The sequence below is a fragment of the Ranitomeya imitator genome, chromosome 1 (assembly GCF_032444005.1).
Source record: "Ranitomeya imitator isolate aRanImi1 chromosome 1, aRanImi1.pri, whole genome shotgun sequence".
NCBI classification, from domain to species: domain Eukaryota; kingdom Metazoa; phylum Chordata; class Amphibia; order Anura; family Dendrobatidae; genus Ranitomeya; species Ranitomeya imitator.
In genome coordinates this window covers 547992967-548137145 of record NC_091282.1, presented here as the reverse complement: position 1 = coordinate 548137145, position 144179 = coordinate 547992967, and the positions used below count along the sequence as shown (strand labels likewise).

The following is a 144179-nucleotide window of genomic DNA, read 5'->3' as shown; positions in this document are numbered from 1 at the left end:
TATCCCCATTAAAGCTCATTTGCCATTTATCAGCCCAAATTGTGCTTAATCTCGTGGTTCAACATTTTTTGAAAAGCTACCCGGAGCTGCCGTATCTGCTAGTGAAAGTACGTGGACTTTCTGCACATTTTAGAAAGTCAGCTACCGCTTCAGCCACCCTTGCCGTGCTTCAGCAGCGTTTGCAGTTTCCGGCTCACCGACTGGTGTGTGATGTCCCCATGCATTGGAACTCTACACTGCATATGTAGGAAAGGATTTGTGAGCAGAAGAGGGCAGTTGTTGACTACCAGCATCAACAAGCCCGTCGATATTCAGTTCAGACTCCACCTCTGGAGTGGACAAGGATGTCAGACATATGTACTATCCTCCATAACTTTGAGGACTTTACCAAGATGGTGAGCGGCGATGATGCCATAATTAGCGTCACCATCCCACTTTTCAGCATTCTGAAAACCTCACTGCTAACAATTAAAGAGGCTGCATTGCAGGCAGAGCAGGAGGACATTGAGCAAGGAACCAGACAAGGTGATTACACTCAGCCCATTCTCACGTCGTCGCAACATGGATTGTTAGACGATGAGGAGGAAGAACAGGAGCTACTTTCATGCGCTATAGAGGGTACTACAAGCACAGCTGTCATACAGTCTGTTCAGCGGGGATGGCAGGGAGGAGGAGGATGAGGATGAGGAGGAGAAGGACAGCATGGTCAGTCGTCCTGTTGGTGAGGACACGGAAGTCTTGCCTGTTAGCAGTCTGGCACGCATGGCTGACTTTATGTTGCTCTCTATATTCCGTGACCCTAGCATTATTAAATTTTTCGGGCACACTCAGTACTTGTTGGTGACACTTCTCAACCCACTCTACAAGGAGAACTTTCAGTCTCTTCTTCCAGAGACAGACAGGTGTACAAAAATGTTGCCGTACTAGAGAGCCCTTGTAACGGAATTACTTAGAAAATTTCCATATGAGAATGCTGGCAGCAGACGTCAGTTTGTTGTACAACCAAGGAGTCCAAGCGAGAGAGACAGAAGTACAATCCAGCTCAGGCAGGGGAAAATGGCAAAGTTCTGGGACAGTTTTCTCAGACCCTCCCATCATGCCGGCACAGAGGCAAGGGGTGGTGGAACAAGAAGTGCAATGTTTGGGAAGATGCTGAGGGAGTACCTTGCAGATCGTACAAACATCCTCTGTGATTCATCTGTGCCTTTTAAATATTGGGTATCCAAGCTGGATACATGGCATGAACGCCTTGGAGGTCCTGGCCTGCCCTGCTGCTAGCGTTCTGTCAGAGCCGATTTTTAGTGCCGCTGGTGGAATTATAACAGATAAGCGCATCCGCCTGTCAACTGACAATGCTGACAGGCTGACTCTTATAAAAATGAACAAGGGCTGGATTGGGCAAGACTTCTGTACACCACTGAATGAAAACAGCGAAACATAACCTCAAATACACTGTCTTTTTTGTGCAGATGTATTCTCATGCACCTCTTCCCAACCACACATGGGTATCCACTACCTGATTTGGTCTACTTGGTGTTATCCTCCTCCTTATCCTCATCCTCGTCATCCACAACCAGTACAACACCAGGGTGAACGTATTCCGTGATGTAAAAGTCACTCAATTTTTGTGCAAGAGTGTTTTTATGATGCCCGTTACTAATTAGAAACCAAAACAAATGTTACTCCCCCAGGGGGAACTGTCATCAAAATTCTTCCCATTTATTCTTATATTTTCCATTTTTACTATCTCGGGACCATCCTCTTATGAGCTACTGTATACCTCTACAATAGAAAAAAAATTAAAATTATATTAAATTTTTATTTCTATCCCTGTCTCTGAGCTGTTGTTAGGGACCAACATATCTCGTTGGACACATTCTGGCTTCATATCTATGAACCTGTGTTCGTCCCTCCCTTTTGTTATTTACTTTCATAGGTGGATTCACATCCTTTATTTATTTGTTTGATTTGTGTATGATTTATCTTTATGTCTCCTCATACTCCACCACTAGACCACCAGGGTTTAAGTGTTCTGTGCTGCTATAGGCAGTCCAATTTTGGCAAGGGTGTCTATGATGCCCATAGTATAATTTTTAAAATATTTACCCTCCCCCCCCCCATAGGGAAATGTTTGTCAGCCCATGCACTGCTTATATGGGCATTACAAGTCTAGGAGACACACTCCTTTACATTGGGCCTAGTTTGTAATGAGGCCTTCATCAATGTCTCCTCATTCTCTTCCACTAGATCACCATGGTTAACGTGTTCTGTGCTGCTACAGGCAGTCCAATATTTGTCAATGGTGTCTATGATGCCCATAGTATAATTTTTAAAATATTTACCCCATGGGGAAATGTTTGTCAGCCCATGCCCTGCGTGTATGGGCATTACAAGTCTAGGAGACCCACTCCTTTGCATTGGGCCTAGTTTTTAATGAGGCCTTCCTCCACATCTCATCACTCTCTGCAACTAGAACACCATGGTGAACGTGTTGTATGCTGCTACAGCCCTGCAATTTTTGTGCAAGGGTGTTTTTATGAAATATAATAAAATGAGGGCAAAGCCTCAGCCAGCTCACTGACAGTAACAGGTGCGCGGGACTCCGTCTTGATTCAGAGGTGCAGTAGTCAGGAAAATGAGAAAAGAGTGTTCCAGCTCCTTAAAATCGACAATCTTTATTGATCCATTTAAAACTTCATAGTCGGCATAAAATCCTTGCGTGTGGTGGATGCAAACATGTTAGAAAAGAAAGATTAAAGTGAAGCGTTTCGATCTGCATAGATCTTTATCATAGCTTAGCTCTGTATCTGATTCAGAGATCTTTTCTAGTATCTACTAGCCTATCACTTAAGCTCTGCTCGTCACATGATTTTAGTAGTTATTGGAATAGGCTATGCATGATATGATCTTTTTGTAATGTTTTTACATCCATTATATTAAAATAACAATAATGATACATTATCTCATTTTTCTTATTAAGGCCTTTAGGATATCTAGTCTCCAAGTTATATATCCAAAACGCCTCTCGCTCAGGAGGCGTCTTTTGACGTCTCCCCACTATGAGGGCTTTTAACTTGTTATATACCTTGGATTTTCATAGCTGAATTGTCGCTTGCGTGGTGAGTGATAAAGTGTTTGGCTACCATGGAAATAATCTGATTGCTTACATTAAGATTAGCTATATTTCTGAGATGTTCTGAGATTCGAGTTTTTAGTTTTCTTGTAGTACATCCTACAGTATGTATGATAACTGGCAGGCTGTGCAGTCTATTTTATAGACTACATTAGTTGTGTGGCAATTTATAAATTGTTTGATGTAATAAATTTGTGAATCATTTGAATTCGTGAACATTTTGCTAGTTAAGCTGTGTTTGCATATACTGCAAAGAGATGTTCCCCACTTATAAAAGCCCTTGCATTCCAACCACATTGTGGGTTTGGGTCTAGACAGGAATAAGCCTGGAGATATCATATTCCCAATTGTTGTGGATCTTCTGGCAACTACATTAATTCCTTCTCCCAATAGATCAGACAAGATGTTATCTTCATGTAAGATTGGTAAACATTTGTGAATTATGTCTTTTATCTGACTGAATTGGGTCTATATTGTAGGCATACATAGGGTTTCTTTTTTTATCTTCTTTCATATTCCTTTCTCGCACATTCGGCACTAGTAAGCTCTCTCTCTTTTTATTTTTAACTATATTCTGTACCCGTTTTAGTGACTATTCCGGATATTTTCCCCTAATCTTTTCTGTAGATCAGAAAATTCTTTATTCATGTCTGCTTCTCTACTGCAGTTCATTTTAAGTCTCGTGTACTCTCCCACTGGTATTGATTTCAGAGTGTGTTTTGGGTGGCTACTTGTGGCATGTAAGACCGTATTTCCACTAATAGGTATTGTATGGTTTTCTACTCCTATTAGTTTTAAATCTAGGAATGAAATTTGGTGTTTATTGTGTTTAAATGTGAAGCTAATGTCATAATTATTTGAGTTAATATATTCTATGAATTTGGGTATGGTAGATACATCCCCTTCCATATTATGAGGGTGTCATCAATGTATCTACCATACCAAATTAAATAATCAAAAAAAGGATTATTCACAGAATAGATGTTCCCAGTATGCCATGGTTAGATTAGCTAGTGACGGGGAGTATTTTGCCCCCATGGGTACACCTTTCTTCTGTAAATATACTAAATCATCAAATTAAAAAATATTTTGTTTGAGCAGAAAGAAAGTTACTTTTAACAGAAAATTAATGAGATCTTGTGAGTATTGGCTGAACTTTTCTAAGTGAAATTGAAGAGCTTTCATGGCTAAATCGTGAGGTATACAAGTGTAGAGTGACAATACGTCACAACAAAGCCAAGAAAAGTTTTTTTGCCATGTTTTTCCAGAAAAAAGTCTTTAGCACTTCTCTTGAGTCTTTTATGTATCCAGGCAACCTTAATACCAGTGGTTGTAGTAGCGAGTCGACCCATTCACAAAGATGTTCATTCATGGATCCTGATCCCGATACAATTGGTCTCATTGCTGGTATTCCGCTGCTTTTGTGTACTTTGGGAAGTCCATACAGTATTGGTAATCTGGGATGTGATATATATAAATAGTTTGCCTCTTTTTTATTCAGTACTCCCAGATTAAGTCCTTCCAAAATAATTCTACTGATTTCTTCATTAAAGCTCTTTGTTGGATTGCAAGCTGGTTTTTCATATGTCCTTGTGTCCGATAGAAGTTCAAAGATTTTTTCTTTATAGTCATTAGAATTTAGAATGACTATCATACCTCCTTTGTCACTCTTCTTAATTATAATGTTTTTCATTTCTTTCAACTCCCAGAGTGCTTTCCTTTGTTTTTTCTTGGGATTGTTGTTTTTTTTTTTCAGGTTTTTCAGATCTCTTTCTATAATTTCTTGAAATTTGTCCATGCACTCCACTCTTGTTTGTATGGGATAGAAATATGGTTTTTTTGTATTGAACCTTTCTGACTGGTTCATAATTACATTTTCTTGTTCTCCATTCGAGGATAAGCTTTGTAGGCATAAAAGCGCCATTTGTTCCTTATAATCCAAATTTTCATATTAATTGCTGATATTACCATTTATTTTTTATCAATATGATTTCCATCTGTTAAAAAATGTTTTTAATGGTGAGATTTCGAATTAATTTATTCACATCTAAAATAGTAGTGAAAAGGTTGAAATCCATATCGTGCACAAAATTTAACCCTAGTGACAAAACATTAAGTTGATCTTCCGTTAATTCTTGTGAAGATAGATTAATAACATTGAAATCATTTAATGTTTCTGTTTATTTTTGTATCTGGTGGTGACTCCTGGTGGATTTCTTGTGCTTTCTCCCTCCCCATCTCCTGCGTTTTTTGACGACTTAGGCTGCCGTCACACTAGCAGTATTTGGTCAGTTTTTTACATCAGTATGGTGTAAGCCAAATCCAGGAGTGGGTAATAAATACAGAAGTGGTGCATATGTTTCTATTATACTTTTCCTCTATTTGTTCCACTCCTGGTTTTGGCTTACAAATACTGATGTTAAATACTGACCAAATACTGCTAGTGTGACGGCAGCCTTTTAGTTTATCTTTTTGTGCTCTGTGGTGGTGCTATTCAGAGATACATCCAACACCCTGAGATTTGTGTCTGAGGAGTCTGGATCAGATGACGTAAATCCCACATGTGGTTTATTAGTCAGTTTTTTAAGAGCCTGGCGGTTTTTTAGGATGGATCTTGGGGTTTTGTATGTTTTTTTCCCAATGTCCCCATTCATAGACTTTGTCAGTTGAGTAATCATTTAAATCTATTTCAAATTTCCGTTTTTTTTCGGCTCATGATGTCCTCTTCTAATGCAGCAATATTCTCCTTCATTTTGTATAGAGAGGATTCATATTGTGATACTCTTTTATTCATCTAATGAGCTATTTATTTCTTCTATATTTTTCTGAATTTCTGAGAGTTTTAATTCCTCATATTTAATTAACAGCCTCTTTAGATTTATGGAACAATTGGTTAGGACTTGGTTCCATTCCTTTTTAAATTCATCTTTATACATAGTTGTGGGTACTTTTTTTTATTCTTAAGCCCTTTGGAATCATGTCTTTTGCTATATAATTTTGTAGCGTGGTATAGTCCCATAAAAATGTCTGTCTCTTGTTTTGACAATTTGTTACCATTCTATCACATTAGCTATGAAATCTGAGAGGCCAGTGGTATTCCCCACATTGCCTCCAAACACTTGTGCAGCCTTGTCAGATCTGTCTTTGGAGTATAGTGCAGCCATAGTCAGTAAAATGAGATTATTTCTACAGTTTGCATCCACATAAACAATGCAGGACAATGGTCAGGAGATCACGGCAAGTCAAATATTCAGATAAGAAATATAATATAATGAAGGCAAAGCCTCAGCCAGTTCACCGACAGCCACAGGTGCACGGACTTCTGTCTTGACTCGGACGTGCAGTAATCAGGAAAATGAGAAAAGAGTGTTCCAGCTCGTTAAAATCAACAATATTTATTGATCCATTTAAAACTTCATAGTCGGCATAAAATCCTTGCGCGCGGTGGATGCAAATATGTTAGAAAAGAAAGATTAAAGCAATGTGTTTCAATCTGAATAGATCTTTATCATAGCTTAGGTCTGTATCTGATTCAGAGGGTGACCAGAAAAATGCCCACAGGAAAATTGCCCACACGGAAAATTACCCACACGGAAAATTGCCCACACGGAAAATTGCCCACACGGAAAATTGCCACATGGAAAATTGCCCATTGCAACATCACAATGTTTCAGATCTATGATATTTGTTGTGCAAAGTGAGGATGTACACATGATATGTGAAAAATGCCAACAGACATGAATACCCACAGGAAAACAGTAGAGAGTTATAGGTGAGATGCTCTGCAGGACAGAGAATGGCATCGATTTATAGGTTAAATGCTCTGCAGGACAGGGGGATAGTATGCAGGCATGCGTGAGATGCTCTGCAAGGCAGAAGAATAATATAGAATTATAGGTGAGATGCTCTACAGGACAGAGAATAATATAGAATTATAGGTTAAATGCTCTGCAGGACAGGGAGATAGTATGCAGGTATACATGAGATGCTCTGCAGGGCAGGAGAATAATATAGAATTAGAGGTGAGATCCTCTGCAGGACAGAGAATATTATAGAATTATAGGTTAAATGCTTTGCAGGACACGGGGATAGTATGCAGGTATAGGTGAGATGCTCTGCAGGGCACGAGAATAACATAGAATTATAGGTGAGATGCTCTGTAGGACAGAGAATAGCATAGATTTATAGGTTAAATTCTCTGCAGGACAGGGGGTAGTATACAGGTATAGGTGAGATGCTCTTCAGGGCAGGAGAATAATATAGAATGATAGGTGAGATGCTCTGCAGGACAGAGAATAGTATTGAATTATATATTAAATGCTGTGCAGGACAGGGGGATAGTATGCAGGTATAGGTGAGATGCTCTGTAGGGCAGGAGAATAAAATAGAATTATAGGTGAGATGCTCTGCAGGACAGAGAATAACAAAGATTTATAGGTTAAAATGCTCTGCAGGACAGGGGGACAGTATACAGGTATTGGTGAGATGCTCTTCAGGGCAGGAGAATAATATAGAAGTATAGGTGAGATGCTCTGCAGGACAGAGAATGGTATTGAATTATAGGTGAGATGCTCTGCAGGACAGAGAATAATATAGAATTATAGGTGAGATGCTCTGCAGGGCAGGAGAATAATATGCCAGTAAATGCAGTGAATATGTATGAGGCTTAATGGGCGGGAGACTGGTAAGCCTGATCTACCTTTTCAAGCATTTATCTCTCTGTCTATTCTATTCATCTATCTATCCTATCTGTCTGTCTTCTCTTTTCGAACTTTATACAGAATGGGAAAGACCATGTTAAAATTACATTGCACACGGACACCACACAGATGCCACACGGATGTCACACTACTGTTAGCTGAGAAAAAAATGCAAAATCTCATTACACTCGCACCACACTCGCATGACCATATGGAAAGCACCCGTGCGACTGTAATGCATCAAAATCGCTCCGATAACACATACCTTAGAGTGCCTCTACATAGGTGAGAACAGTTTATTAAGGAGGTCTAATAGCAACAAACACTCCGGTTTAGTAAACAATCTGCAAATTGTTGCACATCTGCAAATTAGCCATTTTACTGCAAATTAGCCAAACCCTAACCCTAACTTTAGCCCCAACCCTAACTTTAGCTCCAACCCTAACTCTAACTTTAGCCCCAACCCTAACACTTACTTTAGCCCCAACCCTAACACTAACTTTAGCCCCAACCCTAATCCTAACTTTAGCCCCAGCCCTAATCCTAACTTTAGCCCCAACCCTAACACTAACTTTAGCCCCAACCCTAACCCTAACTTTAGCTCCAACCCTAACCCTAACTTTAGCTCCAACCCTAACCCTAACTTTAGCCCCAGCCCTAATCCTAACTTTAGCCCCAACCCTAACACTAACTTTAGCCCCAACCCTAACCCTAACTTTAGCTCCAACCCTAACCCTAACTTTAGCTCCATCCCTAACCCTAACTTTAGCCCCAGCCCTAATCCTAACTTTAGCCCCAGCCCTAACCCTAACCCTAATGGGAAAATGGAAATAAATACATTTTTTTAATTTTATTACTTTTCCCTAACTAAATGGGTGATAAAGGGGGGTATGATTTACTTTCATAGAGGTTTTTTTTTAGCAGATTTGTATGATTGGCAGCTGTCACACACACTAAAAGATGCTTTTTATTGCAAAAAATAGGTTTTGCGTCTCCACATTTTGAGAGCTATAATTTTTCCATATTTTGGTCCACAAAGTCATGTGAGGTCTTGTTTTTTGCGGGAAGAGTTGACGTTTTTATTGGTACCATTTTAGGGCACATGACAGTTTTTGATCGCTTTTTATCCGGGTATCAGCGTACTCATGACAAATTGGACAACAACATTTGGCATCCAATTTCTCCTGTTACCTTTAGGAAAATACAAAACTGGGGGCTAAAAAAATAATTTTTCTGGAAAAAAAAGAATTTTTATTTTCACGGCTCTGCGTTATAAACTGTAGTGAAACACTTGGTGGTTCAAAGTTCTCAGAACACATCTAGATAAGTTCCTTGGGGGGTCTAGTTTCCAATATGGGGTCACTTGTGGGGGGTTTCTACTGTTTAGGTACATCAGGGGCTCTGCAAATGCAATGTGACGCCTGCAGACCATTCCATCTAAGTCTGCATTCCAAACTGTGCTCCTTCTCTTCCGAGCTCTGCCATGTACCCAAATGGTGGTTCCCCCCCACATATGGGGTATCAGCGTACTCAAGACAAATTGGACAGCAACTTTTGGGGCCCTAACCACACCCCTATCCTGAACATGCCCTTAACCATAACCCTAACCACACCCCTAACCCTGACACACCCCTAATCCTAATTCCAACTGTAAATGTAATCCAAACCCTAACCCAAATTTTAGCCCCAATCCTAAATTTAGCTCCAACCCTAATTCTAACTTTAGCCCCAACCCTAACCATAATGGGAAAATGGAAATAAATTAATTTTTTTAATTTTATTACTTTTCCCTAACTAAAGGGGTGATAAAGGGGGGTATGATTTACCTTTATAGAGGATTTTAATGATTTTTATGATTGGCAGCTGTCACACACTAAAAGACGCTTTTTATTGCAAAAAATAGTTTTTGCGTCTCCACATTTTGAGAGCTATAATTTTTCCATATTTTGGTCCACAGAGTCATTTGAGGTCTTGTTTTTTGTGGGACGAGTTGACGTTTTTATTGGTACCATTTTCAGGCACATTACATTTTTTGATAGCTTTTTATTCCAATTTTTGTGAGGCAGAATGAACAAAAACCAGCTCTTCGTGAATTTCTTTTGGGGGAGGTGTTTATACCATTCCACGATTGATAAAATTGATGAAGCAACTTTATTCTTTGCGTCAGCACGATTACAACGATACCTCATTTATTTTTTTTTATATTTTGGCGCTTTTATACGATAAAAACTATTTTATATAAAAATAATTATTTTTGCATCGCTTTTTTCTGAGGACTATAACTTTTATATTTTTTCACTGATGATGCTGTATGGCGGCTCATTTTTTGCGGGACAAGATGATGTTTTCAGCGGTACCATGGTTATTTATTTTGATCGCGTGTTATTCCACTTTTTGTTTAACGGTATGATGATAAAGCATTGTTTTTTGCCTCTTTTTTTTTTTTTTACAGAGTTCACTGAAGGGGTTAACTAGTACGACAGTTTTATAGGTCGGGTCGTTACGGATGTGGTGATTCTAAATATGTGCACTTTTATTGTTTTGTTTTTTTTTACTCAAAGAAATGTATTTATTGGAACAATATTTTTTTTTCTTTATTTAGGTTTTTTTTTTTAAATATTTTTATGCATGGTGATTTTTTTTTTTTCACATTTTTACTTAGTCCCAGGGTGGGACATCACTACATATTGTCAGATCGCTGATCTGACACTGCACAGCACTGTGTCAGATCAGCGATCTGACAGGCAGTGCTGCAAGCTTGCCCGTGCCTGTTCTCAGCACCCAGAAGGAGCCCCGTGGCCATCTTGGATCCGGGGCCTGCAGGGAGGAGGAGGTAGGAGACCCTCGGAACAACGCAATCCCATTGCGTTGTTCCGAGGGTCTCAGGGAAGCACGCAGGGAGCCCCCTCCCTGCACAATGCTTCCCTATGCCACTGGAACACTGCAATCTTGTTTGATCACACTGCTTCGGGCGTTAATTTGCCGGGAGCTGTCTGTGACCACTCCTGGCACATAGTGCCGGATGTCAGCTGTGATAATCAGCTGACACCAGGCCGTGATCGGCCGTGCTCCCACCGTGAGCTCGGCTGATCGCGTATGACGTACTATTCTGTCCATGGGAATTAGGGCTCGGGTCCCATCGGCGGAATAGTGCATCTAATGGCGTACCTATCTTTAATATTGTAGGCAAAAAACGGAAGGCAGCACTCCAATAGGTAATGAAGGTGAAAAAAGCTGTGAAGTTTATTTCAGACCCACATCTCGCGACGTTTCGGCTCGCTCTGAGCCTTTCTCAAGCCTTTAATATTGGGTATGCAGGGACATGCGTTGTATGCAGATGCATCTGCATACGGCATTTTGACGTGCCCGTCAAAAAAAAAAGTAGCGTTCCCCTACTGTCGGCGGGCACGTCAAAACACCGGTCTGTGGCCCTGAGCGTCCAATAAAAGTCCATTTAATAGGGGAATAAAGTTTATGGGGAGATTGTTCATGACGCCACCCATGGTGTTCAGCAATGGATGGCCGATGCTGCGGTTCAGGTCCACTGAGGCAATTTGTGATGCAGCTGGGATGGTTCTGCACTCCATGGGTAGAGCTAGGCCCCAGGGCAGTTATGATGTTGTATGTGATGGTAGGTGGTCGTAGTGTAGGGCGGGTGGTGCAGCAATAATTCACAGGACACAGCATGGTGCAGTTTCCACAGTTTAATCACAGTTCTTTTGCAATCCCAGCCGGGTGCTGTGTCCTCCGGGTTTGTGGTCCAGTGAGATCTCTGGGAATTTGGGGCACACTTTGCAGAAACCCCTTCTTACGTTCCTTTCCTGTCCATCTCACTGCGCTGGCTCTCGCCTCTCCTGCCCTGCGCCTTCACACACAGTGTCACAAACCAGCAGCCTCGGGTCTTGTTGGGCGAAGCTCTCTGTTGGTCCCCTGGATCCTGTACGACTGCCTTTTCAGCGAATGTGTGTGGCTGTGGCACATACAGATGCCACAGCCTCCGATTGGCTATCTGAGCCTTGTAGTTCTACATTAGTCTGGAGCTGGCCCCTACTGCGACCTGGTCCCTCCACCCAACTACGGTCAGCGCAGATATGAGCGCCACAGGTGGATTCCTCACTACCCGTGCCCCTAGGACCCCTTCTTCCTCTTCTTTCAGTCAGGAGCTTGTCTCTGTCTTCCTCGTTCTCTCTCTCTGGTCTCTTGTGCTGGGACGAGCTCCTTACTGCTCAAGTCCCAAGCTCCAACTGTCTAGCTCCCTCTCACATCTGCTCTGCTTCTCTCCTTCTCACAGACTTACTAACTTTCTAGACCTTTCCCGACTCCTCCTACTGTTTCCATGACAACCCCTCTAACTGTTTTTCTCTCCACTACCTCCACCCACACCCTCCACCTAGCTCCTCCCGGGCCCTGAGAGGACTGCTGTTGGATGTAAGTGTGTGGGTTCTGGATTATGCTCCTTCCTTACCTGAGAGCTGAGCATCACACCTCCGACCGAGGTGCAGTACCTCTGTGGCGGCTGGACTTCAGGGGCACCACACATACAACGCATATCCTTGCGTACCCAATGTTAAATATAGATATGCAGGACACATGCAGAAGTAGGTGGAGCTTAAGGGAGGATGTACGCAGCCATATTCAGACCAGCCAAACGCAGGTGTGTACTTAGCCTAAGACTTAGGTCGAAACTCACTGATTTTTCCTAACTGTGTGACAGTGTCCAACAATATGTGTGTCTGTCATTTATTTTTATAACTTTCAAATAAAAGTTATTTTTTAGCTACCTCCGCACATCGCTGGATCTTCCCCTTTTTCCTTTTTCAGAGAACGTTGTGGCTACTCACCTCGATCCATGCGGGGCATTGGTAAACACAGGGGAGAAACCACACACATATTGGTAAGCTGACTATTCCATTTATTTTTTGTCACTTTGTTACGCCCCTCCATGGTAAACCAGGGCAGTGGCACAGTCCACACCCACCACTGTCATACACAGAACTACAGGAAAAAGTTAAGTATATAACCATTAACATATAGCATATAGAAAAAGATTGTTTGTCCTCCCCATGTTTTTGCAGGTTTCTTCTAGATATTCTGGTTTCCCCCCCACACTCCAAAGACATACTGATAGGGAATTTAGGTTGTGTGCCCCATTCGGGACTGTGATGAGAATGTCTGTAACGCTCTGTGGAATTAATTGCACTATAAGTGAGTAAAATAAAATATATACAGTATATATATATATATATATATATATATATACTAGCTGAAGAGCCCGGCGTTGCCTGGGCATAGAAAATATCTGTGGTTAGTTATAGCACCTCACTTCTCTTATTTTCCCATCACGCCTCCCATTTTCCCCCTCACATCTTTCATTTTCCCCCTCACATCTCTCATTTTCTCCCTCACACCTCTCATTTTCCCCCTCAGTCCTCTTATTTTCCCCTCATTCCTCCCATTCCCCCCTCACTCCTTTCATTCGACCCTAACACTTGTCATTTCGACCTCACATCTGTCATTTTCTGATCACTCCACTATTTTCCCTCACTCCTCTCATGTTGCACTCACACCTCTCATTTTAACCTCACACCTCTCATTTTCACCTCACACTTCTCATTTTCCCCTCAGTATATATATGTTTGTCATCTCCCTTACATATTATACACCTGTATGTCATCTCCTGTATATAGCTTACACCTGTATGTCATCTCCTGTATATAGTATATACCTGTATGTCATCTCCCCTGTAAATAGTACATACCGCTGTATGTCATCTCCTCCTGTATATTGTATATACCTATGTGTCATCTCCTCCTGTATATAGCATTTGCCTGTATGTCATCTCTTCTGTATATAGTATATACCTGTATGTCATCTCCCCCTATATATAGTATATACCTGTATGTCATCTCCTGTAGATAGTATATACCTGTATGTCATCTCCCCTGTATATAGTATATACCTGCTGTGTCATCTCCTCCTCTATATACCTATGTGTCATCTCCTCCTGTATATACGTATGTGTCATCTCCTCCTGTATATAGTATATACCTGTAAGTCATCTCCTCCTGTATATAGTATATACCTGTGTGTCTTCTGCTCCTGTATATAGTATATACCTATGTGTCATCTGCTCCTGTATATAGTATATACCTGTGTGTCATCTCCCCTGTATATAGTATGTACCTGTATGTCATCTCCTCCTGTAAATTAGGACCTTGTTCACACTTTATTTGGTCAGTATTTTTACCTCAGTATTTGTAAGCTAAATTGACAGCCTGATAAATCCCCAGCCAACAGGAAGCCCTTCCCCCTGGCAGTAAATATTAGCTCACACATACACATAATAGACAGGTCATGTGACTGACAGCTGCCGCATTTCCTATATGGTACATTTGTTGCTCTTGTAGTTTGTCTGCTTATTAATCAGATTTTTATTTTTCAAGGATAATACCAGACTTGTGTGTGTTTTAGGGCGAGTTTCATGTGTCAAGTTGTGTGTGTTGAGTTGCGTGTGGCGACATGCATGCAGCGACTTTTGTGAGATGAGTTTTGTGTGGCGACATACGTGTAGCAACTTTATGTGTGTCGAGTTGCATGTCACAGGTTAGTGTAGCAAGTTGTGTGCAGCAAGTTTTGCACATGGCGAGTTTTGCGCGTGGCGAGTTTTATGTGTGGTGCATTTTAAGTATGTGCAAGTTTTTTTTTTTCGCGTGTGCAAGTTTTGTTTGTGGCGAGTATTCCATGAGGTGAGTTTGGCACGTGTGGCGAGTTTTGCGTGAGCCTAGTTTTGCATGTGGCGAGTTTTGCATGTGGCAAATTTTGCGCGTGGCAAGTTTTGAGCAGTGAATTTTGTGTTTCGACTTTTATGTGGCGAGGTTGGTGTATGTGTGGTGAATGTGTGCTGAGGGTGGTATATGTGTTCAAGCACGTTGTAGTGTGTAGCGCTTTTTGTGTGTGTGTTCATATCCCCGTGTGTGGTGAGTATCCCATGTTGGGGCCCCACCTTAGCAACTGTATGGTAGTTGAATCGCCCCCAGACACAGGGCCACGGGTTCTCAGTACCGGGCTTCTCTGGTTCGGGTCTGAGGCTGTCACGGTGGCTAGGCCCGGTCCGCGACCCTGCTAAGGGGCGTCCAATGAAGGTGGTGATACAGTCTGTCAGGGGTTCGTGACGACACCTGTGGTGTTCGGTCAGGGTGACAGACGCTGCTATGGGGTCCACTGGGGTGATGGAATGGCAGCTGGATGGTATACCTTCCCACAGGTGAAGTATGTCCCCAGGGCTTCCCAGTAAGGTGGATGGTGATGGTGTGAGGTACAGTCAATAATGAGGACACAAGGTTGCAGTCTCTTTACCTCTTTACTGAAGGCTTCAAGATCCTCTATCCAGAGTACGTTTAACAGGGCTATCAGAGACCGGCCGGTCCGATGGGCACATCCAGAGTTTCCTTCACAGATGGAAATCGTTGCCTACCACTAGCGCCTGTGTGTTGTAGTCCTATCCTGCTGAGCATTCGGAATAGTGCTCACAACTGCTGTTCTCGTTCGTTCGTTCTCTACAGCTCTCTCTCGTTCTTTGGTTCCAGATGTTACTAGTTTCTAACGTCCCCCAGGTATGTTATGGCTAGGACGCCACCCGTATGACGGGAAGGCTTGGAGGTCTTCCGGGACCCTAGAGACGCCCCTCTCCCAATGTTGCCCCCTATGTCTTCGTAGGTGTAGAAGGTAGACAGCCAACCTATGACTGACTGTCCAGCGGAGTTTGAAGTAAGGCCTGAAGTCAGTTACTCCTACGGTGTTCCAGCCACTGACTACGCGCCTCAGTAGGATGTTGCCTTTCTCTCTCTCAGCACGACTCTTACTGGCTCTCCTTTGTGCTTGATCTCGTTTACACGGTTCCACAATATCCTTCCCTTCGTGTCTCTTTCTTAGGATACCGCCGGAGGGTGTGCAGGCGCGGTTCCGTCACGTTCTGTTCTGTTCGCTAGGCACCTGCCAGGTTCCCACGCCTGACAGGGACCCCCCTGTGCCTTCTCCCTGCAACACCCCCTGCCACGGGATGTTGCCTGGTTCCAACCCAGTCAGCTTCTGACTAACTTCCTTCCCAGCCCCTAATTTTACCAGTGTGAGGAGTGGCCCAATATATAAAGCCTTTTTCTCCCCCTAGTGGCCGGAGTGTGAAGTGTAATGTGTTCTGGTGATACCTGGTCAGGAGAACTCCTTAGTGCCATCAGATGTACCGCTGCTCCCCTTAGCAGCAGAGCGCCATACTGCAACGACCAGGTCTCTGGGGCGCTGCACTCCCCCCCCAGTTAAATCCAGTACTCCTGGACTGGGAAGAAGAACAACAATATAATACAGCAAAAGACATACAAATTTTTGGAATGCTTAGAACAAGTAAATAGAAAAGGTGCTTCCCTTTATGGGAGGTAAGGACACTTGAACGTTACAAACAAAAACAAGATTAAATATTTTTAAATAACATGTTTGACTATAAATAACTCTCAGTACCCAGCCGGGTATTCTACTAAGTGCAAGCTCTGAACAATAAGTTAACTTTTCCTTTAAGGGCGTATACTCTGGACCCACTAAAGGCCTACCATAAAATACTATTACAACATTTCAACTTTCTTTCCGTTCCAACTTCACCAATGCAGGACCGCCTAGCTCCTTGGCTGAGCCTACTGCCATTGTGCCGACCATCTTTCTACATCTCTCAAGAGGACTCTCTCTCTAACCCCTACGGGTTCACTTCAAGCTTTCCTGTCCTCAATCTTTATTAACATTATCAAAACATTCTAAATTTTAACATTAATAACGTTCAACTTTTATTAAAGCCATCATGTCATCATTCCCTTTAAGAGGGACCCAAGTCTCTAGTGCAGATTCTCTCTCTGTCTGCCAGTCCATCGAAAGCAAGACCTTCTGCGTCATGTCTGGAAGCATCATCTTCGCAAAGTTTTCTCTCGCTTGTAAAACCAGTAGGAAGCACCTTTAAGAAGGTGCAAACTATATAAAAAACAGTTTTGGATTCATTCACCGTCCATGATCCGGCAGTCTTTTAACAGTGATAACTTGTGCAAATGTAGAAAAGAAATAGAAAACATTAGGGATCCCGGGTAAACAAAGAGATCCCTAGGAGTTAACCCTGGACGGGTTTAAAGTAGCAGCAACAGCAGGAAACAGTTAACTATGTACATCTGTCAGGGTTTTGAGGTTTAGTGCTGTAACTCAGGGGGTAGCCCAGCTGGATACTGGCGACTACCAGGTGCCACATAGGGAGCTCCCTCACTCCAGATGGGGGTCTCATGGCTTTGCATATCTCTTTTCTCATCCGATGTGGTATCAATGTCACTAATCAGTTTTTCAGGTATCATCTGGGTTCGAATGTCAATTTTGGTAGTAGGTTCAGTAGCGGCAATAATGCCCACTGTGGTAGTCGTATTAGGATTTGTCAGTTCAGAGTTAGTCTTAGTCATGGCAGCAGGTGGCGCTGCTACGTAGCTTATCAGTAGGTCTTCTGTCACTGGGGCAGGGTCGTTCTTCATACCTGCTTCAGATGCGGTCCCTCCGGTGCCGGCCTGCTCCGTCTCCGCTGGGATCTGGAACGCTGACTGCGGGGCCTTGCGCTGTGGAGTCGTCATCTCTGTTTGCAGTATCTCGCTTTTCGGCACGGCCTTGCTTTCTGGCTTCGGAGCGCTGGAACCTCTTTCTTGCTCCGGACCAGACGAGGCCGCCGACAGACGTCTGGTGAGGCCCCGGGTGACGATCTCCTTCCACCCGGCCGCAGTGCTCAACTGCGTCCGTCGGAGTCGGTCGCTGAGCTCGTCCACTCCAGCCTGTAGGAAGTCGGGGCTCATGGGTGACGCCTGGCCGCGGTATCTCTCTGGGTAGCTGGGGGAGTCCTCCGCTCTGACCCCACGCCCCGATCCCGATCCCGGTCGACTGGCCATGGCGTCTCCCACGTGGTTCAGTTCTTCTCCCTCCTTGTCCTTTTCCCGCTCTCTCCTTCGTGGGCGGTTTCGTTTTCTTTGTCTCCGCCCTCCACTGAGGATCAGGAGGCGGATCTCAGCTGCTGACGGACACGTCCTCAAGGTACAGAAATATTTAGACTGGGCGGCCATTATCTTTCGCGCTCTTCAGTTCTTTCACGCCCACTTCCACGACCTTCTTCTTCTCCTGCGCTCCTTGTGGCGCGGCAATGGCGGCGGTTTTGGCGGGAATCTCGCGGCAGATAGCAATACACAGTCCTTGCAATAAATCACAGTCCAACACATTTCAATCACAGTTCCAAGGCACACATGACCCAATTCTTCAGGCTTAAGTAGGATCCTGTTCGTGACGCCAAGTTGAATCACCCCCAGACACAGGGCCACGGGTTCTCGGTACCAGGCCTCTCTGGTTCGGTTCTGAGGCTGTCACGGTGGCTAGGCCCGGTCCGCGACCCTGCTAAGGGGCGTCCAATGAAGGTGGTGATACAGTCTGTCAGGGGTTCGTGACGCCACCTGTGGTGTTCGGTCAGGGTGACAGACGCTGCTATGGGGTCCACTTGGGTGATGGAATGGCAGCTGGATAGTATACCTTCCCACAGGTGAAGTATGTCCCCAGGGTTTCCCAGTAAGGTGGATGGTGATGGTGTGAGGTTCAGTCAATAATGAGGACACAAGGTTGCAGTCTCTTTACCTCTTTACTGAAGGCTTTAAGATCCTCTATCCAGAGTACGTTTAACAGGGCTATCAGAGACTGGCCGGTCCGATGGGCACATCCAGAGTTTCCTTCACAGATGGAAATCGTTGCCTACCACTAGCGCCTGTGTGTTGTAGTCCTATCCTGCTGAGCATTCGGAATAGTCCTCACAAATGCTGTTCTCGTTCGTTCGTTCTCTACAGCTCTCTCGTTCTTTGGTTCCAGATGTTACTAGTTTCTAACGTCCCCCAGTTATGTTATGGCTAGGACGCCACCCGTATGACGGGAAGGCTTGGAGGTCTTCCGGGACCCTAGAGACGCCCCTCTCCCAATGTTGCCCCCTATGTCTTCGTAGGTGTAGAAGGTAGACAGCCAACCTATGACTGACTGTCCAGCGGAGTTTGAAGTAAGGCCTGAAGTCAGTTACTCCTACGGTGTTCCGGCCACCGACTACGCGCCTCAGTAAGATGTTGCCTTTCTCTCTCTCGGCATGACTCTTACTGGCTCTCCTTTGTGCTTGATCTCGTTTACACGGTTCCACAATATCCTTCCCTTCGTGTCTCTTTCTTAGGATACCGCCGCAGGGTGTGCAGGCGCGGCTCCGTCACGTTCTGTTCTGTTCGCTAGGCACCTGCCAGGTTCCCACGGCTGACAGGGACCCCCCTGTGCCTTCTCCCTGCAACACCCCCTGCCACGGGATGTTGCCTGGTTCCAACCCAGTCAGCTTCTGACTAACTTCCTTCCCAGCCCCTAATTTTACCAGTGTGAGGAGTGGTCCAATATATAAAGCCTTTTTCTCCCCCTAGTGGCTGGAGTGTGAAGTGTAATGTGTTCTGGTGATACCTGGTCAGGAGAACTCCTTAGTGCCATCAGACGTACCGCTGCTCCCCTTAGCGGCAGAGCGCCATACTGCAACGACCAGGTCTCTGGGGCGCTGCATATATACTCTTTGGCGCCATCGCTCTCATTCTTTAAGTCCCCCTTTTTCACATCCGGCAGCTGTCAATTTGCCTCCAACACTTTTCCTTTCACTTTTTCCCCATTATGTAGATAGGGGCAAAATTGTTTGGTGAATTGGAAAGCGCGGGGTTAAAATTTCACCTCAGAACATAGCCTATGACGCTCTCGGGGTCCAGACGTGTGACTGTGCAAAATTTTGTGGCTGTAGCTGCGACGGTGCAGATGCCAATCCCGGACATACTCACATGCTTACATACAGACACACACACACACACACACACACACACACACACACACACACACACACACACAAACATTCAGCTTTATATATATATATATATATATATATATACATAATCATGTGCTGCATATATTTATATAATATTGTACACATCTTTTTTCATTGACTAACTTGTCTTGTGTTTTCTGTGTATATATGTCGCTTTATTGCATGTGATGTAGCAGTATTCTTTATTACAGTTACACAAGTATTAACAGAATTATCCACTAGATGGAAGTAACACACTACTACTCTGCACAGGAAACCCAGTTAGCATTGAATGTGAAGGAGTGACATTTACTACACATAGCCCAACTTTGAAAGAGATAGTAGTGTAAACGTTATGGGTTTGTGCACACGTTGCGAATTTTGATGTGTTTTCACAGCGTTTTTGGATTTGCAGAATTGTCTCAAATCAGCAGTGCATTGTGCACACAATGTTAATCAATGGGAAATACAAAAACGCTGTACACATGCTGCAGAAAAAAACACGTGGAATCGCAGTGCTTTATTTTCCGCAGCATGTCAATTCTTTTTGCGGATCTGCAACTTTTCTGCACCCATTGACTTCCATTGTGTCAGGCTAATCCGCAGCAAAACCGCAGATGTAAAAATGATCTACAGTTTCGCTGCAGATGAAACACTGCAGATCGGGAGGAGGAAGAGGGTGGGTGGAGTGTGGGCGGAGCTATGTGTGTGTATGTGTGTGTGCCGGTCTCTGCGTGAACCTGTGTCTATGTGTCTCTGTGTGTGTGCGTGTGTCCCTGTGTGTGTGCGGGTCTGTGTAAGCAGCCATTGTCTGATGGGATTACTGTTTCCATCCCGCAATGAATGCTCACAGTGACAGCATTACCAATGATGGGAAAGTACAGACAATGGCTGTATTCAGTAGTTAAAAAAAAACCATACAGAACATACAACATATAACATACAGTACATACATATAACATACAACACATAACAGAGTACATACTCACCAAACACCTAGTCCCCAAACTCCTCAATTCTCCTGTAATAAATGTAGAACACTGACATCGGCCTAGCTCAGCGCTCTACAGGGGCCTTGCGATTAACTGACAGCTGAGGTAATCCTCTGCAATGTATATCCCTCCGCTGCTCTCAGGAGAGAGGTCACTTAAGTTCATTTTCTTGCCGACAACGCTGTGTGAGAAAATTCCCATGCAGCATTGCCATAAAACGAGACAATGACATAAAGTATCCTCTTCAGTGATGCACTGCAGGAGCCATTGTCTCCTGTCAGTGCATCACAGGAGGCCTATAGAGCAGTGACATCATGCGATGTCACTGTTCTATAGGGGAGATAGTCATGGGATACTCGTTATTAATTGGACTGCGTCGGACAGGGAGTATAAGGTTGGTTTATTATTTTTTCTTTTTGCAGGCAAGCGATGGTTTTAGCGGAATTAGGCGTTGTTGTAAGTATGGTGAAATTAAGAATATTAAAATACTTTTTTCTGACTGTGTGTATTTTTTAACCTTTTCAATACTATAGGATTATTAATGGATAGGTGTCTTATTGACGCCTCTCCATTACTAATCAGGCTTGATGTCACCTTACAATACAAAGGTGACATTAACCCCATTATCCGCATACAAATCTGCATGAAAAAAACACATCAAAAATGCATTAAAAGCGCATAAAAAAGCTTCAAATCAGCACTTGCGTTTTTTGCCAAGAGATGCAGATTTTGTGCGGAAAATTGCGCAGGCCAATCTACAACATGTGCACATTCTCTAACAGTGTTTCAGATTGTGCTGTTTATGAGTATCAATTTTTTTTTATAAAATGTAACTCTATGTTGTCAGATCGGCACTGCACTGACAGGAGTATACCGTATTCTTCCCCTCACAGTACAATATGCCGTTACCTCTAACTGATCAGGAGAACGTGTGACTCCTGATTTCATTGTAATACTAAATAGATGATTATCCCCAATGCTACCAATGATAACATTTTAGCAGCTATAAATTATTATTATTTACTATAATAAAAAACCTCCACCTTATTTACATATGTTGAATTCTGAAACCCTAAACATACAGTGGCATGTAAAAGCTTGGGCACCCCTGGTCAAAAATACTGTTATTGTGAACAGAAGGCAACCGAAGGATAGACCGCAGGGCCTCAATATCATTAGAACCACAAAAAAAAAATGGATCCCTAAAAATTAACTACAGGTAATGAGTGGAGGAAGTTACAGGTCTGTGAGAGCCAGAAATCATGCATGTTTTTAGGTGACCAAATACTGATTTTCCACCACAATTTGCAAAATTAATCTTGCCAAATCAGACAAGGTGATATTCTGGATTTGTTTTCTCATTTTGACTCTCAGTTGTGGTCTACCTATGATGTCAATTACAGGCCTCTCATCTTTTTAACTGGGAGAACTTGTACAAGTGGTGACTGAATAAATACTTTTTTTTCCCCACTGTAAATTCATCCTGTGATTCATGCTGATATTAAAGGGAACCTGTCACCCCCAAAATCGATGGTGAGGTAAGCTCACCGTCATCAGGGGCTTATCTACAGCATCTATAATGCTGTAGATAAGCCGCTAATGTTACCTGAAAGAGGAGAAAAATATGTTAAATTATCACCTAGGGGCGGTCCTGCTCCGATGGGTGTCTCAGGTCCAGAACAGCGCCTCCCATCTTCATTCCATGACGTCCTGTTGAGGGCAGAGCAAAGTACTGCAGTGCACAGGCACCGGAAGGTCAGAGAGGCCCGGCGCCTGCGCATTGCAGTACTTTGCTCTGCCCTCAACAGGGCAGACAACGTACGCCTGCGCCAGAGCAGTGGCATGAAGACCAGAAGAGGACGTCATGGAATGAAGATAGGAGGCGCCGGAGTGGACCTCAGACACCCATCTGACCGGACCGCAGCGGGACCGCCCCTGGATGAGTATAATCTAACCTCTTTTTCTCCTCTTTCAGGTTACATCGGGGGGCTTATCTACAGCACAACAGAATGCTGTAGATAAGCCCCTGATGACGGTGAGCTTACCTCACCATCGATTTTGGGGGTGACAGGTTCCCTTTAACAAGACTAAGCATGCTAAAGTATTAGTACCAGGGAATAGCCCAAATTAAATTCTCTTTAGAGTATATGCATAGGTCAGTGTGAAACAATACATCCAAATATAGTGCCAATTCCAAATATATTCCTCATTTCACACTTCCTAAGTACTAAACCCATTCAGCACTCAAACAAGTAAGCATGCTGCTATATACACAGTTTTCAGACAACCCACTAGTGTACCATTTGTGTCAGGAACACAAATCCATCACAACCATTAAGTCTTGGATTAATTAGAAAAACATGATACTTTTTTGATTGGTACACTTTTAATTGCATAATGAAAGTTAATTTTTAGGGCTCTATTTTTTTGTAGTTCTAAAGTGGGGGGGCCGGAATTGGCGAAGCTGAATGGAAGCTCCCATGACTGCGTTGCCAAGGGGAGGGTTTTAATTTAAAGAAAAATAAATAGGGGATTGGGATTGGTTTAAGGATGGGGGGGGGGTGGATTAGTAGGATGGAGGGGCAGGATTCAGGGAAGAAAGTGCCGGAAAAGAGGTCATATCCCACTGAGAGTAGGAGTGTGAAGACCTCCCATCGCCATTAGTCTTACATTAACATGGCCACGGTGGACAATCTGATGGACCAGCTGAGGAGTATGGCGCGCTCCAGGAGGGGTGGCTGGCTAGAAGAGCGGCTTTAATTGCTGCTGGGCGACAGCGGACGGCAGGGCAGCAGGACTAGCAGGGCATGGGCCTGGGGCAACAAAGCTGCAACGAAGAGTCGAGGTCTGGGAGAGAACATCAGGAAGATGGAGAGCAGCAGGATTCTGGATGTCCGGCTGGTGGGGACACAGCACCCACGCAGCCTCATGAGTATATGTCTATACCTATTTTGTCGCCGGGGGTCGGCAGGTCAGGGGAGAGTGGGGAGAGTCGGAGTTTAGAGGTAGATGATCGGGGGCTGGCTGGAGTTGGTAGCTTGGGTGTGTCAGGCATTAGGGATATTTTGGCCGGGATGTCGCATATCTTGAGGAGGCTGGAAGGGGGGTTGCAGTTGGTTGCCAGGGTCTGGTTGTGGATCACGATTGCTGAGCGAGACAGGGAGGTCAGGCGAATCGGCGCAGGCATCATCGGCTGGGGTAGCGGTGTCGGTTCAAACAGAAAAAGAAAAAAGGGAATTTAGTGAATTTGGGTAATAGGGCGAAAGGGTAAGTATACGTGTGCTTTGAGGGTCCTCTCGGCGCACATTTAAGGAAGGAGGTGAAAGAAAAAATCTGGAAGGACGAATATGTGGAGATTTTCTCCCTCCTTCCTTTGGAAATATTTATTTTAGACAAATGTAAAAAGGATGACAGCAAAAAGGAGGAGGAGGAGAGACGATGGCGTCTGATACCGCAGACATTTGTCAATTGGCTACAGGCTTTTGCAATTTTGGCTAGTGTGATCGGTGAAAAGTTTCCTCAAAACTGCTCAGGCCTTTTTTGTTATTTAGATGCCATAGGGGAAGCACACAGCACATATGGGGGTCAAGCGTGGTTGCGTTACGATGAGCAGTTCAGGCAGCGAAAGGCGGTTAGACCTGAGATTAAATGGGATCAAAAGGATATTGGGCTTTGGCTAAAGGTGATGGCCCCTGTGCGATACGGGCAGTCCTTTCATGGGGGAGGGGGGCCAGCAGCCAGCAATCAGGACAGGGAGGGGAAGGACAAGGGACACAGGGTACAAGAGAAAAAAATGGAACGTGTTGGCAATTTAATGATGGCCAATGTAAATATGGGAATACCTGCAAATTTAAACATGTATGTTCCCACTGCAATGGGGCCTCACATGGAGCATCCAAATGTTTTAAAAAAGCAAGGAGAAAGCCATCGGTGGTCAAGGGGGTGACTCCAGTGAGGCCTCAAGAGATGGCTTTTTATCTAAGTAGGTACCCTGATCAAGTGAAAGTGGGGGTTCTTCGGGAAGGTTTTTTTGAAGGTTTTAAGATTCCTCCCCCTAATCATGCGGTCCTCTTTTCTACTAAGAATTTGAGGTCGGCAAGTTTACATGCAGAAGTGGTTACTGCTAAGTTGGATAAAGAGGTGGAATTGGGAAGAATGGCAGGGCCGTTTCGCTGCTTGCCTGTGGAGGGGGTGATTGCTTCCCCATTGGGGGTGGTGCCTAAGAAGGAACCGAACAAGTTTCGTTTGATTCATCATTTGTCTTATCCAAAGGGTCAGTCAGTTAATGATGGCATCGCTGAGGAGTTATGCTCCGTAGTGTACACATTGTTTGATGCGGCGGTGCAATGGGTTCGGCAGTACGGTGAGGGAGGGCTTTGCTGGGGGGGGGGCTTTGCTGGCTAAGACGGATATTGAATCGGCCTTCAGGTTGCTTCCGGTGCCCCGGGATAGTATTCCTTTTTTGGGTTGCTTCTGGAACGGAGGTTTTTATTTAGACAGATGTTTGCCTATGGGTTGTTTGATTTCTTGTTCGTTGTTTGCGACTTTAGGCACCTTTCTTGAATGGGTTGTTAGGGACGTTGCTGGTGTTGCCTCCATCATTCATTATTTGGACGACTTTTTGCTTATAGGTCCACCGGACTTTGTCTTATGCATGAATTCATTAGCCACTATGGAATGGGTGGCTGGGCGTTTCGGTGTGCCATTGGCAAGAGAAAAGACAGAAGGCCCTTGCATGGTTTTAAGTTTTCTCGGCATTCTTATTGATTCGGAGCGGATGAAGTGTAGGTTACCAGAGGAGAAGTTGTTGTTGCTTAAGCAGGAAGTGCGGGCAGAATTGAGAAACTACGTAAGGTGACTTTGAAAGAGTTGCAGTCATTGTTGGGTCAGTTGAACTTTGCCCATGTGCAGGATTTTTTGACGTAGATTGTCTGGAGCGATGGCGGGAGTTCGGGCGGCGCACCATGTTATTCGTTTGCATAAAGAACATAAGGAGGATTTGCCTGTGTGGCAGCATTTTTTTTTGGAAACTTATAATGGAAGATTGTTGATTCAACAGGAGAATTTGAATGATTTCGATTGCGATATTTACACAGATGCAGCTGGAGGGGTCGGTTATGGGGCCTTTTGTGGTGGCAAATGGAGTGTCGGGATGTGGCCGAAATGATGGCACCAAAAAGGCTTCACCAAGAATCTTGCGTTGCTTGAATTGTTCACAATTGTGGTGTCGGTATTTATCTGGAGCGACATTTTTAATGATCGGAGGGTTTGGTTTCATTGTGATAACTCAAGTTTGGTATCGGTGATTATTAGCTTCTCGTCTTCCACCCCTCCCCCCCAGTGATCAGGTTGGTAAGGGAGTTAGTGTTGCGGTGCCTGGAATTGAATGCTTGGATTTCGGCTGTACACGTACCAGGTATCCAAAACTCTATAGCGGATGTTTTATCTTGTTCGCAGTGGGAGCATTTCCGAGAGTTGGTACCAGATGCGGAGGCCTCAGGAGCAGGATGCCCTTCACATTTTTGGCAGATTATTGCGGACAAGGAGGATGGTTGATCCAAGCCTCGGTTTCGAGCCAGACATGGTCAGCTTATGAATCGGCATGGCACATGTGGGAAAGTTGGTCGGGTCAGTGGGGCCCGGTTGAGTCTGACAGCGATAGGACACTGGCGGTGCTGTTTTTGGTAGGTAAGGTGGCTGAATGGGGTTGGTCCGTGTCAAAGGTGAACAAATTTATTGCTGGTCAGGCCTTTGGTTTTAAGCCGCAGGGGTTCGTGGATGTTACAAAGAATTTTTTGATAAGACAGGCATTGAAGGGTTTTCAAAAAGGCAACAAGAGTTTTGATAAGCGCAGATCCATTTCGTTTAGGGTGCTGGAATCATTGGGCGAGGTGATGGAGAGTATTTGTTGTTCTCATTTTGAGGCGGTACTTTTTAGGTTGGCCTTTTCTTTAGCATTTTTTTAGGGCTTTGCATCTAGGAGAGCTGGTGTCTCCTAATAAAGACGGGGCCGGGGGTTTGTTAGCGGAGGATGTTATTTTTTGGGCAGGAGGTATTGTTTTTTGGATCAGGCGCTCAAAGACTGATCAGCTGGGGAGGGGCAAGTGGGTCATGCTAGGTAGTGTTAATGGTGGTTTGATGTGCCCGCAGCATTGTTCGGAGGCGTATTGGAGTTTAAGGTCAGGAAGGTCGGACCCATTGTTACGGCATCAGGGGGGGCTTTTTTGTCACGTTTTCAATTTACGGCAGTGTTAAAAAAAGGGGTTGGTAGTTTTGGGCCTTAACCTTAGTAGTTATGGGTCGCACTCATTTAGAATTGGTGCTGCGTCAGAAGTGGATGGTTTGGGTTTGGGTGCTGAGGTAATTAAATGAATTGGCAGATGGAGTTTGAACCGTTATTTGTCTTATGTGCGGCGTTAGGTAGTTTGGGGCGGGTACGTTTTTTGCTTGTCTTAATTGTTGTTATATTTTCTAAGTCAGACTCCCCTGTTGGCATGGATTTTTGGACACTTATTCATTTATTGGGGTGCCCTTTGGGCTGACGCTAGACCAAATGGTAGACAATTGAGTTTTAGTCGAGATGAAGTGGTCATTAGATGGTTGGGGTTTAGAGGCATATTGTGGAGCACCACTTTAGCAGAGTTTGCTCGGGCAGCTCGATTGGATAGAACCCTGGATATTTTCATTGTACACTTGGGTGGGAATGATTTCGGGACGAAACCAGTTAGGGAATTGATTCGCTTTGATTTGTTGAGATTGTGGGTATCTTTTCCTGGGCTGATGACAGTTCGGTCAGACATTCTGCCGAGGAGGAAGTGTAGGGCAGCGCGGTCGCAAAAAGGCATTAATAGGGCCAGGGTGAAGCTGAATAGGGCAGTGGCAAGTTTTGTGTCTCAGAATGGGGGTATTGCTGTTAGGCATTTTGAGTTGGAATCTGGGATGGGTAAGTTTTGGAGGGATGACGGTGTTCATTTAAATAATGTAGGTATTGATTTGTGGGAACTTGGACTACAGGAGGGAGTCGAGAGAGCGGTGGCAGTGGTGGGGCATTCACGAGCCTGAAGTGGTATGGGCTGTTCGTGGTTGGTGGGGGTGGGGTTCTTGGAGTTGATGATGTTTTTATGGGGGTTGATCTGGCTTTTGGTTACAGGCTCTGGACGGAGAATTGACCTCGGGAGCTTTGGAGTTTGTTTGCCCGAAAGGGGTTACATGGTGCCCTCGAGCTGGTGGTTATGGCTGAGGGTAAAATGGTGTTAGTTCAATTTTGTGGTGGCTTTTTGCCTATTGTCAGCCAGATCTTTTAGCTCCAAGAACCCTCCCCTCAAGTGTTTTGCATATGTAATTTTTATACATGTTATTCATGTTAATGTTTGTTAATAAACTGGCCGCTGTGGCCGATTTATCCAAAGAATTTAATGTGTTGCGTTTTATTCTTAATAAGTGTTGGGGGGATATTTGGTATAGGTTGGTGGGGGGAGGAGTTGGTTTGCCAGGAAAACCCAATTTTGGCCATACGTGGTCATGTTATTGAGAACAGTTAAGCAAGTTAAAGATTGAATGATCTCTAAAATGGCTAAAGTTAACGTAGACACATTTCCTGTGGATTTTAGGATATATATACAGTTAGGTCCATATATATTTGGACAGAGACAACATTTTTCTAATTTTGGTTATAGACATCAACACAATGCATTTTAAACAAAACAATTCAGATGCAGTTGAAGTTCAAAGGTTCAGCTTTCAGTTGAGGGTATCCACATTAAAATTGGATGGAAGGTTTAGGAGTTTCAGCTCCTTAACATTTGCCAACCTGTGTTTAAAGGGACCAAAAGTAATTGGACAATTGACTCCAAGGCTATTTCATGAACAGGTGTGGGCAATCCCTTCATTATGTCATTCTCAATTAAGCAGATGAAAGGCCTGGAGTTGATTTCAGGTGTGGTGCTTGCATTTGGAAGGTTTTGCTGTGAAGTAAACATGCGGTCAAAGGAGCTCTCCATGCAGGTGAAACAAGCCATCCTTAAGCTGCGAAAACAGAAAAAAAAACATCCGAGAAATTGCTACAATATTAGGAGTCGCAAAATCTACAGTTTGGTACATCCTGAGAAAGAAAGAAAGCACTGGTAAACTCATCAATGCAAAAAGACCTGGGCGCCCACGGAAGACAACAGTGGTGGATGATCGCAGAATAATCTCCATGGTGAAAAGAAACCCCTTCACAACAGCCAACCAAGTGAACAACACTCTCCAGGAGGTAGGCGTATCAATATCCAAATCTACCATAAAGAGAAGACTGCATGAAAGTTAATACAGAGGGTTCACTGCATGGTGTAAGCCACTCATAAGCATCAAGAATAAAATGGCTAGACTGGACTTTGCTAAAAAAAACATCTAAAAAAGCCAGCACAGTTCTGGAAGAACATTCTTTGGACAGATGAAGCCAAGATCAACCTCTACCAGAATGATGGAAAGAGAAAAGTATGGCGAAGACGTGGTACAGCTCATGATCCAAAGCATACCACATCATCTGTAAAACACAGCAGAGGCAGTGTGATGGCTTGGGCATGCATGGCTGCCAGTGGCACTGGGTCACTAATGTTTATTGATGATGTGACACAGGACAGAAGCAGCCAAATGAATTCTGAGGTATTCAGGACATACTGTGTGCTCAGATCCAGCCAAATGCAGCAAAACTGATTAGTCGTCGTTTCATACTATAGATGGACAATGACCCAAAACATAAAGCCAAAGCAACCAAGGACTTTATTAAAGCAAAGAAGTGGAATATTCTTGAATGGTCAAGTCAGTCACCTGATCTCAACCCAATTAAGCATGCATTTCACTTGTTAAAGACTAAACTTCAGACAGAAAGGCCCACAAACAAACAGCAACTGAAAACCACCGCAGTGAAGGCCTGGCAGAGCATCAAAAAAGAGGAAACACAGCGCCTGGTGATCATGAGTTCAAGACTTCAGGCAGTCATTGCCAACAAAGGGTTTTCAACCAAGTACTAAAAATGAACATTTCATTTAAAATTATTGAATCTGTCCAATTACTTTTCGTCCCTTTAAAAACAGGGTGGCACATGTTAAGGAGCTGAAACTCCTAAACCCTTCATCCAATTTTAATGTGGATACCCTCAAATGAAAGCTAAAAGTCTGAACTTCAACTGCATCTGAATTGTTTTGTTTAAAATTCTGTAACCAAAATTTGAAAAATGTTGTCTCTGTCCAAATATATATGGGCCTAACTGTATGTATTGTAAGATTACACTTACCACATGTCTCGGGGGACAGTTAAACATAGTCTATACGGTTTATTATGGCATCATAAACCGGGTCATTCACAGGTCATTACACTTCATGGAACACAATAGGCACCAACCGGTGACATTTAGTTGCAGCTTTATCTCAGACACTTCATATTCAGCTTTATCTCACGGACACTAAACATGCTGGACCTCTCACTTCGTCCAGTTACCATGGGTGTCCGTGCGCCGAACAGTTCATCAACGTCCCTAGTCATATACCACACATGACATTGGGTCGCGGTCTCTAAACACTCTGAACCTCACTTCGTTCAGTTACCGTGGGAGTCCACACAGTTCATAGACTATCACAAGCACCAACAGTCAATAGTACCTTATGGGAGCTCCTGCTCCACCTGCTGACTCCTCATCAGTCCTCTCTCCTGGGGAAACTGCCTTACGGCGTTCACCAACTTGCCTGGCCAGCACACATCAGTTAGTCCAGAGCCACCAAAGGACAGTAGCTTCCCCAACACAGACCATCCAGGTCCATAGCCTCTCAGGTGCTCCAGGAAGACTCCACTCACAGGAGCTTCCAACATAGACTGTCCAGAACCATAGTCTTACTGTGTGCTATTCAGGACGTCCATCCCACATGGGACCATCCAACATAATGGCATGTGCTCTTCAGGATTCCTTCTCCCAGGAGATGCAACATAGGTTGTGCTCTTCAGGAAGCCTACCCCCAGGACTTCCAACACAGGTTACTCAGCGCGCTTTTCAGGACGTCCATCCCGCATGGGACCGTCCAACACACTGGCATGTGCTCTTCAGGATTCCTTCTCCCAGGAGATGCAACACAGGTTGTGCTCTTCAGGAAGCCTACTCCCAGGACTTCCAACACAGGTTACTCAGCGCGCTATTCAGGACGTCCATCCTGCATGGGACCGTCCAACACACCGGCATGTGACCTGTCCAGGTGCTATTCAGGACATCTGTCCAACACCCCAGGCCACCAGGTCCAAAGCCCCACCATGTGCTCTTCAGGGAGACGACACTCCCAACACATAGGCTCTCCAGGACCTTCCAGCATAGACCATTCAGGTCCACAGTCGGCGACCATACAGGAACCACGTGACCCACACCCTGGTCACATTATACACTTTTAGCCACTCCCCTAGATGGGAGTGTGTGTGTGTGGCTAGTTTGACCCGCCCATCTCTCATAACTAGCCTAGTAAGTCTCCCTTCACAACTATACCAAACACTTGTGGGACTACAGTTCCCAGAACAACAACATTACCTCAGACTTACCGCGCAGACTCCCTCTGTGACACATATCGGCCACTTGCAAATCTGCCAGTCACTGTTTCACCACCATTACAACAACAGAAACGCCTCCATGCATATCCCGAGGAGCACACACAGCGCCCCCTAGTGGCCACAGGGGTCACTGCATCACAGTATATATAGAAAGGTGTTTCTCATGAAATTAGAATATCATCAAAAAGTTAATTTATTTCATTTTTTCAATATAAAAAGTGAAATTTATATATTATATAGAGTCATTACAAACAGTGATCTATTTCAAGTGTTTATTTCTGTTAGGCTATGTGCACACGATGTGGAATTGCCGTGGCAATTAAGCAACTCCCTGCTGCGGGAAGCACGCATGCGGAATTGGTATGCGTATTCCCGCTAAACACTAGTGTTTTGCAAGCGTAATTAGCTTGCAGAATACTAGCGTTTTCCAAGTGATCTGTAGCATCGCTTGAAAAAATGATTGACAGGTTGGTCACACCTGTCAAGCATAGTGTTTGACAAGTGTGACCAACTTTTTACTATTGATAATGCCTATGCAGCATCAATAGTAAAATGATAGAATGTTAAAAATTATTAAAAAATAAAAAATCGTGATATTCTCACCGTCCAGCGGCCCCCGCAGTCTTCCCGATCCTCGCGATGCTCCCGGCAACTGCCGTTCCCAGCGATGCCTTGCGACAATGACCCCAGATGACATAGCATCACGCGAGACCGCTACGTCATCACAGGTCATTGTCCCAAGGCATAACTGGGAATGGGGGCTGCCGGGAGCATCGCTAAGGTCTGGGCTGGATCCGGGGCCGCCAGAAGGTGAGTATATAACTATTTTTTATTTTAATTCTTTTTTAAGGGACTGCACATGATCCGCTTACTTTGCGCATGGTGGGCATTCCTATGCGTGCGGAGTTGCCGCAATTCCACACAAAGAGTGAGCATGCTGCATATTTTTCCACGATGCGTTTCCACCGTGGAAAAATACGCAGCATTAGCACAGCATTGCGGAATCCCATTGAATTCAATGGGTTGTGCTGTGCATGCATTTTCTCCGCATTTTCGCGGCGAAAAAATGCTGCAAAAATGCATTCAATCCACAACGTGTGCACATAGCCTCAATGTTGATGATTATGGCTTACAGCCAATGAAAACCCAAAAGTCATTATCTCAGTAAATTAGACTAATTAACAAAAACACCTGCAAAGGCTTCCTAAACATTTAAAAAGGTCCCTTAGTCTGTTTCAGTAGGCTCCATAATCATGGGGAAGACTGCTGACTTGACAGATGTCCAGAAGGTAGTCATTGACACACTCCACAAGGAGGGTAAGCCACAAAAGGTCATTGATAAAGAAGTTGGCTGTTCACAGAGCGCTGTATCCACGCATATTAATGGACAGTTGAGTGGAAGGAAAAAGTGTGGTAGAAAAAGATGCACATGCTTTCAGAATAAAGCGATGCAAAAATAATTATTTTTTCTATAAAATAGTTTTTATTGTGTGAAAGTGCCAAAACATAAAAAAAGTATAAATGAGGTATCGCGGTTGAGTTCCTGCCTCTGCACAGGGGGAATCTCGGGCCATCTCCGCTGCGGTCTCCCATTCTTCTCCTGCCGCAGTGGAGCCTGCTCAGCGGAGATGTCGATCCCAGCGTCTCGCTCAGTCTGACTCTGTGCTAAGAGTTACTGCTGCATTTCCTGCTTCTGCCATTGAAGTCAGTGCTGGGCAGCGGCGAGCGGACGCTTCTGGGGCTAAGTCCTGCTTTTCACATTCTGAGCATGCCCAGAGTAATATCTCTCAGTGGAGATCAAGGGTCACTGATCAGATACTGCAGCTAAGGTCCTTGTAGGTGCTTGGACTAAATCCTGCTTTGCACTCTGAGCATGCCCAGGGCAAGATCTCTCAGTGGAGATCTAGGGTCACATGCTCAGGTGCTGCAGCACTCCATTGGTCTTTCTTTGAAAGGTCCTAAACGTGCTGCAACTATTTAAGGCTTGCATGGCCGCACGGCCATGTGCTAGTATCAACTCTAATATGTGCTTTGCGCCAGTGTGGTTATGCATGTATGTGTTCAGGGACCCGGCTGAAATAAGCCCCTAGAATGCTGGCACCTCCGGCGAGGAGATTGTGTGAACGTGATTCAAGGACCCGGCTGAAATAAGCACCTAGAATACCGGCACCTCTGGTGAGGAGATTGCGTGTGTGCATAACCACTGACTGCTATCATTTAGGCAGTAAGCTTGTGCTCGTGTGAGGCTAACAGGGCGCAGTGCTTTCCTCTCGCGGCTGCTCTGTGAGGTAACAGAGCTAGTCTATACCGCCAAACAGTGGCACCATTCACTAGCAGCAGGTTCCTCCTGCACGGTGGACCCCGGGCTGCGAACGCACCTTTTATAATAAACATCTATTTCTACTCGGTGCGTTCCGCTAGCCCTAACACTCGGTAATCGTAGTGACTGGAAGAATAAACTGCCTTATCAAGTTTACCACGCACGGAAGGGCTTAACCCCCCCCAAAAAAAAAAAATTTCCTGAATTGCTGTCTTTTGTTCATTCTGCCTCAGAAAAAAAAATAAAAAATCAGAATAGAAAGCGATCAAAAATGTTATGTACTCTACAATGGTACCAATAAAGATGTCAACTCTTCCTACAACATGACTCTGGGCTAAAATAAGGAAATATTATAGCTCTCAAAATATGGTGATGCAAAAACTATTTTTTGTAATAAAAAGCGTCTTTTAGTGTGTGACAGCAGCCAGACATAAAAACCCAATATAAATCTGGAATTGCTGTAATCGCAGTAACCCGAAGAATAAAGTCGCCTAATCACTTATACCACTTATAATCACGAGGAACAGAGCAAAAAATAAATAAAACCAATTCTTCACCTATTGTTCATTTTCTCATTCTGCCTCCCAAAGATTGCAATAAGGCTTGGCGCACATTTATCCTGCGCTATGCGTTGAGCGCTTGCACCGGGGTTTCCGTGTAAATCTCTGAAATACGTGATTCAGACGGAACCTCTGGAGGAAGATTCCCTATAATGAGGCAGATGGAGGCACTTTGGATGCCATCTGACCTGTTGTCGCAGGGTTACTGTGACAGTGTGGAGCCAGAATACGGCAGCATCTGATTGCTCCTACACTGGCGCTGAGAAGAAGCACTTCTCCTTCATTTTAAATGTGTTTATTTCTTCTGGCAGTAGAGGGGTTAATCAACCGTGTTGGAAATCTCACAGCTGAGCTCGGTTAGCTGCTCCTTTCCACTTTATAATCTGGGCTCTGATACAAATCCTGGTCAGAACTAGCGTTATTGCTGCATGGCTAACGGAGGGAGAGGAGTTCTTATGAGAAGGAGAGTTGGAAGAGTTATTAGTGACTGTTGCTTGGTTTGTATGCGTAGTAATTCCTTATCCTTCTCTATTTTGGTTTATTCCACTTCCTTGACACCCGGTGCATTCTTCTGTTATATGTGACTGAATATTTTGTATGCTTGGAGTTTTCTGTTATCCCTTGTTTGTGTTGCCTTGCTTGTCGGGTTGGTGTACAGTAGCGCCCCTCTTCCCAAGTGGGGGAAAAGAACAGAAGGCGGGCTAATTCAGGAGATAAGGTAAGGGTGGAGGCCCCGGCCTCTTCACTTTCTGAAGTATCCCGGGGAGTAGGGTGAGCTAGGGCGCCCTATAGTGTTAGAGATAGGGAAGAAGCCCCTGGTCCTGGGTCACTGAACAGCTGTGTCGTGATACCTGTGTTCCGGTGGTGTCCGTCTTTTTTGGATTGCATAGAAGTGCCATCAGCCACAGTTTTGTGCACTTCTGAAAAGACGGACACCGCTGAACAGCCAGACGGAGTCCAGATTAACTCTGCTGTCTCATTATAGTGAATGAATCTCTTGGGGGTTTCATCTGAATCATGTCACTTAGAGATTTAGATGGAAACCCCAAAGTAATTGGTCTGCATAGAGTGCCGGATAACTGTGATCCAAAATGTTATGTAAAATGTTCCCAATAAAAGCTTCAGCTCAATACACACAAAAGCAAGCCCCCACTCAGGTCTGTCATCTGTTAACGGAAATATATGGAGCTTCCACGTTACTGGTAGTACAAAGGCTCTAGAAAACCAAAATGGCTCCATAACCCTCCAAAGAAATTTAGCAAATTCTGTGCTCCCAAATCCAAATGCCCCCTCCCTTCTGAGCCCTACAGTGTATCTAAACCACATGCAGCATCTACATGTTTGGCATTTCTGAAGCGATGAGAGCCCGCTTAACTTACAGGTACATGCCTCCAGAAGCACGGGCTTGGCATAATGTACTGGTGACTGCAACAAACTGGGCACTACAACGGCAGTTTGTAATTTTCACTGGGAAACATTCAATGCTGCCTGTTTCTCGAAAATACCGATAGAGTTAAAATCGTCACTACACCCGTAGATAAATTCCCAAAGGGGTATAATTTTCAAAATTGGGTCATTTGAGGGGGGATTCTGCTCTTCTAGCAATTAGGGGCTGTAAGACTCATGCTGGTGTGGTAGATGGAGGCAGGTATATCTCGCCCAGGTGTTTGTCCTATGTGAATTAGGCCACTCAGTATCTTCAGGGTGCTAATGGGTTAATGATTGCAGGAATAAAAGATGACCAGCTGGGTGTTTCCAGTGTCTGCCTGGGGCACACAGATTGCGTGCCTGTGTGAGACAAACGTGAGTGAAGAGCTCTGCTCAAGATCTGTATGATGTTAGCTGGGTGGGAGAAGCCCCCCAGTTGTTGAGATAGCAACGTATTTGTTTAGTTAGTGCCGGACAGGCTAGGGTTTATTTTTATGTTTTGTTTTTTGTGTTGCTTTCACGTTAATAAATCTGACCTGAGGTCAGCCTGCTCAGAAACCTGCTGTACGCCTCAGATTCAATGCACAAACCACGTGTCCTTTGACCCCAGCAAGGGCGATCCCAGAGTGTTTTGTCACATTGTGGTGGAGAACGTGGGCATACCGTGGCACAGGCGACAGCATGGAAGACGTGGTGAAAGCCTTAGTACAGTCCACTGCCGTACAGCAGCAGGCCACTGCCGCACAGCACGAAGCTAATCGCTTGATGGCCGCACAGCTGAAGGAGTTACTGGACATGACGGTTGCAGACCGCCAACTTCTCCAACAGGTGGCGCAGCGCCTGGTGAGCATGCCTGACGCTGACCCGGAAGCAGAGTCCAGAAGGATCCATGTGAGTCGATACTGGCAAAAGCTGACTGCAGAAGATGACGTCGAGGCATATCTGACAACTTTTGAGCGGACGGCATTGAGAGAGAAGTGGCCGAAGGCACGATGGGCCGATTTGATTGCCCCGTTTCTCTCCGGCGAGGCCCAAAAAGCTTACCATGATTTGGACCCGGAGGTCGCTCAGGACTTTGAGAAGCTGAAAGCTGAGATCCTGGCCCGGCTGGGTGTGACGACGGCTGTCCGTGCACAGAGGGTACATCAGTGGACATACCAGCAAGATAAACCAGCGCGGTCTCAGATGTTCGACCTGATCTACTTGACAAAGAAATGGCTGCAACCCGAGGTACTGACAATACCCGAAATAATCCAGCGGGTTGTCCTGGACAAGTACCTGAGAGTACTACCCCCAGCGCTGAAAAGGTGGGTAAGCCAAGGAAATCCCACGACAGCGGATCAACTTGTGGAGTTGGTCGAGCGTTATTCCGTGGCAGAAGGACTTCCCGACGACACCGCCAAACCCTGGACTGTGCCTCCTCGTCGTGGAACCGGTAAGACTGTTCCAGGGACCACGGGTGAAGGAAAATCGCTTAAAACTGTGGGGGAGGAGTCCGGGACTGCTCGCACTCCGAGACCAAGAGTATTGGACGGTGGTCTCAGTAGGGGACCTGTTAGGTGTTTCCACTGCCATGAGAAGGGTCATGTTTCTGCGAACTGTCCTGTTACCGCTGAACCCATGCAGTGCGACGTTATAGACTCTAGAAAACGCATGTCTTTGGTTACACAGCTAGTGAGTGTGAATGCGGGTCAAAATGATACAGTGAAACACCTGTGTGAATTATCTGTTGATGGGAAAAATGTTGTGGCATTACTAGACTCTGGAAGTGTGGTGACTCTGGTGAAAGCTAGTCTGGTGGCATTTCCGTCTGGTCCGTCTGACAAGTTTTCTGTGACGTGTGTGCATGGTGACACCCGCTCGTACTTAACAGCGGTCATATGGATTTCTACTCCCTATGGGTCAGTGCAGCACAAAGTGGGACTCGTTCCCGCATTGTTACATGATGTAATCCTGGGCAGGGATTTTCCCTATTTCTGGCAGTTGTGGGAGAATCAGTTACTCCTTCACGGTAGCTGTACCCGTGAATCTTCTCCCATGCCATCTGGAGGTCCCGAGTCCCTAGAGGAGACCCCACAGGAAGATGTTGCTGGGGAGGTTAGTGAATCTAACCTTCAGTACCCCTTCTCCGTCATGGCGGGGGAAACAGAGGAAACTGAGGAACCTCAGCGAGAGGCGGAGGCAGACAGCCATCCGGCACCCTGCCTGCCAGATTTGGGAGTCCAGGTGGATGACTTCCACAGCGGGCAAATGAAAGATCCTACCCTGACTCCGGCTAGGAAAAATGTAAAAATGATAGATGGGGTACCCGTAGAACCTGACACTAGGCTAGCGTACCCGTATATGGTTCTTGAAAATGATTTGCTCTACCAGGTAGAAAAAAAAGGGGAAGACACAGTGCAACGGTTAGTGGTACCCAAACCTTATCGGCGGAAGGTACTGGATTTGGCCCACGGACATATAATGGGGGGACATCTGGGGGTACAGAAAACCACAGAAAGGATATTGCATTGTTTTGTGTGGCCTGGAATACATTGTGATGTGCGTAACTATTGTGAGTCCTGTCCAGAGTGCCAAATCGCGGCCCCTAAATCTCAGTTCCGTAGCCCTTTGGTACCCCTTCCTATCATCGGGGTCCCTTTTGAGAGAATTGGGATAGATTTGGTTGGGCCCCTTCCCCGATCCGCACGTGGGCACCAACATATCCTCGTCATCGTGGACTATGCCACTCGTTACCCGGAAGCCGTCCCTTTGCGTAACACAGCTACCAAGACGATCGCCAAGGAATTGGTACAAGTGTTTAGTCGGGTGGGAATTCCAAAACAGATACTCACCGACCAGGGGACTCCCTTTATGTCGAGGGTAATGAAGGAGCTCTGCAGGCTCTTACAAATAGACCCGTTGCGTACGTCTGTCTATCACCCTCAAACAGATGGCCTGGTTGAGCGCTTCAACAAAACCTTAAAACAGATGCTCCGGAAGGCGATAGACAAAGATGGGAAGAACTGGGATTACTTGTTACCCTATTTGCTGTTTGCCATTAGGGAAGTTCCCCAGTCTTCCACAGGATTTTCGCCTTTCGAACTGTTGTACGCCCGTCGTCCCCGGGGACTGCTGGACGTCGCAAAAGAAACCTGGGAAGGTCAAGTCACTCCCTTTAAAACGGTGATCGACCATGTAACACAAATGCAGGATCGTATTGCCGCTGTCATGCCCATTGTTAGGGACCATATGTTACAGGCCCAGGGAGCCCAGAGGCAAAGTTATGATAGAGGCGCTAAGGTCCGTACATTTGCACCCGGCGATAGGGTGTTGGTCCTAATCCCTACGGTGGATAGTAAATTCCTGGCGAAATGGCAGGGCCCATTTGAGGTCCGAGAAAGAGTTGGTGAAGTGAACTATAAAGTGTACCAGCCGGGTAAGAGAAAACCGGAACAGATTTATCATGTGAATCTGATAAAATCCTGGAAAGACCGCTCTGCCCTAACGGCAGATCTGCCCCGTCCGGTTTGTTCACCTACTGTACCAGAGGTGCAGGTTGCTGAGACTCTCTCAGAACAACAAAAATCTGAGGTTAAGCAATTTTTGTTATAGAACCGACAGTTTTTCTCCGAAAAACCTGGCCGGACGAAGTTGGTGAAACATGAGATTGTCACAGAGCCTGGCGTCACTGTTCATGTGAAACCCTACCGGATTCCGGAAGCCCGCCGTGAAGCCGTCTCCCGGGAAGTGATGGCAATGTTGGACTTAGGAGTCATTGACGAGTCACACAGCGCCTGGTCCAGTCCAATTGTGTTGATACCTAAACCGGATGGCTCCATCCGGTTTTGTAATGACTTTAGGAAACTGAATGCAGTTTCTAAATTTGATGCGTACCCTATGCCCCGGGTCGATGAGTTGATCGACCGGCTTGGTAAAGCCCGATACATTACGACCCTGGATTTAACAAAGGGGTACTGGCAGATTCCTCTGGCCGAGGCGGCCAGAGAGAAGACGGCATTTGCTACACCGGAAGGTCTGTTCCAGTATGTCTATATGCCGTTTGGACTTCACGGAGCTCCCGCAACGTTCCAGAGATTGATGGATCGAGTCTTGAGGCCTCACAGACAGTACGCTTCTGCCTACCTGGATGACATCGTAATTTACAGCATGGACTGGGAAACTCATCTCCAGAAGGTACAAGCCGTGATTGATGACCTGCGAGATGCAGGTTTAACGGCAAACCCCAAGAAATGCCACATCGGGCTTGAAGAAGCCCGATACTTGGGCTACGTGATTGGCCGAGGAGTGGTTAAACCCCAGATCGACAAAATACAGGCAATTCAGGGCTGGCCACAACCAGTGAACAAGAAACAAGTGCAGGCTTTCCTGGGGATTGCCGGCTATTATCGCCGGTTCATACCCAGTTTTGCAGCCATGGCTACTCCCTTGACGGATCTTACCAAGGGGAAGGGTTCCGTCATGGTAAAATGGACCTCAGCTGCTGAAGAGGCCTTCCACAGCCTGAAACGGGCTTTGTGCTCTCAGCCCGTACTAGTGACTCCTGATTTCAGCAGCGAGTTTGTGGTACAAACTGATGCCTCTGATACTGGTGTCGGAGCTGTACTTTCCCAGGTGAGGGACGGAGTCGAACACCCGGTCCTCTATCTCAGTCGGAAACTGAATGTACATGAGCAGAGGTATGCCGTGGTTGAAAAAGAGTGCCTAGCCATTAAATGGGCTCTCGACTCCCTCAAGTATTACCTGGCTGGTAGGAAGTTTAGGCTGGTCACAGACCATGCCCCTCTCAAGTGGATGCACCTCCACAAGGACCGTAATAGTCGGGTAACCAGGTGGTTCCTTGCCCTGCAGGCTTACTCTTTTACGGTGGAGCACCGACCTGGGGTGCAGATGGGGAACGCCGATGCCCTATCCCGAGTGCACTGTTTCAAAAGTGTTCTTGCTCGACCGGAGTGGTCTGAGCAAGGGGGGGGGGATATGTAAGACTCATGCTGGTGTGGTAGATGGAGGCAGGTATATCTCGCCCAGGTGTTTGTCCTATGTGAATTAGGCCACTCAGTATCTTCAGGGTGCTAATGGGTTAATGATTGCAGGAATAAAAGATGACCAGCTGGGTGTTTCCAGTGTCTGCCTGGGGCACACAGATTGCCTGCCTGTGTGAGACAAACGTGAGTGAAGAGCTCTGCTCAAGATCTGTATGATGTTAGCTGGGTGGGAGAAGCCCCCCAGTTGTTGAGATAGCAACGTATTTGTTTAGTTAGTGCCGGACAGGCTAGGGTTTATTTTTATGTTTTGTTTTTTGTGTTGCTTTCACGTTAATAAATCTGACCTGAGGTCAGCCTGCTCAGAAACCTGCTGTACGCCTCAGATTCAATGCACAAACCACGTGTCCTTTGACCCCAGCAAAGGCGATCCCAGAGTGTTTTGTCACAGGGCTTTGTATATGGAGTCCTCAAACGTCTAGCAAAATCTGTGCTCCAGTAGGCAAATAGAGCTCCGTTACTCCCAAATCTCTCCGTATGGCTAAGTAGTACTGTACAGCCACATATGAGGTATTGCCACGTTCAGTAGAAATTGTGGGAGAAATTTTGGTACCAATTTTACCCACTTCTTATGTGAAATCTGGGGCTAAAATTAAATTTTGATGGTAAAAATGCAGTTATTTTTTTCTTCACTGCTCAATTGGTATAAAACCCGTGGTGTCAATATGATCACAGCACCCCTAGATATGGTAAATTCATTGAGAGGTATAGTTTGTAAAATGGGGTCACTTATGGTGCTCTTCTGGTGCCTCATGGGCTCCCCCAGTTGCTCATGGCAGCTGTAAACCATAACCGTAAAATCCTTGTCTTCTGAGCTTTGCAATGTGCCTGAAAAATATTTCCCAATAACATGTAGGGTATTGGTGCACTCAGGAAAAAATTTACCTCAGTTTGTTGTAAAAAAAAAATCCTATTAGTCCTTAGAAAAAATAAAAACCTGGGACTAAAACAACATTTTTTGTTAGGAAAATGTGATTTTATTATTTTCATGGTTCAAAGTTATAAACTTCTGTGAACCACAAAGCAGTAGTTTTCTCCCTCATATGGGGTATTGGCGTACTCAAGAGAAATTGCACTACAAATTGTATAATGGAAATTTCTCTTGTTACCCTTATGAAATATTTTGGGCTAAAAACAAATTTGTGGGAAAATGTTATTTTTTTTATTTTTACGGCTTAACATTATAAACTTCTGTGAAGCACCTGGAGGCTCAATGTGCTCACCACACATCTAGATCAATTCCCTGAGGGGTCTACTTTCCAAAATGGTGTCACTTGTGGGGATTTTCACTGTTTAGGCACATCAGAGGCTCTCCAAATGCGACATGGTGTCCATCAATTGTTTCAGCAAATGTTGCATGCAAAAAGTCAAACAGCGCTCCTTCCCTTCTGAGCTCTGTCATGCACCCAAACAGTGTTTTTCTCCCTCATGTAGGGTATCAGCATGCTCAGGAGAAATTACACAACAAATTTGGGGGTCCATTTTTTCCTGTTACCTTTGTCAAAATAAAAAAATGGATCTGAAGTCAATTTTTTGTGAAAAAAAGTTGAATTTTTTTTTTCAAAAAAATTAATGTGAAGCACCTGAAGGGTTAATAAACTTCTTGAATGTAGTTTTGAGCACGTTGAGGGGTGCAGCTTTTAGAATGGTGTCACTTTTGTGTATCTTCTATCATATAGACCTCTCAAAGTGATGTAGTTCCTAAAAAAAATGGTTTTGTGAATTTTGTTGGCAAAATGAAAAATCTCTGGTCAACTTTTAACCGTTATAACTTCCTAACAAAAAAAATTTTGGTTCCAAAATTGTGCTGATGTAAAGTAGACATAACTCAACATAGGAAAAGGGGAAACAGGATTTCCACAATGCTCAACAAAGTATCACAGGACCTCGCCTATGAGTAAGGACATAAAGTCCGAAACGCGTCAGGCCTGCAGGGGATGTTTGCCCCTTGACACACTATGATATGTATGTTTTTAACTTTTCACAAACAATCTTAACATATACTTACTGTACCTTGTAATGTCTTCAAATCCTGTTCCGTCCAGATGTGTCTGAATCCCAGAACTCCAAGCGGCGAAAGTTCACCCACAGCCATATTGGGACACCTAAGTGATGGGTGTCTCAATATGGAAACTGCTGGTGGTACCAGCCTTTTGCACGGTACCACCAGCGGAACATTGTCGCACCACACACACACATGCACATATACACACTGTATTCGCTTTACACACCACACACACAGACACTGTTTATGCCATATGCACCACACACACACAGTATACGCCATACGCACCACACACACACACACACACACACACTGTATAGGCCGTACGTAGCCTCTTGTGTGGTACCACCAGCGGAACACCGTCGCAAACAAGCCTCCACCGGAATCAGCCGAACGATTCACTGACTGCTGCCATCTTTGTACAGGTGCAGCAGTTTTATTGTGACCATCGTAATCTGTCTGCACAAAGATGGTGGCCGTCTGATTTACTGCACAGTGGTGGAGAAAAAGAGAGCACACAAGGGGGAGAGCACATGGAGTACACAGGTCAAAGAAGGGATGACATGAGAGGAGAAGACAGCAGATGGGGAGAGAGAAAGCGCATTGGGGTGAGAGAGACAGCACAGGGGGAGACGGCTCAAATGGGACAGCACAAAGGGAGAACACAACACAGGAAAGAGAGAGACAGCAGACAAGGGGGATAGCATATGGGGTAGACAGGTCAAAGAAGAGAGCACAGACGGGAGAAGTCAGCACATGGGGAAAGAGAGAGTGGATAGGTGGGTGAGCACATGGGGGGAGAGATTCTCAATGCTGCAAAACCTGCCCCCATAGTAACATTACCGCCCTCCCGATGCGATAGCATCGGGAATCCATCTAGTGGATTAAATAAAAGACAAAACTGGGATCCATTGAAACGTTCCAGAGTTATTACCTCATAAAGTGACAGTGGTCAAAAAAAATTGGCCTAGTCACTAAAGTGCAAACCAGCTTTGGGGGTAAATGGGTTAAGTATATTAGGTTACTTGTATTTGTTTCATTGCATTTTTGAGTTTCTTATTTTACATGCGTGTCGTAGTGAAAAATTGTGAAAACTATAGAGACATTCCGCACAGGTGACATACCGTATATACTCGAGTGTAAGCCAAGCCGAGTATAACCTGAGACCCCTAATTTTGCCACAAAAACTGGGAAAACTTAATGACTCGAGTATAAGCCTAGGGTGGGAAATGCAGCAGCTAATGGTAAATTTTAAAAATAAAAATAGATACCAATAAAAGTAAAATTATTTGAGACAACAGTAGGTTAAGTGTTTTTGAATATCCATATTGAATCAGGAGCATCATATAATGCTCCATACAAAATACACTCCATAAAATGCTCCATAAAGTTTATGATGGGCCCCATAAGATGCTCTATGGAAACATTTGCCCCATATAATGCTGCACAAAGGTTGATTATGGCCCCATAAGATGCTCCATAGAATATTATGCCCCATAGGCTGCTGCTGCGATTAAAAAAAAATTGACAAACTCACCTCTTGTCCTGCACAGGCGGGGACACCGTCACTTGCGATATTCACATGTCCCCATTCCACCGCCGCGCGCCGCTGTGTCTTCCGGCCCTCTGCAGTGACTGTTCAGGCAGAGGGCGCGCACTAACCAAGTCATCGCGCCCTCTGACTTGAACGGCACAGCCAGAGGACGTGGAAGATTGAGCCGGGCGGTGGAACGGTGACAGGTGAATATCGCAATGCTCACCTTCCCCGGTCAAACTCACCCTCCCGGAGCGGTCCCTGGCAGTTTATCCGATGCGATGGTGTCCAGCAGCTTGTTCCTGTGTTCAGCGGTCACTGGTACTGCTCATTAAAGTATTGAATAAGCGCTCCAGGCCTATGGGAGTGGAGTCGCATCCATATTCATTACTTTAATGAGTGGTACCACGTCACCGCTGAACTCAGGAACAAGCTGGTGGCGCCAGAGACCATTGCATTGGAGAAGCTGCCAGGGACCGCGCCGGGAGGGTGAGTATGATGTGACATCTGCTGCTCCCCATCCCCCACTGACCCCCTGGGACAATTACTCAAGTATAAGTCGAGAGGGCACTTTCAGCTTAAAAAATAGGCTGAAAATCTCGGCTTATACTCGAGTATATATGTTATTATCTTCACAATGAACATATGGGATTAATTACAGCTGTGGAAGTGAGAAAGAGCTGACATTTCAACCTCAGTTCAAGTAGGATATCCTGCCATGAACAGGAAATTAAAGCGGAGATTTGCTTGGAACGAGCCACCAAGACTAGGATTCCTTTACTCAGATGCAGAGAAATACACTTCCGAGGCAAGAACTTCCTTTGTTCAAAGGACTTGTGTCATTCAGTTTGGAGGAAATGGTCAGTGATGAATATTGGGATTTGGATTGATCCGATATTTATGGGAGATCTATTTTTGAAGGGACGAACATAATAAATTGTCTCTCATCACTGTAAAGGTACCGTCACACTCAGCGACGCTGCAGCGATATAGACAACGAGCCGATCGCTGCAGCGTCGCTGTTTAGGTCGCTGTAGAGACGTCAAACACGGCAACACCAGAACGATGCAGGAGCGATCCAGTGACGTACTTATCGTTCTCGCTGGTTGTTAGCTCCATGTAAAAACATTGCTGGCATCGTTGCTTTTGCTGTCAAACATGACGAATCACGCTGACCTGACGACCAAATAAAGTTCTGGACTTCTTGCTCCGACCAGCGATGTCACAGCGGGATCCTGATCGCTGCTGCGTGTCAAACACAACGAGATCGCTATCCAGGACGCTGCAACGTCACGGATCATTGTCGTTCTCGTTGTAAAGTTGCTCAGTGTGAAGGTACCTTAAGACCAGCCGACCACAACCAAATATCGTACAGATTGATGGTGCTATCCACGCCATGCTTCATCTCTATAGAAAGGTAAATTAATGATAGGAAACATGACAATTATGTCTCTCGTCTGGAATCTCCAGGAGCAAACATACCTTGGAAGTTGAGAATCTCATAAAATTCTAAAAGACCTAGAACATTCCATGGTCAGCCCTCATATGAGCGCACCAAGGGGACGTATGTGGGCATAACCTTGGTCTAATAAAAATCAGAGTTTGGATTTTGGTCAGTCCTGGAAGGTACAGCTTGTTGTAGTTCTGTCTGTTTTCCTAAGGAGTACTAAGGAGTACTCCACTAAGCTCTGATCCATTTCCATAACACAGGTTTAGTACTTTTTTTTAATTTCTTTTATTCTGTGTGATTGTTCAGTATATGCTGTATTGTTTTGCTCCCATTTTGTAACATCTTTGTACATTTTGTATAAACACTGCATACCTTTCCAGATTACATATATAAAATGTAATGGCTCTTTTGTTCTTGCTCTGTAAACCGCACCTCTGAAGCCAAACGTTACCTGTAATAAGTGTTCGATCGGTCTGTATATATGATTGATGGTGGCAGGCAGTATTTCCTTTTTTATTGTGGAGTTGGTAGTGATCGTAATGGGTGATATATATTCCATGCATTGGAATAGGAAGTGTATATACTATACACCAGGGGTGTCAAACTGCATTCCTCGGGGGCTGCAACCAGGTCATGTTTTCAGGATTTCCTTGTACTGCAGAGGTGATAATTTAATCACCTACACACATAATGATTGCAGCACCTTGTGCAATGCTAAGGAAATCTTGAAAGCACGCATGGTTTACGGCCCTCGAGGAATGCAGTTTGACACCTCTGCTATACACTCACCGTGAGTTCCCCAATAAGGGCTTGTTTCCATTTGCGAGAAACACGTCCATGTCTCGCATGTGAAAACCAAGCTCTGGCGCCGGCTCTTGGGAGCGGAGCGTGCAGTGTTGTGAATTCTGTGGTCAAGCTCCCTCCTGTGGTCATGAGTGGTATTTCGGCTGGTTCTGTCTATGAGCTTCCTCTGGTGGATGTGAGTGGGGCTGCGGCTTCTGAGTTTCCTTCCTCAGGTGACGAGGTTAAGTCATTAGGTGCTGCTCTATTTAACTCCACCTAGTTCTTTGTTCCTGGCCTCCAGTCAATGTTCCAGTATTGGTCTTGCTCTCTCCTGGATCGTTCTTGTGGCCTGTCTGCCCTGCATAAGCTAAGTTCTGCTTGTGTTACTTTTGTTTGCTATTTTTTCTGTTCAGCTTGCTATATTGGTTTTTCTTGCTTGCTGGAAGCTCTGAGACGGAGAGGGAGCACCTCCGTACCGTTATTCGGTGCGGAGGGTCTTTTTGCCCCCTCTGCGTGGTTGTTTGTAGGTTTTTGTGCTGACCGCAAAGCTATCTTTCCTATCCTCGGTCTATTCAGTAAGTCGGGCCTCACTTTGCTAAAATCTATTTCATCTGTGTGTTTTTATTTTCATCTTAACTCACAGTCATTATATGTGGGGGCTGCCTTTTCCTTTGGGGAATTTCTCTGAGGCAAGGTAGGCTTATTTTTCTATCTTCAGGGATAGCTAGTTTCTCAGGCTGTGCCGAGGCGCCTAGGTCTGGTCAGGAGCGCTCCACGGCTACCTTTAGTGTGGTATGATAGGATTAGGGATTGCGGACAGCAGAGTTCCCACATCTCAGAGCTCGTCCTATGTGATTAGCAACTATCAGGTCATTTTCTGTGCTCGTAACCACCCGGTCCATTGTGGTTCTGAATCACCTGTTCATAACAGTACTGGAGGCCCAAAGTACTAATGCTTCTCAATAGAGGGAAAAGAGAAGTTCTGAGACCATTTTTTTCTTTGAACTGTGTTTTGTCTTTCTTTTCCCCTTTACATCAGGGTGGTTCAGAACACAGGTGTAGACATGGACATTCAAGATCTGTCCTCTTTGATGGATAATCTCGCTATAAGTGTACAGAACATTCAAGATTTAGTGGTTCAGAATCCTACGTTAGAACCTAAAATTCCTATTCCTGAGTTATTTTCTGGAGATAGAGCTAAGTTTCTGAATTTCAAAAATAATTGTAAACTATTTCTGGCTTTGAAACCCCGCTCCTCTGGTGACCCAGTTCAACAAGTAAAGATCATTATTTCTTTATTACGTGGCGACCCTCAAGACTGGGCATTTTCCCTTGCGCCAGGAGATCCTGCATTATGTGATATTGATGCGTTTTTTCTGGCGCTCGGGTTGCTTTATGATGAACCTAATTCAGTGGATCAGGCAGAGAAAATCTTGCTGGCTCTGTGTCAGGGTCAGGATGAGGTAGAGATATATTGTCAGAAATTTAGGAAGTGGTCTGTGCTCACTCAATGGAATGAATGTGCTCTGGCAGCAATTTTCAGAAAGGGTCTCTCTGAAGCCCTTAAGGATGTCATGGTGGGATTTCCTATGCCTGCTGGTCTGAATGAGTCTATGTCTTTGGCCATTCAGATCGATCGACGCTTGCGTGAGCGTAAAACTGTGCACCATTTGGCGGTATTACCTGAGCATAAACCTGAGCCTATGCAATGTAATAGGACTTTGACCAGAGCTGAACGGCAAAACACAGACGACGGAATGGGCTGTGCTTTTACTGTGGTGATTCCACTCATGCTATCTCTGATTGTCCTAAGCGCATTAAGCGTTTCGCTAGGTCTGCCACCATTGGTACGGTACAGTCGAAATTTCTTTTGTCCGTTACTTTGATCTGCTCTTTGTCATCCTTTTCTGTCATGGCATTTGTGGATTCAGGCGCTGCCCTGAATTTGATGGACTTGGAGTTTGCTAGGCGCTGTGGTTTTTCTTGGAGCCCTTGCAGCATCCTATTCCATTGAGAGGAATCTTTGGTACCAGAGATTTGGTGGCCAGATCCTTTTGGTGGCCGTCTTTGTCACGGGATGTGCGTTCGTTTGTGCAGTCCTGTGGGATTTGTGCTCGGTCTAAGCCCTGCTGATCTCGTGCCAGTGGGTTGCTTTTGCCCTTGCCAGTTCCGAAGAGGCCCTGGACACATATCTCTATGGATTTTATTTCGGATCTCCCCGTCTCTCAAAAAATGTCGGTCATTTGGGTGGTTTGTGATCGCTTCTCTAAGATGGTCCATTTGGTACCCTTGTCTAAATTGCCTTCCTCCTCTGATTTGGTGCCATTGTTCTTCCAGCATGTGGTTCGTTTACATGGCATTCCGGAGAACATCGTTTCTGACAGAGGTTCCCAGTTTGTTTCAAGGTTTTGGCGAGCCTTTTGTGCTAGGATGGGCATTGATTTGTCTTTTTCCTCGGCTTTCCATCCTCAGACAAATGGCCAGACTGAACGAACCAATCAGACCTTGGAAACATATCTGAGATGTTTTGTTTCTGCTGATCAGGATGATTGGGTGTCCTTTTTGCCTTTGGCTGAGTTTGCCCTTAATAATCGGGCCAGCTCGGCTACTTTGGTTTCGCCGTTTTTCTGCAATTCTGGTTTCCATCCTCGTTTCTCTTCAGGGCAGGTTGAGTCTTCTGACTGTCCTGGTGTGGATACTGTGGTGGATAGGTTGCAGCAGATTTGGACTCATGTGGTGGACAATTTGACATTGTCTCAGGAGAAGGCTCAACGTTTCGCTAACCGCAGGCGCTGTGTGGGTCCCCGACTTCGTGTTGGGGATTTGGTTTGGTTGTCATCTCGTTACATTCCTATGAAAGTTTCCTCTCCTAAGTTTAAGCCTCGTTTCATTGGTCCGTATAGGATTTCTGAGGTTCTTAATCCTGTGTCTTTTCGTTTGACCCTTCCAGCTTCTTTTTCCATCCATAACGTATTCCATAGGTCATTGTTGCAGAGATATGTGGCACCTGTGGTTCCATCCGTTGATCCTCCTGCCCCGGTTTTGGTTGAGGGGGAGTTGGAGTATATAGTGGAGAAGATTTTGGATTCTCGTGTTTCGAGACGGAAACTCCAGTACCTGGTTAAGTGGAAGGGTTATGGTCAGGAAGATAATTCCTGGGTCTTTGCCTCTGATGTTCATGCTGCCGATCTGGTTCGTGCCTTTCATTTGGCTTATCCTGGTCGGCCTGGGGGCTCTGGTGAGGGTTCGGTGACCCCTCCTCAAGGGGGGGTACTGTTGTGAATTCTGTGGTCAAGCTCCCTCCTGTGGTCATGAGTGGTACTTCGGCTGGTTCTGTCTATGAGCTTCCTCTGGTGGATATGAGTGGGGCTGCGGCTTCTGAGTTTCCTTCCTCAGGTGACGAGGTTAAGTTGTTAGGTGCTGCTCTATTTAACTCCACCTAGTTCTTTGTTCCTGGCCTCCAGTCAATGTTCCAGTATTGGTCTTGCTCTCTCCTGGATCGTTCTTGTGGCCTGTCTGCCCTGCATAAGCTAAGTTCTGCTTGTGTTACTTTTGTTTGCTATTTTTTCTGTCCAGCTTGCTATATTGGTTTTTCTTGCTTGCTGGAAGCTCTGAGACGCAGAGGGAGCACCTCCGTACCGTTAGTCGGTGCGGAGGGTCTTTTTGCCCCCTCTGCGTGGTTGTTTGTAGGTTTTTGTGCTGACCGCAAAGCTATCTTTTCTATTCTCGGTCTATTCAGTAAGTCGGGCCTCACTTTGCTAAAATCTATTTCATCTCTGTGTTTGTATTTTCATCTTAACTCACAGTCATTATATGTGGGGGCTGCCTTTTCCTTTGGGGAATTTCTCTGAGGCAAGGTAGGCTTATTTTTCTATCTTCAGGGATAGCTAGTTTCTCAGGCTGTGCCGAGGCGCCTAGGTCTGGTCAGGAGCGCTCCACGGCTACCTTTAGTGTGGTATGATAGGATTAGGGATTGCGGTCAGCAGAGTTCCCACATCTCAGAGCTCGTCCTATGTGATTAGCAACTATCAGGTCATTTTCTGTGCTTGTAACCACCCGGTCCATTGTGGTTCTGAATCACCTGTTCATAACAGTGCAGCTCCATGTGTTGCTATGCGGCCGCACGCTCCGCTCCCAAGTGCCGGCACCAGAGCTTGGTTTTCACATGCGAGACACGGACGTGTTTCTCACAAATGGAAACAAGCCCTAACCAGCATAGCAGCGGCGGCCTTGTCCATCACTTGTCAGTCAATTGCGCAATTGCCCTGATGATTGGCGGCAGCAGAGTTGCATTCCCCTGACAATCTGGTGGCAGTTGTGGGATCTGTCGATTCCCCCTGCTGCTATCCATGAAAAACTTGCAGCAACGGTGGGATCTGCATGATCGCTCAGGTGTTCTCCATGACAATGTGTTTTTATCGCATTTTTGACACTGCATTTTTGTCTCTTGTTGGTGTATCATACTTTAGATAAAGCATATTTTTGATACTTGCTGGTATTTGGCTTTAACAAATCTTTATTGATACAGTCAGGCGTGGGTTGCGTTTCCATAGTGGAAATGCAGTATAAATGCATGTATGTTTTTTACCTGTGGATTTTCCATATCTAATGCAATTCTATGGGGAAAATCTGCTCAGAAAACTTAGCGTACCCGTAAAGAAATTGACATGTTGCGGATTTGAAACATGCACCGCAGGTCAGTTTAAGCTGAGTAAAAAAAAAGCACAGTGGGCATGTAATTTTTTAAATCCCATCTACTTTGCTGAAACTGTACGATGCTGCGTTTTTGACGGAGCTAAAACATGCAGCATGAAAAGTCACCAAAAACTCATCATGGACACACAGCCTAAGGCCGGCGTCACACTAGCGAGTTTTACGGACGTATGAGCGCATTAAATACGTCCGTAAAACACGCAATGACCTGTAGTTACCTTCATTCGCGGTGAGGCGCCCTCTGCTGGTTGTCCTCATTTGAACTCGAGCCTGGGAACTTTTCCGATTTTTTCCCACGCTCGAAGGACATCCAGCAGAGGGCGCCTCACCGCGAATGAAGGTAACTACAGGTCATTGACCTAGTTTCCATTCATTTGCTGTGGTTTTACAGCCACGAGCAGCGCTGCATTAGCAGAGCTCCTGGCTGTAAAAAAAATTAAACCCTTCAGATGGATTTACAACGTGGGACGTTACAGATCCTCGGAAGGTATGTATATTGTTGGTTTATTATTTTTTCTTTGTCACAGAGCGAGGGTCTTCAGCCAGTGGATTGAGCGTACAATAAAATATTACAACAACCTGTGTTTTTATTTCATTAAAAGACTTTTTAATAATATGTGTGTGTTTTTTTTTTAACTCTTTCATACAATTGGATTAATAATGGATAGGTGTCAGAATTGACGCCTCTCCATTATTAATCTGGCTTAATGTCACCTTACAATAGCAAGGTGGCATTAACCCTTCATTACCCCATATCCCACCGCTACACAGGAATGGGAAGAGAGTGGCCAAGTGCCAGAATAGGCGCATCTTCCAGACGCAAGACCCAACACTCTGGATGAGCTTAAGGCCGCTATTGAAGCATCCTGGGCCTCCATAACATCTCAGCAGTGTCACAGGCTGATTGCCTCCATGCCACGCCGCATTGAAGCAGTCATTTCTGCCAAAGGATTCCCGACCAAGTATTGAGTGCATAACTGAACATTATTATTTGTTGGTTTTTTTGTTTGTTATTAAAAAACACTTTTATTTGATTGGATGGGTGAAATATGCTAATTTTTTGAGACAGGTTTTTTGGGTTATCAGGAGTTGTATGCCAAAATCATCAGTATTAAAACAATAAAAGACCTGACAAATTTCAGTTGGTGGATAATGAATCTATAATATATGAAAGTTTAATTGTAATCATTACATTATGGTAAATAATGAAATTTAACACTATATGCTAATTTTTTGAGAAGGACCTGTATGTAAACCATGTCTCAAATCATGTCGGGTTTAGGAAGGAGATAGCAAAAGCCGGCAATTGAATTACCGGCTTTTAAGCTATCTCGCGCTGGATGAAATATTAATATATATATATATATATATATATATATATGTGTGTGTCTCACTAACATATATATATATATATATATATATATACAGTGGGGCAAAAAAGTATTTAGTCAGTCAGCAATAGTGCAAGTTCCACCACTTAAAAAGATGAGAGGCGTCTGTAATTTACATCATAGTTAGACCTCAACTATGGGAGACAAACTGAGAAAAAAAAATCCAGAAAATCACATTGTCTGTTTTTTTAACATTTAATTTGCATGTTATGGTGGAAAATAAGTATTTGGTCAGAAACAAACAATCAAGATTTCTGGCTCTCACAGACTTGTAACTTCTTCTTTAAGAGTCTCCTCTGTCCTCCACTCATTACCTGTAGTAATGGCACCTGTTTAAACTTGTTATCAGTATAAAAAGACACCTGTGCACACCCTCAAACAGTCTGACTCCAAACTCCACTATGGTGAAGACCAAAGAGCTGTCAAAGGACATCAGAAACAAAATTGTAACCCTGCACCAGGCTGGGAAGACTGAATCTGCAATAGCCAACCAGCTTGGAGTGAAGAAATCAACAGTGGGAGCAATAATTAGAAAATGGAAGACATACAAGACCACTGATAATCTCCTTCGATCTGGAGCTCCACGCAAAATCCCACCCCGTGGGGTCAGAATGATCACAAGAACGGTGAGCAAAAATCCCAGAACCACGGGGGGGACCTAGTGAATGAACTGCAGAGAGCTGGGACCAATGTAACAAGGCCTACCATAAGTAACACACTACGCCACCATGGACTCAGATCCTGCAGTGCCAGACGTGTCCCACTGCTTAAGCCAGTACATGTCCGGGCCCGTCTGAAGTTTGCTAGAGAGCATTTGGATGATCCAGAGGAGTTTTGGGAGAATGTCCTATGGTCTGATGAAACCAAACTGGAACTGTTTGGTAGAAACACAACTTGTCGTGTTTGGAGGAAAAAGAATACTGAGTTGCATCCATCAAACACCATACCTACTGTAAAGCATGGTGGTGGAAACATCATGCTTTGGGGCTGTTTCTCTGCAAAGGGGCCAGGACGACTGATCCGGGTACATGAAAGAATGAATGGGGCCATGTATCGTGAGATTTTGAGTGCAAACCTCCTTCCATCAGCAAGGGCATTGAAGGTGAAACGTGGATGGGTTTTTCAACATGACAATGATCCAAAGCACACCGCCAGGGCAACGAAGGAGTGGCTTCGTAAGAAGCATTTCAAGGTCCTGGAGTGGCCTAGCCAGTCTCCAGATCTCAACCCTATAGAAAACCTTTGGAGGGAGTTGAAAGTCCGTGTTGCCAAGCGAAAAGCCAAAAACATCACTGTTCTAGAGGAGATCTGCATGGAGGAATGGGCCAGCATACCAACAACAGTGTGTGGCAACCTTGTGAAGACTTACAGAAAACGTTTGACCTTTGTCATTGCCAACAAAGGATATATTACAAAGTATTGAGATGAAATTTTGTTTCTGACCAAATACTTATTTTCCACCATAATATGCAAATAAAATGTTTAAAAAAACAGACAATGTGATTTTCTGGATTTTTTTTTTATCAGTTTGTCTCCCATAGTTGAGGTCTACCTATGATGTAAATTACAGATGCCTCTCATCTTTTTAAGTGGTGGAACTTGCACTATTGCTGACTGACTAAATACTTTTTTGCCCCACTATATATATATAGATATACCGTATATACTCGAGTATAAGCCGACCAGAGTATAAGCCGACCCCCCTAATTTTGCCACAAAAAACTGGGAAAACTTATTGACTCGAGTATAAGCCTAGGGTGGAAATGCAGCATTTACCGGTGAATTTCAAAAATAAAAATAGATCATTATTTCCCCATAGCTGTGCCATATAGTGCTCTACACCATTCATATTTCCCCATAGCTGTGCCCCATATAGTGCTCTGCACCGTTCACTGTGCCCCCTAGCTGTGCCATATACAGTGCTCTGCATCGTTCACTGTGCCCCATAGCTGTGCCATATACGGTGCTCTGCACCGTTCATTGTGCCCCCTAGCTGTGCCATATACGGTGCTCTGCACCGTTCACTGTGCCCCATAGCTGTGCCTTATACGGTGCTCTGCACCGTTCATTGTGCCCCCTAGCTGTGCCTTATACGGTGCTCTGCACCGTTCATTGTGCCCCCTAGCTGTGCCTTATACGGTGCTCTGCACCGTTCATTGTGCCCCCTAGCTGTGCCTTATACGGTGCTCTGCACCGTTCATTGTGCCCCCTAGCTGTGCCTTATACGGTGCTCTGCACCGTTCACTGTGCCCCATAGATGCTCCACATTAATCTGTGCTGCCGCTGCTACTGCTGCAATAAAAAAAAAAAACACATACTCACCTCCCTTGATTGCAGCTCCCAGCGTCTCGTTCCGGCGCCTCCATCTTCCCGGCGTCTCTGCTCTGACTGATCAGGCAGAGGGCGCCGCGCACACTGTATGCGTCATCGCGCCCTCTGCCTGATCAGTCAGAGCGCAGACGCCGGGAAGATGGAGGCGCCGGCCGGGAAGATGGAGCGGCGCCCGGCGGCTGGAACGAGGACAGGTGAATATGCTATACTTACCTAGTCCTGGCGATCCTCGCGCTGTCCCCTCCTGTCTTCGGCGCTGCAGCTTCTTTCTCTATCAGCGGTCACCGGCACCGCTGATTAGAGAAATGAATAAGCGGCTCCGCCCCTATGGGAGGTGGAGCCGCTTATTCATTTCTGTAATGAGCGGTCCCACGTGACCGCTGAAGAGAGGAAGAAGCTGCAGCGCCGAAGCCCGTGGGACGGCAGGGACAGCGCCAGGATCGCTGGGACTAGGTAAGTATGCCTCAGCGCCCTCTCCCCCTCACCCGCCGACCCCACCGCTACCGTGACTCGAGTATAAGCCGAGGGGGGCACTTTCAGCCCTAAAATTTGGGCTGAAAATCTCGGCTTATACTCGAGTATATACGGTATATATCTATATATATAATTGTCTAAGGGTTTTTCCGTCTGTCTGTCTTTCTGTCTGTCTGTCTGTCTTTCTGTCTTTCTGTCTGTCTGTCCTGGAAATCCCACGTCTCTGATTGGTCGAGGCCACCAGGCCTCGACCAATCAGCGACGGGCACAGTATCGACGTAGAAATCCCACGTCTCTGATTGGTCGAGGCCGCCAGGCCTCGACCAATCAGCGACGGGCACAGCGACGATGATGTCATAAAGGACGTAGACCTGGCGGCCTCGACCAATCAGCAACGGGCCAGGTATCAACGTAGATGTCATAATGGTTGCCATGGAGACGATGATGTCATAAAGTTTGCCTCGACCAATCAGCAACGGGCACAGTCTGCCGCGAATTCTGGAATCATCAGTGTCCATATACTACGGGGACATGCATATTCTAGAATACCCGATGCGTTAGAATCGGGCCACAATCTAGTATATATATAATTGTCTAAGGGTTTTTCCGTCTGTCTGTCTGTCTGTCTGTCCTGGAAATCCCGCGTCCCTAATTGGTCGAGGCCTCCAGGCCTCGACCAATCAGCGACGTGCACAGCAAGGCGACGATGATGTCATAAAGGTTACCTCGACCAATTAGCGACGAGCACAGTCTGCCGCGAATTCGCCTCGACCAATCAGCGACGGGCACAGTATCGACGTAGATGTCATAATGGTTGCCATGGCGACGATGATGTCATAAAGGTTGCCTCAACCAATCAGCGACGGGCACAGTCTGCAGCGAATTCTGGAATCATCATTGTCCATATACTATGGGAACATGCATATTCTAGAATACCCGATGCGTTAGAATCGGGCCACAATCTAGTATATATATATGTATATATATATATATATATATATATATATATATATATATATATAGACAGTATATACGTTTTTATTATTTTTTGAGCACATGGATCCCTTGTATATCCGTATGTCGGTTTTGCAGGCCTGCGAGAAAATCTCGCAGTACGGATGCCATACGGATTACATACGGAGGATGCCATGCGCAAAATACGCTGACACACCCTTCCTACGGAGGAGATACGGACCACTATTTTGGGGACTTTTCAGCGTATTACGGCCGTAAATTACGGACCGTATTTTTATACACTGAGTGTGACACCGGCCTAAGACGCTGCATTTTTTGCTCAGCAAAAATAGGTAGCATCAAAAACTCACCAAAAAGTTTTTGTGGGAACTTAATCTTAATCCCTTAACCCCCATAGCTTTTTTCGATTTAGCATTTTCATTTTTGTTCCCCTTCTTCCCAAAGCCATAACTTTTTTTATTTTTCTGTAAATATGGCCATGTGAGTGCTTATTGTTTGCGGGATGAGTTGTACTTTTGAACAACTCCATTGGTTTTACCATGTCATGTACTAGAAAATGGGAAAGAAAATTCCAAGTGCCGTGAAATTGCAAAAAAAAGTACAATCCCACACTTTGTTTGGCTTTTTTGCTAAGTTCACGAAGTCATAAAACTGATCTGCCATTATGATTCTCCAGGTGATTATGAATTCATAGACACCAAACATGTCTAGGTTCTTTTTTATGTAAGTGGTGAAAAAAAATTCCAAACTTTGTTAAAAAAAAATTCCGATACCCGTAGCGTCTCCATTTTTCGTGATCTCGGGTTGGGTGAGAGCTTATTTTTTGCAAGCCAACCTGTAGTTTTTAATGATACCATTTTGGTGCAGATACTATCTTTTGATCACCCTTTATTGCATTATAATGCAATGTTGCAGGGACCAAAAAAACGTAATTCTGGCATTTTTACTTTTCATCTTGCTACGCCGTTTAGCAATCAGGTTAATCCTTTTTTTTATTGCTAGATCGGATGATACCAAATATGTATATGTCTGATTTTATTTTTATTGTTTTATTTTGAATGGGGTGAAAAGGGGGGTGATTTAAACTTTTACTTTTTTTGTTTTTTTAATAACTTTTTATTTACTTTTGGCATGCTTCAATAGTCTCCATAGGAGACTAGAAGCTGACACATCCTGATCGGCTCTGCTACATAGAGGCGATGATCAGATCGCCTCTATATAGCAGATTTACTCACTTGCTATGAGCACCGACCACTGGGTGTCGCTCATAGCAAGCTGTCACTGACAACCATATGCTGAGTTTATGTGCAGATATTCCCTATAGACTTTCACTGGGTGTGAAAATTCCGCAGGTAAAAAATGCACATACGTTTTAAGTGCATTTCCACGACAGAAACACTTAAAAATGGATGTAATCCACACCTAAGTATTTCAATAGCAGGGCCGGACTGGCCATTTGGCAATTCTGGCAAATGCCAGAAGGGCCTGTCTGGTTGTGGGCTGCCTTGTGTGCTACGTTGTTAACAGAATCAATGTTCTCAAGACACCCATACTGTTAACAGTTGTGACGGAGCACAAAGTCGATCACTCTGTCACTTACCTCAGCATGCCGTGGGTATCATTACAAATATTGGTCTTGTAGTAAATCTTCCTTTCCCTCATCCAGGGTAATATTAGTAATATATCCCATCTGGTGCTTGGGGACGGGGTCAACATGGGCCTGTGTGATTGCAAATGCCAGGGCTGAATTTCATCCCCAGTCCGTACCTGTTCAATAGTTTTGTCAAAGCTAAATGCCAGAAGATTTCAAAAACAAAGTACCGTAGCTTTATTTAAAGCATGACACACCAACAAGAGACAAAATTCGCAGTATCAAAAATGCCGCAAAAACATTAAAAATCCCACACAAAAATGCAATAAAAAATAAAAGTAACAATTTAAATAATAGGTGTGGAAATTCTGTAATATCAAAAACTCAACAAAAGGTCGTTCTCGAAACATAGCCTAACGTAGCTAATCTGCGTGTCGCTCCATGCAGCAGTATTTAAATGCAAAGTGCAAAATGGATATACAGTTTTCCAACTGAAAATGGGAGTGAGTTTGGTGGGTGGTTTTCACGTTCCAAAAAAAGTATAAATAAAACTCTGTTTCATCATACCCTTGGGGTGTGTTTGTGCTGCATCTTTTTCCTGGTGCTCAAAAATATCAGTTTTGCAAGCGAAAGATGCAGAGCTTTTTTTCTGGCATTTTCTTGGCGTTTTGTAATCTTGAGCAAATAGTTGTTAGCATTTTTTGCTCGGTTCCTGAAGGGCTTTGTTGACTTTTTTCCTTCTGCGTTTTTTTAGTTAACATTTTTTGAGTGTCTTTCATTGGCATTTTTCAGCTGTTTTTAGAACTCCATTTAGCAATAAATAAAACAATCAGAATTTTTTTTAGTGAATACACTTACAAAAAGACACCTAGTTTTGTCACTTTTTTAAAACATTTTAAACTGTTTGAAGCATTTACTCGTAAAAGATGCACAAAAGCTGGAACAAATAAATAGCAAGTCGTGTTCCCATACAATTAAGACCATTAGGCTATGTGCACACGATGCAGATTTGCTGCGGATCCGCAGCGGATTTTATCCACGCAGAAACGCTGCAGATCTGCACTGTGATGTAAAGTACAATATTATTCAATGGGGGGAAAAAAAAGCTGTGCAGATGGTGCAGAAAAATCAGTGCGGAATTGCTGCGGATTTCAAAGAGGTGCATGTCACTTCTTTTGTGCGAATTTGCAGTGTTTCTGCATCCCTCCATGTTAAAAATTCACAGTGGCAAAATCCGCACAAAAATCCGCATAAAAACCGCACAAAATCCGCATAAAAACCACGGCCAATCCGCGGCTGCGGATTCTGCCAGGAGATGCGGATTTTGTGCAGAAAATTCTGCACCTCTTTTCCTACGTGTGCACATAGTCTTAAACATCAGATAAAAACACATTATGAAATTACCCTTACAATTAGGTCTAGTGGAATTTTCAGTTTTTATTGCAGTCCTGTACTACAATTGTTTTACAATTTATATAAGACAGTAGAGAATATCAAACATGACTACCATTAGTTCCCCTAAAAACAATGTTTATTACCTATTGGTTAAAATACCCACAAAGACAAAAAAAAAAGTATTTCATTCCTCAGATACACATGCCAAACTAGTAGTCATCTTAAAAAGTTGACAGAGGATCAAGGAAAAACTGTGATAATGATGGATAGTCCACGTAGATCCTAAAGTATAATGGGACAAGCAGAAGAATAGTGGTAGCCCTGTGCTACTAAGCCGTCCATAATTATCAAACTTTCTGGAATATCAGAAAGGAGTGCCACTGTACAATCTGTTAATAACAAGGCACACATTCTGGATTATTAAAAGCATAGGTTGATACCACATTGCTTGCTTGAGAGCCGTTCATTAAATCCAGGTCTTTTCACAGGTCTGACTATTATGACAAATCTGAGGAAGCTGGATGCATCCTGAGCAGCAGGAAGGAGCCAGACTTGGGAACTTAAAAAAACTAATATAAACAGTATGTCCAAAAACTTATTGTGACTGACCCCGCCCTGTCCTACAACCTCCTTCTAGATGAAGCGTAAAGATGCCAAATTTACAGCGCCTCCTGTGAGGAAGGATCACAGTTTTCTGATTGCTATCAGTAGTCAAAGAGTGAGACATTAGCAGAGAACCAGCCATGGACCCAAGCTATGCAATGGCCAAGTTTGGATTGGAGTCCAAGAATACCCTCAAGTCTAAGCACAGAGGCTGCTGGTATTATACCAAATATTTCTTCTTTTTCTTGTCCATAATCCAGTTCCTTATTATCCTTGGATTGGTTCTTTTCATGTTGTATGGAAATGCCCATGTTACCACAGAGGTGCGCCTGACGAGCGTAGAGAATCGCTATATAAACCTGACCCTCGATTACAACTGGTTGAACGGCAATTTCTCTCAGTTGAAAGGCAAACTTACCAGCATGGAGAAGGAAAATCTGAACTGCTCAAACATGTTAACTACAGCACTAAAGCAACTACAAAACAGAACCTCAGTTGTAAGACCTGTATTACCCGTGGTGAGTACTAACATTTTGGTCTATTTATGATATGGTATTTATCATTGATGTTCAATCAAATGTTGACTGAAAACTATTTACTTACACTTTCACTTGTCTAAGTGAATAATTTTCCACAAAAATAAACTAATTAAAAACATAAAGGTTGTAAAGTGTATGCAACGCATATTTTTATGAGTACAACCCAACTCTTTTGTGCCTTGATACACATTGATATTAACAGTGATATTTAGCTATGTAAAATCAATATCTGGGCCAAATTCCACATCAAGAACTAGTAAAGATATTGATAAAAATATATCAATACGTTGACTTATTTTTATAGGTTTTCTCATTTGTACTAGCATGGATACAGCAGGGATTGTGTGTTAATTCTGGTAAAGTTCTTGAATATCAAACGTTTGGCCAGTGTCCGAGAAGCCCTAATTTCATCGATACTGGGGATTTTTTTGCAGGATTACAAAAAATGGGCTGCAGATATCTACAGTATGTCTAAATGTTTCCATGTACTGTTCTATTATGACAACAATACACAAGTGAAAAAACAAGTGCTATTCTATTGCCACAATGTCCAGTAATATTTTATGGGCACTGTTGACAACGTTTTGTAAAAATGCAGGCCTGGTGACGAGTCTACGACATTTTAGATATATGCGAAAATATGTTTCCTCATTAATGTAATAAGTCTAGAAAGAAAAAATTGACAGTAACCACACATGGCAGATTGTTGTTGGAGAAGTTTCCTCCGCTGTAAATTGCTTCAATCGTATGAATAGGTTTGTGTGAAGAACACAGATATCTCAAACCCTATTAAGGTGTATTAACAGTCTCAGAAATGTCTGCAATAAATCTGCCATTTGATTATATCCAAGACTTCTGTTCTTAGCATTACCATGACAGCTGAGACAGATCCCAACAAATCCTGATAGATCCCATTGATTTACTATGGGATCCATCAACTGCTTTATCAACAAAAATAGCACAAACTACAATCCTACAGAACCTAAGATAACCTAAAGCTCAATGTATTATAGAAGGATAGTAGTGTAAACTGAGCCTAGAGACATAGAAGTTCAAGGGAACTTTTTTTTATTTTCTTGGTATGTTATTCCATTCTGGTTCCATTGAATTACTGTAGTTTAAGTTAAATGGGTCCATATACAAAACACATCAAAACTTTTATAACTTGTAAACTTAGGTTAGTTTGCTAAGTAAATGATACAGTGAGAATTTAAAGGAAATCTGTCACATCCCAAAGTGCTATTAACTTGCAGATATTGTGTTAATCTGCAGGCTAATAATGCTCTAAAGCTGCCAGTCGCTGCATTGAAAGATCCACTACCAGGAGGAATTGAACTGTATTCCTCATGGCAACCTAAGGCTACTTTCACACTTGCGTTTTTCAGCTTCCGTCACAATCCGTCGAATTTTGAGAATGCAGAATCCTGCAAAAAAAATAGTGGTCCGTCGTGCGGAGAAAACGTTCATAGGAACGTTATTTCTGCACGTCGGAAAATCGGTCAGCGACACATCCTGCACTGCCCGTCGTCGGCTATAATGGAAGCCTATGGACGCAGGATCCATCACTGACCGTCACACACTGGAATCCAGCAACGGATTCCGTTTTTCCCCTCTGAGCATGCCCGGAAGGATTTTCAAATCCGGAGTCTCTCTCTCTCTTTCTCTTTCTCTCTTTCTCTCTCTCTTTCTCACTCTTTCTCTCTTTCTTTCTCTCTTTCTCGTCCCCGGAATTTGTGGACGACGCATCCGTCATCACACTGGATGCATCACACACGTTTTTCACTATTTTCGTGACGTCCGTCGATACGTAATTTTCCTGTACAACAAAGGACAGCAGAAAACGCAAGTGTGAAAGTAGCCTAAGAGTTTCAGACATAGAGGTGTGGCCGGAGCAGCTCAAGTAACGTCTCCGTACATTGTGGACAGCGGATGTAACCACGCTCCTAGCACTGAACCACAACTGATTCAGCAGAGCATCAGCATCATCTGCCTGCTGCACATTTTGTCCTGATTTATCCTACTAGTGGGTTTCCATCCGTATCCTGCTAGATTGTGGAAAAACACTATATAGGAGTACATAGAGGAGTTTTTTTATGCCTTGCAGCGCCATTCACGGCTGTCTGCAAGGTCCCTGTGTGAGTGCAGCTCACTCTGTAGTCTGTTCTGCAGCCAGAGACGGTTGTAGACAGCTCAGTGTGCGTCACTGCCTCATGCTATTCCATTGTCCTTTTTTCAATTAGTACTGCCTGCTGCACATTTTGACCTGATTTATCCTATTAGTGAGTTTCCATCCGTATTCTGCTAGATTGTGGAAAAACACTATATAGGAGTACATAGAGGAGCTTTTTTAGGCCTTGCAGCGCCAATCACGGCTGTCTGCAAAGTCTCTGTGTGAGTTATTATTATTATTTATTGTTATAGCGCCATTCATTCCATGGCGCTTTACATGTGAGGAGGGGTATACATAATAAAAACAAGTACAATAATCTTAAACAATACAAGTCATAACTGGTACAGGAGGAGTGAGGACCCTGCCCGCAAAGGCTCACAATCTACAAGGGATGGGTGAGAATACAGTAGGTGAGGATAGAGCTGGTCATGCAGCGGTTTGGTCGATCGGTGGTCACTGCAGGTTGTAGGCTTGTCGGAAGAGGTGGGTCTTCAGGAGTTCAGCTTACGCTGTAGTCTGTTCTGCAGCCACAGCTGGTTGTAGTCAGCTCAGTGTGCGTCACTGCCTCATGCTGTTCCATTGTCCTTTTTTCAATTAGTGCTGCCTGCTGCACATTTTTCCTGATTTATCCTATTAGTGGTTTTCTATCCATATCCTGCTAGATTGTGGAAAAACACTATATAGGAGTACATGAGGAGCTTTTTTTTTTGGCCTTGCAGCACCGTCCACGGCTGTCCTCCGATAACGTTGAGCAACTTACTTTTCTGAAAATGAACAAGGCCCGGATCTCGCAGGAATTTGCCACTCCTCTTCCAGATTAAATAATTGGTAGGCAACAGTATCCAGGCCTCCTGTTGTATTCATGTTTCTACCACCTGAACTGTAATCCTTGGGCTCCAACACTGCCAGTTGCTGCTCAGAAGTTCCGTCTGCACAGTCAACACATGACCAAGTGTTATTGGGTTTCAGTAACGTAAGCTGATCCCCAGCTGTGTATCCGGCAATTTCTCCTGCTCCGTCCACACTCGCACTACAACAGATATTAAACTTGCTCCAATTAGGCCTCAGCCTACACTCTGCTTCTCCTGGATTCCCTGGGCTCTAACACCACCAGTTGCTGCTCAGAAGTGCCGTCTGCACAGTCAACACTTGTTGCCGTGTTAGTGGGGTTCAGTAACGTCAGCTGATCCCCAGCTGTGTAGGCGGCAATTGCTCCTGCTACCTCCACACTCACACTACTACAGATTTGAAACTTGCTCCAATTAGGCCTCTGTTGTGAATTCTGTGGCTGAATTCACTCCTGTGGTCACAAGTGGTACTGCAGCTTCTGAGCTTCCTCCCTCAGGTGTTCTGGTGAGCTCGTTAACTGCTTCATTACTTAACTCCGCCTGATGCTGCTATCCTTGCTCCTTGTCAATGTTTCAGTGTTGGATCTGAGCTTCTCCTGATTGTTCCTGTGACCTGCTGCTCTGTATAGCTAAGTGCTTTTTGCTTTTTTGTTGCTTTTTTTCTGTCCAGCTTGTCTTTTGTTTTGCTGGAAGCTCTGAGACGCAAAGGGTGTACCGCCGTGCCGTTAGTTCGGCACGGTGGGTTTTTTTGCCCCTTTGCGTGGTTTCGCTTTAGGGTTTTTTGTAGACTGCAAAGTTCGCTTTACTGTCCTCGCTCTGTCCTAGAATATCGGGCCCCACTTTGCTGAATCTATTTCATCCCTACGTTTTGTCTTTTCATCTTACTCACAGTCATTATATGTGGGGGGCTGCCTTTTCCTTTGGGGAATTTCTCTGGGGCAAGTCAGGCCTATTTTTCTATCTTCAGGCTAGCTAGTTTCTTAGGCTGTGCCGAGTTGCCTAGGTAGTTGTTAGGCGCAATCCACAGCCGCTTTTAGTTGTGTTTAGGATAGGATCAGGTGTGCAGTCTACAGAGTTTCCACGTCTCAGAGCTCGTTCTTGTATTTTTGGGTATTTGTCAGATCACTGTGTGCGCTCTGATCGCTAAGCACACTGTGTTTCTGGATTGCCTTCATAACACCTGTCATTAGCAAACATAACAGTACAAGGAGCCCAAACTAATGATTCTCAATAGAGGGAAAGAAAAAGTTCTGACATCATTTTTTTTTTTTTTTTCTGCTCTGTGTTCACTTTTTTTTTTCCCCTAGACATTTGGGTGATTCTGGACACAGGTGTGGACATGGATATTCAGGGTCTGTGCTCTTCAATGGATAATCTCGTTATAAATGTACAAAAAATTCAAGATACTATTGATCAGAAATCTATGTTAGAACCAAGAATTCCTATTCCTGATTTGTTTTTTGGAGATAGAACTAAGTTTCTAAGTTTCAAAAATAATTGTAAGCTATTTCTGGCCTTGAAACCTCATTCTTCTGGTAATCCTATTCAACAGGTTTTGATTATTATTTCTTTTTTGCGCGGCGACCCTCAAGACTGGGCATTTTCTCTTGCGCCAGGAGACCCTGCATTGAGTAGTGTCGATGCGTTTTTCCTGGCGCTCGGATTGCTGTACGATGAGCCTAATTCAGTGGATCAGGCTGAGAAAAATTTGCTGGCTTTGTGCCAGGGTCAGGATGATATAGAAGTATATTGTCAGAAATTTAGGAAATGGTCAGTACTCACTCAGTGGAATGAATCTGCGCTGGCAGCTTTGTTCAGAAAGGGTCTCTCTGAGGCTCTTAAGGATGTCATGGTGGGATTTCCTATGCCTGCTGGTTTGAATGAGTCTTTGTCTTTGGCCATTCAGATCGGTCGACGCTTGCACGAGCGTAAATCTGTGCACCATTTGGCGGTACTGCCTGAGGTTAAACCTGAGCCTATGCAGTGCGATAGGACTATGACTAGAGTTGAACGGCAGGAATACAGACGTCTGAATGGTCTGTGTTTCTACTGTGGTGATTCCACTCATGCTATTTCTGATTGTCCTAAGCGCACTAAGCGGTCCGCTTGGTCTGCCGTCATTGGTACTGTACAGTCCAAATTCCTTCTGTCCATTACCTTGATATGCTCTTTGTCGTCGTTTTCTGTCATGGCGTTTGTGGATTCGGGCGCTGCCCTGAATCTGATGGATTTGGATTATGCTAAACGTTGTGGGTTTTTCTTGGAGCCTTTGCGGTGTCCTATTCCATTGAGAGGAATTGATGCTACACCTTTGGCCAAGAATAAACCTCAATACTGGGCCCAGCTGACCATGTGCATGGCTCCTGCACATCAGGAAGTTATTCGCTTTCTGGTGTTGCATAATCTGCATGATGTGGTCGTGTTGGGGTTGCCATGGCTACAAACCCATAATCCAGTATTGGATTGGAATTCCATGTCGGTATCCAGCTGGGGTTGTCAGGGGGTACATGGTGATGTTCCATTTTTGTCGATTTCGTCATCCACCCCTTCTGAGGTCCCAGAGTTCTTGTCTGATTATCAGGATGTATTTGAAGAGCCCAAGTCCGATGCTCTACCTCCGCATAGGGATTGTGATTGTGCTATCAATTTGATTCCTGGTAGTAAATTCCCTAAAGGTCGATTATTTAATTTATCCGTTCCCGAACACGCCGCTATGCGCAGTTATGTGAAGGAATCCCTGGAGAAGGGACATATTCGCCCATCGTCATCACCACTGGGAGCAGGGTTCTTCTTTGTAGCCAAGAAGGATGGTTCGCTGAGACCGTGTATTGATTACCGCCTTCTTAATAAGATCACTGTTAAATTTCAGTATCCCTTGCCATTGTTATCTGACTTGTTTGCTCGGATTAAGGGGGCTAGTTGGTTCACTAAGATAGATCTTCGTGGTGCGTATAATCTGGTGAGAATCAGGCAAGGAGATGAATGGAAAACTGCATTCAATACGCCCGAGGGTCATTTTGAGTATCTAGTGATGCCGTTCGGACTTGCCAATGCTCCATCTGTGTTTCAGTCTTTTATGCATGACATCTTCCGTGAGTATCTGGATAAATTCCTGATTGTTTACTTGGATGACATTTTGATCTTCTCAGATGATTGGGAGTCTCATGTGAAGCAGGTCAGAATGGTTTTTCAGGTCCTGCGTGCTAACTCTTTGTTTGTGAAGGGATCAAAGTGTCTCTTCGGTGTGCAGAAAGTTTCATTTTTGGGGTTCATCTTTACCCCTTCTACTATCGAGATGGATCCAGTTAAGGTCCAAGCCATCCAGGATTGGATTCAGCCGACATCTCTGAAAAGTCTGCAAAAGTTCCTGGGCTTTGCTAATTTTTATCGTCGCTTCATCTGTAATTTTTCTAGCATTGCCAAACCATTGACCGATTTGACCAAGAAGGGTGCTGATTTGGTTAATTGGTCTTCTGCTGCTGTGGAAGCTTTTCAGGAGTTGAAGCGTCGTTTTTGTTCTGCCCCTGTGTTGTGTCAGCCAGATGTTTCTCTTCCGTTCCAGGTCGAGGTTGATGCTTCTGAGATTGGAGCAGGGGCGGTTTTGTCACAGAGAGGTTCTGATTGCTCAGTGATGAAACCATGTGCTTTCTTTTCCAGGAAGTTTTCGCCTGCTGAGCGTAATTATGATGTGGGCAATCGAGAGTTGCTGGCCATGAAGTGGGCATTCGAGGAGTGGCGTCATTGGCTTGAAGGAGCTAAGCATCGCGTGGTGGTATTGACTGATCATAAGAACTTGACTTATCTCGAGTCTGCCAAGCGCTTGAATCCTAGACAGGCCCGTTGGTCGTTATTTTTTGCCCGCTTCGACTTTGTGATTTCGTACCTTCCGGGCTCTAAAAATGTGAAGGCGGATGCTCTGTCTAGGAGTTTTGTGCCCGACTCTCCGGGTTTATCTGAGCCAGCGGGTATCCTCAAGGAAGGAGTCATTGTGTCTGCCATCTCCCCTGATTTGCGGCGGGTGCTGCAAAAATTTCAGGCGAATAAACCTGATCGTTGTCCAGCAGAGAAACTGTTCGTCCCTGATAGGTGGACTAATAAACTTATCTCTGAACTTCATTGTTCGGTGTTGGCTGGTCATCCTGGAATCTTTGGTACCAGAGAGTTAGTGGCTAGATCCTTCTGGTGGCCATCTCTGTCACGGGATGTACGTACTTTTGTGCAGTCCTGTGGGATTTGTGCTAGGGCTAAGCCCTGCTGTTCTCGTGCCAGTGGGTTGCTTTTGCCCTTGCCGGTCCCAAAGAGGCCTTGGACACATATTTCGATGGATTTCATTTCTGACCTTCCCGTTTCTCAAAAGATGTCAGTCATTTGGGTGGTCTGTTATCGCTTTTCTAAAATGGTCCATCTGGTGCCCTTGGCTAAATTGCCTTCCTCCTCTGATTTGGTACCTTTGTTCTTTCAGCATGTGGTTCGGTTGCATGGCATTCCTGAGAATATTGTTTCTGACAGAGGTTCCCAGTTTGTTTCAAGGTTTTGGCGAGCCTTTTGTGGTAGGATGGGCATTGACCTATCCTTTTCCTCGGCTTTCCATCCTCAGACTAATGGCCAGACCGAACGAACCAATCAGACCTTGGAAACATATCTGAGATGTTTTGTTTCTGCAGACCAGGATGATTGGGTGTCCTTTTTGCCGTTGGCTGAGTTCGCCCTTAATAATCGGGCCAGCTCGGCTACCTTGGTTTCTCCATTTTTTTGCAATTCTGGGTTCCATCCTCGTTTCTCTTCAGGACAGGTTGAGTCTTCGAACTGTCCTGGTGTGGATTCTGTGGTGGATAGGTTGCAGCAGATCTGGACTCAGGTAGTGGACAATTTGATCTTGTCCCAGGAGAAAGCCCAACTTTTCGCTAATCGCAGACGCCGTGTGGGTCCCCGACTTCGTGTTGGGGATCTGGTTTGGTTATCTTCTCGTCATATTCCTATGAAGGTTTCCTCTCCTAAATTTAAACCTCGTTTTATTGGTCCGTATAGGATTTCTGAGGTTCTCAATCCTGTGTCTTTTCGTTTGACCCTCCCAGACTCCTTTTCCATACATAATGTATTCCATAGGTCGTTGTTGCGGAGATACGTGACACCTATGGTTCCATCTGTTGAGCCTCCTGCCCCGGTTTTGGTGGAGGGGGAATTGGAGTATATTGTGGAGAAGATTTTGGATTCTCGTGTTTCTAGACGGAAACTCCAGTATCTGGTTAAATGGAAGGGTTACGCTCAGGAAGATAATTCCTGGGTTTTTGCCTCTGATGTTCATGCTTCCGATCTTGTTCGTGCCTTTCATGCGGCTCATCCTGGTCGGCCTGGGGGCTCTGGTGAGGGTTCGGTGACCCCTCCTCAAGGGGGGGGTACTGTTGTGAATTCTGTGGCTGAATTCACTCCTGTGGTCACAAGTGGTACTGCAGCTTCTGAGCTTCCTCCCTCAGGTGTTCTGGTGAGCTCGTTAACTGCTTCATTACTTAACTCCGCCTGATGCTGCTATCCTTGCTCCTTGTCAATGTTTCAGTGTTGGATCTGAGCTTCTCCTGATTGTTCCTGTGACCTGCTGCTCTGTATAGCTAAGTGCTTTTTGCTTTTTTGTTGCTTTTTTTCTGTCCAGCTTGTCTTTTGTTTTGCTGGAAGCTCTGAGACGCAAAGGGTGTACCGCCGTGCCGTTAGTTCGGCACGGTGGGTTTTTTTGCCCCCTTTGCGTGGTTTCGCTTTAGGGTTTTTTGTAGACTGCAAAGTTCGCTTTACTGTCCTCGCTCTGTCCTAGAATATCGGGCCCCACTTTGCTGAATCTATTTCATCCCTACGTTTTGTCTTTTCATCTTACTCACAGTCATTATATGTGGGGGGCTGCCTTTTCCTTTGGGGAATTTCTCTGGGGCAAGTCAGGCCTATTTTTCTATCTTCAGGCTAGCTAGTTTCTTAGGCTGTGCCGAGTTGCCTAGGTAGTTGTTAGGCGCAATCCACAGCCGCTTTTAGTTGTGTTTAGGATAGGATCAGGTGTGCAGTCTACAGAGTTTCCACGTCTCAGAGCTCGTTCTTGTATTTTTGGGTATTTGTCAGATCACTGTGTGCGCTCTGATCGCTAAGCACACTGTGTTTCTGGATTGCCTTCATAACACCTGTCATTAGCAAACATAACAGGCCTCGGCCTACACTCTGTTTCTCCTGTAATCCCTGGGCTCCAGCACCGCCAGTTGCTGCCTGGAAGTGCTGTCTGCACAGAGAAAAACACTAGCTCCTGTGTTAGTGGGGTTCAGCAACGTCAGCTGCTCCCCTGCTGTGTGTCCGGCAATGTTTCCTGCTCCCTCCACATTCACATTTCAGATATTAAACTTGCTCCAATTAGGCCTTGGCCTACACCCTGATTGACCCTGGGCTCCAACACCGCCAGTTCCTGCTCGGAAATGCTGTCTGCACAGTCAACAGTTGCTCCTCTGTTATTGGGGTTCAGTAATACCAGTTGCTCCCCTGCTGTGTGTGCGGCAATTTCTCCACTCAGTTTCTAGCATTGACCCTGGGCTCCAACACTGCCAGTTGCTGCCCTGAAGTGCTATCTGCACAGTCAACAGTTGCGCCTCTGTTATTGGGGTTCAGTAATGTCAGTTGATCCCCTGCTGTGTATCCGGCAATTTCTCCTGCTCCCTCCACACTAAGACTACAACAGATATTAAACTTGCTCCAATTAGGCCTCTGCCTACACTATGCTTCTAGCATTGACCCTGGGCTCCAACACCGCCGGTTGCTGCTCGGAAGTGTGACTGCACAGTCAACACTTGCTGCCGTGTTATTGGGGTTCAGTAATGTCAGCTGCTCCCCTGCTGTGTATCCGGCAATTTCTAATGCTCCCTCAATACTCTCACTACTACAGAAATTAAAGGGAACCTGTCCCCTCCCAGGCATTTGTAACTAAAAGAGTCCCTTGTGCAGCAGTAATGCTGTACAAGGAAAAGGTGGCTCTTTTAGTTATGCTCCTTGCATACGCTGAACTAAACACTTATAAAATGTGTCCCCTCATACCATGAAAGTCCCGGAGGTGGGACTTTCCTTCCTAATCAGATGGGGCACAGCTGTCATTCATACCCCCTTGGTACCGTGCACCGCCTCCTGAGCGTTGTTTGAATCTGTCCTGGAGCCTGCGCTGTTATGATATCCCTTGGCCATGCGCAGTTAGCGCTGCCCGTCTTCTGACATTATTTGATGTCAGGCTGACTGCACCTGTGCGGCCGCGCTGCCCGAGATCCCGCCCCGCAGTGTCTTCTGATTTATTCACACTGCGGGGCAGGGATTCATGGCCATGCGCAGTGCATATCTTCGCCTCTCACTCATCTCCCTCCGCCTTCTTCAGACTGTACGGCACCAGCTGATCCCTAATCGCCGTGGCATGCGCTTAGGGATCAGCTGACGCCGCACAGTCTGAAGAAGGGAGATGAGTGAGAGGCGAAGATATGCACTGCGCATGCCCATGAATCCCAGCCCCGCAGTGTGAATAAATCAGAAGACACTGCTGGGCGGGATCTCGAGCAGCGCGGCCACACAGGTGCAGTCAGCCTGACAACAAATGATGTCAGAAGACAGGCAGCGCAAACTGCGCATGCCCAAGGGATAACATAACAGCGCAGGCTCGGGGACAGATTCAAACAACGCTCAGGAGGCGGCGCCCGGTACCAAGGGGGTATGACTGATGGCTGTGCTGCGTCTCATTAAGAAGGAAAGTCCCACCTCCGGGATGGTTTCACGGTATGAGGGGGCATTATTTTATAAGTTTTAACTTCAGCGTGTGCAAGGAGCATAAGTAAAAAAGCCACCTTTTCCTTGTTCAGCATTAGTGCTGCACAAGGTGGCTCTTTTAGTTACAAACGCCTGAGGGGGTTACAGGTTCCCTTTCAACTTGCTCCAATTAGGCCTCAGCCTATACTCTCTTTCTCTGGTAATCCCTGGGCTCCAACACCACCAGTTGCTGCTCAGAAGTGCAGTCTGCACAGTCAACACATGCTCCATTGTTTTGGGGTTCAGTAACGTCAGCTGATCCCCAGCTGTGTGTGCGGCAATTTCTCCTGCTCCCTCCACATTGACACCACTACAGATTTTAAACTTGCTCCAATTAGACCTCAGCGTACACTCTGTTTATCATGTAATCCTTGGGCTCCAACACCGCCAGTTGCTGCTCAGAAGTGTCTTTGGCACAGGTACTCCCTCCTGCCCAGCCTGGTTCCAGCACGCCAGCTGTTTCCAGGTAGTGTCAAGGTCACTTTGCCTCCAATTCGTCGTCCTGTTGGGTTGCGTTCGAGTTAGCCTACTCTATGGTGCCTGCAGCTTAGGTGCTTCCTATGTGGGCTGCAGGAACTGGCTGGTTCCGCAGTGCCAATAGGACAAGCTCTCCCTGTACGACTGTGGGTTTTCGGTAACTACGGCCAACTCGTGGCCTAGCAGTTTTTTTTTTCCTGTGGACCTTCTGCTGTCTATCTGAGTTCCAGCACCTTTAGCTGGTTCTTTGGAAGACAATCTTGAATAGGTCCCCCTGGTTCCAGTACCGTCAGCTGGTTCCAGGCAGAGCCTTTGGCTTAGGTGCCTCCTTCTGGGTATCCGAGTTCCACCAACATCTGGTGGTCCTTGGTAGTGCTTTCTGGCATGGGTACCTCCTGCTTAGTAACCGGGTTCCAGTACCGTCAGCTGGTGCTCGGTAGTTCCATTGGCTCTTGTACCTTTGGCTACCCATCCGGGTTCCAGTACCGTCAGCTGATTCTCGGCAGTATCTTTTGCTCTTGTACCTTCTGCTCCCCATCCTGGTTCCAGTACCGTCAGCTGGTTCCAGGCAGAGCCTTTGGCTTAGGTGCCTCCTTCTGGGTATCCGACTTTCACCAACGTCTGGTGGTCCTTTTTCTAGTGCTTTCTGGCACGGGTACCTCCTGCTTAGTAACTGGGTTCCAGTACCATCAGCTGGTCCTGGGTAGTTCCATTAGCTCTTGTACCTTCAGGTAGCCATCCGGGTTCCAGTACCGTCAGCTGGTTCTCGGCAGTTCCTCAGCCTTCTTGTACCTTCTGCTACATTTCCAAGTCCAACACCCTAAAGATGACGACTCTGAAGACCACCCCGAAGAAGACGACGACCCTGGAGATGACGACTCTGAAGACCACCCCAGAGGAGACGATGACCCTGGAGACGACGACCCTGAAGACCAAGAAGCAGAAGCACAAGAAGCTGCAGAACAAAAAGCAGAAGAGCATTAAGCATAAGACTAAAAATCAGAGCAAAAGATATTATCTAAATTATAAGCAGAAGAAGACTAAGCAGTGTATGGGGGTGAGTCCGTTCCTCCTCGTGGTGCCCCTGGAAAAAACCTGCTGCTGCAGGCAAAACTGAACGTGGACAAATCCTGTTGTAAATCTTTTGTGACATGCAGAACGGAAGGTGTAATCTTCAAACTTTTATAGATAACAACTACAGGAATGCCTGTCACAAATAAGAATATGATGAAGAAGAAGAATATGAAGAAGATGAAGAAGTAGAATATGAAGAAGAATAATAGTTAAATAAAAAGAATATGAAGAATGTAAAAAAAAGAATAATAGGAAGAAGGTGAAGAAGAAGATGAATAAGGTGAAGGAGAAGTTGATGAAAAAGATGCTGCTGCTGAGGATGATGAAGAAGAAAGTGTGGGAGAAGTAAAAAAAAAAAGTGAAGAGCATGGAAGTAGTGAAACATAAATATCTGAGAAAATATAAAAAATCTTAAGATAGTCAATATCTTTGTAAATCCGAACGTCATAAAAAAAATTAATTCCTGCTATTCCATTTGATTGGGCTAAACCGCTATGCCTTTAATGTCTCCTCCACCTCCCCCAATACATCCTACATTATTCTTAGTTGTTTTCCTTCATGTAGAATTAACCTACAAGGAAAGAAAGGGTTTATTTTAATTCTGATATTTTTGTCCCATTGACTTGCATTGGTATCGGGTATCGGTGATATCTGATATTTTTTTGGATATCGGCCGATCCAATCCGATACCGATATTTCCGAATATCGGAAGGTATCGCTCAACACTAGTTGTGACTTGTATTGTTTAAGATTATTGTACTCGTTTTTTTATGTATATACCTCCTCACATGTAAAGCGCCATGGAATAAATGGCGCTATAATAATATTTAATTTTTAGACTTGAAAGGTTCCCTTTAAAAAACAAAGATTGGTTAAAAAACAGCAAAGCAGTAAAGAAATTGAGAATATATTATCACTTTGTGCAAGAGTATATATATATATATATATAATATAACGCTGGGAGCGTCACTCTGTCCGGAGCCTCTATAGACTGCGCAAGCGCAAGCGCCGGCGCAGTCTGGGCCTCACAGAGCGACGCTCCCGGGAGATCGCGGTGTGCGTTCACACTGAACGCACACCGCGATCTCCACCGCAGAAGCAGGGACCGCCAGGAGGGTGAGTATCGGCCTATATTCACCTGTCCCCGTTCCATCGCTGAGCGGCGCCATCTTCCCGGTCTTCGGCCTGTGACCTTCAGTTCAGAGGGCGCGATGATGCGCTTAATGCGCGCCGGCGCCGCCCTCTGACTGAACAGTTACAGCCAGGAGACCGGGAAGATGGCGGCGCTCAGCGATGGAACGCCGGACAGGTGAGTATAGTAAGTGCTGGGGGGGCCTGAGCTGGCGGCGATACCGGCACCTGACCCCCACAGCGCGCCGGTGTCCCCGCCTGCTCAGGCCCCCCAGCACTCGGCGCCGAGCGGGTCAGAGGCAGTATGGGGACGCAGGATGGAGCAGCACATAAGGATGGGGATGCAGTATGGAGCAGCACATAAGGATGGGGACGCAGGATGGAGCAGCACATAAGGATGGGGACGCAGGATGGAGCAGCACATAACAGTATGGGGACGCAGGATGGAGCAGCACATAAGGATGGGGACGCAGGATGGAGCAGCACATAAGGATGGGGATGCAGGATGGAGCAGCACATAACAGGATGGGGACGCAGGATGGAGCAGCACATAAGGATGGGGACGCAGGATGGGAGCAGCACATAAGGATGGGGACGCAGGATGGAGCAGCACATAAGGATGGGGACGCAGGATGGAGCAGCACATAAGGATGGGGACGCAGGATGCAGCATGAACATAAGGATGGGGACGCAGGATGCAGCATGAACATAAGGATGGGGACGCAAGATGCAGCATGAACATAAGGATGGGGACGCAGGATGCAGCACATAAGGATGGGGACGCAGGATGCAGCATGAACATAAGGATGGGGACGCAGGATGGGAGCAGCACATAAGGATGGGGACGCAGGATGCAGCAGCACATAAGGATGGGAACGCAGGATGCAGCAGCACATAAGGATGGGGACGCAGGATGGAGCAGCACATAAGGATGGGGACGCAGGATGGAGCAGCACATAAGAATGGGGACGCAGGATGCAGCAGCACATAAGGATGGGGACGCAGGATGCAGCATGAACATAAGGATGGGGACGCAGGATGCAGCATGAACATAAGGATGGGGACGCAGGATGCAGCATGAACATAAGGATGGGGACGCAGGATGGGAGCAGCACATAAGGATGGGGACGCAGGATGCAGCAGCACATCAGGATGGGGACGCAGGATGGAGCAGCACATAAGGATGGGGACGCAGGATGGAGCAGCACATAAGAATGGGGACGCAGGATGCAGCATGAACATAAGGATGGGGACGCAGGATGCAGCATGAACATAAGGATGGGGACGCAAGATGCAGCATGAACATAAGGATGGGGACGCAGGATGCAGCAGCACATAAGGATGGGGACGCAGGATGCAGCAGTACATAAGGATGGGGACGCAGGATGCAGCAGCACATAAGGATGGGGACGCAGGATGGAGCAGCACATAAGGATGGGGACGCAGGATGCAGCAGCACATAAGGATGGGGACGCAGGATGCAGCAGCACATAAGGATGGGGACGCAGGATGCAGCAGCACATAAGGATGGGGACGCAGGATGCAGCAGCACATAAGGATGGGGACGCAGGATGCAGCAGCACATAAGGATGGGGACGCAGGATGCAGCAGCACATAAGGATGGGGACGCAGGATGCAGCAGCACATAAGGATGGGGACGCAGGATGGAGCAGCACATAAGGATGGGGACGCAGGATGCAGCATGAACATAAGGATGGGGACGCAGGATGCAGCAGCACATAAGGATGGGGACGCAGGATGCAGCAGCACATAAGGATGGGGACGCAGGATGCAGCAGCACATAAGGATGGGGACGCAGGATGCAGCAGCACATAAGGATGGGGACGCAGGATGGAGCAGCGCATGACAGGATGGGGACGCATGATGGAGCAGCGCATGACAGGATGGGGACGCAGGATGGAGCAGCACATGACAGGATGGGGACGCAGGATGGGAGCAGCGCATCACAGGATGGGAGCAGCGCATCACAGGATGGGGACGCAGGATGGGAGCAGCACATGACAGGATGGGGACGCAGGATGGGAGCAGCGCATGACAGGAAGGGGAACGCAGGATGGAGCAGCACATGACAGGATGGGGACGCAGGATGGAGCAGCGCATGACAGGATGGGGACGCAGGATGGAGCAGCACATGACAGGATGGGGACGCAGGATGGAGCAGCACATACCAGGATGGAGACAATATACCAATATAAATGCTCGCCACCCGGGCGTAGAACGGGTTCAATAGCTAGTATATATATATATAGATATATATCACACACCATGTAGTTTTGGTTGATTATTGCTGTATTTTCTTACGTTTTCTGTTTAGCTGCCACTGGTGAATGAGCCTCAGCAAATGTTAAGTGACATATCAAGTAACGTATATTCACAGCATTACAATTGCTAAATTACGTCTATTTAAACAAGAATTTAAAAAATGATCGTATATGGTGTGGTAGATTGGCTCAATCTGCTGCACACGGAGGTAGACATGGGTACACTGAGACTTTAAGAACTTCCCTTGGTTTATTGTAGGCAGCATAAACCAAGGTGTAGTAAAGAAAATACAGTTCTCTGGGCAAAACAGGAAAACAAAACAAAATGGTGGCGGAACTAACAGTCCTTCTGTGAGCGGGGTTCCTCATGCTCACAGCTGGCAGAACACGCATTGTTTTGTTCAGGTTCACAAGTCCATGCAGCAGTCTCCTGCAGTACTCCTTCTTCATGCTCACACACTGAACACTGAAAGCTCTGACCTTCAGCCATTTAAGCCCAGACCTTTTGACTCCTCCATCATGTGACTGATCACAATACTGACATCACACATGTCCTGTCAGGACTCTGCAGGTGGAGATACGGTGGACCCCCTCCAACCCGCTCTATGGAGGTCCACTAAAACCAGCCCATAACATAACTCTCATTTAATCCTCTCAACATGTAGTGTGCTGGAGGAAACTACTCTGGTTTTACATCACTGACGCCATTATGCGCAGTGACACGTATCTCCCTTCCATCACTTCACCAGTCAGCAGGGGAGCCTGGACAGGGCATCTGCGTTCCTATGCAGTTTCCCTGGCTTGTGGTTGACATGAAAATTAAAATTCTGTCATGCTAAAAACCATCTATTCACCCGAGCATTTACCACTTCCTTTCCCTCATCCATCTCAAGGGCGCATGGTATAATACTAGCCTGAACTTACGACCTAGCAGGTAGTACTTCAGGGTGTCATTTGCCAATTGTCCATTTGATGGCCAAGCACTCTTTCTCCATGGGGGCATAGTTCTTTTTACCGGAGGAGAGTTTCCCTCTCAGGTACAGGACTGGATGTTCATCACCATCTATTTCCTGGGACAGCACAGTTCCTAAACTGACTTCAGAGGCATTCGTCTGGCGCACAAACTCCTTAGTGAAATCTGGTGCAACCAAGACTGGCTGTCTGCACAGGACGCGCTTCAACTCCTGGAATACCAACTCAGCTTCAGCGAACCATTGGATCATCGTTGACTTTGTGCCCTTGAAAAGATCCGTCAGGGGATGGCTATCATGGTGAAATTTGAGATAAATCGCTGATATCACACAATTCTCAGAAATGCTTGAACCTGCTTCTTGGACAATGGTTGTGGCCACTTTTGGATTGCCTCCACTTTGTCTACTTGGCTAAAGTCACACCCTAAAGCTAAAGCCCTGCCATCATTCTGGCAATGGGATAGTTCCTGGAGCCCCCATTAATACAGTGGATGCCCATGTTTTTCCCTGGGACCAATTGGTGTTTGAGTGTGGCCCTTATCAGGGTCAGCAAGCTCCCTGAGTCTAACAGTCCTGACACCAGCACTCTGTTCATGGTCTCAGAACATGACTGCGGCCTCTCTCCAGGCTATTAGTCCACACTGCAAGCGAAATATGCATAGTAGGAGCAGTCCATCTCTTCGAGGGACAGTGGGCGGCTATATGTCCTGGACCGCAACATCTCCAGCAAAGCAAGTGTTTCCCATGGCCTTTAACAACCCCTCAGCGACCCCTTGGGGTCTATGACTCCCCCAAATGGTGGCTCTAATACCCCACTTTTGGGGCTCAGGTTCCCGATGGGTACCCCAATATGGGGATGCACCACCCCCCGGTTTCCTTAGAGACCTATCGAACACCTGGAACCGTTCCTCTAGGCCCACCAGTTTGTCCGCATTTCGGGGATCTCCCTGGGCAACCCAGGTCTGCACTATACTAGGAAGGCAGCGCACAAATCTGTCCATGACAACCTGCTCGACCATCTGGGCTAGACTGGAGGATTCTGGCTGCAGCCATTTTTGCATAAGATGCAGTAGGTCAAACATTTGGGACTGAAGCAGTTTATCCACATAATATGCCCAGCTGTGAACCCTTTGTGCTCTCTCTGACATATTTTACCCCCTACCACCAACTCTATGGAGGTCCACTAAAACCAGCACATAACATAACTCTTATTTAATCCTCTCAACACGTAGTGTGCTGGAGGAAACTACTCTGGTTTACATCACTGACGCCATCATCATGCGCAGTGACATGTATCTCCCTTCCATCACTTCACCAGTGACTCTGTGACAACAGTTATTAACTTTGTCATTGATGATTATACAAACTGCTCTTTGCTAGGATCCTTGTACTTCAGGTTCATTGCCATCTTCTTTTGTTTATTTCTGGTTTTCTTTTCTCTAGCTATATCTGCAGATCCATCTTGAAAATTTCGATTTCCACTAATTTTGTTTTTTCCTTTTTTTTGTCACATGTTTGTAACATAATACCAAACATTTCCGATGAGGTTTTAGTAAGGAATTGTTATTCAGCATTTTAGTACAGAAATTAGATACGTTGAGGATAACTTATTTATTCGATCTTTGAAACTCATAAGCTTTTTCATCAGAGTAAAGTCTTTGCTTTTTCCACTACAATGATATTGGTGACTAAATCTTATAATTGGTCATGAATATCAGATCAGTTGAGGTGCCGGATGTCGTACTGGAACCTCATTGATCAGCTATCAAATAGGATCTAATCTGCAGTACCCAGCACTGGTGTTCACTATTTATATCCGGTCATTGCCAGCATTGATGACAGCTGAATGGTGGGGGTGCCAGGTGTCACACCACTTCCAGTCTGAAACTGATGACCGTTCATTTGGATAGGTTGACATCAATGTCATGGAAAACCCCTATAATTCGTTAAAGGGAACCTGTCACCCCCAAAATGGAAGTTGAGCTAAGCCCACCGGCATCAGGGGCTTATCTACAGCATTCTGTAAAGCTGTAGATAAGTCCCCGATATATCCTGAAAGATGAGAAAAAGAGCTTAAATTATACTCACCCAGGGGCGGTCCCACTGCGGTCGGGTCCGATAGGTGTCGCGGTCCGATCCTGCGCCTCCCATATTTTTACGATGATGTCCTCTTCTTGTCTTCACGCTGCAGCTCCAGCGCAGGCGTACTTTCTCTGATCAATCAGGGGCAGATCAAAGTACTGCAGTGCGCAGGCGCCGGGCCTCTCTGACCTTTCCTGACACCTGCGCACTGCAGTACGTTCCTCTGCCCTTAACAGGGCAGACAAAGTACGCCGGAGCCGGAGCCACTTGAAGACAAGAAGAGGATGTCATCGTAAGAAGATGGGAGGCCCCGGTCCGTGACACCCATCGGATCGGATGGCCTGCATAGGTGAGTATAATCTAACCTCTTCTCATCTTTCAGGAAACATCAGGGGCTTATCTACAGCATTCCAGAATGCTGTAGATAAGCCCCTGATGGCAGTGGGCTTAGCTCAACTTCCATTTTGGGGGTGACAGGTTCCCTTTAAAATATACCTATTTATGAGAAAGCAATACTGTATCTCAAGGCAAATATTGCTAAAAATTATACATTTTAGACATTTTGGTTGGACATCCCAGGACTTTTATAGGAAAGAGTAACACCTATTCCCTAATGGTTACAGCCTTAAAGGGGTTGTCCGGGCTTCTGATGAAAATCCACAGTCACTCAATGTGACTGCAGGATACTGAAACCCTGGAGCACGTGCATCGCAAACTGTCAGGATTCTCTGGTGTTGCCGGTGAGAGAGGATGCTCATGTGACCACATGCATACATGTGGTGGCATGCCAATTAGTCATGTTTGTTCTTGCTCAATGCGACTGAACCAAGCATGGCTGTGGTCTAGTAGGAATGTGACTGGAAGCATGCAGCAGTCATACGTGCAGTCACGTGACTGCCTGCTCTTGCTGGCAACATTTATGAATGATGACAGCTCGCACTGCACATGCTGTAAGGATGCAGGAGCCTACAGTCACATAGAGTGATGGCAGACTTTCATCACACGATTGAACATTCACTTTAAGAATAGACTATCACTATCATATGTGGATCCAACAGTGCTTTATAGCAATAAGGCTTTAAAAAACTGAAATGAAAGTAACACAACATACTGTATCAGATCAGGAACAGCATAAAAGGTGCGAAAAAAATTATGATTTATTTCTCAAATTTGACTGAATTGTAAATATACCATTACTTAACAATATCACCCCTTTGAATTTCATAACATTAAGTCATCATAAGTGTTATGCCGGTATTGAATATTTCTACCGAATAAGGCCTACCTCCCAATGGACTGGTGGTGACCTCACATTTATGGCATGCTATCACTGTTAGGCTTCTACAACCTAAATGTAGAGTATTTGTCCATGTCCATTTTTACATTACAAGTCAATACTGTGACCACTAGTCGCTCATTGATGACTTACTTTTGGCATGTGCTTAAAGTCAATTTCTTGACAATCATTCATTGAAAAACAATTGACCAGAAACAATTATAACAAGTTGTATTATGTGCATCTATTACATGGCTTGTCAGTTAATCTACATATGTTACTGTCATCATTGCAACATGCTAAAAGTGCTACATCAGTTAGCATTTACGGTAGTGTAAGAGTCACTGGAGTCACATTATGATAGTAATTACAAGACCAATTTAGTCAATAAAACTATCGGTGCATATGGATATGCAGACTTGTCATTATAGAGCGGCCAAACCCTTTAATTTTATGCTGATGTTTGTAAAGTAGATCATTCTGATGATAGAATAGAACTGAAAATCCCATTTGTAAAAATGTCACTAAATGCTACTAGCCATTTTTTCTTGATTTATAAAACTAATAATGCTTATCCATAAATATTAACATTTACAAGATAATTTTCTTTGTAGGCTCTATTTCCAGAAGTCTGTAAAGGTTACCAAAGCGCACTAGAACGATGTAACACAACCTACATAAGTAAGTAGTTGTTTCAGATTAAATAGTTATCTTTGAATAAGTAGAAATTTTATATACGGTATGTAAATAAAGGGTTGTTCTTATCAGGGAGCCTGTAAGTTGAGTGATGCTGCCCAACCTTGTCAGTCAACTGGAGCGGTGTCAGGAGAACCCGGCTAGGGACAACATGGGACTAGCCTCGTCCCTGTATTTCCCGGCTGACTCTTTAAACAATGTTTTCTTTCAAACATCACAGTGTTTGAGAAAGAAATGTAATTGGCTGCAATAGTTGCCTAAGTCACAGGCCACTGCTGCTGTCTCTTTCCAATAGAGCTAGTAAGCGCTGCACAGACTAGCCAGGATAGCTGCAGCCCACTAGTGCGGGACTTGATACTATGCTCCTTCATTGCTGCAATGACATCTGCTTGCAGCATCAGAGAACGTACAGTTGGGGCCAGTAGCCTAAAAATGCAAGAGCAGGAGCACAGCGCACCCCAACCATCAATAATCCGAGAGGCTTGGAAGAAGTGGGCTCCTGAAAAGCAAACATGAGAGCAATCCTTTAAAGCTTATAGTGTGTCTTTTCTATGAGTTTTATTTTTGTCAGCTAAACATGTGTAAATTTAGAACACCAAACAAAGTTCTTCTTAATATAATATAAGGCATTTCTCAAAATGACATATAGAACCAGGAAAAAAATAAATAAGGGGATATAGCAGGAATAATAAATCAATTATATTACTTTATTAAACATGATTATACAAAAAATACACAATAAAATCAAACAAGAAGGTGAAAAAAAGGTTGGAGAATTCTTAATGATATAAAGATATACGTAGAGACACAAAAGAAGTGGAGTATGGCTACATGACAGGTGTAACAATAGAATATCATGCATTAGATAGTAGAGGGTATTAGCACATATGGAGGGTATGGAATGATGCTGAATCAGATAATCACTCAGTCTGAAGCAGAACAAAATAATTACAGCAAAAAAGCAGAATATAGATAACTATCAATTCATATACCGGTAATTTAGCAATAATAAATAGACACTTGTGATGAGCGAGTGTGCTCGTTACTCAAGACTTCTGTGGATGCTCAGGTCGTCTGCGAGTATTTTGGGCATGCCTGTAGATTATGTTTGTGTCTCCACAGCTGCATGATTTGCAAACAGGCAATCCATACATGTATTCAGGCTGTCTAGCAGCCGCAAATCATGCAGCTACTTTGACATAACCTAATTTTCTGAGCACGCTGAAATACTCGGAGACCACCAGAACATGCTCGGAGAAACTTGAGTAACGAGCACACTCACTCATCACCAGTAGACACTTAACACAATGTAAACTTGCTGTCATAGTAATATAATAGTTGCCAGTATCTCTCCATATATTTAATATAAGATTAAGCAGTGGTAGATGAATGCTGTCATGATGGTATAAAGATTGCCAGAGTCTCGCCAGCCAAAGAGAAATCGCATCGGTAAATATGATCTATGCTAAATTAGATTTACGGTAATTTATTAGCTTGGACAAACACATGTTTAATGAATGGAACAGCTTAGTGCTAAGGATGGTTAAAGAAAATGTAATCCAAAATTTAAATATATTGAGAGTTTGTACTCAAATCAACATTATGTTGTTATGCAGGTTGCGAGGGAATGCAAATATCTATACATTTAAATTTTCATAATCATCACTATGACAGAAAGAAAGCCAAAGATAATATTTTAGGGCAGGAAACTTCTTAAACACCAGACTTTGATATACAGACTTTAGAGTCACCGAATGTCTGCTTAGTACACAGAATTTATTTAGTAAATACTGTATCTTCTGTCTATAGCAGCAATATTTTGTACCATGTTGGAAATAAAAGAATAAAGTTTGGACTTCAATAAAATCAAAATTATTTGGTCTAAATAAATTTCCCTCAATTCAGATATATTACTTATGGTAATTTGTCTGAAAGGCCTTCTATTGTCCAAATAATGACCTTCTTCCTGGCTTGCTTCGTTAATGCTTCATGTCTAAAATATGTTGATTGAACTGTTGATTAGAGCCCTCAGCTTGTCTACTAAGTGGCTGCCAAAATCAATGAGACATGAGATGCATAATCATACTAGCTAGGTCATCAGGGAGTGGTCACACGTGGTATAAAATCAGTAGTCAGGATTTTAATTAAGAACAAGAAGAAATCAGCGAAAGCAAGCATCGAGAAGGCTCAAAATTGTGATGCAGAAATAATTGCTACAACAAAAGATCTACAGCAGAGAATGAAAATTTAGACTAAAATCTGACTGGTTGTCTGGCCTTGGGGTACAAGTCTGCAGTCACTATAAATGACTGCAAGCTTGAGAATCCTCTCACCAGGAGTGGGTGGTCATCTGACGGCAAGTATGCAATTTGTATGCTTCCGGGCACATTCCAACTAGATGTGTCTGGCCCCGCTTCATACACTTGCGTTGAACGAGGCTGCGCACCTCTAGTTGGCACGTGATCACATGTGTGGGCAATGTGGGGCGGTAGGCATGAGCGAGTTACTCGTCTATTGCGTCCTGACACTTTACATGAATATGGGGGTCCTGGCTGTGTGTGTGGATATGTCCAGGTGTTGGACAGTTTAATGAGGGAGAGCATCATTCAAAAATAAACCTTTTTTGGCCTGCTGCCAGCACAGGGTTAATGTGTAAATAATCTGTACATTTACTGATCTGAAGACACAAAAGAGAATAGTAAAACCAAAAACACTCAGTTTGAAAAAATGTTGCAGTAATCCGCAAGTGCTAGTAAAAGATGTAAAAAACAGGGTATTTGGTTGATACGTTTTTTGCAAAAAATGTATACTAAGCTGCTCTACCAATCTTCACGGTATACCCTTATCAGAGCAGTCCTAACTAATGTATGCAATCCCTATCTGATGTATTTAAAAACCTGATCATCTGTATATAACCTGTGTGAACAGGGTTCAGAGAGGAAAAATCCATGTGTGCATACAGGGTAGAACAGCTATTGTGCAGATAGCCCAAGAGGAGTGGTGGAACTCCCCAGTCTTGTATTTACTGATCTGTATAAAGATAAAAAGTAAAACATTTTGGCTAAAAAAAAAAATTTTAGTGAACGAAACTTGGTAGGGAATATATACAAGAGATAGCGGGTACACAATCTTCTAAACGTTTCTTTACAACGCAAAGTATTTTCCATAAACAGTTTTCTTCCTTCATTTCTTTATTGTTTTCTATCTTCATCTTTACTTCTCTCTCTACTCCTCTGTAGTCACTGTTTCTCACTACTTCACCCAACACCGGGCTTGACACTACAGTCTTGTTTAGCAAGAGTCCTTTATTTGACCTGTGATTCCACATCTTCTTGTCTAGTGCTAATGCTCTGAAACTCCCACCCAGGGCACTCTAATAGTCTTGCGTACTCAGTCCTGTATCAACGGATCATCAGATCCTGATGATTCTGACAATGTTTTCTCGTGACATATTGTACTTCATGATAGTGGTTACATTTCTTTGATATTATCTGCGTTTATTTGTGAAAAAAAAGGAAATTTGGAGAAAATTTTGAAAATTTCGCAATTTTCCAACTTTGAATTTTTATGCCCTTAAATCACAGAGGTATGTCACACAAAATACTTAGTAAGTTACATTTCCCACATGTCTACTTTACATCAGCACAATTTTGGAACCAACATTTTTTTGTTAGGGAGTTATAAGGGTTACTTTTCAATGTAAAATTGACTGGAATTGAGGTGGGACGCCATTTTGCGTTTGGAGAGCCCCTGATATGCCTAAACATTGAAACCCCCACAAGTGACATCATTTTGGAAAGTAGACCCCCTAAGGAACTTATCTAGATGTGTTGTGAGAGCTTTGAAGTGTTTCACTACAGTTTATAACGCTGAGCCGTGAAAATAAAAATTCTTTCTTTTTTTCACAAAAATTATTTTTAGCCCCAGTTTTGTATTTTCCCAAGGGTAACAGGAGTAATTGGACCCCAAAAGTTGTTGTCCAAATTGTCCTGAGTACGCTGATACTCAATATGTGGAGGGGAACCACCGTTTGTGCACATGACAGAGCTTGGAAGGGAAGGAGCGTCATTTGGAATGCAGACTTAGATGGAATGGTCTGCAGGCGTCACATTGTGTTTGCAGAGCCCCTAATGTACCTAAACAGTAGAAACCCCCCACAAATGACACCATATTGGAAACTAGACCCCCCAAAGGAACTTCTCTAGATGTGCTGTGAGAACTTTGAATCCCCAAGTGTTTCACTACAGTTTATAGCGCAGGGCCATGAAAATTTAAAAAAAAAAAATTTCCCACAAAAATGTTTTTTTTAGCCTCCCAAATTTCTATTTTCCCAAGGGTAACAAGAGAAATTGGACCCCAAAAGTTGTTGTCCAATTTGTCTTGAGTACGTTGATACCCCTTATGTTAGGGTAAACCCCTGTTTGGGCGCATGGGAGAGCTCGGAAGGGAAGGAACACTGGTTTACTTTTTCAACGCAGAATTGGCTGGAATTGAGATCGGATGCCATGTCGCATTTGGAGAGCCCCTGATGTGCCTAAACAGTGGAAGCCCCAATTCTAACTGAAACCCTAACCCAAACACACCCCTAACCCTAATCCCAACTCTATCCATAACCCTAACCACACCCCTAACCCGAACATGCCCCTAACCCTAACCCCAACCACACCCCTTACCCCAACCCACCCCTAACCCTAATCCCAACCCTAACCACACCCCTAACTCCAACACACCCCTAACCCTAATCCCAACCATAACCCTAATCACACCACTAACCCTGACACACCCCTAACCCTAATCCCAACCATAAATGTAATCCAAACCCTAACCCTCACTTTAGCCCCAACCCTAACTTTAGCGCCAACCCTAACTGTAGCCCTGACCCCAACCCTACCCCTAGCCCTAACCCTAGCCCCAACCCTAACCCTAACCCTAGTCCCAACCCTAACCCTAGCCCCAAACCTAACCCTAGCCCCAACCCTAACCCTAGCCCTAACCCTAACCTTAGCCCCAACCCTAACCTTAGCCCCAACCCTAACCCTAATAGGAAAATGGAAATAAATACATTTTTTTATTTATTATTTTTCCCTATCTAAGGGGGTCATGAAGGGGGGTTTGATTTACTTTTATAGCGGGTTTTTAGCGGATTTTTGTGATTGGCAGCTGTCACACACTAAAAGACGCTTTTTATTGCAAAAAATAGTTTTTGCGTCTCCACATTTTGAGAGCTATAATTTTTCCATATTTAGGTCCACAGAGTAATTTGAGGTCTTGTTTTTTGCGGAACGAGTTGGCGTTTCTACAGGTACCATTTTCGGGCATGTGACATTTTTTGATCGCTTTTTATTCCGATCTTTGTGAGGCAGAGTGACCAAAAACCAGCTATTCATGAATTTCTTTTTTGGGTAGCGTTTATACCGTTCCATGTTTGGTAAAATGGATAAAGCAGTTTTATTCTTCGGGTCAGTACGATTACAGCGATACCTCAATTATATCATTTGTTTATGTTTTGGTGCTTTTATACAATAAAAACTATTTTATAGAAAAAATAATAATTTTTGCATCGCTTTATTCTGAGGACTATAACTTTTTTATTTTTTTGCTGATGATGCTGTATGGCGGCTCGTTTTTTGCAGGACAAGATGATGTTTTCAGCGGTATCATGGTTATTTATATCCGTATTTTTGATGTGTGTTATTCCGCTTTTTATTCGGCGGTATCATAATAAAGCGTTGGTTTTTGCGGCGGTTTTTTTTCCGGTGTTCACTGAAGGGGTTAGCTAGTGGGATAGTTTTATAGGTCCAATCGTTACGACCGCGGCGATACTAAATATGTGTACTTTTATTTATTTCTTTTTTAGATAAAAAAAATGTATTTATGGGAACAATATATATTTTCTTCTTTATTTAGGAATTTTTTTTTTTTTTTTTACATATGTGAATATTTTTTTTTTTACTTTATAACATTGCCCCGGGGGGGGGGGGGGGGGAGAGGGGGGAGGGAGGCATCATGTTAAAGGGTCAGATCGCTGGTCTGACTCTTTGCAGTGCACTGTGTCAGATCAGCGATCTGACAGGCACAGCATGGACACTTGCAAGCGCTTGCTCTGAGCAGGCGCTTGCAAGCCACTTCCCTGCAGGAACAGGAAGCAGCCCCGTGGCCATATTGGATCTGGGGCCTGCAGGGAGGAGGAGGTAGGAACAACGCTATCACATCGCGTTGCTCCGAGGGTCTCAGGGAAGCACGCAGGGAGCCCCCTCCCTGTGCAATGCTTTCCTATACCACCAGAGCACTGCAATCATCTTTGATCGCAGTGTGCCGGGGATAAATGTGCCAGGAGCGGTCCATCACTGGGAATTAAGTCCCAGGTCACCGCGACGGGATAGTACGTCATGTACGTCACCCTACCCGTGCCCTCAGCTCCGCTAATGACCTCAGGTTAGCATCCTCAATAATCAGAACCTCCCACTCCCGTCTCCAAGACTTTACACGTGCTGCGCCGATTCTTTGGAATGCACTACCTAGGTTAATGCGATTAATCCCCAATCCCCACAGTTTTAAGCGTGCCCTAAAAACTCATTTGTTCAGACTGGCTTGCTGCCTCAATGCATTAATGTAACGATCCCTGTGTGGCCTATTTAAAAAAAAAAAAAAAAAATGTTCTCATTCACTTTATGCAGTTAATAGCCCTCTGTGTCTGTACTGCTACATACTTAGGCAGTTAACTGGTTCATGCAGCTTTACATGAACACCCGAGCCTTACACTATGGCCGGTCCGAATAACTATAGCATTTGTTACCATCCACCTCTCGTGTCTCCCCTTTTCCTCATAGTTTGTAAGCTTGCGAGCAGGGCCCTCATTCCTCCTGGTATCTGTTTTGAACTGTATTCCTGTTATGCTGTAATGTCTATTGTCTGTGCAAGTCCCCTCTATAATTTGTAAAGCGCTGCGGAATATGTTGGCGCTATATAAATAAAAATTATTATTATTATTATTATGGGATTAAGGGGTTAAATCATAGAGATATGTCACACAAAATACTTAATAAGTAACATTTCCCACATGTCTACTTTACATCAACACAAATTTGTAACCAATTTTTTTTTTCATTAGGAAGTTATAAGGGTTAAAAGTTTACCAGCGATTTCTCATGTTTACAGCACAATTTTTTTTAGGGACCACATCACATTTGAAATCATTGTTAGGGGTCTATATGATAGAAGATACCCAAAACGTGGCACCATTCTAAAAACTGCACCCCTCAAGTTGCTCAAAACCACATTGAAGAAGTTTGTTAACCCTTCAGGTGCTTCACAGGAATTTTTGGAATGTGGGAAAATATGAATACTTCACTATTTTTTCCAAAATATAAAAAAAATTTATTCTGGCTGTGTTTTTATTTAACCTATAACAAATATAGGATTAGTAACAGACAGTTGTCTTATTGACACCTTTCCATTACTAAGCCGTGGGCTTGATGTCATCTTACAATACAAAGGTGACATCAACCCTACAACTATTACCCCACTTGCCACCGCTACAGGGCAAGTGGGAAGAGGGAGGCTTTGTGCCGGTTTTGCTGGTTTTGGTGCACAAAAATAAAGTTGCATCATGTCTTTTTGGTGGCGCACTAAACTTTATCAGCATGCACAAGAAACAATATAACGGCAGCAAAAAAGTACAGCAAAAACGTAACTTGTGAACATAGCCGCACAGCATTTCATGCAGCCGCACGCTCCGCTCCTGAGTGACGGCAGCAATGTTGGGTATTAACATGTGAGACTCGGCTGTATTTCTCGCATGTGTGATCCTGGAATAACCTTTGCACTCACTCATTAGATGTATTAATATAAAAGATAGCCTGGGGTCTGCTCATTGCGCCTAATGTGCATGTGAAGTTACAGTCTAAAAAAAACCTATTGGCCAGTGAGAAAATGGTAAGATATCTACATTTTAATAAAGATTTTGATATGAAAAAAGAAAAACATCCAAAACTCTGATTTAAGCAATAGGTCATTTTTTGATGACACATTCCCTTCAATCTCTTCCCACCCTCCGATGTAGAGTTACAGCACTGGCAACTGCGTTCTTAATGGCAAGTGCTTTACATTCACAGCACTGATTTAACCGTTTAATACCCACTTTAATAACCTGGTGCCGGTGATTACATATTACAACTCCTGAGAACCAATTAATTGTGCTGTCACCATCTTCCAAACCAGTAGTATAGTAAATAGTGACAGCAAAAAAGAAGGCAAGCATCGCTGTCATGAGCACATGCTTCATGGAGTATATTTTAAAGCAATAGTCTTCAACCTTTGATTGCCAATCTGTTGCAAAATTATGACTCCCAGCATGCCCAGTCACTGGCTGTCTGGGCATGCTGGGAGTTGTGGTTTCCCAACAGTGGGAGACCACTAATTTAGGGCACATATGGTAAGTAAAGTTGCTATACTAGAATTCCTAGTATGTAAAACATGGGGAACACCAATGGCCAGATAGTATGATTACTGTGGAAATAATATTATTATTTGTTCTAGAGTTTCTCCTATCTAATTGTCTTTTCTGTGGCAGTTGAAACACTTCAATTAAGGCATGGACAATTAATCCTTCAGAGGGACTATGACCGGCTAAAAGAGAACTGCGACCAGACAAATACCACACTTGCAATCAAACTCTTTGAAGCCACCTCCGAGAAGGAGAAGTTTCAAAATGAGAAGAAGGACCTGCAAACCCAAGCAAAAATGTTACAGGCTGTTTGTACAAATATAAACCAGAGGTTTGACAATGAACTTGACCGTATGAGAAATCGCTTTTCTAGCATCATCAGCTCCAATGAACCTATCCATTATTCAAAATGCTGGAACATTGATGGCGAAATTAAAAATAATATAGACCAAACCATAAGCAGGATGAAGCAAGATGTGAACAACGTCATGTTTGAGAACAGTCAGCTGAAGACGGACAAAGACCGACTCACCGATAGCTTTCAGAAGTGCAGCCAAGAAAAGATGGCTGTAATTGCAGAGAACAGTAATCTGTCCAAAGAAAAGGGAGAACTGGGAAAGCAGTTGTTTGATAAAAAGGAAGAACTTTCAAAGTCTTACTCAAAATATATGAAAAAGGAGGAAGAACTGGAGACCTGTCGTAGGACACAGGTAGGTGGCCTCTAATGTGGGTGGTAACTGCATGTACAGCAAAGGCGCTGTCACTACAAACAGCTGACTGATGGGACTGCTGAATGCCAAGCCCAGCTGGTCAGCCAGAGGTGTCAGAGACAGTGGCTACGGCGATACTTCCAGCTGCAAACCATCTATTTAGCAGTGGTGGTTTAGGGTATTGTGGCATTGTACTATTCACTATTCACAATGAGATAATGCCAAGCCCAGCTGCTGTTAAAGGTAGCTATCAGCAGAAATGACCTATTGTTTAAATCAGACTTTTTGTATTGCATGTATTTAAAAAAAAAATTGTCAATTTTTTTCTTACTAAAAAAAAAAATTAAATTTGAAATGTTGTAATTTTCATACTGTCCACTGGGGCTTTTTTAGACTCTTAAGGGGGAGTCACACATAACGATATCGTTAACGATATCGTTGCAACGTCACGCTTTTGGTGACGTAGCAAAGATCCCGCTAACGATCTCGTTATGTGTGACAGTGACCAACGATCAGGCCCCTGCTGGGACTTCGTGCCCGTTCAGGAGGAGTTTACAGGAGCTTTCTTATAAGTAGACACAGGAATACAAGGACAGTTAACACCTTTATACATAGCTGATAACTAAAGGTACTGTCACACTAGACGATATCGCTAGCGATCCGTGACGTTGCAGCGTCCTCGCTAGCGATATCGTCCAGTGTGACAGGCAGCAGCGATCAGGCCCCTGCTGGGAGATCGCTGGTCGGGGAAGAAAGTCCAGAACTTTATTTCGTCGCTGGACTCCCCGTAGACATCGCTGAATCGGCGTGTGTGACACCGATTCAGCGATGTCTTCGCTGGTAACCAGGGTAAACATCGGGTAACTAAGCGCAGGGCCGCGCTTAGTAACCCGATGTTTACCCTGGTTACCAGCGTAAAAAAACAAACAGTACATACTTACATTCAGCTGTCTGTCCCTTGCCGTCTGGTTCCTGCAATGACTGCTGGCCGTAAAGTGAAAGAAGAGCACAGCCACAGCGGTGAGTCACCGCTGTGTGACTCACCGCTGTGCTGTGCTTTCACTTTCACTTTACGGCCAGCAGTCAGTGCAGGAACCAGACGGCAAGGGACAGACAGCTGAATGTAAGTATGTACTGTTTGTTTTTTTACGCTGGTAACCAGGGTAAACATCGGGTTACTAAGCGCGGCCCTGCGCTTAGTTACCCGATGTTTACCCTGGTTACCGGGGACCTCGGGATCGTTGGTCGCTGGAGAGCTGTCTGTGTGACAGCTCTCCAGCGACCAAACAGCGACGCTGCAGCGATCCGGATCGTTGTCGGTATCGCTGCAGCGTCGCTTAGTGTGACGGTACCTTAAGGGTTTACCAATCACAATAGGGGACGTCACGGCTGCCTCTGCTCACCCCTCTCTGCAAGTTATCATTAGACATCTCAATACAAAAGATAAGAGCTATTGTAGCTATGAACATAGTGTTGTTTCCAGAAACATAAGGAAGTAGGAGTCTAAAAATGCCCCTGTGGTCAATGTGAAACAGGAAAGAAAAAAATGGCAAAAAAAAAAGACATTAAACGCAAAAACTTAATTTAAGCAGTGGGTAATTTCTGATGGTAGTTTTCTTTGGAGTAGACAGGAATATGCCAGGACAAAACGATATGATCATGGCAAACCTATTGGCAGTCGTTTAATGGCCATTTAATGACTGAAAACACTTCTGTGCACACAGAGCAATCGTTAATTCAGTCGTTTTGTGCACATAGAATACCATGTTACCAGCATCACATCTATCTACACAGGTCATTTTTAAGTCAACTTAAAAATCATTGCACCCAAGGCTGATAATTGGTGACAAACATTTATTTCCTGATTCAGCCTGTCGAAACAGTCATTTAAATTGCTTAAAGGGACTCTCTCAGCACAGAATGACTGTTCAAAGAAATTAAAGGCGCTTGGTGCACCATGGCGGGGCCAATCAGTTATATTCACCTTCCCACCTGCTTGGTTTCCATCTATCTCTGGCTCTATGGCGCCTCAGCTGTCAATCATAATAGAGGGGGAGGAGACTGAGGGACAACGAGCAGGTGGGAAGGTGTATATAAGTGGTTGGACCGGCCATGGTGCACAGAGTGCTTGCACTTAGTTTGAGCAGCCATTCTGTGCTGACAGAGTCCCTTTAATGTAAAAATGGAAGCAGCATTAGTAGTGGCATTAAACCCCCTTAACATAACTGAGCACCCTGGGTGCTGATAGTCTGATTCCCGCCAATCTGATTGTTACGCTCAGGGACCAGGAAAGCGAGATAAGTGGACCCACTGGACCGAAACAGTGAACCTCCCCAGGACGAGTGGACCAGGTGGACCGCCCCCTATACAGGGAGCGTTAGGAGCAGGCCCAGGGGAGACTACTGAACGGCAGCCGGCACCAAAGTACAAGGAAAGGAAAAGGTCAGGGCAGGGACGACGGAAAAGAGAACGAAGAAGGAGAAGCGGAACGGGTAACGGGAACTGACAAGACAGACAGAGAATGGAAGGACAAACCGGAAGACAGGATGGAGACACGAGACCACGGAAGCGCAGGAGACGATGGCGGAAGGACTAGGCAGAGGATCTGGAACACCGGGAAGAAACGAAGGTACAGGAGAACAGGAGCTGCAAGGGAAGCACGGAGACAGTTAATGATTAGGGTTGAGCGAAACGGGTCGAAATTGTTCAAAAGTCGCCGACTTTTGGCAAGGTCGGGTTTCATGAAACCCGACCCGACCCCAGTGGGGGGTCGGCCATGAAGTCGGCGATCTTTTGAATCTGGAATCGGAATTCCGATCCCGATTCCCGATATGTTTAAGATATCGGGAATTGGTATCGGAATTCAGATTAAAGTGTAAAATATAGAATTAAAATAAAAAATATTGCAATACTTACCCTCTGACGCGCCCTGGTACTAACCGGCAGCCTTCCTCCATCGAATCCGCGCTTCTAGGACCTTGCCGTGACGTCGCGGTGACGTCGCGGCTTGTGATTGGCCGCGCGGCCGCCCATGTGACCGCTCGCGCGGCCAATCACAAGCCGCGACGTCACCCGCGACGTCACCGAAGGTCCTGGAAGGGCTGATTCTTAGGAAGGAAGGCTGTCGGAAGGAAGCAGGGCGCTTCCGAGGGTGAGTATATACCTAATAGGAATATACTCACCCTCGGAAGCGCCCTGCTTCCTTCCGACAGCCTTCCTTCCTAAGAATCAGCCCTTCCAGGACCTTCGGTGACGTCGCGGGTGACGTCGCGGCTTGTGATTGGCCGCGCGAGCGGTCACATGGGCGGCCGCGCGGCCAATCACAAGCCGCGACGTCACCCGCGACGTCACCGAAGGTCCTGGAAGGCTGATTCTAAGGAAGGAAGGTTCCCGGTTAGTACCAGGGCGCGTCAGAGGGTAAGTATAAGGATATTTTTTATTTTAATTCTATATTTTACACTTAAATATGGATCCCAGGGCCTGAAGGAGAGTTTCCGCTCCTTCAGACCCTGGGAACCATGGAAACCCAATGCACTGCATTGGGTTTCGAGTTTCGGCCGACCCCGACTTTTTTATAGGATCGGCCGATTTCACTCGACCCGACTTTTCCAAAAGTCGGGTTTCGTGAAACCCGACCCGATCCTATAAAAGTGAAGGTCGCTCAACCCTATTAATGATAATACACAGAAACGAAAAGTCAGAGACAAGCAGCAGGGAGAACGTAAGGTATGCTAGGAAGCGAGGGAGCCAGAGGCATTTGCCAGAAAACAAATGACAGACAGGCACAGCCAAAAGGAAGAGGCGGCCTTAAATGCAGAGTGGCAGCGTACCTTCCGGGTCATGGTCCTCCAGGACCACAGAGAGCAGGGGAAAGAGTGTCCAAAGAAAAAGGCAGAGTGCGCATACAAGTGCTCCCAGTAGAGGGTGCTGTGGACGCGCAGGAGCGCTGCTAGTAACGTCAGCGCTGCCAGCGAGACACAGGGCTGACCGGAGCAGGGAAGGCAGAGTGCGCGTGCGCAGGACACCCTAGTGCGCGCGCGCCCGACAGGAAGCAGGAGCCGGGAGAGCAAGCAGAGAAGGCGGCACTGGAACAGGAGCGCGCCGGGACGCCGAGGAGCGGTAAGTAAAAGCGGACAGCAGGGGCCGCGGCGGTGATAATGGCGACCTGACAGTACTCCCCTCCTTACCTCCGCCCTTTCTAAGACCAGAAAGAAATCTAGCCAAAACTCGAGGAGCTTGGATGTTCTTCCGAGGCTCCCAGGATCTCTCCTCTGGACCAAAACCCTTCCAGTCTACCAGAAAAAAGGTCCTCCCCCTCACTCTCTTCATGGCAAGGATGTCCTTAATCTCAAAAACATCATTAGCGGAGACCGGCCGGGAAGAAGGCACAGTAGAGGCATGAAACTGATTGAGAACAAGTGGCTTCAGAAGGGAAACATGGAAGGAATTAGGTATGCGTAGCGAGGAGGGCAGCTTTAACTTGTAGGAGACATCATTAATACGGGTCAGAATCTCAAAAGGCCCAATATAACGAGGACCCAATTTACGAGAAGGAATCTTTAAGCGAACAAATTTAGAGGATAACCATACCCTATCACCGGGATGATATAACGGAGGGTCTAGGCGCCTCTTGTCAGCATGTCTCTTCATTCTGTCTCGCGCAAATTCAAGAGCGGTCTTGGTCTCCTGCCAGATCCTGGAGAACTCCGCGGACAAAAGATCAGCCGCCGGCACCCCCGAGACAGGAGGAACCGGTAGAGGTACACCAGGATGTTGACCGTAGACGATAAAGAAGGGCGACTTGGAAGAAGATTCACTGGGATGGTTGTTGTATGCAAATTCTGTCCAAGGAAGAAGATCAGACCAGTCACTGTGATGTGCATTGGAAAAATGACGAAGATAAGTTACCAGAGTCTGATTGGTGCGTTCCACTTGACCGTTGGACTGAGGGTGGTAGGCAGAAGAGAAGTCAAGTGAGATGTTCATATATTTACAGAGCGCTCTCCAGAACCGAGATGTAAACTGAACTCCTCTATCCGAAACGATATGTTGAGGAAAGCCATGAATACGAAAAATATGGCGGACAAAAATTTTTGCCAGTTCAGGTGCAGAGGGTAAACCAGATAGGGATAAAAAATGAGCCATTTTGGAGAACCTATCCACAACAACAAGGATGACAGTGCAGCCGGAAGAGCGAGGCAAATCGGTGATGAAATCCATTGCAATGTGTTGCCACGGAGCTGAAGGAACTGGCAGCAGATGAAGAAGTCCTGAGGGCCGTCGTCTAGGAATCTTGTTCTTGGCACAAGACGGACAAGAAGCAACAAAATCTTGAACATCCTGGGAAAGAGTCGGCCACCAGTAGTAGCGGGAAAGAAGCAAGAGCGTCTTCTTAAGACCGGCATGACCAGCAAACTTGGAGGCATGGCCCCAACGTAAAACTCGCCTTCTGTTGCGCTCAGAGACGAAGGTCTTGCCCGGAGGCAGCGAAGACAGATTGACGGGAGCTACTACGATGACCTTGGAGGGATCCAGAATATGCGAAGCCTCTTCCTCTGAGTCGGTAGGCAAAAAGGATCTGGAGAGAGCGTCGGCCTTAAGATTTTTATTGCCAGGACGAAAATGTAACTCGAAATTAAAACGAGCAAAGAAAAGGGACCATCTAGCTTTCCGGGAATTAAGTCTCTGAACCGAACGAATATAAGCTAGATTCTTGTGGTCCGTATAGATCCTGAACGGGTGAACAGCTCCCTCCAAAAGGTATCTCCACTCTTGTAGAGCCAACTTTATGGCCAATAACTCCATGTCACCAATAGAATAGTTTCGCTCAGAAGGAGAGAAGGTCTTGGAAAAGAAACCGCAGGTGACAAATCGCCCAGACGAAGATTCTTGAGACAGTACTGCCCCTGCTCCTACTGCAGAAGCATCCACTTCGAGAATAAAAGGTTTATTGACTTCAGGACGATGAAGTACGGGAGCTGTGGAGAAGGCTTGTTTCAAAGAAAGAAAGGCATCTTCAGCTTCAGGGGTCCAGATGTGAGGATCGGATCCCTTGTGAATCAAGGAGATGATGGATTTGATTAGAGAAGAAAAGTGAGGAATGAATTGTCGGTAGTAATTCGCGAAACCGACGAATCGCTGGATAGCTTTGGTACCAAGAGGACGTGGCCAGTTGAGCACGGCGGAAACCTTTTCCGGATCCATGCATAGACCAGAGTCGGAGATAATGTATCCCAGGAAAGGAAGAGATGACTGCTCAAAGGCGCATTTCTCGATCTTGGCGAATAGACGATTCTCCCTCAGACGCAGAAGAACAAGACGAACGTCCCTTCTGTGAGTAGACAGGTCAGGAGAATAAACGAGAATATCGTCCAGATATACCACCACGCAAGAATACAAAAGATCACGGAAAATGTCATTCACAAATTCTTGGAATACCGCGGGGGCATTGCATAAGCCGAAGGGCATGACGAGGTACTCATAGTGACCATCTCTGGTGTTGAAAGCGGTCTTCCACTCATCTTCGGAACGAATTCGGATAAGATTGTAGGCCCCGCGAAGATCCAGCTTAGTAAAAATTCGAGCTCCCCGTAGCCGATCAAAAAGTTCAGGAATAAGAGGCAGTGGATACTTGTTCTTAATAGTAATACAATTAAGACCACGGTAGTCGATGCAGGGACGGAGGGTTCCGTCCTTCTTCTTAACAAAAAAGAAACCTGCACCTGCGGGTGAGGAGGACTTCCGGATGAAACCCTTGGCCAAATTCTCCTGAACATACTCGGACATGGCTTGAGACTCAAGAAGATTCAGTGGATAGATTCGTCCTCTGGGTGGAGTTGAACCAGGAACGAGGTCGATCGGGCAGTCATATGGGCGATGCGGGGGCAAGTTCTCCGCTTCTTTCTTATCGAAGACATCAGCAAAGGAGTGATAGGCTGAAGGCAAACCTGCCGGAGGAGAAGTAGACATGGATGACCTTAAAGGAAGAACAGGACGTAGACATTTAGTTTGACAGGAATGACCCCAACGGAGGACATCACCAGAACGCCAATCTAAAACTGGCTCGTGTATTCTTAACCATGGAAGACCCAGGAGAAACGTATGAGATAAAGATGGCAACACGTAGAAGGCAATCTTCTCCCGATGTAAAGCTCCGATTTGCAGTTCCACTTCTTCTCTGACCAAAGTAACGGTCTCCTGCAAGGGCCGACCGTCAACTGAAGCTAACTGCCGAGGAGACTCCAAGGATCTGACAGGAATTTGAAACCTACTGACCGCCTCGAGTTGAATAAAATTTCCAGCCACTCCAGAATCAACATACGCTACTTTAGAAAAGCGAGCGGAACCGATATGCAACTGAACTGAAAGAGTAAAAGGTAGAGAGGAATCACTATCACCCAGGTAAGCCTCCCTTACCTGACCTAGGCGAAAGCGTTTCCCGGCCTCACCGGACAGGAACGCAGAAGATGGGAGGCACTGCCACAGTAAAAGCAGAGACCCTGTGCCAGTCTCTCCTTACGACGCTGCTCCGCCGGCTTGATACGGTCCACCTGCATAGGTTCAGGAGCAGATACCACAGAAGGAGAGACTTGAGGAGAGCGAGGAGGACTGCGAGAAGATAGGACTGGACGAGGCGGTCTCCTCTCCCTGGCCGATTCACGGAGACGTTCCTGAAAACGCAAGTCAATGCGGGTCGCCAGGGAAATCAGATCCTCCAGAATTGTAGGAGTGTCTCTACCCGCCAACTCGTCCTTAATTCGACCAGACAGACCGCGCCAGAAGGCCCCAACCAAAGCCTCATTGTTCCAGCCCAGCTCGGACGACAAGGTACGAAATTGAATGGCGTACTGGCCGACAGAAAGAGTACCCTGGCGGAGACTAAAAAGAGACTCGGTAGTAGAAGCCAACCGTCCCGGCTCATCGAAGACCTTACGAAAGGTCTCTAGAAAAGAAGAGAGTTGGGAGACGAGAGGATCATCACGTTCCCAAAGGGGGTTAACCCAGGCCAGGGCCACACCCTCCAAGTGAGACACAATAAAGGCCACCTTAGCTCGGTCAGTGGGGTATTGTTGTGGCAGAAGTTCAAAGTGCATCAGGCATTGGTTTAGGAAACCTCGACACAATTTAGGATCTCCCCCGTATCGCGGCGGCCTAGCCAGACGAGGAGGAGGGTGCGAAGCCGGAGCCTGGGCAGGGGCTGAGGTGGCAGTTTGAAGGGCGAGCAGACGATTATCCACAGAAGCCATGTAACTCAGTATGTGGCCCTGGGTATCATGTTGCTGGGCGAGCTCTTGCTGGAGACTGGCCAGCTGGGTTGCGCTCCCCGGGTCGGAGGGTTGAAGAGCAGCTAAACGGGACTCCATAGATTTAAGAAAACCCATAATCCGGCTTTGGTTCTCCCGTAAAAACAAGAGTTCCTTTTGGGTGGAAGCAGAGGTACCAGCGGGATCCATGGCCTGTCTGTACTGTTACGCTCAGGGACCAGGAAAGCGAGATAAATGGACCCACTGGACCGAAACAGCGAACCTCCCCAGGACGAGTGGACCAGGTGGACCGCCCCCTATACAGGGAGCGTTAGGAGCAGGCCCAGGGGAGACTACTGAACGGCAGCCGGTACCAAAGTACAAGGAAAGGAAAAGGTCAGGGCAGGGACGACGGAAAAGAGAATGAAGAAGGAGAAGCGGAATGGGTAACGGGAACTGACAAGACAGACAGAGAATGGAAGGACAAACCGGAAGACAGGATGGAGACACGAGACCACGGAAGCGCAGGAGACGATGGCGGAAGGACTAGGCAGAGGATCTGGAACACCGGGAAGAAACGAAGGTACAGGAGAACTGGAGCTGCAAGGGAAGCAAGGAGACAGTTAATGATAATACACAGAAACGAAAAGTCAGAGACAAGCAGCAGGGAGAACGTAAGGTATGCTAGGAAGCGAGGGAGCCAGAGGCATTTGCCAGAAAACAAATGACAGACAGGCACAGCCAAAAGGAAGAGGCGGCCTTAAATGCAGAGTGGCAGCGTACCTTCCGGGTCATGGTCCTCCAGGACCACAGAGAGCAGGGGAAAGAGTGTCTAAAGAAAAAGGCAGAGTGCGCATACAAGTGCTCCCAGTAGAGGGTGCTGTGGACGCGCAGGAGCGCTGCTTGTAACGTCAGCGCTGCCAGCGAGACACAGGGCTGACCGGAGCAGGGAAGGCAGAGTGCGCGTGCGCAGGACACCCTAGTGCGCGCGCGCCCGACAGGAAGCAGGAGCCGGGAGAGCGAGCAGAGAAGGCGGCGCTGGAACAGGAGCGCGCCGGGACGCCGAGGAGCGGTAAGTAAAAGCGGACAGCAGGGGCCGCGGCGGTGATAATGGCGACCTGACAGTGATATTGATGTCATATGCTAATCATTTAACATACACGTGGGATTAAACTTAAAGGGGTTATCCAGGACTTTTTGTCATGCAAGTAGTTACTATCTGCCTGTGTGTTCGGCCCAGCGCCAGCTCAGAGCGATCACAGACAACTCACAATTCTCCTGCTTCATGGAGATCGGCGCCGGGCACAATAGGTAGGTAGTTAGCAACTACTTAGGCCCATGAAAAAAATATAGTCCATGATAACCTCTTTAAGAACTCTGACGCTCATTTTTTTGGAGACAAATCTTTCATAAATCAAGGCATATATTTGTCCCCTTGTGGCGTAAAATTAAAATGAAGAGATTAGTGGCAATGCATTACGACTGGTATAGTAAACAACAGTCTAAGTGAAGCCGTCGCTGAAGCACACTGACCCGATTCATTAAGTGAATGAGGTGCGTTTGGTACCCAGCGCACGTTGTTACCAGAAATGCGTGCCAGTCATGGGGCTGGTGTACATTTGTGGAGTAAGTTATGCCACTAGAATGGTGTACCTTCTGATGAATCTGATGGGTGGGCATGACCACTTTATTTGGGGATTGATTCTCCTACCACTAACTACTTGACTTTCCTCACTCCCAAGGCTAATTTGACTAGCTCACTGGCATCGCTGTAACAAAAGTTTATTCAGAGAATTCCATCTAAACATACTATTTCCTTTAGCTACATATTGTTATACCCTATTTTTGCTTCCCAAAATTTCAAAAGATGAAATATATTTAATTTTTTTTTAAGCTTTCTACATAGATTTCGAGAAAAAAAACTATAATGTATTTTGAAGTTTACATGTCTCAACACGCTTATTAATATAAATTGAATAAATACATTTACTATTGTCTTTATTTTATTTTTAATTTAGACTGGGGGACGCATGCCTGGCATATTTCCAAGAAATTAAATCTAGGTAAGTATATCATATGTACAGGGCTGGCTCCAGGTTTTCATGGGCCCCGGGGAAAAGAGTAGCCCCTTTAATACTTACCACGATTTATGATGCACAGATACGGCAGTAAAATATAGATATAGTACCATGCCAAAAGATTTCACTTACTACTTACAATACATGAGTGATGTCTTTTGTAAATTCTACAATGGCTCAGAAACCGGTGAATCATCGCAGCGCACAGTGCACACCCCGAAGATTCAAAAGTCTGCAATCACACAGAGTGACTGCAGACTTTTAATGTTAGAACAGACAGTATAGTCCTCCATACAATATTATGGGCACCACATAGTCCTCCATACAGTATTATGGGCACCACATAGTCCTCCATACAGTATTATGGGCCCGATATATTGCTCCATATACTATAATGGGCCCCATATATTGCTCCATACAGGTTAATGAGCCCCATATAATGCTCCATACAGTATAATTGCCCCATTTAATGCTCCATACAGTATAATAGGCCCCATATATTGCTACTATAGTATATAATGGTCAGATATAGTGCTCCATACATTATAATGGGCCCCATATAATGCTGCATACAGTATAATGGGCCCCATATAGTGCTCCATACAATATAATGGATCCCATATATTGCTTGTATAGTATATAATGGTCACATATAGTGCTCCATGCAGTATAATGTGCCCCATATAATGCTGCATATAGTATAATGGGCCTCATATAGTGCTCCATGCAGTATAATGGGACCATATATTGCTCCATACTGTATTATGGGCCCATATAGTGCTCCATACAGTATATAATTGACCCATATATTACTCCATACAGTATAATGAGTCCCATAAATTGCTCCTTACAGTATAATGGACCCCATATATTGTTCCATACAGAATATAATGGCATCATATAGTGCTCCATATATTATAATAGCCCCATATATTGCTCCATACAGTATAATGGTCCTATATATTGCTACATAGATAAAAAATAAATAATCAAGTACTCACCTCCCCTTAGCTGCTGTGGTCTTATGACTCTCTGCAGTGCTCAGGACAGAAGGCGACTCACGGGCCCAATATTGTGTCGGTGTCCACGACGGCAAGTGGGTCTCCAATTCGTCCAGGGCCCTGGCACTTGCCCAGGTACACCGGGTGGTGACGCCGGCCCTGAATATGTATGATACAGTTAACAGGGCAGCTTAAGAATTTCACTATAAAGTTAACAAAAGAAACTGGAAATAAATTTTAGTAGAATTTACATTAATTTCACACAAAAATATGGTAGGGCTAGATCCTGTTTTTATAGTAACTGGGACTACTTGAACTGGTCCAGCCAAACAAGCCTTACCTGAACAGTCTGCCTTTGACTGACAGTTAAAAATAGCAATAAAAAAAATTCAATAAATTTGGGGATTCAGAACCCCAACATGTTGTGACAAAACACATACCAACAGTACAGGAGAATTTAGTCCTAGTATATACAGCGTATGTAGGATATATGGAAATAGTGTTATAAAGAGGAATCTAGATGATTATCTGTGTTCCCTTCTGTGGGATTTGATGCTGCTCTACACTCAAAAGGAAGTAGTGTATTAAAGTGTTTAGCAACACAAAATTTACCAAATAGACAGAATCATATTAGGCGGGCTGTGGGAAAGGAAGCGCTTTGGAGCTTCAGATTAGGTTTTAATAGTACCAACGCGTTTTGGCGCCAGACCAGCGCCTTTCTCAAGGTCAAAAGACTAAATAGCAACACACGATAAATCTACAACTATAGATGAACCCACCACTATAGATGATTCCATCACTGTAGATGATTCCACCACTATAGATGAATCCGCCACGATAGATGATTCCATCACTGTAGATGATTCCACCACTATAGATGAATCCACCACTGTAGATGATTCCACCACTATAGATGAACCCACCACTATACATGATTCCATCACTATAGATGATTCCACCACTAAAGAGGTTAGGGCTAGATCCTATTTTTATAGTAACAGGGACTACTTGAACTGGTTCAGCCAAACAAGTCTTACTTGAACAGTCTGCCTTTGACTGACAGTTAAAAATAACAATAAAAAATTCAATAAATTTGGGGATTCAGAACCCCAACATGTTGTGACAAAACACATACCAACAGTACAGGAGAATTTAGTCCTAATATATACAGCGTATATCGCATACATGGAAATAGTGTTATAAACAGGAATCTCGATGATTATGTGTTCACTTCTGTGAGATTTGATGCTGCTCTACACTCAAAAGGAAATAGCATATTAAAGTGTTTAGCAACACAAAAGTTACCAAATAGAGAGAATCATGTTAGGCGGGCTGAGGGAAAGGAAGTACTTTGGAGCTTCAGATTAGGTTTTATTAGTACCGACGCATTTTGGCACCAGACCAGCGCCTTTCTGACGATCAAAAGATTAAAAAGCAACACAAGATAAATCTATAACTATAGATGAATCCACCACTATAGATGATTCCATCACTATAGATGATTCCATCACTGTAGATGATTCCACCACTATAGATGAATCCACCACTATATATGATTCCATCACTATAGATGAATCCACCACTAAAGATGAATCCACCAACTATACATGATTCCACCACTATAGATGAATCCACCACTATACATGATTCCACCACTATAGATGAATTCACCACTATTGATGATTCCACTATTATAGATGATTCCACCACTATAGATGAATCCACCACTATAGATGATTCCACCACTATAGATGATTCCACCACTATAGATGAATCCACCACTATAGATGAATCCACCACTATTGATGATTCCACTATTATAGATGATTCCACCACTATAGATGAATCCACCACTAAAGATGAATCCACCAACTATACATGATTCCACCACTATAGATGAATCCACCACTATAGATGATTCCACCGCTATAGATGATTCCACCACTATAGATGAATCCACCACTATACATGATTCCACCACTATAGATGAATCCACCACTATAGATGAATACACCACTATAGATGAATACACCACTATAGATGAATACACCACTATAGATGATTCCACCACTACAGATGAATCCACCACTATAGATGATTCCACCACTACAGATGAATCCACCACTATAGATGATTCCACCACTATGCAAAGTAACGTAGAAACATAGTTTTTAAGGTTAAAGAAAGACTTTTAGTCCATCTAGTTCAACCCATAGCCTAACCTAATATGCCCTAACATGTTGATCCAGAGGAAAGCAAAAAAAACCATGTGGCAAAGAGTGAGCTCCACATTGGGGAAAAAAATTCCTTCATGACTCCACATACGGCAATCAGACTAGTTCCCTGGATCAACGCCCTATCAAGGAATCTAGTACATATAACCTGATGATTCACCACTACAGATCCACCACTATAGATAAATCTACCACTATAGATTAATCCACCACTATAGATGATTCCACCACTATAGATGAATCCACCACTACAGATGGATCCACCACTACAGATGAATCCACCACTATAGATGAATCCACTACTGTAGTTTATTCCACCACTATAGATGATTCCACCACTATAGATGAATCCACCACTGTAGATGATTCCACCACTACAGATGAATCCACCACTATAGATGAATCCACCACTATAGATGAATCCACCACTACAGATGAATCCTCCACTATAGATGATTCAACCACTATACATGATTCCACCACTATACATAGTAACATAGTAACATAGCTATTAAGGTTGAAGGAAGACTTTAAGTCCATCTAGTTAAACCCATAGCCTAACCTAACATGCCCTAACATGTTGATCCAGAGGAAGGCAAAAAAAACCCATGTGGCTCCACATTGGGGAAAAAAAATCCTTCCCGACTCCACATATGGCAATCAGACTAGTTTCCTGGATCAAGGCCCTATCAAGGAATCTAGTATATATAACCTGATGATTCCACCACTACAGATGAATCCACCACTACAAATGAATCCACAACTATAGATGATTCCACCACTACAGATGAATCCACCACTATACATGAGTCCACCACTGTAGATGAATCCACCACTACAGATTAATCCACCACTATAGATGAATCCACCAATATAGATGATTCCACCACTACAGATGAATCCACCACTATAGATGATTCCACCACTATAGATGATTCCACCACTACAGATGAATCCACCACTATAGATGAATCCACCACTATAGATGAATCCACCACTGTAGATGATTCCACCACTATAGATGATTCCACCACTATGCAAAGTAACGTAGAAACATAGTTATTAAGGTTAAAGAAAGACTTTTAGTCCATCTAGTTCAACCCATAGCCTAACCTAATATGCCCTAACATGTTGATCCAGAGGAAAGCAAAAAAAAACATGTGGCAAAGAGTGAGCTCCACATTGGGGAAAAAAATTCCTTCCTGACTCCACATACGGCAATCAGACTAGTTCCCTGGATCAACGCCCTATCAAGGAATCTAGTACATATAACCTGATGATTCACCACTACAGATCCACCACTATAGATAAATCTACCACTATAGATTAATCCACCACTATAGATGATTCCACCACTATAGATGAATCCACCACTACAGATGGATCCACCACTACAGATGAATCCACCACTATAGATGAATCCACTACTGTAGTTTATTCCACCACTATAGATGATTCCACCACTATAGATGAATCCACCACTGTAGATGATTCCACCACTACAGATGAATCCACCACTATAGATGAATCCATCACTATAGATGAATCCACCACTATAGATGAATCCTCCACTATAGATGATTCAACCACTATACATGATTCCACCACTATACATAGTAACATAGTTACATAGTTATTAAGGTTGAAGGAAGACTTTAAGTCCATCTAGTTAAACCCATAGCCTAACCTAACATGCCCTAACATGTTGATCCAGAGGAAGGCAAAAAAAAACCCATGTGGCTCCACATTGGGGAAAAAAATTCCTTCCCGACTCCACATATGGCAATCAGACTAGTTTCCTGGATCAAGGCCCTATCAAGGAATCTAGTATGTATAACCTGATGATTCCACCACTACAGATGAATCCACCACTACAAATGAATCCACTACTATAGATGATTCCACCACTACAGATGAATCCACCACTATACATGATTCCACCACTACAGATGAATCCACCACTATAGATGATTCCACCACTATAGATGATTCCACCACTATAGATGATTCCACCACTATACATGATTCCACCACTATAGATGATTCCACCACTTTAGATGATTCCACCACTTTAGATGATTCCACCACTATAGATGATTCCACCACTATAGATGATTCCACCACTTTAGATGATTCCACCACTATAGATGATTCCACCACTTTAGATGATTCCACCACTTTAGATGATTCCACCACTATAGATGATTCCACCACTTTAGATGATTCCACCACTATAGATGATTCCACCACTTTAGATGATTCCACCACTATAGATGATTCCACCACTTTAGATGATTCCACCACTATAGATGATTCTACCACTATAGATGATTCCACCACTATAGATGATTCCATCACTATAGATGATTCCACCACTTTAGATGATTCCACCACTATAGATGATTCCACCACTATAGATGATTCCACCACTTTAGATGATTCCACCACTATAGATGATTCCACCACTATAGATGAATTCAACACTATTGATGATTCCACTATTATAGATGATTCCACCACTATAGATGAATCCACCACTATAGATGATTCCACCACTATAGATGATTCCACCACTATAGATGATTCCACCACTATACATGATTCCACCACTATAGATGATTCCACCACTTTAGATGATTCCACCACTTTAGATGATTCCACCACTATAGATGATTCCACCACTATAGATGATTCCACCACTATACATGATTCCACCACTATAGATGATTCCACCACTTTAGATGATTCCACCACTATAGATGATTCCACCACTTTAGATGATTCCACCACTTTAGATGATTCCACCACTTTAGATGATTCCACCACTATAGATGATTCCACCACTTTAGATGATTCCACCACTATAGATGATTCCACCACTATAGATGATTCCACCACTATAGATGATTCCACCACTTTAGATGATTCCACCACTATAGATGATTCCACCACTATAGATGATTCCACCACTTTAGATGATTCCACCACTATAGATGATTCCACCACATTAGATGATTCCACCACTATAGATGATTCCACCACTATACATGATTCCACCACTATAGATGATTCCACCACTATAGATGATTCCACTACTATAGATGATTCCACCACTACAGATGAATCCACCACTATACATGATTCCACCACTACAGATGAATCCACCACTATAGATGATTCCACCACTATAGATGATTCCACCACTTTAGATGATTCCACCACTATACATGATTCCACCACTATAGATGATTCCACCACTTTAGATGATTCCACCACTTTAGATGATTCCACCACTATAGATGATTCCACCACTATAGATGATTCCACCACTATACATGATTCCACCACTTTAGATGATTCCACCACTATAGATGATTCCACCACTTTAGATGATTCCACCACTTTAGATGATTCCACCACTATAGATGATTCCACCACTTTAGATGATTCCACCACTATAGATGATTCCACCACTTTAGATGATTCCACCACTATAGATGATTCCACCACTATAGATGAATTCACCACTATTGATGATTCCACTATTATAGATGATTCCACCACTATAGATGAATCCACCACTATAGATGATTCCACCACTATAGATGATTCCACCACTATACATGATTCCACCACTATAGATGATTCCACCACTTTAGATGATTCCACCACTATAGATGATTCCACCACTATAGATGATTCCACCACTATACATGATTCCACCACTATAGATGATTCCACCACTTTAGATGATTCCACCACTATAGATGATTCCACCACTTTAGATGATTCCACCACTATAGATGATTCCACCACTTTAGATGATTCCACCACTATAGATGATTCCACCACTTTAGATGATTCCACCACTATAGATGATTCCACCACTATAGATGATTCCACCACTATAGATGATTCCACCACTATAGATGATTCCACCACTTTAGATGATTCCACCACTATAGATGATTCCACCACTATAGATGATTCCACCACTTTAGATGATTCCACCACTATAGATGATTCCACCACTTTAGATGATTCCACCACTATAGATGATTCCACCACTATACATGATTCCACCACTATAGATGATTCCACCACTATAGATGATTCCACCACTTTAGATGATTCCACCACTTTAGATGATTCCACCACTATAGATGATTCCACCACTATAGATGATTCCACCACTTTAGATGATTCCACCACTTTAGATGATTCCACCACTATAGATGATTCCACCACTATAGATGATTCCACCACTATAGATGATTCCACCACTATACATGATTCCACCACTATAGATGATTCCACCACTATAGATGATTCCACCACTATACATGATTCCACCACTATAGATGATTCCACCACTTTAGATGATTCCACCACTTTAGATGATTCCACCACTATAGATGATTCCACCACTATAGATGATTCCACCACTATAGATGATTCCACCACTATAGATGATTCCACCACTTTAGATGATTCCACCACTATAGATGATTCCACCACTATAGATGATTCCACCACTATAGATGATTCCACCACTTTAGATGATTCCACCACTATAGATGATTCCACCACTATAGATGATTCCACCACTTTAGATGATTCCACCACTATAGATGATTCCACCACTATAGATGATTCCACCACTTTAGATGATTCCACCACTATAGATGATTCCACCACTATAGATGATTCCACCACTTTAGATGATTCCACCACTATAGATGATTCCACCACTATAGATGATTCCACCACTGTAAATGGCAGTAGCTAGTATTATAAATAAAATGGCACTGTATTAATAGCTGACTTTTTCTTTTTTTATGCAGATGTTTAAAAGATGCAAAGAAAGGTGTTCTGCTCACAGAAAAAAAGATGCTTACAACAACCCTCAGCAGTTTTGTAATTGCAGAAGTCGAGTGTTATTTTTTGCTTCACACACCAGTAACCACACAGTAACATTCATAATTTAGAATAAAATTCATCAACCCAGGAAAAAAAAAGTTACATAAAATTGTGTTGTATTGTATTGTTTAAGGGTTAAAAATTATATAAATATCTTTCCATTAATATGTTTATTGTTTTAGTAAACCACAGAATGTTGTCAATGCATGTATCCCAATTACTAAGTATTTTACTAATTCATCATTGAAGATGATTGTATTTTGTATAGGATGTTGTGTATAGAATTTCACAGATGTCTTGTCTTTACTAGACAATGAGCTCACCGAGGCAGACCCCAATTCATTATCATGACAAAATGCCCTGAGAAATGGTACAATGGAATATGTATCAATTTTACTAAAGTGAATCTGTCAGCAGATTTTTGCTATGCAATCTGATGTGGGGACAAAGATTCCAGTAATGTAGCACTTAGTTTACTGGGTGCAGTAGTTTTGTTAGAATAATAGATTTCTCTGCTGCAGCTCTAGCAGAGGTCAGAAGGTTGAGTCCTGTGTAACCCCCCACTGCTGATTGCTGTTTTCTGGATACATTGCATATTGACAGAATGCTGCAGATCAGCACTGGGGGCATAATTGGACTTGGAGGCACGAGGCAGTTTGTCCTGCAGTGATAATCTCCTGCTGATAAAATACTAATTTTATTTACACAGTCTAGTATATGACACACTGCTGAAATCAGGGTCTCAGCCCTACATCACTATGCCCTCAGATTACATAGTGAAAACTTGTTGACTGATTCTCTTTAAAGCAGTTGTACCTACTGAATAACAGCAAATCAGGTTTACCTTCTTCTGTCAGTTTGCTAAAAAGTTTCTTACAGCTTAAAGCTGGCCATACACATTAAATGACATCGTTTGGCCAGAAATCTCGCTCAACTCTCCCATACACATGAGCACTCGACGAAGTCACCAACAGACATGTGCCGGCAGCTTATCTCTGGGAGAGCAAAGTGATCAGTCCAAAATCGGACAAGCCCAATCAACGTCTGCACATGGTGCACTTATATAGTGTTGATATCAGATTAGTCAAATGTGTATGGGGCGCCATCTCAATCTGCTTTAGCGACTCTGGAAAGTAGTGACCCAAGTAGTGCCACTCTGTTCTCTTCAGAACGACAAATAACTGGGTGGTGATTGATTGACCCCTTTGTACAGAAACTCATAGTATGTGTTGTACAATAGACTTGGTGATGCAGCATGGAGGTGTTAGAGATGGAAACCTTGACACAAGTGTGAGTAGAGAATCATTCTTTAATATTCCAGAAATGTGTATGTTATTTCACCTCACACTGTAAGAACAGGAATTAATCTGATTTATGAATATGGAAGGTAACGTTTAATATGCTTGTACAATATAGCCACAGAAAGGTAGCTGGAAGAAAGTCAACATTTTCTGTCGATTTTTCCTGCAGAGTGTGTTGTTAAAGGTTTTTTCTGATATATACAGAACAGAACGATAGCCAATACACATAGTAGTATGGCTATAAAAATTCAACTGAAAACTGTTAGGTTGGGCTGGTGGTGTACTCTGGCCACATCTGCCAAGACTCTCTGCTGACGGTGACACAGCTCGAACGGGAACTAGAGAAATGTATATCAGAACAGGATCCTTTTGGCCTACATTTGGGTGGGTTTGAATTACGGTAATATAGGTCATTACATTCTTGACGTTGGTGTTGTCAAAACGGATATAGACTATATCCAAAACTGTGAAATACCCAAGCAGATATACTTGCCATACAAGTATCTACAAAAGAACATTAAAAAATTAAATTCCAACAGAAGGAAATAGCAGCTGGTTACGGTGTGGAAACGATAATAAATCAAAGAAACAGATGAAGATTCTAGGTCAATTAGAATCTCGACAAACTGACAGAAAGGTGATTGCTGTATTGGTAATAGGTGATAGCACCAAACCATTGCTTTTACTTTGAACTCATTTTATGACCAAGTATAAGCCGATAATATTAAATGTTCGCACATGTAATGTGGGTTTGATACATTTGTTACAAAGATTAATATAAAATGCATACCTTTGGGACATTTTTTATACTGAACTGCATACATTTTGGACTAAAAAAAATGTAAAATTGGGTTGTATTAAACATTTTGCACCATTTAACTGATCTTATCTAAGAATCTGTTAGTGAGTCGTTCTGAGGAGATAGTTTGTTAATTTTTTATGTGTCTTTTTCGGAATGCCACTTGGTTGATTTAGGACTACAAATTATATCAAAGTTGAGCTGAATTTTGAGCTCAGTAATCAGTGGAGAAAAGCTCAGAAAAGGACAGACAATGACAGGCTCAGACTAGCCCACAGGGGAACAGGTGAATTTCCCACTGGGCACCAGTACAGGAGTGGGCCTGTATGCGCAGTAGCTGGCCTAATATATTTGTTTCACTACATCGAGACAAAAGCAGCATGTCAGTTTACAGCTGCTAACTACCTGCCTGTTTTGCAAGGCACCGATCTCTGCCGGCTAAGAGCGATCACAGACTGCTCCTCCTGGCAAATCTGTGGATTCTGGTGACATCACGTCGACAGAGCAGCTCCTTCTCTTCCACTACGCTCTGTTTATGGGGTGTTACTGCCGACATTATGATGATTGACAACTGGCTCCCCATTGCAGGGAACCGACTGTCAAGCAGTATGATGTCGGCAATGACCCCATTGAAAGAGCGGACCAGAAGAGGTAGAGTTGCTCTGTTGACGTGAGGTCAAATGAAGCAGGAGAGTCACCACCTGGCCCATTAGAGATCGGCGCTAGGCAGAACAGGCAGGTAGTTTGTAATATGAAGGGAGATAGGGAAACAAAACTCCAAACAGTGCTAACTTTTTCATGAAAAATCAAATTGCAGAAATGATTTTAGTCTAAAATACATGTATCTAAGTAAAGAGAAATGACCCCAATAGCGTCCATATCCTTTAAGCTGAAACAAAGACAAATAACTTGAATTGTTTCATTTATGTTTTTGATTTATTCTGGTTTTGGATTTAAAAAACGCATTCAAAGCTGCACTACGGTCTTATCTGCAAATTGTAATGATGTCCTTCTGTATATAATGCTATAGACACGCCATAGCTGAGCTTAGTTTATCTGCGATATCACAACAAAGCTCCGAAAGCATTAGCTTACTCTGAAGGAACTCGCCCAAACGAACATCTAACCAAGAGCACCGTTTTCTGTGAAATCGTGTTCCTCCCTGCTGCCAAGAACTTTCCTGGACACTTCTTAGAAACTATGTACGGTGATTAATACACTCATTATTACAGGAAACCCTACTGTTGGCCTCCGTGTGCTGCTCTTGTTTTCTTAGCAGGCGACATGAACGCACGTACATTGTTCTTTTTGTAAATATTTCTTTTACTTTTGCGGATATAAAAAGTAAATGCTCAAGTTATTGCTGTCATTCCTGATTGTGGTCATGATTTAATGTCTCGGGAAAGACCTGAAATAAACACAGCCGTAAGGGTGGGGAAAAGGTCATATTGGAAAAAAAGGTGATGTGCCCTGAAAGCTGTTTAGATGATAAACTGGTGAATTGGTGAAAAAAAAAAAAATTTTCCTGATTTGTTTATCTTTAAAAAAATTACAATATTATTAAACTTTTAGTTTTTTTTATTTTTTAACCCCACTCGCGATCATCACAGCGCACACACAATTGCTGGTATAATAAATATACTGCAATACATGTTAACCCCTGATGCCCAGTAACCCATTGCTACCCCGCCAATGGGGTGACAGAGGAAGCCTAAAAAAGTCAAATAATGTATGTGCATTTTACATGCCATCAACATTTACCTCCATAATGTAAAAATGTAACAGCACTAGATTGAAATGTAGTCCATACAAAATAATGTGACGATATAGTGTTACATTTCTATACGTACTTTTAAAGAAAAATATTGTACCTCATAAAACAAACATTTAACATTTTGTTGACTTTAAAAAAAAATGTTATAAATGCCAAAAGGAATTATTACAACCAAACCTCTAAACACAACTACAAACAGAAACTTAGGGGCACACAAAGTATACAACATAAAATCATTGGATCTTTTAGATTTGAATAACCAAGTTCAAAAGATAAATTGACTTTTCAACATCCCATTGTTGATTATTTAAGTGGTTTTCCATTTTTGATAAATGGATAGCCTATCCTTTCGGCCCCCTCCTGCTGATCCACCCTGCTGACACAACTAAAATTACAGAGTTATGTTGTACGGAGTACTGTAAAAAATTATGGTAACATGCTGCACCCAATAACTACATCTGTAAAGGTATGTGAGTATGCATCTATTGGCTCTAAAAATGCATATAATAACTTACGAGTATTCTGCTGTACTTTAGTGGAATAATAGGTAAGTATAGGCAATACTCGTGGACAGGCAGAACAGGACAGAGCATGCAAAGAAAAATATACAAACCTAAGATGAATAGCTAAAAAACAGAAATCAATACACAGGAAACCAAGCAAACTCAGAAGACATGCCAATGAGAGTTGATGTTAAATGGAGCAATACGTTCCCTAACAGGAGATCCATAGGCACACATAGGGTGAATAACATGATAGTAGTGGAAAAAAATACCACTATCATGTACAAAATTAATAACTCACAAAGTCTTCAATCCCCCATGGCTCTTCCTCTGCCCACAAGACGTGTAGGCAGGCTGACACGGGTAAGTATTGTCACTGGTGTCCACCCACTTCAGTCACATAGGCCACATGGTCCAAAGCTGTATTTACACTGAAAGATAATCATAAACAGGAATTCTTAAAAACGCTTGCTGACCACCCAATGAACGAGCAAAACACTTGTTCTTCTGTTGAGATGATCTTTTGCGCAGGACAATCTATGATCGTTCTCAGCAGCACAAGTCTTGAGCAGTCCTGTTTACCCAGTATGCTGCATGGTCGAGAACGATAGCAGCCTATGCTCACTAAGGCTAGGTTCACATTAGCGTTTGAGTCCGCAGCATGGTGCTGCGGACTTCTTTCCTTATGGCTATTTACTTTGCTCTGAGGCATACCAATTAGTAGTCGCATGGCGACTGTCGATCCATGTACAATAAATGGATCCTTAGACTACCTATTGCCACTAAATGGAGGACAGTCTGAAAGTCACAGTGGGTTAGGAGACTTGACTACCACAGGGAACAGTAAACTCACTCCCTGGAAGTAGGAATGCAGTCCTGGCATATTTAAACTGGTTGTTACAACAGACAGTAGCTTTATCTGGTCAATTGATCTCTTGCTTTAACTCCATGTTATGATTAATAACAGTTATAAAAGTATTTTATTTTCATTTTTCAAGCGGTCTTTATTTCTAAAGAAAATAAAAGAGCATTTTATTCATGTAGTTTCAACAAATTAGCATAAATGTTGATTTAAAAGACTGTTGTTGAGAATTACTATGCTTAATGCACCAGAATTCTGGCACTATTTTTGTGGGGAAAAAACTGGGTACAAGATTTTTCCAAGATTTATCGTGTATTTTAAACAATTTCTACACCTTGTAAGTGAAGGGGGAGTAGTTAGGCAGAAAAGTGGTCTGAAGTAACCCAGCCAAGATATGGCACAATGTGGTGCTTATTATAAGATTATTTATATTGTTCCTCCCCTCTACTAACCTCACTCTACCCAACATCGGAATAACCCTGGAGGTTTCAACCATAACTCCCAAGCAGCATGCCTGCTGTCTTGGGGTCTTATTCGACACCGAAGTTTCCTTTACTCCCTATATCCGATCACTCACTCGCTCTTGTCACCTGCATCTTAAAAACATCTCCAGAATCCGACCTTTTCTCACATTTGAAACTGCCAAGACTCTTACTGTCGCTCTTATTCATTCTCGTCTGGGCTACTGCAACTCTCTTCTGATCGGTCTCCCTCTTACCAAGCTTTCTCCTCTCCAATCCATCTTGAATGCGGCAGCCAGGGTCATATTTCTGTCCAGCCGCTTCACCGGTGCCTCCATCTTGTGCCAGTCATTACACTGGCTACCCATTCGCTACAGAGTCCAGTATAAACTCATCTCTCTCACCCACAAAGCTCTCCACAGTTCTGCTCCGCCTTATATCTCCTCTCTCATCTCCGTCTATCGCCCTACACGTGCCCTCCGTTCTACAAATGACCTAAGACTAACATCCCCCGTAATCCGAACCTCGCACCTCCGTCTCCAAGACTTCCCTCGTGCTGCGCCAGCTCTCTGGAATGCACTTCCCCAGACGATCAGACTGATACCTAGCCCCGACCTATTCAAGCGCGCTTTGAAAACCCATCTCTTCAAACAAGCCTACCACATCAACTACTCAGTAAACTAACTTTGCCCTGTTCCCTCCTTCCAAATATCTGCATGTGAATCTGCACCCTACTATTCATCTGTCTCCACACCCTCCATGCACACGATAACTGCACTTGATATTTGACTATTGCACTTAAACACACGGGCTGATGACCGGATCATGCAGCTTTATATGAAAATCCCTATTTATTATAATTGCCAGACCTGAAATAACAAGCACTTTTCACCTATTGTGTCCCCCCATTTTCTTGTAGATTGTAAGCTTGCGAGCAGGGACCTCACCCCTAATGTCACTGCTTAAATTGTCTTAACTTGTGCTGAATTTATTGTTTGTACATGTCCCCGCTTAATTGTAAAGTGCTGCAGAATATATTGCCGCTATATAAATAAAAATTATTATTATTATTATTCCTAGGAGCGCTCGTTAACCAATAATCAGTCACTGTAAACAGGCTGCCAATGACCAACAAATGAGCAAAACGCTTGTTTGTCAGATGAAATTATTTTCAAGCTTGCGCCCCTCAATGTATTCAAAAGTGGATTGAGAAAGTTTGTTAACCCTTGAGGTGCTTTGCAGGCATTAACGCAAAATTAAATAAAAATATACAGAAATAAGATTTTTTCCATTAACCCCTTTACCCCCAAGGGTGGTTTGCACGTTAATGACCAGGCCAATTTTTACAATTCTGACCACTGTCCCTTTATGAGGTTATAACTCTGAAACGCTTCAATGGATCCTGGTGATTCTGACATTGTTTTCTCGTGACATATTGTACTTCATGACAATGGTAAAAATTCTTTGATAGTACCTGCGTTTATTTGTGAAAAAAATGGAAATTTGGCGAAAATTATGAAAATTTCGCAATTTTCCAAATTTTAATTTTTATGCAATTAAATCACAGAGATATGTCACACAAAATACTTAATAAGTAACATTTCCCACATGTCTACTTTACATCAGCACAATTTTGGAACCAAAATTTTTTTTTGTTAGGGAGTTATAAGGGTTAAAAGTTGACCAGCAATTTCTCATTTCTACAACACCATTTTATTTTAGGGACCACATCTCATTTGAAGTCATTTTGAGGGGTCTATATGATAGAAAATACCCAAGTGTGACACCATTCTAAAAACTACACCCCTCAAGGTGCTCAAAACCATATTCAAGAAGTTTATTTTTTTTTTTGTTTCAATAATTTTTATTTAAATTTAAAGATTAATACATAAATCTCCCAACATGGGAGTTTTAGTAGTACAACAAAAAGTCACTCTTACATCTTTAGTGTCTTAACAAATCTATTATAATGGACCTATATGGACCAACCTATATGACAGGACAAGACAAAGACAAGACAGAAACAGAAGGGAAAATGGGGATGGGTATGAATCATAAGAAATCCATTTTTACAGCATTCTTTGCCACACTGCAGTATACATTAGAATAACACCAACCAAGATCAAATTTTTGGTTTCTGCTCATAATAATAACTAAAAATAGTAATTTGCGGTCTCCAGGTCTCTCCTCACGTTGAGAGTGCAAGTGCGTGCGACAGATGATCCCCTGCGTTCAGATCCAGCCACGGGGTCCACACCCGGAGAAAGTGGCTCCAGTCATCAGTTCTTGTTGCTTGGATGCGCTCATACAACATCATTACATTCATTCTTGTCTTGACTTGGGGCATTGACAATGACGGTGCCCGCCATTTTGAAGCTATGTGTATTTTGGCCGCCATGCTCAACAGAATCACCAGTCTAAAGAGGGTCTTGGACATCCCTTGTGGTTTTAGTCCGAGTAAAAATGTCCGTGGGTCCAATGGTATCTCTCTTCCAGCCATCCTATCAACCAAAAGCTTCACTCCCTCCCAAAGACCCACCACCACCGGGCATGTCCACCAAATGTGTCTCATATCTCCTGGTGCATTACAGCCTCTAAAACACCTATCCGAAATCTGAGGATAGATGGCATGAAGTCTCGTGGGCACCTGGTATGTCCTATGAAGAACCCTGAGAGAAGTTTCGACCATAGATACCTGATGAGAGCCCTTAGATAAACTGTCACAGGAGCGCCACCATTCCTCCAACGACATCTCAAACCCCAGATCCCTCTCCCACTGCCCCATGAATCTTAGTTTTCCCTCCCCCTGTGTTGTAGTATAGGATGAGTACAATAAGGATATCACCCCTTTTCCCAAAGGGTCAGTTGAGCATTTTTGTTCAAATCCTGTTAGTCTAAAGGGGTTACTGCCCGGGACCTTCCTCTTCACAAAGTCAAGGATTTGGTTCATGCGGAACACTTCTCTTATTGGGGGCTCATATTTTTGGATAAATTCTTGCCTAGTCAGGGCGATATTAAACGGGGAGCAAAGGTGTTTAATTGTAGTTAGGCCCTTCAGGATCCACCAGGAGAATGGTTGAGGGTCTAGCCCCGGTGGAAACGCTGGGTTATTGAATAGCGAATTTAACGGCGAGTCTCTGGATTGTAAACTATTCTTAAATCTCTCTTTCCTCCAAAGGAGCAAAGACTGTGCTGCAAAGGGTGCAATAGTGGAGATTTGTTTTGGTAATTTCGCTTCGGTCCATAATAGACCCATTAGAGAATATGGTTTTATTAGAAATGACTCCAGGTGGACCCATCTAGGCCTGTCTGTTGACGAACAAATTCTGGTCAGCTGGGCAATCTGGGCTGATTTAAAATAGTTGACAAAGTTAGGTAGTGAGAGCCCTCCCTTTCTCCTGTGCACAAACATTATTTGTTGCTTTATCCTTGGTCTTTTACCTTGCCAGATAAATTTGGTGATTTTGGAATGTATGTCTCGCATTACTCTTGGGGATATCGGTATAGGCAGAGAACGGAACAAATATAGAAACCTTTGGAGGGAGACCATTTTAATAGCATTTATTCTGCCCAGCCAGGACAGTGACAATGAAGACCACCTAGACAAGTCCTTTTGAAAGTTTTCTATCAGAGGGGCATAGTTCCATTTAAACAGGGTAGATCTATTTGACGTGAGGTTGATCCCTAGATAGGTCAAATAGTGCTCCCTTTTTTCGAAGCCAAACTGAGATATCAAGTGCGATTGACTTTTTTCTGGTGTGTTCAGGAATAGAGCTTCTGATTTTTCAATATTTATTTTTAGCCCTGAAATTATTTCGAAGTCGTGGAGTAATGAAAATAAGTTTGGGAGAGTGGTATGGGGACTAGTGAGGGATAAAAGCAGATCGTCAGCAAACAAGCTGACTTTATACTGTTCCCCCAAATTGGTTGGCCCTAGTATATCCGGGCTACGCCTTATAGCTTCTGCCAGAGGCTCCATTGCCAGCGCAAATAGTGCCGGTGAGAGGGGACATCCCTGTCTAGTTCCTCTTCTAATATTTACTGGTGTAGGGTGTAGCGATGGCAATTTGAGGTATGCTGTTGGCCTGTCGTATAGTAGAGTCAAACAGTTTATTAATTTTTGGGGTAGGCCGAATACTGATAAAATTTTGAAGAGATATGACCATGATACTGAATCGAATGCCTTCTCTATATCCAAAGCCAGCAACATAGTGGGCTGTAGGGAGTTAGCTGCTGTGTGTATTATATTTAAATTGCGTCTTATGTTGTCTGGCCCTTGTCTCCTGGGAATGAAACCTACTTGGTCTCTGTGTACAATAGAGGGGAGCACTCCGTTAATTCTATCTGTAAGGATAGAAGTGAATATTTTGAGATCTACGTTGAGCAACGAGATAGGTCTATAATTTTTGGTTTGCTGGTGACCCTTTTTAGGTTTGGGGATCACTGCTATATGTGCTATATAAAACTCTGGGGGCATTTGTGATCCATTCATTAGTGCGTTGCAAAATTTTGCTATGTGTGGTGAAAGTATTTCCTTGCACTTTTTATAATAAGGTGCTGTGAGGCCGTCAGGCCCGGGGGCTTTATCAGTTTTTAATTTTTTGATTATTTGGTCTATTTCTTCTTCCGTTATGTCGGTTTGGAGTATTTGTGAGGAGTAGGGTTGAGCGAAACGGGTCGAACATTTTCAAAAGTCGCCGACTTTTGGCTAAGTCGGGGTTTCATGAAACCCGATCCGACCCCTGTGCGGGGTCGGCCATGCGGTACGCGACTTTCGCGCCAAAGTCGCGTTTCAATGACGCGAAAAGCGCCATTTCTCAGCCAATGAAGGTAAACGCAGAGTGTGGGCAGCGTGATGACATAGGTCCTGGTCCCCACCATCTTAGAGAAGGGCATTGCAGTGATTGGCTTGCTGTCTGCGACGTCACAGGGGCTATAAAGAGGCGTTCCCGCCGACCGCCATCTTACTGCTGCTGATCTGAGCTTAGGGAGAGGTTGCTGCCGCTTTGTCAGAAGCAGGGATAGCGTTAGGCAGGGTCCATTAACCACAAAACCGCTTGTGCTGCAGCGATTTGCACTGTCCAACACCACCCTCGGTGTGCAGGGACAGTGGAAGTTTTTTTTTTTTTTTTTCCCCCTCAGCGCTGTAGCTCATTGGGCTGCCCTAGAAGGCTCCCTGATAGCTGCATTGCTGTGTGTACGCCGCTGTGCAAACCAACTGCTTTTTTCAAAGCACAAATCCTCTTGTTCCTTCCTTTCTGCACAGCTATCTTTTTTGTTTGTCCACACTTTTTATTTGATTTGTGCATCAGTCCACTCCTTATTGCTGCCTGCCATACCTGGCTGAGATTACTGCAGGCAGGGAGATAGTAGCTGCCTGCCATACCTGGCTGAGATTACTGCAGGCAGGGAGATAGTAATTGTAGGACATTCCCTGTTTTTTTTTTTTTTTTTTTTTTTGGTGGGAGATTAAGATTGGCAATTTGGCATTTCTGCTAGAGTGCCATCCCTGTGTGTGCCATCTCTCTCACATAGTGGGCCATAGAAAGCCTTTTCATTTTTCTGTATTTTTTTTTGTGGGGTGTATAAATTCTCCCTGATAAAAATACAGTGGGAGATTAATATTGGCCTTTGGGCTTGTGTGCCAGTCCTGAGTGTGCCATCTCTCTCACAAATAGTGGGCCATAGAAAGCCTATTTAATTTTTTTTTGGGTTTTATAAATTCTCCCTGAAAAAAAGGGAGATTAATATTGGCCTCTGGGCTTGTGTGCCAGTCCTGAGCGTGCCATCTGTGCCAGTCCTGAGTCTGGCATCTCTCTCACAAATAGTGGGCCATAGAAAGCCTATTTAATTTTTTTTTGGGTTTTATAAATTCTCCCTGAAAAAAAGGGAGATTAATATTGGCCTCTGGGCTTGTGTGCCAGTCCTGAGCGTGCCATCTGTGCCAGCCCTGAGTGTGCCATCTCTCTCACAAATAGTGGGCCATAGAAAGCCTATTTAATTTTTTTTTTGGTTTTATAAATTCTCCCTGAAAAAAAGGGAGATTAATATTGGCCTCTGGGCTTGTGTGCCAGTTGTGAGCGTGCCATCTGTGCCAGTCCTGAGCGTGCCATCTCTCTCACAAATAGTGGGCCATAGAAAGCCTATTTAAATATTTTTTTGGTTTTATAAATTCTCCCAGAAAAAAAGGGAGATTAATATTGGCCTCTGGGCTTGTGTGCCAGTCCTGAGCGTGCCATCTGTGCCAGTCCTGAGTCTGGCATCTCTCTCACAAATAGTGGGCCATAGAAAGCCTATTTAATTTTTTTTTGGGTTTTATAAATTCTCCCTGAAAAAAAGGGAGATTAATATTGGCCTCTGGGCTTGTGTGCCAGTCCTGAGCGTGCCATCTGTGCCAGCCCTGAGTGTGCCATCTCTCTCACAAATAGTGGGCCATAGAAAGCCTATTTAATTTTTTTTTTGGTTTTATAAATTCTCCCTGAAAAAAAGGGAGATTAATATTGGCCTCTGGGCTTGTGTGCCAGTTGTGAGCGTGCCATCTGTGCCAGTCCTGAGCGTGCCATCTCTCTCACAAATAGTGGGCCATAGAAAGCCTATTTAAATATTTTTTTGGTTTTATAAATTCTCCCAGAAAAAAAGGGAGATTAATATTGGCCTCTGGGCTTCTGTGCCAGTCCTGAGCGTGCCATCTGTGCCAGTCCTGAGCGTCCCATCTCTCTCACAAATAGTGGGCCATAGAAAGCCTATTTTTTTTTTTTTTTTTGGGTTTTAGAAATTCTCCCTGAAAAAAAAAGGGAGATTAATATTGCCCTTTGGGCTTGTGTGCCAGTACTAAGCGTGCCATCTCTCTCTCTCTCTCTCAGTCAGTGGGCCATAGAACGCCTATTTTTGGTTTTATTTGTTTTCTAAATTCTCCCTGAAAAAATCATTTTATTTTATTTGGTTTCTAAATTCTTCCTGATAAAATCATATTTTTTTTATTATTTTTTTTTCTAAAGTCTCCCTGAAAAAAACAAAACAAAAAAAAAACAAACATAAAAAACAGTGGGGGATTAATATTGGCCTTTCTGCTTGTGTGCCAGTCTTGACTCCTGTGTGCGTCATCTCTCACTTAGTGGGCCATAGAACGCCTATTTTTTGTTTTATTAGTTTTATAAATTCTCCCTGAAAAAATCATTTTATTTTATTTGGTTTCTAAATTCTTCCTGATAAAATCATATTTTTTTTATTATTTTTTTTCTAAAGTCTCCCTGAAAAAAAAAAAAAAAAAAACAACCAAAAAAAACAGTGGGAGATTAATATTGGCCTTTCTGCTTGTGTGCCAGTCTTGACTCCTGGGTGTGCCATCTCTCTCTCTCTCTCTCTCTCTCCAATTGTGGTCCATAGAAAGCCTATATTTTTTTTCCTTGATTTGGGTTCCAAAATCTACCAGAGAAAATAACTACATCAATCATTGGTAGAAAAATATTGGCCTCTGGGCTTGTGTGCCACTCCTGACTCCTCTGTGCGTCATCTCTCAGTCAGTGGGCCATAGAACGCCTATTTTTGTTTTTATTTGTTTTATAAATTGTCCCTGAAAAAATCATTTTATTTTATTTGGTTTCTAAATTCTTCCTGATAAAATCATATTTTTTTTATTATTTTTTTTTTCTAAAGTCTCCCTGAAAAAAAAAAAAAAAAAAAACCAAAAAAAACAGTGGGAGATTAATATTGGCCTTTCTGCTTGTGTGCCAGTCTTGACTCCTGGGTGTGCCATCTCTCTCTCTCTCTCTCTCTCTCTCCAATTGTGGTCCATAGAAAGCCTATATTTTTTTTCCTTGATTTGGGTTTCAAAATCTACCAGAGAAAATAACTACATCAATCATTGGTAGAAAAATATTGGCCTCTGGGCTTGTGTGCCACTCCTGACTCCTGTGTGCGTCATCTCTCAGTCAGTGGGCCATAGAACGCCTATTTTTGTTTTTATTTGTTTTATAAATTCTCCCTGAAAAAATCATTTTATTTTATTTGGTTTCTAAATTCTTCCTGATAAAATCATATTTTTTTTATTATTTTTTTTTCTAAAGTCTCCCTGAAAAAAAAAAAAAAAAAACAACCAAAAAAAACAGTGGGAGATTAATATTGGCCTTTCTGCTTGTGTGCCAGTCTTGACTCCTGGGTGTGCCATCTCTCTCTCTCTCTCTCTCTCTCCAATTGTGGTCCATAGAAAGCCTATATTTTTTTTCCTTGATTTGGGTTCCAAAATCTACCAGAGAAAATAACTACATCAATCATTGGTAGAAAAATATTGGCCTCTGGGCTTGTGTGCCACTCCTGACTCCTCTGTGCGTCATCTCTCAGTCAGTGGGCCATAGAACGCCTGTTTTTGTTTTTATTTGTTTTATAAATTCTCCCTGAAAAAATCATTTTATTTTATTTGGTTTCTAAATTCTTCCTGATAAAATCATATTTTTTTTATTATTTTTTTTTCTAAAGTCTCCCTGAAAAAACAAAACAAAAAACAACCAAAAAAAACAGTGGGAGATTAATATTGGCCTTTCTGCTTGTGTGCCAGTCTTGACTCCTGGGTGTGCCATCTCTCTCTCTCTCTCTCTCTCCAATTGTGGTCCATAGAAAGCCTATATTTTTTTTCCTTGATTTGGGTTCCAAAATCTACCAGAGAAAATAACTACATCAATCATTGGTAGAAAAATATTGGCCTCTGGGCTTGTGTGCCACTCCTGACTCCTCTGTGCGTCATCTCTCAGTCAGTGGGCCATAGAACGCCTATTTTTGTTTTTATTTGTTTTATAAATTCTCCCTGAAAAAATCATTTTATTTTATTTGGTTTCTAAATTCTTCCTGATAAAATCATATTTTTTTAATTATTTTTTTTTCTAAAGTCTCCCTGAAAAAACAAAACAAAAAACAACCAAAAAAAACAGTGGGAGATTAATATTGGCCTTTCTGCTTGTGTGCCAGTCTTGACTCCTGGGTGTGCCATCTCTCTCTCTCTCTCTCTCTCTCCAATTGTGGTCCATAGAAAGCCTATATTTTTTTTCCTTGATTTGGGTTCCAAAATCTACCAGAGAAAATAACTACATCAATCATTGGTAGAAAAATATTGGCCTCTGGGCTTGTGTGCCACTCCTGACTCCTCTGTGCGTCATCTCTCAGTCAGTGGGCCATAGAACGCCTATTTTTGTTTTTATTTGTTTTATAAATTCTCCCTGAAAAAATCATTTTATTTTATTTGGTTTCTAAATTCTTCCTGATAAAATCATATTTTTTTTATTATTTTTTTTTTCTAAAGTCTCCCTGAAAAAAAAAAAAAAAAAACAACCAAAAAAAACAGTGGGAGATTAATATTGGCCTTTCTGCTTGTGTGCCAGTCTTGACTCCTGGGTGTGCCATCTCTCTCTCTCTCTCTCTCTCTCTCTCTCTCTCCAATTGTGGTCCATAGAAAGCCTATATTTTTTTTCCTTGATTTGGGTTCCAAAATCTACCAGAGAAAATAACTCCATCAATCATTGGTAGAAAAATATTGGCCTCTGGGCTTGTGTGCCACTCCTGATTCCTGTGTGCGTCATCTCTCACTCAGTGGCCCATAGAAAGCATATAGTTTGTTACATTTGTTTTCTAAATTCTCCCTGCAAAAATCTATTTTTTTTTTTTGGGGGGGTTTCTAAAGTGTTCCTGAAAAAATTAAAAATAAAAAAATAATAATAGTGTGACATTAATATTAACATTTGTGCTTCAGTGACAGTCCTGCGTGTGGGGCATCTCTCTAATTTGCAGCCACCAAAAACAGAGTGTGTAACATTGGGCCTGATTTTCGCTGTGGTCTCACCAACCTGTAAAGGGGTAGCTAAATCATACTGAAGTTATAGCTCACCGTGTAAGTTGTGTGACTGCAACAAATAACGTTAGTTTGGTTACGTTTTTAAAACAATGAGGAAGTCTAGTGGAAGAGGTCGTGGCCGGGGGCGTTCATTGTCAGCTGGTAATGAGGGTAGTGGTAGTGGTGGAGCATCAGGTGGTCGTGGGGAAAAAAATATTGCACCTAAGTCTGGAGCTGTGGAGCCAGGTTCGTCGTCCGGCTACACAAGGCCTCGAACGCTCCCTTTTCTGGGATTAGGAAAACCGCTTTTAAAGCCGGAGCAGCAAGAGCAAGTTTTGGCTTATCTTGCTGACTCAGCCTCTAGCTCTTTTGCCTCCTCTCGTGAAACTGGTAAAAGTAAAAGCAGCGCGTCGTTAGTGGATGTTCACGGTCAGGGACAAGTCACTTCCTTGTCCTCTTCAGCAAAAACAACAACAGAGAAGAATGCAGCAGGCGACACAACGGGTTACTCCATGGAGCTCTTTACACATACCGTCCCTGGCTTAGAAAGTGAAGCAGTTAACAGTCCATGCCCATTACAAGTTGAATCTGACATGGAGTGCACTGATGCACAGCCACAGCCAGACTACTATGCTGGTCCTTTGACTCAGACCACAACATTGCCCTCGCAGGGTGCTGATCAAGAATCAGACCCTGATGAGACTATGTTGCCCCATCACGAACGCTATACCACCGAACGACACGGTGACACAGACGAAGTTGCGCAGAAGGTACAAGAAGAGTTATTAGATGACCCAGTTCTTGACCCCGATTGGCAGCCATTGGGGGAACAGGGTGCAGGCGGCAGCAGTTCTGAAGCAGAGGAGGAGGAGGGGCCGCAGCAGGCATCAACATCGCCACAGGTTCCATCTGCCGGGCCCGTATCTTGCCCAAAACGTGTGGCAAAGCCAAAACCTGGTGGAGGACAGCGTGCCCATCCGGTTAAAGCTCAGTCTGCAATGCCTGAAAAGGTATCCGATGCTAGAAAGAGTGCAGTCTGGCATTTTTTTAAACAACATCCAATTGATCAGCGCAAAGTCATCTGTCAAAAATGTTCTACTTCCTTAAGCAGAGGTCAGAATCTGAAAAGTCTCAATACTAGTTGCATGCATAGACATTTAACCACCATGCATTTGAAAGCTTGGACTAACTACCAAACGTCCCTTAAGGTTGTTGCACCCTCGGCCAATGAAGCTAGTCATCAACGCAACATCCCTTCCGGCAGTGTAGGACCACCATTTAGCGCACCACCTGCTGTATCTGTGCAGGTATCTTTGCCAGGCCAAAGCAGTCAGGGTCAGGGAATCACCAGTTTCGTAGTAGGAAACACTGCATCTAGGGCACCGGCGGCAACAATACCATCTCCCACCGTCTCTCAGTCTGCCATGTCCACCGGCACCCCCGCTAGTTCCACGATCTCCAGCTCTCCAGTCCAGCTCACCCTACATGAGACTATGGTTAGAAAAAGGAAATACTTAGCCTCGCATCCGCGTACACAGGGTTTGAACGCCCACATAGCTAGACTAATCTCGTTAGAGATGATGCCCTACCGGTTAGTTGAAAGCGAAGCTTTCAAAGACCTGATGGACTACGCTGTACCACGCTACGAGCTACCCAGTCGACACTTTTTTTCCAGAAAAGCCATCCCAGCCCTCCACCAGCATGTTAAAGAGCGCATCGTCCATGCACTCAGGCAATCTGTGAGCACAAAGGTGCACCTGACAACCGATGCATGGACCAGTAGGCATGGCCAGGGACGTTACGTGTCCATCACGGCACACTGGGTAAATGTGGTGGATTCAGGGTCCACAGGGGACAGCAAGTTTGGGACAGTTCTGCCTAGGCCACGGTCTAGTAAACAGTTGTCTGTAGCCGTTCGCACCCCCTCCTCCTCCTCCTCCTCCTCGTCCTCCTGCAGAAGCAAGAGCTCGTCCACAGACCGCAGTCGCACAAACACTCCATCCGCACCTGCCACTGTTGCACACCAGGTCTCCCATTATGGGGCAGCTACTGGCAAACGTCAGCAGGCTGTATTGGCTATGAAGTGTTTGGGCGACAATAGACACACCGCGGAAGTTCTGTCCGAGTTCTTGCAGCAAGAAACGCAGTCGTGGCTGGGCACTGTAGATCTTGAGGCAGGCAAGGTAGTGAGTGATAACGGAAGGAATTTCATGGCTGCCATCTCCCTTTCCCAACTGAAACACATTCCTTGCCTGGCTCACACCTTAAACCTGGTGGTGCAGTGCTTCCTGAAAAGTTATCCGGGGTTATCCGACCTGCTCCTCAAAGTGCGTGGACTTTGCGCACATATCCGCCGTTCGCCTGTACACTCCAGCCGTATGCAGACCTATCAGCGTTCTTTGAACCTTCCCCAGCATCGCCTAATCATAGACGTTGCAACAAGGTGGAACTCAACACTGCACATGCTTCAGAGACTGTGCGAACAGAGGCGGGCTGTTATGTTTTTGTGGGAGGATACACATACACGGGCAGGCAGTAGGATGGCAGACATGGAGTTGTCAGGTGTGCAGTGGTCGAAGATTCAAGACATGTGTCAAGTCCTTCAGTGTTTTGAGGAATGCACACGGCTGGTTAGTGCAGACAACGCCATAATAAGCATGAGCATCCCCCTAATGCGTCTGCTGATGCAAAGTTTGACGCACATAAAGGATCAGGCGTCTGCACCAGAGGAAGAGGAAAGCCTTGATGACAGTCAGCGATTGTCTGATCAGGGCAGTGTACATGACGAGGTACCGGGCGAAGAGGAGGTGGAGGATGAGGAGGATGATGGGGATGAGTATATTTTTAATGAGGAAGCTTTCCTGGGGGCACGGGAAATTGGTGGCGTGGCAAGGCCGGGTTCTTGTTTTTTGAGGGACACAAGTGACGTAGATTTGCCTGCAACTGCCCCTCAACCAAGCACAACCGCAGATTTGACAACGGGAACTTTGGCCCACATGGCGGATTATGCCTTGCGTATCCTCAAAAGGGACACACGCATTACAAAAATGATGAACGATGACGATTACTGGTTGGCCTGCCTCCTTGATCCTCGCTATAAAGGCAAATTGCAAAATATTATGCCACATGAGAACTTGGAACTAATATTAGCAACAAAACAATCAACTCTTGTTGACCGTTTGCTTCTGGCATTCCCTGCACACAGCGCCCGTGATCATTCTCACACGAGCTCCAGGGGCCAGCAGACCAGAGGTGTTAGAGGGGCAGAAATCAGAAGTGGCGTTGGCCAGAGGGGTTTTCTGACCAGGTTGTGGAGTGATTTTTCTATGACCGCAGACAGGACAGGTACTGCAGCATCAATTCAAAGTGACAGGAGACAACATTTGTCCAGTATGGTTACAAACTATTTTTCATCCCTTATCGACGTTCTCCCTCAACCGTCATTCCCATTTGATTACTGGGCATCAAAATTAGACACCTGGCCAGAATTGGCAGAATATGCATTGCAGGAGCTTGCTTGCCCGGCAGCTAGTGTTCTATCAGAAAGAGTATTCAGTGCTGCAGGTTCAATACTAACAGAAAAAAGGACTCGTCTGGCTACCCAAAATGTAGATGATCTAACCTTCATTAAAATGAACCACAACTGGATTTCAAAATCTTTTGCCCCACCCTGCCCGGCTGACACCTAGCTTTCCTATGAAAAGGTCTTGCCTGTGGACTATTCTGAATGACTTTTCCAATCTCGTAATTTTCTTCACCTGATTGTCCAGCATACGACATGTTTCCACCTCACGAAATGGCCAAAGTCCCCACACGGGGCCGTGCTATCGCCACTTTGCGCTTGGACCCTTGAGAGTGCTGTTTGTCTGAAGAGGTGGGTGTGGCCGCTTTTGGTCGACGGCACTGCCACTGGGTCCCTCATAGTACAATAAAGTGTCTCTGGCGGTGGTGGTGCGCACCCAACGTCAGACACACCGTTGTAATATGAGGGGCCCTGTGCCTGTACCGCCGGCCACAAGACAGTTCCCCCCCCCAGCTCAAACAGTGCTCTACCACTAGCAAAATTATCTCTCACAGCTTCACCAATGTGTAGTCTAGGCGCTGACATCCTTCAATGCCTGGCACTGACAATACCATTGTTTTGACATTTTTGTTATGTTAGGCCTTCGAAGCCTGTCTGCGGTCCCTTCTTTCTACAACTACTACACTGACCAGGCCACTGCTGGCCGTGTTACCCTGGAACCAATTTAAAAGTGCCTACAGTCAGCCCAATTTTGTTATGTTAGGCCTTCGAAGACTGTCTGCCGTCACTCCTTCCACTAGACTTCCACTGACCATACACTGCTGCCCATGTACCCCTGGAACCAATTTAAAAGTGCCTACAGCCAGCCCAATTTTGTTATGTTAGGCCTTGGAAGCCTGTCTGCGGTCACTCCTTCCACTAGACTTCCACTGACCAGACCACTGCTGCCCGTGTACCCCTGGAACCAATTTAAAAGTGCCTACAGCCAGCCCAAGTTTGTTATGTTAGGCCTTGGAAGCCTGTCTGCGGTCACTCCTTCCACTAGACTTCCACAGACCAGACCACTGCTGCCCGTGTACCCCTGGAACCAATTTAAAAGTGCCTCCAGCCAGCCCAAGTTTGTTATGTTAGGCCTTGGAAGCCTGTCTGCGGTCACTCCTTCCACTAGACTTCCACTGACCAGACCACTGCTGCCCGTGTACCCCTGGAACCAATTTAAAAGTGCCTACAGCCAGCCCAAGTTTGTTATGTTAGGCCTTGGAAGCCTGTCTGCGGTCACTCCTTCCACTAGACTTCCACTGACCAGACCACTGCTGTCCGTGTACCCCTGGAACCAATTTAAAAGTGCCTACAGCCAGCCCAAGTTTGTTATGTTAGGCCTTCGAAGCCTGTCTGCGGTCACTCCTTCCACTAGACTTCCACTGACCAGACCACTGCTGCCCGTGTACCCCTGGAACCAATTTAAAAGTGCCTACAGCCAGCCCAAGTTTGTTATGTTAGGCCTTGGAAGCCTGTCTGCGGTCACTCCTTCCACTAGACTTCCACTGACCAGACCACTGCTGCCCGTGTACCCCTGGAACCAATTTAAAAGTGCCTACAGCCAGCCCAAGTTTGTTATGTTAGGCCTTCGAAGCCTGTCTGCGGTCACTCCTTCCACTAGACTTCCACTGACCAGACCACTGCTGCCCGTGTACCCCTGGAACCAATTTAAAAGTGCCTCCAGCCAGCCCAAGTTTGTTATGTTAGGCCTTGGAAGCCTGTCTGCGGTCACTCCTTCCACTAGACTTCCACTGACCAGACCACCGCTGCCCGTGTACCCCTGGAACCAATTTAAAAGTGCCTACAGCCAGCCCAAGTTTGTTATGTTAGGCCTTGGAAGCCTGTCTGCGGTCACTCCTTCCACTAGACTTCCACTGACCAGACCACTGCTGCCCGTGTACCCCTGGAACCAATTTAAAAGTGCCTACAGCCAGCCCAAGTTTGTTATGTTAGGCCTTGGAAGCCTGTCTGCGGTCACTCCTTCCACTAGACTTCCACTGACCAGACCACTGCTGCCCGTGTACCCCTGGAACCAATTTAAAAGTGCCTACAGCCAGCCCAAGTTAATTATGTTAGGCCTTCGAAGCCTGTCTGCGGTCACTCCTTCCACTAGACTTCCACTGACCAGACCACTGCTGCCCGTGTACCCCTGGAACCAATTTAAAAGTGCCTACAGCCAGCCCAAGTTTGTTATGTTAGGCCTTGGAAGCCTGTCTGCGGTCACTCCTTCCACTAGACTTCCACTGACCAGACCACTGCTGCCCGTGTACCCCTGGAACCAATTTAAAAGTGCCTACAGCCAGCCCAAGTTTGTTATGTTAGGCCTTCGAAGCCTGTCTGCGGTCACTCCTTCCACTAGACTTCCACTGACCAGACCACTGCTGCCCGTGTACCCCTGGAACCAATTTAAAAGTGCCTCCAGCCAGCCCAAGTTTGTTATGTTAGGCCTTGGAAGCCTGTCTGCGGTCACTCCTTCCACTAGACTTCCACTGACCAGACCACCGCTGCCCGTGTACCCCTGGAACCAATTTAAAAGTGCCTACAGCCAGCCCAAGTTTGTTATGTTAGGCCTTGGAAGCCTGTCTGCGGTCACTCCTTCCACTAGACTTCCACTGACCAGACCACTGCTGCCCGTGTACCCCTGGAACCAATTTAAAAGTGCCTCCAGCCAGCCCAAGTTTGTTATGTTAGGCCTTCGAAGCCTGTCTGCGGCCCGTTCTTTCAACTACAACTACACTGACCAGGCCACTGATGGCCGTGTTCCCCTGGAACCAATTTTAACTTGCCTACAGCCAGCCCAATGTTAGGCCTTTGATGCCTGTCTGCCGTCACTCCTTCCACTAGGCCTCCACTGACCTGTCTATTGCTGCCCGTGTACCCCTTGAACCAACCTAATAAAATATTTAAAAAATTAATTTGATTATAAAAAATAAGATCGTGTTGAGATCTCAAATGCAGACATTTTAACAATCAAAACAAACACACAACAAATATCTGGAACTGTACTACAAAGGTCCAACAGCTACAATTTCTTTCTCCTGCAAGAAGTTAACTGAAAGATTTTTGGAGTTGTTAACACAGATATGGCATCCACCGAGTGTTGTCCTGTCGCGTCTCCTTTAAATTATTTCCAATAAGATGTTAAACTATTAATTTAATAAAATCAATAATTAAAAAAATAATTGAGTAAGTCAAAAGCACATTGCAAATAAACATTAATTACAAATCAAGAAGCATGGCGCGTCCGAGGGTGAGTAGATACCGAATAAGAATATAATCACCCTCGGACGCGCAATGCTTATTTACAACAGCCTTCCTTCCTAAGAATCAGCCCTTCCGTGGTGTAGAGAGAGGTTGTGTTACACTCCAAGGTGTTCCCCGGGTTGCCTTTCCTGAGCTTCGATCTTCCGGCTCTCGTTTAGTAGCTGTTGGAAACTACGCTGCATTAGGCCTACTAATTGTGTATGGGTGAAACAGTGGCGCATCTGCGGTCCCTCCTTCCACTAGGCCTCCACTGACCTGTCTACTGCGGCCCGTGTACCCCTTGAACCAACCTAATAAAATATTTAAAAAATTAATTTGATTATAAAAAATAAGATCGTGTTGAGATCTCAAATGCAGACATTTTAACAATCAAAACAAACACACAACAAATATCTGGAACTGTACTACAAAGGTCCAACAGCTACAATTTCTTTCTCCTGCAAGAAGTTAACTGAAAGTTTTTTGGAGTTGTTAACACAGATATGGCATCCACCGAGTGTTGTCCTGTCGCGTCTCCTTTAAATTATTTCCAATAAGATGTTAAACTATTAATTTAATAAAATCAATAATTAAAAAAATAATTGAGTAAGTCAAAAGCACATTGCAAATAAACATTAATTACAAATCAAGAAGCATGGCGCGTCCGAGGGTGAGTAGATACCGAATAAGAATATAATCACCCTCGGACGCGCAATGCTTATTTACAACAGCCTTCCTTCCTAAGAATCAGCCCTTCCATGGTGTAGAGAGAGGTTGTGTTACACTCCAAGGTGTTCCCCGGGTTGCCTTTCCTGAGCTTCGATCTTCCGGCTCTCGTTTAGTAGCTGTTGGAAACTACGCTGCATTAGGCCTACTAATTGTGTATGGGTGAAACAGTGGCGCATCTGCGGTCCCTCCTTCCACTAGGCCTCCACTGACCTGTCTACTGCGGCCCGTGTACCCCTTGAACCAACCTAATAAAATATTTAAAAAATTAATTTGATTATAAAAAATAAGATCGTGTTGAGATCTCAAATGCAGACATTTTAACAATCAAAACAAACACACAACAAATATCTGGAACTGTACTACAAAGGTCCAACAGCTACAATTTCTTTCTCCTGCAAGAAGTTAACTGAAAGATTTTTGGAGTTGTTAACACAGATATGGCATCCACCGAGTGTTGTCCTGTCGCGTCTCCTTTAAATTATTTCCAATAAGATGTTAAACTATTAATTTAATAAAATCAATAATTAAAAAAATAATTGAGTAAGTCAAAAGCACATTGCAAATAAACATTAATTACAAATCAAGAAGCATGGCGCGTCCGAGGGTGAGTAGATACCGAATAAGAATATAATCACCCTCGGACGCGCAATGCTTATTTACAACAGCCTTCCTTCCTAAGAATCAGCCCTTCCGTGGTGTAGAGAGAGGTTGTGTTACACTCCAAGGTGTTCCCCGGGTTGCCTTTCATGAGCTTCGATCTTCCGGCTCTCGTTTAGTAGTTGGTGGAAACTACGCTGCATTAGGCCTACAAATTTGGTATGGGGTGTAGAGACAGGTTGTGTTACACTCCAAGGTTTTCACCAGGTTGCCTTTCCTGAGCTTCTATCTTCAGGCTCTCATTAAATTGTGGTTAAATGGAACAACTGCATTTGGCGTACTAGTTGGTTTGGGGCCTACTATCGGTGTCTGCCACTCCTTGCTGTTCTCCTGGTTTCCTGTCCTGAAATTCCATTTTCAGCCTCTCGTTAAGTAGTTGTTAATGTTAGACTGCATTTGGCCTACTAGTTGGGTTGGGGCCTACTATCGGTGTCTGCCACTCCTTGCTGTTCTCCTCCACTGAACAAAGCTGTGCCGCCTGTTTACTACGGTTGTCAATTTTGAACTGCATTTCGACTACTTACTGATTTGGCCCTACTCTCTGTGTCAGCCTCTCATTCCAGTTGTCCTCCACTGCAATGCCCCCTGGTTATTCCTGTGTTACCAATTTTGAACTGCATTTAGCCCACTTTCTTCTTTGGGCCTATATCTGTGTTTCCACTTCATCGTGCCCATTGCCCAGCCAGTGATAGATGAGTCTGCTGGTACATTGACCCATAACGCAACATTCCCCGTGCACGCTACACAACAACATTGTGACCCTGCTGAAAGTCAGGTTGCTCTTCCCGCATACCATACCACCTTACACGGGGACAAAGAGGAAGGTGCAGATGAAAGTGCAGGTTCCTTCATCAGGTGGGGGGAGGAATACTAGTTGGCGACGTCACTGGCACAGGGCCTCTCATAGTACGCAAAAGTGTTGCTGCCGGTGGGAGGCGCCCCCGCCGTGCAAACACACCGCTGTACTTTGAGGGGCCCTGTGCCAGTGCCAATGCCAACGAGTGGGCCCCCCCTGCTTGCTCAGGTTCACAGCACTTGCAAAGTTGAAATACTTACCTCTCCCTGCTCCACTGCCGTGACGTGGTCCAGATTTCCTGGGCCCACTAATTACTTGAACCAGCCCTACCCCCCACAACTTTAGCCAAATGACCCCCAATTTCAAATGCCTTCCAATTATTATAAGGTAAATTACGCTTGACAAGCTTCATTAAGAAGAATGGATGGTTTTGACATTAAAATGGGCACTCTAGGTGTTTTCCTGGCCCCCACTCACTGCCGACTATGCTGCCCCATTGACTTGCATTGGGTTTCGTGTTTCGGTCGATCCCGACTTTACGTCATAATCGGCCGATTTCACTCGACCCGACTTTGGACATAGTCGGGTTTCGCAAAACCCGGCTCGACTCTAAAAAGGTCAAGGTCGCTCAACTCTAGTGAGGAGTGTTCACTAATTTTGGGGAGCGAGAGATGCTGTAGGAACAATTCCAGAAGTGGAGGTGGTGGGGTGAGAGGAGCAGTGTATAATTTCTGATAGAAGGTGTGGAACTCCCTGTAGATTGCTTCTGGATGTGCAGAGACTTGACCGTTGCTACCCCTAATTGAATAGACAGTGTTCAAGAGTTCTTTTTGACGTAGCTGTCGCGCCAGTAATTTACTTGGTTTATTTGCCTGTCTATAAAAGGAAGCTTTCGTCCAAGCTAGGGCCCTTTCTGTTCTATGGGTAAGTATAGCATCTAATTGGAGTTTGACATCCTGTATCTGCTTAATCAAGTACCGTGAAGAAAGTTGTTGGTTTGCCTGTTCTAGATTTTGCAATTTATTTTCTAGTTTAGATTGTAGCTCAGTTCTATTCTTTTTTTTTTTAGCGGCCAATTTAATTAGAGTGCCTGTGATGAATTTTTTATGCGCTTGCCATATATTTCCCGGGGTTGTTTCTTCGTTCACGTTAGTTTGAAAATAAAGCTTAAGGTAATTTCTAATTTTGTTTGAGATTTCTGGGTCTGACAGTAGTGAGTCGTTTAGGCACCATCTGAATAGTTTTGATGTATTTGTACTTAATTTTTACACTGTAAAGACCGCATCATGATCAGACCAAGAGGACGGGATGTGGTGGGAGAACAGCACTCCTGATAATGTATTGGCCGTGATCAGTTGCATATCTATTCTCGAATACGTTTTATGTACATTAGAGAAGAAAGTGTACCCTCTCTTGATCTCATTCATTTCTCTCCAGACATCGACTATTCTATTCTCTTTCATTAATCTAAGTATCTTCCGTCTATCCCCCTTCGTAATGTCCGTTCGTTTTATCGCTGTACAATCTAGGGTGGGGTCTAGGGTAATATTGAAGTCGCCACTCCATATAAGGTGTTGATAGGGCATTGTCGCAATCTTGGAAAGTATAATTTTAAATACTAGTGCCTGAGTTGTTGCTGGCATGTAACTATTTATTACACATATATTTTGCCCCTGTAGAGTTCCGTATAAAATTATAAATCTGCCCTCCGGGTCTATAATGGTACTATCTATCTGAAATGCCAAGTTATTTTTAAGGAGTATGGCTACTCCTCTAGTTTTATGCTCCCATGTGGCCAGGTAGTACCGAGAGTAGCCAGGGTTAAAATACTTAGGGCTCGAGGTCCTTGAAAAGTGTGTCTCCTGCAAGCATATAATGTCAGGACTATGTTTACAGTAATCTATGAATGCTTTCTTACGCTTATTAGGTGAGTTGAAACCATGTACATTATGAGATATGATTCTACACATGAGTGTGAGGTTCATTACCGCTCAACGATAACCTTAAACTGGTGGTAGATCTCACTTTTCTGTTTGGCGGTCGGTTCCGGCATGAACTGAACTGTGTAGCACTAACATACCTGTAAGGAGACATAAGGGTACAGACAACACAGGGGGAAATAACAACATAGAACAAGAAACATTTGAACAATAGGGTACAATACCCTTTGTTGGCGATATTCTGGAGCCCCATGATAACGGGGGTCCCAGACATCATCCTAGTCTGGCAACATGTTTTAAGTCCCAGCAACCTAACCCTTGCTAAGTGTTACCCGTAAAAGGCAACTAGTTAGCGGCAAGATGAAGAAAAAAAAAAAAAAAAAAGAGAAGGGGGAAAACCCTTTCTTTGATTGGATGCATATAAAATAGATAAAACAGTTACTGCTTATTTTTTACTAATTTACTCACTAGTCGGCCACGGCATGTCCCAACCTCCGGTGTATTATCGTGAGCTAAAGGCTCAGATTTAAGGCTCTGGCGCCATTTTCTCTTAGTCTAACAACAAGAGAGAGAGAGAGAGAAAAATAAAAGGGAAATATCCACTCCATGCATGTTCCATCTATATTCAGGTAATCTGCACACTCTGACTCCTGGTTCTAGGGGTTTGCGACCATTCTTTCTGCAATCGTGGTCTTCTCTGCGCTTGTGGTGGGGGGATGACTTCCGTAGTCGGTATTCCAGCTCGTTCTAGGGCTCTTCTTCCCTCTTCCAGGGATCGGCTTATGAACGCTTCATTGCCATAGGTGAATAGTAAAGCAAATGGAAACCCCCATCGATACTTAATTTGTCTCGCCTGCAGAGCGGCAGTAATCGGTTTTAGGGATCTCCTTCTGGAGAGTGTGGCAGGGGACAGGTCTGCATATAGCCTCACAGTACTAGGAAGCCCTGGTAGGGTTGACAGATCCCTAGTTGCTGCCAATATTTGGTCTCTTGCTTCTTCATAGTGCATTTTAAGCACTACATCCCTAGGGAGATCTGCTATACGTGGCCTGCCCAGGGCTCTGTGAATCCTGGTAATATGGAGCTGCTTTGGATCAGTTTCAGGGAGCAGAGATTTAAAGAGTGTCATTGCTGTGTCCTTTAATGTCACTATAGACTCAGGGAGGCCTCTGATACGGATGTTACTTCTGCGGGATCTGTTCTCGTAGTCCTCGCATTTTATTTCAAGGTCAGCAATACGTTCTGCATGGACTTTGATGGTTTCCTGGTCTTCCTCTAAGGCCCCATTCACCCCCTCCATTTTGTCTTCCAGACTGGAAGTGCGCTGCATTATATCCTGTAGCTGTGCAGTGACACTATTCAAGAAGTTTATTAACCCTTCTGGTGCTTCACAGGAATTTTTTGAATGTTTAAATAAAAATGAACATTTAACTTTTTTTCACAAAAAATTTAATTCAGCTCCAATTTGTTTTATTTTACCAAGGGTAACAGGAGAAAATGGACCCCAAACATTGTTGTACAATTTGTCCTGAGTATGCCAATACCCCACATGTGGGGGTAAACCACTGTTTGGGCGCATGGCAGAGCTCGGAAGCGAAGGAGTGCCATTTGACTTTTCAATGCAAAATTGACTGGAATTGAGATGGGACGCCATGTTTCGTTTGGAGAGCCCCTGATGTGGCTAAACATTGAAACCCCCCACAAGTGACACCATTTTGGAAAGTAGACCCCCTAAGGAACTTATCTAGAGGTGTGGTGAGCACTTTGACCCACCAAGTGCTTCACAGAAGTTTATAATGTAGAACCGTAAAAATAAAAAATCATATTTTTTCACAAAAATTATCTTTTCGCCCCCAATTTTTTATTTTCCCAAGGGTAAGAGAAGAAATTGGACCCCAAAAGTTGTAGTACAATTTGTCCTGAGTACGCTGATAGCCCATATGTGGGGGTAAACCACTGTTTGGGCGGATGGGAGAGCTCGGAAGGGAAGGAGCGCCGTTTGACTTTTCAATGCAAAATTGACAGGAATTGAGATGGAACGCCATGTTGCGTTTGAAGAGCCACTGATGTGCCTAAACATTGAAACCCCCCACAAGTGACACCATTTTGGAAAGTAGACCCCCTAAGGAACTTATCTAGAGGTGTGGTGAGCACTTTGACCCACCAAGTGCTTCACAGAAGTTTATAATGTAGAACCGTAAAAATAAAAAATCATATTTTTTCACAAAAATAATCTTTTCGCCCCCAATTTTTTATTTTCCCAAGGGTAAGAGAAGAAATTGGACCCCAAAAGTTGTTGTACAATTTGTCCTGAGTACGCTGATACCCCATATGTGGGGGTAAACCACTGTTTGGGCGGATGGGAGAGCTCGGAAGGGAAGGAGCGCCGTTTGACTTTTCAAAGCAAAATTGACAGGAATTGAGATAGAACGCCATGTTGCGTTTGAAGAGCCACTGATGTGCCTAAACATTGAAACCCCCCACAAATGACACGATTTTGGAAAGTAGACCCCCTAAGGAACTTATCTAGAGGTGTGGTGAGCACTTTGACCCACCAAGTGCTTCACAGAAGTTTATAATGCAGAGCCGTAAAAATAAAACAAAATTTTTTTCCCACAAAAATTATTTTTTTTGCCCCCAGTTTTGTATTTTCCTGAGGGTAACAGGAGAAATTGGACCCCAAAATTTGTTGCCCAATTTGTCCTGAGTGCGATGATACACCATATGTGGGGGGAACCACTGTTTGGGCACATGGGAGGGCTCAGAAGGGAAGGAGTGCCATTTGAATGCAGACTTAGATGGAATGGTCTGCAGGTGTCACATTGCGTTTGCAGAGCCCCTAATGTACCTAAACAGTAGAAACCCCCCACAAGTGACACCATTTTGGAAAGTAGACCCCCTTAGGAACTTATCTAGATGTGTGCTGAGCGCTTTGACCCACCAAGGGCTTCACAGAAGTTTATAATGGAGAGCCGTAAAAATAAAACAAAAATTTTTTCCCACAAAAATTATTTTTTAGCCCCCAGTTTTGTATTTTCCCGAGGGTAACAGGAGAAATTCGACCCCACAATTTGTGCGCTGATACCCCATATGTGGGGGGGAACCACTGTTTGGGCGCATGGGAGGGCTCGGAAGGGAAGGAGCTCCATTTGGAATGAGGACTTAGATGGAATGGTCTGCAGGTGTCACATTGCATTTGCAGAGCCCCTAAAGTACCTAAACAGTAGAAACCTCCCTCAAGTGACACCATTTTGGAAACTAGACCCCCTAAGGAACTCATCTTGATGTGTTGTGATAGCTTTGAACCCCCAAGTGTTTCACTACAGTTTGTAACGCAGAGCCGTGAAAATTTAAAAAAAAAATCTTTCCCCCCAAAATTATTTTTTAGCCCCCAGTTTTGTATTTTCCCGAGGGTAAGAGGAGAAATTCGACCCCAAAAGTTGTTGTCCAATTTGTCCTGAGTACGCTGATACCCCGTATGTTGGGGGAAACCACCGTTTGAGCGCATGGCAGAGCTCGGAAGGGAAGGAGTGCCATTTGGAATGCAGACTTAGATGGAATGGTCTGCAGACGTCACATTGCGTTTGCAGAACCCCTAATGTACCTAAACAGTAGAAACCCCCCACAAGTGACCCCATATTGGAAACTAGACCCCCCAGGGAAATCATCTAGATGTGTTGTGAGAACTTTGAACCCCCAAGTGTTTCACTACAGTTTATAACGCAGAGCCGTGAAAATAAAAAATCTTTTTTTTTCCCACAAAAAATATGTTTTAGCCCCGAGTTTTGTATTTTCCCAAGGGTAACAGGAGAAATTGGACCCCAAAAGTTGTTGTGCTATTTGTCCTGAGTACGCTGATACCCCATATGTTGGGGTAAACCCCTGTTTGGGCACACGGGAGAGCTCGGAAGGGAAGAAGCACTGTTTTACTTTTTCAACGCAGAATTGGCTGGAATTGAGATCGGACGCCATGTCGCGTTTGGAGAGCCCCTGATGTGCCTAAACAGTGGAAACCTCCCAATTATAACTGAAACCCTAATCCAAACACACCCCTAACCCTAATTCCAACGGTAACCCTAACCACACCTCTAACCCTGACACACCCCTAACCCTAATCCCAACCCTATTCCCAACCGTAAATGTAATCTAAACCCTAACTGTAACTTTAGCCCCAACCCAAACTGTAGCCCTAGCCCTAACCCTAGCCCTAACCCTAATCCTAACCCTAGCCCTAACCCTAGCCCTAACCCTAGCCCTAACCCTAGCCCTAGCCCTAACCCTAGCCCTAACCCTAACCCTAGCCCTAACCCTAGCCCTAGCCCTAACCCTAGCCCTAACCCTAGCCCTAACCCTAACCCTAGCCCTAACCCTAGCCCTAACCCTAACCCTAGCCCTAACCCTAGCCCTAACCCTAACCCTAACCCTAGCCCTAACCCTAGCCCTAGCCCTAGCCCTAACTCTAACCCTAGCCCTAATGGGAAAATGGAAATAAATACATTTTTTTAATTTTTCCCTAACTAAGGGGGTGATGAAGGGGGGTTTGATTTACTTTTATAGCGGGTTTTTTAGCGGATTTTTATGATTGGCAGCCGTCACACACTGAAAGACGCTTTTTATTGCAAAAAATATTTTTTGCGTTACCACATTTTGAGAGCTATAATTTTTCTATATTTTGGTCCACAGAGTCATGTGAGGTCTTGTTTTTTGCGGGACGAGTTGACGTTTTTATTGGTAACATTTTCGGGCACGTGACATTTTTTGATCGCTTTTTATGCCGATTTTTGTGAGGCAGAATGACCAAACACCAGCTATTCATGAATTTCTTTTGGGGGAGGCGTTTATACCGTTCCGCGTTTGGTAAAATTGATAAAGCAGTTTTATTCTTCGGGTCAGTACGATTACAGCGACACCTCATTTATATCATTTTTTTATGTTTTGGTGCTTTTATACGATAAAAACTATTTTATAGAAAAAATAATTATTTTGGCATCGCTTTATTCTCAGGACTATAACTTTTTTATTTTTTTGCTGATGATGCTGTATGGCGGCTCGTTTTTTGCGGGACAAGATGTTGTTTTCACCGGTACCATGGTTATTTATATCTGTCTTTTTGATCGCGTGTTATTCCACTTTTTGTTCGGCGGTATGATAATAAAGCGTTGTTTTTTGCCTCGTTTTTTTTTTTTTTTCTTACGGTGTTTACTGAAGGGGTTAACTAGTGGGCCAGTTTTATAGGTCGGGCCGTTACGGACGCGGCGATACTAAATATGTGTACTTTTATTTTATTTTTTTTTATTTAGATAAAGAAATGTATTTATGGGAATAATATTTTTTTTTTTTTTCATTATTTTGGAATATTTTTTTTTATTTTTTTTTACACATTTGAAAATTTTTTTTTTTACTTTTTTACTTTGTCCCAGGGGGAGACATCACAGATCAGTGATCTGACAGTTTGCACAGCACTCTGTCAGATCACTGATCTGACATGCAGCGCTGCAGCCTTCACAGTGCCTGTTCTGAGCAGGCTCTGTGAAGCCACCTCCCTCCCTGCAGGACCCGGATCCGCGGCCATCTTGGATCCGGGGCTCGAGCAGGGAGGGAGGGAGGTAAGACCCTCGCAGCAACGCGATCACATCGCGTTGCTGCGGGGGGCTCAGGGAAGCCCACAGGGAGCCCCCTCCCTGCGCGGTGCTTCCCTGCACCGCCGGCACATCGCGATCATCTTTGATCGCGGTGTGCCAGGGGTTAATGTGCTGTGGGCGGTCCGTGACCGCTCCTGGCACATAGTGCCGGATGTCAGCTGCGATAGGCAGCTGACACCCGGCCGCGATCGGCGGCGCTCCCCCCGTGAGCGCCGCCGATCGCGCTGGACGTACTATCCCGTCCATGGTCATAGGGGCCCACCCCACATGGACGGGATAGTACGTCCGATGTCAGAAAGGGGTTAAATTATTACATTAGCCCCAATTTTCTTATATTCACAACAGTAACAGGATTAAAAGAACCCTAAAATTTGTTGTACAATTTTTCCTGAGCCAACACCACATATGTGGTCGGAAACTACTTTTTGGGCACTTGGCAGGAATCGGAAGGGAAGCACTATTTTACTTTTGAAACGCAATTTTGACTAGAACATGTTGCACCTGAAAAATACCTGGGTGCCAAAACAGCAGAAAACCCCTGCACTGAACCCCATTTTAGAAATGTATCCACTCAAGGAATTCATATAAGGTTGCAGTTACCATTTTGCACCAACAGGTGATTCACAAAAGTTTATAGCATTAACCCCTTTCCAACCTTAGACATATAGTTATGTCTAAGGTTGGCACCCCCTGCTGGCTGCGGGCTCCATCGATGAGCCCGCAACTTTTACAGCAAATGTCAGCTGATTTGAACAGCTGACTTGTGCCCCTAATAGCCGCGGTTGGAATCACGATCTACCCGCGGCTGTTAACATGTTAAATGCCGCTCTCAATCTCTGACAGCAGTATTTAACATGCTCACGCTGGAAGTGCGCCCATCAGCGCCCGTGTTACATGATCGTGGGTCGCCAATGGGTTGGCATGACAACCCGGGGTCTGCAGCAGACCCCTGTGGTTGTCATTGCTGGATTTCTGCTACATAAACCCGGGCTGAAGCCCTGCTCTGTGTAGCACAAGCAATCGGATGCTCACAGCTTCTAGTCTACCATGGAGACTATTGAAGCAAGTGTAAGGTTAAAAAAAATGTTTTTAAGAAAAATATAAAAGTTTAACCTATTCGCCCCATTTAAAATAAAACAATTAAAAATATATAAAAAATACACATATCTATTATCTTCGAGTTCAGAATCACCCATTCTATAAATATATAAAAACAATTAATCCAATCAGTAAATGGCGTAACAAGAAAAAAAATCAAAATGCCAGAATTACGCTTTTCTTTGGTCGCCGCAACATTGCTTAAATTGAAATAACGGACAAACAAAAGATCGTATCTATGCTAAAATAATATCAATGAAAACGTCAGCTCGGCACAAAAAATATAAGTCCTCACCCAGCCCCAGATCATGAAAAATGGAAACACTATGTGTCTCGTAAAATGGCAACATTATTTCTTTTTTAGAAACTTTGTAATTTTTTTTTCACCACTTAAATAAAAAATAACCTACACATGTTTTGTATTTACAAACCTGGAAAATTATAAACGCAGATCATTTTTAGCATTTAACCCCTTAAGCCCCGAGGGTGGATTGCACGTTAATGACCGGGCCAATTTTTACAATTCTGACCACTGTCCCTTTATGAGGTTATAACTCTGGAACGCTTCAACAGATCCCAGTGATTCTGACATTGTTTTCTCGGGAAATATCGTACTTCATGATAGTGGTAAAAATTCTTTGATAGTACCTGCGTTTGTTTGTGAAAAAAATGGAAATTTGGCAAAAATTATGAAAATTTCGCAATTTTCCAACTTTGAATTTTTATGCAATTAAATCACAGAGATATGTCTCGCAAAATACTTAATAAGTAACATTTCCCACATGTTTACTTTACATCAGCACAATTTTGGAACCCAAATTTTTTTGTTAGGGAGTTATAAGGGTTAAAAGTTGACCCGCAATTTCTCATTTTTTTTTTAGGGACCACATCTCATTTGAAGTCATTTTGAGGGGTCTATATGATAGAAAATACCCAAGTGTGACACCATTCTAAAAACTGCACCCCTCAAGGTGCTCAAAACCATATTCAAGAAGTTTATTAACCCTTCTGGTGCTTCACAGGAATTTTTGGAATGTTTAAATAAAAATGAACATTTAACTTTTTTTCACAAAAAATTTACTTCAGCTCCAATTAGTTTTATTTTCCCAAGGGTAACAGGAGAAAATGGACCCCAAAAGTTGTTGTCCAATTTGTCCTGAGTACGCTGATACCCCATATGTTGGGGTAAACCCCTGTTTGGGCACACGGGAGAGCTCGGAAGGGAAGGAGCACTGTTTTACTTTTTCAACGCAGAATTGGCTGGAATTGAGATCGGACGCCATGTCGCGTTTGGAGAGCCCCTGATGTGCCTAAACATTGAAACCCCTCAATTATAACTGAAACCCTAATCCAAACACACCCCTAACCCTAATCCCAACAGTAACCCTAACCACACCTCTAACCCTGACACACCCCTAACCCTAATCCCAACCTTATTCCCAACTGTAAATGTAATCTAAACCCTAAAAGTAACTTTAGCCCCAACCCTAACCCTAACTTTAGCCCCAACCCTAACTGTGGCCCCAACCCTAACTGTGGCCCCAACCCTAACCCTAACCCTAGCCCTAACCCTAACCCTGATTGGCAGCCGTCACACACTGAAAGACGCTTTTTATTGCAAAAAACATTTTTTGCATTACCACATTTTGAGAGCTATAATTTTTCCATATTTTGGTCCACAGAGTCATATGAGGTCTTGTTTTTTGCGGGACGAGTTGACGTTTTTATTGGTAACATTTTCGGGCACGTGACATTTTTAGATCGCTTTTTATTACGATTTTTGTGAGGCAGAATGACCAAAAACCAGCTATTCATGAATTTCTTTTGGGGGAGGCGTTTATACCGTTCCGCGTTTGGTAAAATTGATAAAGCAGTTTTATTCTTCGGGTCAGTACGATTACAGCGATACCTCATTTAAATCATTTTTTTATGTTTTGGCGCTTTTATACGATAAAAACTATTTTATAGAAAAAATAATTATTTTTGCATCGCTTTATTCTCAGGACTATAACTTTTTTATTTTTTCGCTGATGATGCTGTATGGTGGCTCGTTTTTTGCAGGACAAGATGATGCTTTCAGCGGTACCATGGTTATTTATATCTGT

General features: G+C 44.2%; 1 protein-coding gene across 1 annotated transcript; it reads left to right on the top strand.

The window, feature by feature from the left end:
* The first annotated feature begins 59952 nt into the window (after window positions 1-59952).
* On the top strand, window positions 59953-112356 carry PLVAP (plasmalemma vesicle associated protein). Its single transcript, XM_069767689.1, has 5 exons — window positions 59953-60421; window positions 81174-81240; window positions 89828-90411; window positions 100673-100717; window positions 108812-112356. Exons 1-4 carry the CDS (start codon window positions 60044-60046, stop codon window positions 100709-100711), a joined length of 1068 nt encoding a protein of 355 aa, XP_069623790.1. The 5' UTR covers window positions 59953-60043; the 3' UTR covers window positions 100712-100717; window positions 108812-112356.
* Window positions 112357-144179: the final 31823 nt, after the last annotated feature.

Coding starts and splice junctions, on each gene's coding strand:
- PLVAP (XM_069767689.1), top strand. CDS start 60,044: ATGGACCCAAGCTATGCAATGGCCAAGTTTGGATTGGAGTCCAAGAAT. Junction 60,422..81,173: donor TAAGACCTGTATTACCCGTG/GTGAGTACTAAC, acceptor TTTTCTTTGTAG/GCTCTATTTCCAGAAGTCTG. Junction 81,241..89,827: donor ATGTAACACAACCTACATAA/GTAAGTAGTTGT, acceptor TTTCTGTGGCAG/TTGAAACACTTCAATTAAGG.